Source organism: Manis javanica, chromosome X (genome assembly GCF_040802235.1).
Source record: "Manis javanica isolate MJ-LG chromosome X, MJ_LKY, whole genome shotgun sequence".
Taxonomy (NCBI): domain Eukaryota; kingdom Metazoa; phylum Chordata; class Mammalia; order Pholidota; family Manidae; genus Manis; species Manis javanica.
This window is the reverse complement of record NC_133174.1, coordinates 17,179,961-17,298,392: the sequence shown is the minus strand read 5'-3', so window position 1 is coordinate 17,298,392 and position 118,432 is coordinate 17,179,961. Positions and strand designations below refer to the sequence as shown.

The window sequence follows — 118,432 nt, the reverse complement described above, 5'->3', positions numbered from 1 at the left end:
GCCCTCAGGTGGGGAGTCGCAGGTGTTTATACTCTGAAGCCAACCACGGTTCTTGTGTGCTGCAGGGCAAGTGCCAGAGGGGTAAGGGTGGGCCTCCACAGCTATCTGCTCCTTTTGCTACTGACTTAAAATGATCTGAAGAATCGCTGTCTTGACAGAGTTTAGGCCCACAAAATCTGCAACATGGGCAATTGGTAGACAATTGTCATAAAGGTAAAATCACTTGTAAGAGGGTGAAATTAAAATTTTTTTTATTTGGACAAATCTTCACGGTGATATTCTTACAAAAAAATTTTCCAGATGAAAAAAAAATAGTAAAATCAAAGCAAATGAACACTAGAAACATTTTATCTTCATTTTATAGAAAATTGATATCAAGGAATTAAATTGAGTATTGCTCAGGAAATATGTTCTTCTTAAAATTTCGTCAGTGTTGGCATGATTCTGATTAGAATGTTTGTACTCAAAAACATGGAGTCAGTGTCCCCAGGCCCAAAACAAGAGGAGGATCGAAACATCCTGTTCTTGAGTTGCTAGAGGCCAAAAAATGAAGAGGATTTGTGCCAGGGGAAATTGCATGGGTAAATGCAGAATGGAAAAGCATATGGAATGCTTTGGGAATGATGAATTCCTCACTGACAGAGCTATGGGAGCAGATGTTAAGCAAAAAAAAAAAAATCATATTCATGAATATTCTGTGGATCTGCAAATTTCTTTGTTGAAAGAGGGTAAGAGAAAAATTGGATCTTACAGCCCTCTGGTGATGCTCCTCACAGCTTTTCACTAAAATATCCCATGACCTTACATGAAAAGAATAAAAACCCATTAAAATAATGAAAGGTTGACCGACAATACAAAATTTTGAGCAGCCTTGAAAATAATTTTAAGGCAAATGGAATTAGACTGAGAAAAGCATCCATATTTCACCTTATGGAATACTCAGGTTTCCCTTCATGAAACAGAACTGGAGAAAGATTTATTTTTTAAGGTACTTGCTCTGCCAACTGTGTTCTGATTCAGAAATTTGGGCCTTTACTAGTCAGAAGACTGGGCTTTCATTTCTCTTGATCCCAAAGAGCTATAATGTGAGACAGGCGGTTTTGTTGCTGAGTTTTGCCCCTTCCCTTGAAACCTGTCTCCAACCTCTAGCCCACTAGTCCCTTCTGGTCCCACAGCCCCTGCTCCCAGTCTACCCACTGTCTTTTTACATTTTTACATTGAGACAGAAGAACCTACTGATCAGCTAGGCAAGAAGTGCCGGCGGACTGGCAGTGGTTTAAAGTGTAGCCTCCGCCATTACTCACTGTAGGTGGCCACAGTCATAGGAAGAATTGTTTCACTTACCGCTCCCAGCTTCCAGTACAGAGGAGAGGAGCACAGGAGGGCAATAACCACCAGAGTACAAAGAGCTACACTGAGAAAAGGCCTATTAGAAGCTGAAGAGTGGCCCAGAAGCTGTGCCTGTCAGTGCACCCACTTTCCAGCTGCAGATTTATCAAGGGGGTAGAACTACCCAAATGATAAAAGTTGAGACTAAATGCAACCCCCATGTTCGATTGACACACTGAATCTGGAAGATTCTTCCCTTATTTGTGTATGAATTAAGAGTAAAACTACACTGGGGTCTATAAACAGATTAGGGGATAAAAGAGGTATTGGAAGACTCAGAGAAAGGGTACTCCTGGAAAATTATTGGCTTTCAGAGCCAGAAGTACAAAATTATTTGGCATCTTCAAAAGACTGCAAATAATCATAACCTCTGTGCATGAGAAGCAGAAGATCATAGGTAGATGAAGAGCAAAAGTTGAAAATACAGTTGACTCAAAGACTAAGAAAATTCCAAAGGCAACAGCAGAAATAAAATCCAAATGTGGTCAGTAAAGAATAGAAAGGATATTGTAGAAAATTCACCTGCTGATGTGAAAGACTTCCTTCAGAGGCTTTCCCAGAATACAGATGAAAATGAGAGATTCAGTTCTTCACTACATGCTTCGTGCACACCTACTATGTGTCCGTCACTTCTGGGGGATCCATCTAAAGGCGCGCCCTCACATTAACTATCCTTCAAGTGTGAGAGGCAGCCATGAAACCCCCAAATAAATTAGCATATAATTGCAAATTGTGACAGTTACTGCAACTGAAAACTGGCCCTGTTAAGACTACCTGGGAGAAGCTCATTCTGACTGGGTGGTTAGGGAAGGCCTCTCTAAAGAAGGAACATATAACTGGAAATATAAAGGATGAGTAAGAGAAAACCAAAAATGTGAGAATGGGTAGGGTATGTAGCCCTGTGGCAGGAAAGCATGTGAGGGAGCAGAGTGGCTGAAAGAGGGACCCAGGCATCTGATCACAGTGAGGAAGGCAAAGTGTGGTTCAAGCTGTGCCAGGAGAGGTATTAGGGCCAGATGCCCCCAGGCTGCCTAAGGCTTGGTGAGAAGTTTGTATTTGCTTCTAAGGGAATGTGAGGTCATTAAAGGCTTCTAACTAGTTGGTTGATGTGATTTATGTTTTAAAAGGTTGTCTGGTCCCTGAAGAGGGGTAAGGATGACATTGGAAAGCTCACTGAGGGAGCCAGGTCAGTGAGAAAGGTAACAATGCCTTGGACAATGGTGGTGGTTGGCATGGCAGACAGAGAAGTGCATGGAGTTAAGATGCAACTGGCAGAACTTGGTGATGGATTGGGTATAGGACATACTGGAGAAGGGACGGTCCCAAAGAACAGCTGGGTCCATCTTGAACACAGGGCATGTGATGATGCCATTAATTCCACGGGAAAGATGGGTAGAAGAGCAATTTGGGGAGGGAGTAGCGGGAGTGCAGGTACAGGTCCCATTAGGTTTCAGATGCTTGTGAGGTGTTCAAGAATGAAGAAGTCCAAATGTCACTGGATGTATAAATCTGGATGAAACTCCAAAAGAGAGGTCAGAACTGCAGAGATACACTGGACAGTCATCCACTATTACAGATAATACTTACTTATTTTGGTTTTATGTACTTTTTCCTTAATGGAAATATTCAAAGATACAGAAGAGTAGACAAACAGTATAATGAATCTCTGTGCCCCATCATAAATCAAATATTTTGCCTTGAGAATGGTAAGTCTCCTAAAGAGGAAGAGAAATATACCAATTCCCACTGATGACTTCAGTCTGAGTTTCCTCATCCTCAAAATGGGAATATTCAAACCTACCTCATGGAGTTCTGGTGAGAATAAAATGAAATTAACCATTTCAATGATGATATTTTGTTATTGTTGGGTGAACAAGACTGATCCAATATTGGAGAAAGAAAAATATACCGAGGTTAGAGAGTGGAAAGAAATTGAGTTGTTTCTCAACTGAAGAGAAAGTATTCAATTCACTGAGCTCTTATGGAGAGAAGAACAAAACAGAAGCTGCTGACACAATTATGGCAAGTTTTAGGATTCTTGCAAAGGTGAGGCAAGCTGGGAACACAGCCAAGAATGACCAAGTGGACGTGAAGCTTCCGTACTGTGAACTGTGCATGTAAGACTCCTAGGAGCCCTGGCAGTGGAGCCCCCACTTACAGCAATAACTTCATACTGAGGGGAAATTCACATCAACATGAAGAATTAAAACCTCAGAGCATTACATGATCTGGTCTGGTGAGGCATTGGGGAAGGTTTTGGCTTCTCAAGAAGCAGCACCTAGAATGGCTCTGTGAATACACACACACACACACACACAAAAAAAAAAACAAGGACTGTGAATAGAAAGGTTAAACTGAGCCCAGGCTCTGGAGCAGAGCTTCTCAGACAGTGATGTTCACACAAATGCCCGGGACGTTGTGAACATGCTCCTGCTGATGCAACGGGTCCAGGGTGCGGCCTGAGAGTCTGCATTTCAAACAAGCACCAGGATGAGGCCTTTGCTGCAGGGGCTGGGCAGTGGGAACGTCTGGGGTCCTGCACACCTGTTGCTCTTCCCGCTGACTTTGCCTGAAGTGTGTCACCAAGATGTCATGGGTCACAAACACCTGCCGGCACTGCCACCAGGAAGGCAATAGGATGGGGAACCGGCAGAAACGCATCCCCTCAGAAACCCTCAGGGGTGGGCTTGTGGCAGCCAGTGGCCCACGTCCCCCCCTGGGCCTTCTAGGGCCTCGACGGAGGGGAGAAGAACAAGGAGTCAACCCTGTTGGGATTAATACCATCATCCACACCCCCAGGCCCTCAACATTCAGAGGTGGGGGCGTGAGAATACGATGAGAGAGACGATAGATTCGGAGATGACTCTGAACACTGACACACAGGTACTGGCCGTTCCCAGCCAAGGGAGGCTGTGACGAAAGATCTGTTAGAAAAAGACTTTCCTAAGCTTAAGGAAGATCTGATCTGCAGACGGACAGAACTCACCTCGTTTCAGGGAAAATAAGCTACCTACACACACACACATTTGCAACCATTTCAAAGACAAGGGGCAAAGCCCCACACTCCGGCAGGCAGGAGAAACGATCTGTCACTGAGGGCTCACCTTATGTTCTGCACACTGCTTGGTGCTTCCCATGAGTTCTCTCCTTCAGCCCTCATAGCGTTCCAGTCAGGTGGTGATGCTGGCCTTCGGGTTGACTGCGTTCTCGCCAGCTCCCTCGGCTCTCTCTGCACGGTGTGGCAGCAGACAGGCCTCGTTCACGTGGCACACGCAGCTCTGGCCCCCAGCAGCCTCGCTCTTTGACCCCAGAAGAAAGAGACAAGAGTCTCTCGTCTGGGTTCACCACAGACGGACTCCAGTCATCTTCATGCCTTGTGCTCGCCTTTGGAGCCATCCCAGTGGCCAAGAGGATGGGGTAAGGTCACTGGCCAGGGGCCGAGGGTGCTACAATTAGAAGTCCCACTGGAATGGCAAGGTTGGAGTGAGAATAAAAGCAACAAATGAAAGAGAGGAAAGATGGTTTGGTCCACGACAGGGAGGTCTGTGTGTCGCCTGACTTTACAGATGACGACCACAAGGATTAGAGAGGTCAAGTACCTCGCCCAAGGCAACACAGCTAGTGTAAGTTGAAAAGCCAGGATAAACACCCGGCGGTCTGACCAGAGCTTACCATGCTGTAAGACAAGTCAGTTTGGTTGCAGACTTCTCTGCAGCCATCAGCTTTCAGAAGAAGAGAGAACAACTGCTACACTATTTGGAGAAAAGGTTTGTGACTGAAGATTTGTACGCTCTGCCAAATTGTCTTTCACAATAATAGCTAACAAATATTAAACACACGCCATGTGAAAGGTGCTGTTCTAAGTGCTCATATATATTGAGTCACTCACTCTATGAACAATACTGTAAGACATGAATTCTTATTTTCCTCATTTTACAGATGAGAAAACTAGAGAGGTTAGGTAACTTATCTAAGAGCCAGATGGCAACTAGACAGTCTTACCTCTGGAGCCCATGCTGTGCAGTGCTCTCCCGGAGGGCCAGGGTTCAAAGGCATCTCACCAACACCAATGTTTTGAAAGACAGTTAATAAAAATATACACCACAATAACAAGAGAGCAAAAACACAGAGTTCAAAAATGAGAAAACTGTGAAAATGATAAAAGTTTTGAAAGTCTATATGATTTGTCTGCATCTAAGATTTTATTAACAAAGAGAAGATGGAGGAAAGTAAAAGTGAGCTCTGTTTGGCTGATTCAGGAGGATCTAAAAGATTATCATTTCACATAAAAATACTGATAATTTAAGAAATATAGGCCACAGAATTTTTTAAATTATTGTCCTGCTCGAATATTTAATTTAACAGTTCTCCAAATATAGCTGTGCCATAAATTGCTCTAAAGGGAAACAATAAGGTTTTTGTTAAAAAGTGTAAACAGTTAACGGTGTTTTGGTAATATGAACTCACTGATTCAAATTTATTCAGTGTGTTTCAGTCTGCCACAGTTATCTTTACTGATGCTCAGATTATCCCAACCGTGGCTAGTGAGAACTTTAAGTTGGCTCCTGAGTCCTTTTGCCTTGACCTTGTAGACACCTATAGCTTTATTGATATCAAAACAACTTACATGTGTCCTTTTCTAGACCTACAGAATGTTTAAAGGTTATATCCCATAGTCCTAAAAGAAGTGTATGTGCCTTCCAGAGCAATGAAGAAGATATAAGCAAAGAAAATATTCATAAGAGAAAAATCATAAAACAAAGGAAATAGCATCAAAAAAGATGAAACAATCAACTAAATGTATTCATTACAATGATAACTACAAATGGAACCTACTCCCATATTTAAAAGTAAGATTTCCCAGAGTAGATTTTTTGAAAATCAATTGTATGTTATTTAAAGGAATTGCACAATGGCACAAAAAGATCAATGTAAGAGAATGAGGAAAATACGAAAAACAGACGTGAATGAAGGGAGACCAAAGATCAAAATACTTCACTTAATAGAATTTGCAAGAAAAAACTTGAATGAAATGGCATTGAAATGCATAAGAACAAAATATGAAGGATAGAGACTCATTTAATGATACAAGTAATGTCTTATTTAACAGCTTCCTGGAAAGAAACAGTAGACAATAGACCTTTTTCCCTAGTGCCCACGGAAACCGTATAAAAACCAAATGCATAGCTGCACTAACAGTGGGGCTTAAACAGGGTGAAATTGCTGAAGAAGACTCACAGGACCCAAAATGGCAAAGCTTACAAATGTACAGTTCATTCTATAGCGAGAGTGTGAAAGTCAGAATATATACATAACAGCCTATGACTCACAGCAGGGATCTGGAGAGGCCAGGTGGGGCTCATATCATGCTCTTTCTGTAAGGGCCAGGCCAGGTGCCTTGTAGATCAGGAACCACTGTTGTGTGCACAAAACGCTTCAGAACCAGGGAGACTAAAATGAAGTCCTTGCCGAGGTGGTTTTTATTTTGCTGGTCAGCTAAGCATATCTCTGCTGCAGAACCAGCAAAACCCAGGGGCGGGGGCAGAGGAGGCTCACACCAAGACCAGGTGCAATTCTTCAATTGCCTTGTTATTAATAAACAATGCTGATGAGCTGGGTCCAACTTCCCTAAGCTCTTTGGACTCATGGTTGCATAGAGACACTATACATCAATGTTCCATGCTTTGACTGGGAGTCAGTGTCAAGCAGGAGCTTTCATTTAAACAAACAGCTCAGGTTCACAGCAGATCTGCTATGACTAACCTTTATAGGACAATAGCAAAACGCTAAGTATATCTCAGTAACTTTGAAAATGCTTTCTGAAAACCACACAAACCCTATTTTGGGACCACAATTCAAAAAATGAATAAATATGATGAATCAAAAGGTAATAAAAAATGCAAATCAAAACAAGGTATTTTTAAATAATATAAGTGTGATGAAAATGAATAAGAATGTTAATATCCAGTGTCAGTAAGGATCTAGGGAAACAAGCCTCTTCATTCACTGCTCATGGAAATAGAAGTTTGTAGAACTTTTTTCTGGTACATCTTGATAATCTGTATCAAAGTCCTTAAAAAAGTACACTCTCTAGGCCCAGAAATGACATATTTGGCATTTCATCCTGAGCAAATAATTGAAGATATGGACAGGCAAGCCTGTTTATTGTAGCACAGTGGATAATAACAAAAGGGTGGAAACAATCAAAACATCCAGCAGTATGGGCTGTTTCAGTAAGTTATATCCATATCCACTTATTCCAGATAATTTTGTAGAGGTCTGTTTGTGCAAGGGTCTGTTAGTTGCATGTCTAAAGTCCTTTACCTTCTTCTTTTATACTAACAGAACCCAGGTACTGTTCAGGGCAGCAATGTTCACTGCTGTAGGTACAAAATCATGACAATCCTGTTCCCATTTTCCCACCTAGGAGAGGCCATGTGATCCAGTTCTGGCCAGTGAAATGTAAGCAGAAGTCTACTAGGGGCTTTGAGAAAGTTTTTTGCTTTCCTAACAAAAGGGAAATATGCTGTTGATGCCAACAATAATCTATGGCAGGCATTACACTAAGTGAGAAAAGCTATTTGTTAAGCAAGAATTGGCTGGGTTTTCTGTCATTTGGACCACAGAGTGTCCCTCACTGCAGCAAATACCACATCGCCCATCAGGATTTCCAGGTACCAGGAGGGCTACAGTCTGACCATTTTCATCTCCAGGAATGGCACTCAGTTGAAGTTAGCTACCTTGCTCAATGTCACATCCCCTTCCCAGGAGGCACCCACATCAGACTCCACAGGAGTGTAAAGACCCAGCCTTCTGTTTTCAGTTTGGGACAGCTCTGCCGGGCCCTCCCTGCTCCAGACCTGCAGCCCTTGTGATTGCTGCACTGTTGCCTAACATCCCCTTCGGCCTAATCCCACTTGATTCCCTTCCCCAATGGTGCTTTGTTTGTTTTGCTGTTTTATTTTATTTTTTACATTGAGGTACATACAATAAAATGCACAAATCTTAGAGTACAGCTTGGTGAATTTTTTCCACATGTTGTGTGATTTATTTTATATGAAATATCCAGAATAAAGAAATCCATTTAAACTGTAGACAGTGGTTGCCAGGTGCTGCTGGAGAGGGAAAATGCCATGTGACAACTTAATAGGTATGGAGTTTCTTTCCTTTTTTCTTTGTCTTTTTGTTGTTGATTTTTTAAATTGAAGTATAGTTGATATACAATATTATATTGGTTGCAAGTATACAACATGGTGATCAACAGTATATACATTGTGATGAATTCTGACATGTGTATACCCTCATGTAACCATCACCCAGATTGATATCAAACTCGATGGTGTAGACCTTAAGAGCACTCCCTAATAAACTTCCTGCATTCAAACCTCTCTCTCAGAGTCTGTTTCCTGGGGAACCCCACCCACAACACCACTGACACATTTATTCACATAAAAAGATGAGCAAAATATATTGCTAAATGATATAACAGGTCATAAAGCATTATGAATGGTATTTTCTTATACAGAGTTTATACATCTACATGGAAAAAATAACTGCAAAGGAAGAGACTAATATTTTAACAGTAGGACTTGTGTTTCCAACAATATGCTAGACTAGAGGTTCAGAGAAACTCCTTCCAGTTCAGGGCACATTAAACACCAAAAAAAAAAAGAAGCCTTAACATTTTAATGTGTAGAGTAGTGGTGGGAAAGTAAGGGAATTCCTGGGGTGTGGGGCAGAAATTGTAGGAAAGTACAAATCCCCAACAACTAGAGACTACACTTGCTCTGGAGGTATCTGCTTATTCCTGATGGCCAAAAGCCACGTTTTAATGAACCATTGCTGTCAGACCCCAGAGACAAAGCCTAGAGCCTAAGGTGCATAAAGGGTCAGGTTGGAGACCCTTGCATAAAGGCAGGAGAGCCAAAGAGCAACAGCCTCAAGAAATTTAACTGGAAAACGCCCACCCTCCAGATGGAGCTGGAGGAAGTAAACTCCATGGGAAGGGCCAAGCACAAGTGCACTCACATGGGTGATGCAAACCTAAATCGCTGTGGTTCCAAATAAACCCTATGCCTAAAACAGAGTTCAGAGTGATCCTTGGTAGTGCTCACAGAAAACTGCCAGAAGAAAAAAATTATTTCTTTGGAGGATACATTTCTAGACTTCAAAAAATTACTGTAAAGTTACAAATTCAGAATAAAAAAATAAATTACTAAATCAATGAAGGTCAGCATAAACATCAAATTTCAGAATCAGGCACACACACACACATGCCTACAAATACACAGATGGTGGGAATTCAGATACAGAATATAAAATACTGAGGTTAGTTGTATATAAAGAATTAAAGATACAGTTAATAGAATAAGGGCATACAGACCACCAAGACTGATGGGTAGATTTGAAAGAAAATCAAGTAGTTTATACAATAAAAATATAATAAAGTAGAAATTTAAAGCAGATAGAAAAGTAGAGAATTAGAAGATCTAAATAAATTACCAATATAGGACAAAAAGAATGACATAAAATATTGATTACCAAGCATAGAGAGGGTCTAATATATGTTCCAAGTAGAGTTAATAATATTGTGTTATGGGAGATTGGATTAAAGATGGTACCCTGAGAGGTGAGACAGAGGCTTCCTCCTAAAACTGCATATAATATGAAAATATAATTAATACAACTAATCCTGAAAGAGCAACAGGAAAGAAGGCTGCGCCAGACTTAATACACCTGGAGAAAACAACAGGCCTCACAGAACAGGGTAACTTACCAAAGCCATGCTCTGGCAGAACCCAAGCCCTTCCCCCACCCCACCTCACCAGCGGGAGGAAGAGAAACAGAGCCAGGAGGGAGTGGAGCCCTGGGACTGCTGAACACCCATCTCTGGAGATGGGCTCTGGGAGCAGAAACCTACATTTCATGGAGCTCTCATGATTAGGGGGGTTGGAAAAACTAAGACAGGCAGAACACCTGGAGAGACTGAGATTCCAGCTGCTTGTGGAAAACAGGGATCCATATCCAGCTGCTCTGGGACAAAAGAAAGGTGGGCAGTCTGAAAGACTTCCTAAGAGTGAGAGGGCTGCTAAAGGGGCAAGGATTGCACAGGGATTACTGCTCAGGAGAAACAATAGGTAGACAAAATTGTCTGGGTGCACTCTGCCCAGCAGCTTGGAAACTCAGGAGCTTCAGGCATTCCAGGCCCACAGCTGGCTATGCAGTTCCAAGGCCCCCCTCCATGACACACAACCTGCTGCAACTTCCTCCTGGCCAGCACCACCTGGCTCACAAACCAGCAAACCCTACCCTGGCATTAGGCCAGCCAGATGGAAGCCTCGCTTACAGCAGCTACAAACACAAAGCATAGAGGTGTATACCTGTGTGCTTGGCCCACTGATTCTGGCAGTGGAGACAGGTATAGCAGCCAGGAAGCAGAAAACAGCTCTTTCTTACCCCCCAGGCAACAACACTGCTCCCCTGTGACCCCCAACATTGCTCCAGGGGCTGAGCAGGTCCAAAGAGTAGAGCTTTTGGGCACTAGAAGGTACCACATAAAAATATGAAACATCAAAGGAAACTGGTTCAAAGCAAAATTATGAATACACCAGTGAAAGATTCAAATGAAATCGATCTCATGAATCTTCCTGAAAGAGATTTCAAAATAAAAATCATTAACAAGATCATGGAGGTACAGAAAAATATTCAAGAACTCAGGAATGAAGTCTGGTTGGAGATCCAATCATTATGGAACACAGTATCAGAAACGAAACATAAAATGGAAGGTTTTAAAAGCAGATTAGTTATGGTGGAGGACACATTAAATGAAATAGAAATTAGAGAAGAGGAATAAAAAGGATCTGAGGCACAGAGAGAACAAAAGATCTCTTAAGAATGAAAGAATACTGACAGAACTGTGTGACCAATGCAAACAGAACAATATTTGCATTATAGTGGTACCAGAAGAAGAAGAAGAGAGAAAAATGGATAGAAAGTGTCTTTGAGGAGATAACTGCTGAAAAATTCCCCAGTCTGGGGACAGGAGATAGTTTCTCAGGCAATGGAGGTGCACAGATCTCCCAACACAAGGGACCCAAGGAAGACAACACCAAGACATATAATAATTAAAATGGCAAAGATCAAGGATAAGGACAGACTATTAAAAGCAGCGAGAAAGAGAAATAAGATCACATACAAAGGGAAGTCCATCAGGCTATCATCAGACTTCTCAGCACAAACCTTACAGGCCAGAAGGGAGTGGCATGATGTATTTAATGCAATGAAGCAGAAGGGCCTGGAAACAAGAATACTTTATCTGGCAAGATTATCATTTAAATTTGAAGGAGGGATTAAACAATTTCCAGATAAGCAAAAGCTGAGAGAATTTACCTCTCACAAACCATCTCTACAGTGTATTTTGGAAGGACTGCTATAGATGGAAGTGTTCCTAAGGCTAAAAACCTGTCACCAGAGGTAATAAAACCACAGTTAAGAAAGTAGAACAGCCAATTACTAAGCAAATGCACAATTAAATAAAATACCACCAAAGTCAGTCAAGGGATAGACAGAGAGTACAGAACATGATACCAAATATATAAAGAATGGAGGAAGAAGAAAAAGGAGGAGAAAAAAATACCTTTAGACTGTGTTTGTAATAGCATACTAAGTGAGTCAAGTTAGATTCTCAGATCGTAAAGAAATTACCCTTGAAACTTTGGCAACCACGAATCTAAAGCCTGCAATGGCAATAAGTAAATACCTATTGATAATCACCCTAAATGTAAATTATCTGAATGCACGAATCAAAAGACACAGGGTCACTGAATGGATAAAAAAAACAAGACCCATCTATATTGCTGCCTACAAGAGACTCACTTCAAACTGAAAGACATACACAGACTAAAAGTGAAGGGATGGAAATATATATATTTCAAGCAACTCAAAGGGACAAAAAAGCAGGAGTTGCAGTACTAGTATCACAAAAAATACGCTTCAAAACAAAGAAAGTCACAAGAGGCAAGGACATTACATAATGATAAAGGAAGGGGTCAATCCAACAAGAAGATAGAACCATTATAAATATCTATGCATCCAACACAGGAGCACCTACATATGTGAAACTAATAATAACAGAATTAAAAGGGGAAATAGAATGCAATGCATTCATTCTAGGAAACTTCAACACTCCACGCACTCCAAAGGACACATCAACCAGACAGAAAATAAGTAAGGACACAGAGGCACTGAACAACGCATTAGAACAGATGGACCTAACAGACATCTACAGAACTCTACACCCAAAAGCAGCAGAATACACATTCTTCTCAAGTGCACATGGAACATTTTCAAGGATAGATCATATACTAGGACACAAAAATAGCCTCAGTAAATTCAAAAAGATTGAAATTGTACCAACCAGTTTCTCAGACCACAAAGGTATGAAACTAGAAATAAATTATTCAAAGAAAATGAAAAATCCCACACACATATGCAGGCTTCACAACATGCTCCTAAATAAACAATGGATCAATGACCAAAGAAAAACAGAACTCAAACAATATATGGAGACAAATAACAACAATAAATCAACACTGCAAAAATCTGTGGGACGCAGCGAAAGCTGTGCTAAGAGGGAAGTTATTGCAATACAGGCCTACCTCAGGAAAGAAGAACAATCCCGTATGAACAGTCTAAACTCACAATTAATGAAACTAGAAAAAGAAGAACAAATGAGACCCAAAGTCAAAAGGAGGAGGGACATAATAAAGATTAGAGCAGAAATAAATAAAATTGACAAGAATAAAACAATTGAAGGAATCAATGAAAGCAAGAGCTGGTTCTTTGAGAAAATTAACAAAATAGATAAACCCCTAGCCAGACTTATGAGGAAAAAAAGAGTCTACCCTACACACATAAACAGAACCAGAAATGAGAAAGGAAAAACCACTACAAACACCACAGAAATACAAAGAATTGTTAGACAACACTACGAAAAATTATATGCTAACAAATTGGATGACTTAGAGGAAATGGACAACTTTCTAGAAAAATGCAACCTTCCAAGGCTGACACAGAAAGAAACAGAAAATCTGAACAGACCAATTAAAACCAATGAAATTTAATTGGTAATCAAAAAATTACCTAAGAAGAGGCAGAGCCAAGATGGCGGCGTGAGTAGAGCAGCAGAAATCTCCTCCCAAAACCACATATATTTTTGAAAATACAACAAAGAAAACTCTTCCTAAAAGAGAGACCAGAAGACACAGGACAACAGCCAGACCACATCCACACCTGTGAGAACCCAGTGCCTGGCAAAGGGGGTAAGATACAAGCCGCAGCCCGGCGGGACTCGAGCGCCCCTCACCCCAGCTCCCAGTGGGAGGAGAGGAGTTGGAGCAGGGAGGGAGAGGGAGCCCAGGACTGCTAAATACCCAGACCCAGCCATCTGCACCAGAGTGCAGGCACAGTGCATGCGTGAGGTGCTGGGAACTAGGGAAACAGGATAGTAAGACCAGATGTTGCATGCGGGACAAAGAAAAGCCAGTGCTTTTTGGAAGTCTTAAAGGGACAGGGACCTCATGGCCTGACAGAAGCATCCTGGGACACTTAGTCCAGAGGCAGGGAATCAGGGGGTTCTCTGAGCACTCTAACTCCCTGGACAGCAGGGAGCACGGAGGCCCCTCATGGAGATAAAAAGCCTCCTGGCCGTTACCCCTCCAACATGGCTCCATATCAGGGCAGCAGCCCGAGGCAGGCCACACCCAAAACAACAGCGGAGATAAACTCCATAGCAGCCTGGCAAGAATCAGAAGCCCTTTATGAGTGCAGCTTCCCAGCACAAGCCACTAGAGGTCGCTGTTCTCCCAGACGAGGAAGGCCACAAACCAACAAGACGGGAAGTTCTTCCAGCCGTCATCCGTTCCACCTCTGCAAACTATTTCTATCACCATGAAAAGGCAAAATTACAGGCAAACCAAGATCACAGAGACAACACCAGAGAAGGAGACAGACCTAACCAGTCTTCCTGAAAAAGAATTCACAATAAAAATCATAAACATGCTGACAGAGATGCAGAGAAATATGCAAGAGCTAAGGGATGAAGTCCAGAGGGAGATTACAGATGCCAGGAAGGAGATTACAGAAGTGAAACAAACTCTGGAAGGATTTATAAGCAGAATGGATAAGATGCAAGAGGCCAGAGAACAGGAACGCTTAGAAGCTGACACAGAGAGAGATAAAAGGATCTACAGGAATGAAACAATATTAAGAGAACTGTGTGACCAATCCAAAAGGAAATATATCCGTATGATTGGGGTACCAGAAGAAGAAGAAGAGAGAAAAAGGGATAGAAAGTGTCTTTGAAGAAATAATTGCTGAAAACTTCCCCAAACTGGGGGAGGAAATAATTGAACAGACCATGGAAATACACAGAACTCCTAACAGAAAGGACCCAAGGAGGACAACACCAAGACACATAATAATTAAAATGGCAAAGATCGGGGACAAGGAAAGAGTTTTAAAGGCACCTAGAGAGAATAAAGGTCACCTATAAAGGCAAACCCATCAGGCTATCATCAGACTTCTCAACAGAAACCTTACAGGCCAGAAGAGAATGGCATGATATATTTAATGCAATGAAACAGAAGGGCCTTGAACCAAGGATACTGTATCCAGCACAATTATCATTTAAATATGAAGGAGGGATTAAAAAATTCCCAGACAAGCAAAAGTTGAGGGAATTTGCTTCCCACAAACCACCTCTACAGGGTATTTTAGAGGGACTGTTCTAGATGGGAGCACTCCTAAGACTAAACAGATGTCACCAGAGAAAATAAAATCACAGCAAAGAAAGCAGACCAACCAAATACTAACTAAAGGCAAAAAATAAAATCAACTACCCACTAAAAGCAGTTAAAGGAAACACGAAGAGCACAGAATAAAACAACCAACATATAAAGAATGAAGGAGGAGGAATAAGAAGGGAGAGAAGACAAGAATCTCCAGACAGTGTATATAATAGCTCAATAAGCGAGCTAACTTAGGCAGTAAGATACTAAAGAAGCTAACCTTGAACCTTTGGTAACCATGAATCTAAAGCCTGCAATGGCAATAAGGATATATCTTTCAAAAGTCACCCTAAATGTAAATGGACTGAATGCACAAATCAAAAGACACAGAGTAACAGAATGGATAAAACAGCGAGACCCATCTATATGCTGCTTACAGGAAACTCACCTCAAACCCAAAGACATGCACAGACTAAAAGTCAAGGGATGGAAAAACATATTTCAGGCAAACAACAGAGAGAAGAAAGCAGGGGTTGCAGTACTAGTATCAGACAAAATAGGCTTCAAAACAAAGAAAGTAACAAGAGATAAAGAAGGACATTACATAATGATAAAGGGCTCAGTCCAACAAGAGGATATAACCATTCTAAATATATATGCACCCAACACAGGAGCACCAGCATATGTGAAACAAATACTAACAGAACTAAAAGAGGAGATAGAATGCAATGCATTCATTTTAGGAGACTTCAACACAGCACTCACTCCAAAGGACAGATCCACTGGGCAGAAAATTAGTAAGTAAGGACACGGAGGCACTGAAGAACACACTAGAACAGATGGACCTAATAGACATCTATAGAACTCTACATCCAAAAGCAACAGGAAACACATTCTTCTCAAGTGTACATGGAACATTCTCCAGAATAGACCACATACTAGCTCACAAAAAGAGTCTCAGTAAATTCAAAAAGATTGAAATTCTACCAACCAACTTTTCAGACCACAAAGATATAAAACTAGAAATAAATTCTACAAAGAAAACAAAAAGGCTCACAAACACATGGAGGCTTAACAACATGCTCCTAAGTAATCAATGGATCAATGAACAAATTAAAATAGAGATCAAGGAATATATGGAAACAAATTACAACAACAACACAAAGCCCCAACTTCTGTGGGACGCAGCGAAAGCAGTCTTAAGAGGAAAGTATATAGCAATCCAGGCACACTTGAAGAAGGAAGAACAATCCTAAATGAATAGTCTAACATCACAATTATTAAAACTGGAAAAAGAAGAACAAATGAGGCCTAAAGTCAGCAGAAGGAGGGACATAATAAAGATTAGAGATGAAATAAACAAAATTGAGAAGAATAAAACAATAGCAAAAATCAATGAAACCAAGAGCTGGTTCTTTAAGAAAATAAACAAAATAGATAAGCCTCTAGCCAAACTTACTAAGAGAAAAAGAGAATCAACACACATCAACAGAATCAGAAACGAGAAAGGAAACGTCACGACGGACCCAACAGAAATACAAAGAATTATTAAAGACTACTATGAAAACCTATATGCTAACAAGCTGGAAAACCTAGAAGAAATGGACAACTTCCTAGAAAAATACAACCTTCCAAGACTGACCAAGGAAGAAACACAAAAAGTTAAACAAACCAATTACGAGCAAAGTAATTGAAACGGTAATCAAAAAACTACCCAAGAACAAAACCCCCGGGCCAGATGGATTTACCTCGGAATTTTATCAGACATACAGAAAAGACATAATACCCATTCTCCTTAAAGTTTTCCAAAAAATAGAAGAGGAGGGAATACTCCCAAACTCATTCTATGAAGCCAACATCACCCTAATACCAAAACCAGGCAAAGACCCCACCAAAAAAGAAAATTACAGAACAATATCCAAAAATACTCAATAAAATATTACCAACAGAATTCAAAAATATATCAAAAGGATCATACACCATGACCAAGTGGGATTTATCCCAGGGATGCAAGGATGGTACAACATTTGAAAATCCATCAACATCATCCACCACATCAACAAAAAGAAGGACAAAAACCACATGATCATCTCCATAGATGCTGAAAAAGCATTTGACAAAATTCAACATCCATTCATGATAAAAACTCTCAGCAAAATGGGTATAGAGGGCAAGTACCTCAACATAATAAAGGCCATATATGATAAACCCACAGCCAACATCATACTGAATGGTGAGAAGCTGAAAGCTTTTCCTCTGAGATCGGGAACAAGACAGGGATGCCCACTCTCCCCACTGTTATTTAACAGTACTGGAGGTCCTAGCCACGGCAATTAGACAAAACAAAGAAATAAATGGCATCCAGATTGGCAAGGGAGAAGTGAAACTGTCCCTGTTTGCAGATAACATGATATTGTACATAAAGAGCACTAAAGAATCCACCCCAAAACTACTAGATCTAATATATGAATTCAGCAAAGTTGCAGGATACAAAATTAATACACAGAAATCTGTTGCATTCCTATACACTAATGATGATCTAGCAGAAAGAGAAATCAGGAAAACAATTCCATTCACAATTGCATCAAAAAGAATAAAATACCTAGGTAGAAACCTAACTAAGGAAGTGAAAGACCTATACTCTGAAAACTACAAGACACTCATGAGAGAAATTAAAGAAGATACCAATAAATGGAAACTCATCCCGTGTTCATGGATAGGCAGAATTAATATTGTCAAAATGGCCATCCTGCTTATAGCAATCTACAGATTCAATGCAATCCCTTTTAAAATACCAACAGCATTCTGCAATGAAATAGAGCAAATCATTCTAAAATTCATATGGAACCACAAAAGACCCCAAATAGCCAAAGCAATCCTGAGAAGAAAGAATAAAGCTGGGGGGATTATGCTCCCCAACTTCAAGCTTTACTACAAAGTCACAGTTATCAAGACAGTTTGGAACTGGCACAAGAACAGAACCATAGACCTATGGAACAGACTAGAGAACCCAGATATAAACCCAACCATATATCGTCAATTAATATACGACAAAAGAGCCATGGACATACAATGGGGAAATGACAGCCTCTCCAACAACTGGTGTTGGCAAAAGTGGACAGCTACATGCAAGGGAATGAAACTGGATTATTGTTGAACTCCATACACAAAAGTAAACTTGAAATGGACCAAACACCTGGATGTAAGTCACGAAACATAAGACTCCTAGAAGACAACATAGTAAAAAATCTCCTGAATATAAACATGAGCAACTTCTTCCTGTACGCATCTCCTTGAGCAAGGGAAACAAAAGCAAAAATGAACACATGGGACTACATCAAACTAAAAAGCCTCTGTATGGCAAAGGACACCATCAACAGAACAAAAAGGCATCCTACAGTATTGGAGAATATATTTGTAAATGACATATCCAACATGGGGTTAACATCCAAAATATATAAAGAACTCACACGCCTCAACAGCCAAAAAACAAATAAGGCAATTAAAAAATGGGCAGAGGATCTAACAGACACTTCTCCAAAGAAGAAATTCAGATGGCCAACAGGCATATGAAAAGATTCTCCACATCACTAATCATCAGAGAAATGCAAATTTAAACCACAATGAGATGTCACCTCACACCAATAAGGATGGCCAGCATCAAAAAGACTAAGAACAACAAATGCTGGTGAGGATGTGGAGAAAGGGGGTCCCTCCTACACTGCTGGTGGGAATGTAATCTAGTTCAACCATTGTGGAAAGCAATATGGAGGTTCCACAAAAAACTCAAAAAAGAAATACCATTTGGCCTGGGAATCCCACTCCTTGGAATTTACCCAAAGAATACAACTTCTCAGATTCAAATAGGCATATGCACCCCTATGTTTATCACAGCACTATTTATAATAGCCAAGATATGGAAGCAACCTCAGTGTCCATCAGTAGATGAATGGATAAAGAAGAGGTGGTACATATACACAATGGAGTATTATTCAGCCATAAGAAAGAAACAAATCCTATCATTTGCAACAACATGGATGGAGCTGGAGGATATTATGCTCAGTGAAATAAGCCAGGTGGAGAAAGATAAGTGCCAAATAATCTCCCTCATATGTGGAGTATAACAACGAAGCAAAACTGAAGGAACAAAATAGCAGCAGACTCCCAGCCTCCAAGAAGGGACTAGTGGTTACCAAAGGGGAAGGGTGTGGGAGGGCAGGTCGGGAGGGAGGGAGATGGGGATTGTGGGGTATTATGTTTAGTACACATGGTATGAGGGGTCACAGGGAAAACAGTGTAGCACAGAGAAGGCAAATAGTGAAACTGTGGCATCTTACTACACTGATTGTCAGTGACTGCAATGGGGTATGGGACTTGATAATATGGGTAAATGTAACCACATTGTTTTTCATGTGAAACCTTCATAAGAGTGTATATCAATATTACCTTAATAAAAAATATCGTATTATGTAATAACATTTGTATGGTGACAGATGGTAGCTAGATGGTGAACACTTTGTAATGTATATAAATGTTGAAGCACTATGTTGTACACCTGAAACTCATATTGTGTGTCAACTATACTTCAATAAAATAAAAATAATAATAAAAAGAAAATAGTATTATTTACAAGAGTAGCAGAAACATGAGATCCTTAGGTACAATTCTTACAAAATATGTGCAAATTTTGTATGCTGAAAATCATAAAACATCAATAAAAAAATCAAAGAAGTCCTAAATAAATAATGATATAGTACCTCCACAAATTGGAAGACTCATTAAGATATATGTGGTAGGGAGTCTTTAAAATGATCCCTGCCATCTGGTATTCATGCTCTTGTGTAACTCCCTCCCCTTGAGTGTAGGCTACACCTAGTCTTGCATATCTAGTGAGTAGAATACAGCAAAAATGATGCTGCTTCTTAGATTAGGTTGCAAAGAGTCTGTGGCTTTTGTTCTGAGCACTCTCTCACTCTCCTGCTCTAAGGAAAGCTAGATGCCATGTGGTGAGCTGCTGTGAGAGGGGCCCACAGCTCAAGGAACTGAGAGAGGCTTCCAACCAACAGCCCAAAAGGAGCTGAATCTTACAAACAATCACACATGAGTTTTGAATCAGAGCCTTCAGTTGAGCCTTCAACTCAGCCCTGGCTGACAACTTGATTGGAAGAATAGGCAGCCAACTAAGCTGCACCCAGATTCCTGACCTACAGAATCTGTGAGAAAATAAATATTTGATACTGTAAACTACTTAATTTTGGGCTAACTTGGGTATGCCATTATAGGTAATACAATGTCAGTTCTCCCCAGATTGATCCATAGATTCCATGCAACTCCAACCCAAATCCCAAAAAGACTTCTGTAGAAATTGTCAAGCTGACTCTAAAAATTGGTATGGTAAGGCAAAGGAACTAGAATAGTCAAAACAGTATTGAAGGAGAAGAACAAAGCTGGAGGACTCACAGTGCCTGATTTCAACATGTGATATGAAGCTAGAGTAATAATCAAGACAGTGTGGTATTGGCAAAAAGATAGATAGACACTTAGATCTATGGTCTAAAACAGAGTCCAGAAATAAACCCACACCTATATGGTCAACTGATTTTTTACAAAGGTGCAAAGGCAATTTTTAGAAAGTTATCTTAAACAAATGTTGCTGGAACCCCTGAACACTCATATGCAAAACAAAAGACCCTATTGTACACTTCATATCATGTGCACAAATGAACTAAGCATTGATCACAGACCTAGATGGAAAACCTAAAACATTAAAACTTAGAGAAGAAAATCTTTGTGACCTGGGTTAAACAAAGATTTCTTATCTCTGACACTAAAAGGACGATCCATAACAAATTGACAAGCTGGACTTCATCCAAATTCTGCTCTTTGAAAAACACTGTTAAGAAAAGAGACAAACCAATGGAATATTATTCAGCCATAAGAAGAAAACAAATGCTACCATTTGCAACTACATGGATGAAGCTAGAGGGTATTATGCTCAGTGAAATAAGCCAGGTGGAGAAAGACAAGTATCAAATGATTTCAGTCATCTGTGGAGTATAAGAACAAAGCAAAAACTGAAGGAACAAAACAGCAGCAGAATCACGGAACCCAAGAATGGACTAACAGTTACCAAAGGGAAAGGGACTGGACAGGAGGGGTGGGAAGGGAGGGATAAGGGGGAAAACGGGGGCATTACGATTAGCACACATAATGTAGGGGGGTGGGGACACGGGAAAGGCAGTATATACAGAGAAGACAAGTAATGATTCTATAGCATCTTACTATGCTGATTAACAGTGACTGTAATGGGGTATGTGGTGGGGACTTGATAATAGGGGTAGTCTAGTAATCATAATGTTCAAGTAATTGTACATTAACAATATTAAAATTAAAAATTAAAAATATTTAAAAAATTATTCCTTTGATGCTGTGTCTTCAGATAGAATTTGGGAAGGAACAAAAGGGCTGGCGGTGCATAGTCTTTGCATAGAGCATTTTTTACTCACTTTAAATGAATGTAAACCTGCATGTCATCATCTGGTCCTATTTAGCATATTAAAAAATTACATCAACTTATTTGTGCTAAGTGAGAAAGTACTCTGAGGAAAAAAGCAATGGGCTACATGCTGAGAATAACCTATGCATTAATATTTAAAGTTTCTCAAGAGATGATGTCAGAATAAAACTCCCTGGGACATACAGTATAACAGTATTAGTCATAGATTTCCGGAAATGCGGATCCCACATCTTTTAACACTGGAGGCTTTTTATTTATAGAAACCTGTAATAATTATTGATCCAAAATAAACTCAGGTTGTATTTCTTTCTTTCTTAATATTACATGATGAAATGGCGTAATTTCTGATATTTATTTTCTTAGTCTGGTCCATAACCATCGTATCTTGATATTTTCACTTTAGAAGTTTTTGTATACTCTGTAAATATTGGAGCATTTTGGAAAATATCACTTGATGGGGTGATTGTAATGCCAAAGATTGTCATCATTTAATATTACCAGGGAAAAATGAATATTCACTTTTCCAAAAATATAGAAGGAAATAACTTACTCTTGGAGAACTTTAAAAAATGATATACATGAATATTTTAAACTTAATGTCATTTCTATGAATCACAGCTGAAAATAATTCTGTAAATTTATAAAATAGCATTGAAAATTTTTGGTCTGGGGGCAAGCTTCATTCTTTCATATCTTCCTGGTCCACAAATCTGAGCATCTCATCTTACTTCCAAGCAAAGATTTAAGAGTGGAGGTGAGGTAAGTTCTTGTTACTAACACTCGATTCATTTAATATATTATATATATATATATATATATATACACACATATATGGTAAAATGTTCACGAGTACAGTATGAAAATAAGCCACAAAGCTATTTTAAATTCATTTAATATATTTTATATATATATATACATATATGGTAAAATGTTCACGAGTACAGTATGAAAATAAGCCACAAAACTATTTTAAATTAAACCACATTTAATTTAGACACGTACTATTCATGAATAGGAAGCCTTGATGTTTGATTTTAAGCAAAATTGCTTCAAGTTGTCAACATTATTCTAGAAATAATTAGAATTAGTTAGGAAGACTGTTATTGGCTCATCATAGAAAAACATTAATAGAGAGTATTCATTAAGTTATAGAATCTTATTATTCTCTGTCCTTTTTTTAACTTAAGGTTCTGATTATTTAGAAATATGTAATAAAATTTCCTCTTTTTCTTTCTAAAATCCTGTATTGCTGAGTTCCTACAACTATTCCTATGAAATTTGCAATCATTGTTAATGGTGCTTGGTTAATGTACCACTGTTAAAACCAGCCTTGAATAACAGACAGAGGTTTCTATACAAGTGGTTATGCAGTTAATTTCTTCAGGAAGGCATTGCTGAACACCTCTATGCTATTACTAGGGGTCCCTTTGTCAGTTAATATATATTTCACACATAAGGTCTAACACTTCTGGAGATACCTTTTGAGATGGCAACCAAGATAATGTTATAGAGTGAACTCTAACAATTTGTCTCTTAAGAAGATTCTGCCAATTGCCTGAAATAATGAAAGTCCCTAAAAATTACTTTGTATTTTTATAGTACCCCATTCAGGCATGTAGCAAATTTTCAATATATATTTGCTGAATTAGTATTTTTGTTGTCATTGTTGTTAATAATAAAGAATGAATCTCTAGATCTACCTACTGATTTACAGGAAATACAGAGGGCAGAAGAATATGTTAAGCTACCCTACAAGAATTCAATCAGCAAAATCCAGATCATGGGAGATGCTACAGACAAACAATCCAGTTTGTCAACAAATTGTAAGGGGGAAAAAAAGAGGTGAATGAATGGGGAACCTACAGATTAAAAAGAGGTAAAAGCCCTTTAAAAAAGAGGTGAAATGACATGTAAGAACTTGTTCATTATGCTTCAGAAGATTGGAGACTGACGAGAATTAGGCTTGAGATGGATTAATGATTGTACATTGAGCATTGACCCCCCCTATACAGAATTTTATTGTTGTTAACAACCATTTGATCAATAAATATGAGAGATGCCCTCTCGAAAAAAAAAAAGAGGTGAAATGAAACCATAGTATTTATGGATGCATGTTTAGGGGATGAAACTATAAAGTATGAAGTGATTGCCATAAAAGCCAGAAGTATGGCTTCTCTTAGGAGAGGGGCAGCAGGTGGAGAGTTTCTGGGGTGGTCGGCTATGGTTCTTTTTCTGGGATACATCTGATGTGATAAGTTACAAAGGTGTCTTGCCTTAAAATTATTCATTAAACTATATTTGTTTTACATGGATGGTTTTCTGTAGGTGTATTATACTTTACAATAAAAAAGTCTAAGAAATAAACAAGATACATATATTTTCAAGTTGCCAGCATATTACAATGTAGAGTTGAAAAGAGATATCCAGTAGCACACCATTATATAGCACTTCTACCAAATACAATAAAAATAACATCAAGATCCTAGATCATAATAAAATGCAGTAAAATAACCAGGAAATGATGAGTTCTAAGTAACTAACTGTGCACTTAATATCATAGTTTACTAAATGGTAAATTTACACAATTTAATTTTCAATAATGGCTATATTTAACAACTGGCTGACCAAATTCCTGGAAATCTAACAACAACTTGAGCAGCTAAATATGAGTTGCTCCAGCACAGTCCTGTCTGCATCCCAACAATTATCCTGCTTTCTTGTATTTGTAAAACATCTTAGTTTTAAACATCAAATGCATATATGCATGGAGTTTTAAAAGTCAGATAGTTCTACAATGATCGTTATAAAGCCCACTAGATTCTGCTCCTGTTCCCCTCCATTTCTGATCCCTAGAAGCAACTGTTTGGATTCCTGCAACTGAGTCTTACATGGCTGTTTTCTTACAAACACACCAGTCCTATTGGATTTGGGGCCCACCCTACTATAAAGTGACCTCATCTTAACTAATTACATCTGCAACAACCCTATTTCCAAATATAAGGTCACAATCTGAGGTTCTGGGAGTTAAAAATTCAATGCCTATTCTTGGGGAGAGGAAGGGACACATTGCAATCTATGACAGTGGGGAAGGGATTTGGTGTTCTAATTGCTTGTTAAACAGATTTTCAGCCAATTCCTTCTCTTTCACTTTCAAAGATAATTTTTTTGCTGTTGCCAATTCCTAAGTCTTCTGGGGATCCCACAGTATAAACTGTTTTGCTTCTTAGCTTTTCCTCAAGGTCGGTTTTCTCAGGTCTGCTATGTCAACTACCACTCAATTCGTTGCTGGTGATTAGTCTTCAGATTTTCTGTTTCTTTCTGGGTCAGCCTTGGAAGGTTGTGTTTTTCTCGGAAGTTGTCCATTTGTTCTACGTTATCCAGCTTGTTAGCATATAGATTTTCATAGTATTCTCTAATAATTCTTTGTATTTCTGTGTTGTCCATCATGATTTTTCCTTTCTCATTTTTGATTCTGTTTATGTGTATAGATTCTCTTTTTCTCTTAATAAGTCTGGCTAGGGGTTTATCTATTTTGTTTATTTTCTCAAAGAACCAGCTCTTGGTTGCATTGATTTTTTCTATTGTTTTATTCTCAATTTTATTTATTTCTTCTCTGATCTTTATTATGTCCCTCCTACTGCTGACTTTGGGCCTCATTTGTTCTTCTTTTTCCAGTTTCAATAATTGTGACTTTAGACTATTAATTTGGGATTGTTCTTCCTTCTTTAAATAGCCCTGTATTACAATATACTTTCCTCTTAGAACTGCCTTTGCTGCGTCCCACAGATGTTGGGGCTTTGTGCTGTTGTTGTCATTTGTCTCCATATATTGCTTGATCTCTGTTTTAATTTGGTTATTGATCCATTGATTATTTAGGAGCATGTTGTTAAGCCTCCATGTGTTTGTGAGCCTTTTTGTTTTCTTTGTACAATTTATTTCTAGTTTTATGCTTTTGTGATCTGAGAAGTTGGTTGGTAGAATTTCAATCTTTTTGAATTTACTGAGGGTCTTTTTGTGGCCTAGTATGTGGTCTATTCTGGAGAATGTTCCATGTGCACTTGAGAAGAATGTGTATCCTGCTGCTTTTGGGTGTAGAGTTCTGTAGATGCCTGTTAGGTCCATCTGTTCTAGTGTTTTGTTCAGTGCCTCTGTGTCCTTACTTATTTTCTGTCTGGTTGATCTGTCCTTTGGAGTGAGTGCTGTGTTGAAGTCTCCTAAAATGAATGCATTGCATTCTATTTCCTCCTTTAATTTTGTTAGTATTTGTTTCGCATATGTAGGTGCTCCTGTGTTGGGTGCATAGATATTTATAATGGTTATATCCTCTTGTTGGACTGACCCTTTTATCATTATGTAATGTCTTTCTTTATCTGTTACTTTCTTTGTTTGGAAGCCCATTTTGTCTGATACAAGTACTGCAACACCTGCTTTTTTCTCCCTATTGTTTGCATGAAATATCTTTTTCCATCCCTTCACTTTTAGTCTGTGTATATCTTTGGGTTTGAGGTGAGTCTCTTGTAAGCAGCATACAGATGGGTCTTGCTTTTTTATCCATTGTATTACTCTGTCTCTTTTGATTGGTGCATTCAGTCCATTTACATTTATGGTGATTATCAATAGATATGTACTTATTGCCATTGCAGGCTTTGGATTCTTGGTTACCAACGTTTCCAGGGTAGCTTCTTTACTATCTAACCATCTAACTTAACTCTCTTATTAAGCTATTATAAACAAAGTCTGATGATTCTTTATTTCTGTCCCTTCTTTTTCTTTCTCCTCCATTCTTTATATGTTAGGTGTTTTATTCTGTACCCTTCTGTGTTTTCTTTGACTGCTTTTGTGGATAGCTGATTTCATTTTTTGACTTTAGTTAGTATTTGGTTGGTCTGGTTTCTTTGCTGTGATTTTATTTTCTCTGGTGACATCTGTTTAGCCTTAGGAGTACTTCCATCTAGAGCAGTCCCTTTAAAATACCCTGTAGAGATGGTTTGTGGGAGGCAAATTCCCTCAACTTTTGCTTATCTGGAAACTGTTTAATCCCTCCTTCAAATGTAAATGATAATCATGCTGGATACAGTATTCTTGGTTCAAGGCCCTTCTGTTTCATTGCATTAAATATATCATGCCATTCTCTTCTGGCCTGTAAGGTTTCTGTTGAGAAGTCTGATGATAGCCTGATGGATTTTCCTTTTTAATGGATTTTTTTTCTCTCTCTGTTTGCCTTTAATACTCTGTCCTTGTGTTTGATCTTTGCCATTTTAATTATTATATGTCTTGGTGTTGTCCTCCTTGTGTACCTTGTGTTGGGAGTTCTGTGGGCTTCCATGGTCTGGGAGATGATTTCCTTCCTCAGCTTGGGGAAGTTTTCAGCAATTATTTCTTCAAAGACATTTTCTGTCCCTTTTTCTCTCTTTTTCTTCTTCTGGTACCCTTATTATGTGAATACTGTTCCGTTTGGATTGGTCACACAGTTCTCTTAATATTCTTTCATTCCTAGAGATCCTTTTATCTCTCTCTGACTCAGCTTCTCTGTATTCCTGCTCTCTGATTTCTATTCCATTAACCGTCTCTTGCACCACGTCCAGTCTGCTCTTAAGCCCTTCTATCGATTGTTTCATTTCTGTTATCTCCCTCTGGACTTCATCCCTTAGCTCCTGCATATTTCTCTGCATGTCCATCAGCATGGTTATGACTTTTATTTTGAATTCTTTTTCAGGAAGATTGGTTATATCTATCTCACCAGGCCTCTCTCTGGGGTTGTCTGAGTGATTTTTGACTGGACCAGTTTCTTGTGCCTTTTCATTGCAATAGAAGTGGTCACAGGCAGGTGGCATGTGTGTCAGCTGGGAGAACAAAGTCCTTTCCTGCTTGTTGGTCACCTTGCCTTTCTCCGCTGCCTGTGCTGTCTACCTGCACACTGGGAGCAGCCTCTGGGACAATCTCCTGAGCTGCTGTGGGTGGGGCTGCCCTCAGGATAGCCTAGCACACTGCGGGGGGGGGGGGGTCACAGCCACAGCCATGCTGGGTGTGTTCTCCTGTGAGGACAGCGCCACTTCGTACCTTCTGGACCTTGCTCCGGCTTCCGCTGCCTATGCTGGTTACCCACACATTGGGAGGCAGTCTCTGGGATAATCTCCTGAGCTGCCATGGGTGGGGCAGCCCTCGGGGCTAGCCTAGAGTTCTGCAGGGGGTCGCAGATGCACTGAGTGTGTCCTCCTGCAAGAATGGCCCCTTCATGCCTTCCGGACCTTGCTCCGGCTTCCGCTGCCTGTCCCAGTTAGCTGCCTGCAGGGAGAAGACTCTGTGTGGTTACTGTGGGTGGGGCCACTCTCCAGGTGCTCCGCAGCTGTGGCGGGTCAGCCAGTCCGCTTGCAGCACCAGTCAGAGGGAACGAATGGCAGGCTGCTTATTGCTGTGAGGGGTTTCGGGGCTGCTTTACCCCCGAGGGGGCTAGAGGGTCCGAAGTTCCTCAAGATTCCCAGCCTGCTGGGCTGAGTGTGCTGGGACGATTTTGTTCAGCTTTTGAGCCCTTGTCCCTTTAAGAGATTTAAAAAGCGCCTGCTTTTCTTTTGTCCCAGGGGACCGGCTATGGGGACCGACTCACAGTCTCCGTCTCGGACCCTACCCTTTCATTTCTCTAATATCCAGTACACCATGCAATGTGTGTTTTTGCTCCCAGTGCAGATTACTAGGGCTGGTTATTTAGTAGTCCTGTGCTTCCACTCCCTCCCCAGTCTGACGCTTTCCTCCTGCGGGTGAGCTGGGGTGCGGGGAGTGCTCGGGTCCTGCTGGGTCATGGCTTTGTATCTTACCCCCTTTGTGAGATTCTGAGTTCTCTCAGATGTAGATGTAGCCTGGCTGTTGTACTTTATCTTCTGGTCTCTCTTTTAGGAATAGTTGTATTTGTTGTATTTTCAAAAATATATATGGTTTTGGGAGGTGATTTCTGCTGCCCTACTCACACCGCCATCTTGAGACCCTCGCCTTCTTTCTTAATTCTCTCACATCTCAAACCACAACAAAACTTATAAGGAAAAGAGTTTCTCTAATCTCTATAATATGTGAAGAGTGGAGGGATAGAGAGAGTTGGAGTAGGGAGAGAATCAGATTTGGTGGATTCAAAGCCCATACTCTATGATACAACTCTGCCTCCATGAAGTGGATAAACAAACATAAATATAGTACCTACCAGTCAAAAAGAGAACAGCTGGAAAGCAATCTGACAATGCATATGAACAGCTATGAAAATATTTAAAGTCTGATGCAGTAAGTAGTACCCCTCTCAAGATTTTATCCTAAAAATATAATTCAACAGAATGAAGTGACAAAGTGGACTTTCACTTATGAGAAAATGATAGACAAAATTTCTAAAACACCATTCCACTGCAAAAACCATAGAAATCCTACATAAAACAATGTTTTAAAATCTTTTAAAATGTATAGTTGAGTTTCTAAGAAGGAAAATCATCAGGAGTAAAAAATAAAAAGGGAGTTATCATTTAGCATGGGAGCATGTTTGTCACTCCCAGAGACCTAAACTCTTGAGTTTTAAAGACCTCATGTGTGTGAGGGACAAGATCTTAGGTTCAGGGAAGGTAGGGAATTGGAACTGAGTCTTCTTCATAAACCCAGACTCTCAATGGACGGGAAAGTGAAATAAAATGGAGGTAGGGGGAGAGAATGTGAGACAGTCTTCAGCAGCAGCATAACTGAAGAGCACAAAATACAAAGAGAAAATGTTAAAAGTTTTCAGAGAGGAAAGAGATCATCTGTAAAGAACAACAGCTAGACTGGCAGCAGCAGGTGAACAATAACTTCGGATTGCTAAGAGAAAACCACTGTTAATAAAGAATGTGATATCTACTTAAATTACATATTTAAGAAGAATGAAATTAGGACATTTTCAGAAAAACAAAAAATGAGTTATCACCAAAAGATGCACATTGAAGGAGGTTTTAAGAGTATACATCAAGATAAAGAAAAACGATCCCAGGAGGAAAGTCTGAGATTTATGAGACAATAATGAAGTCTAATTAGGAGGTTAAAAACAAGATGGTGCTAAAATATTGGATAACAGTAACTTTCAAGACAAAAGGATGGTGATTAGCATTTTAAGGCCATTGGATAGTTTGGGAAGGGGCTGGAGCTACTGATTTATACTTTAAGTACACATGCTAAAATTTAAGAGTAATCACTAAGAACAGAAATAGAGTGTATAACTTCCACAACAATAGAGGGAAAAAATGTGGAATCAAACGAATAATCTGAAAGAATCAGGAAAGGGGGAAAAAGACATAGGAAAAGCAAGATGGCACCAAATAAAATGGTAAAGATTGTTCTATATATCAACAATCAATTAAAATCACAAAATAAAAATGAGGATTTAAAAGAATATCCTCAGATTGGATTAAAACAAAACAAAACAAGCAATCTGGATGTTTGCCGTATCCTAGAGAAAACTTAAAACACAAAGGCATGGTATATCAGAAGAAATAATGTTAGTTGCTTCACCAACCAACCCCTAATATTGCTGGGGCTGATCACAGCAAGGTTTATTTCTTGCTCACCTCACAGTTCATCAGGTCATGCTACTCATGACCAAACTCGTACCACTCACTGCAGGACATGTTGATAAGTCGAGATACAAGGTGTTGAGGCAAGGAAACTGACTATTCGGGAAGCCAGCAGACCAAGGAGATGGCAAACTAATGTCCTAAAGCACCATCTTAACTCAGGTTGACTGCAAGCTTCTTTTATGCTAGGGAAGGGGGAGCAGATTAGTGGTGACTGACAGTTGCAGATATCTAAGCTCCAGTGAGGGTCCGAGGAGAGCTGAGAAACTGTCGTTGGTCAGTTGACTCTCACCGTCCTAGGTCTGGTCATGATGTTCCTAAAACTCTTAGACAGGGCAATCATTATTTTCATGCATATTTTCCTATTTCCCGGAGGAGGCAAGCTTTGGGCAAGGGGATAGTTGCAGAAATCTCACACTGTGAGTAAAATTCCTTTTGATGATTAGCAAGCCTAGTGCAGGGCTGCAGGACTGAGCAGAAGCCCTTTTCTTCTTCTTGTTTTTCCTTTTGGCCCACAGGTTGAGGCAGCAAAAGACACAGCGTGGAGGCAGAGATGCTCAGCTTTTCTGTCTGTCCTGGTCAGGCTGCTGTTTGGTTGTTGTTCCTTCAATCAGTAATGTGGGAATCTGGGATCCTTCAATCCTAGTTCTGCTATCTTAGATTTCTTTGTCTCGTGCCATATGAACAGGAGTGATAACACATTGAAGACCATGCATGACATTTTAGGGGCCAAGCCTAGAAGTGGCATACATTACTTCTGCCCACATTCCTCTGGTGGTCCCTACAGAGCTGCAGAAAGAGCTGGGAAATGTAGTCCTGTGTTCCCAGAAAGAGGAATGGAATTAGTGAGCATCTAGCCAGTCTCTGACACATAAAAAAACATTGGAAATATGAAAAGATGGAAAAGGATACACCAAGCAGACATCCACCAGAGGAAAGCTAGAGTAGTTCTGTTCATATCAGACAAAATAGTCTTCAAGGCAAAATGCATTATTAGGAATAAAGACAGTAACTACATCAAGATAACAGGTTCAATTCACCAGGAAGAAATGCTAATTCTGAAATTACACATGTACTAATGACATCTTCAAATAACATAAAGCAAAAATTGACAGAATTATGAAGAGAAATGGACAAGTCCACTACAATAATAGGATATAACATATACTTTTCTCAGTAACTGATGTCACACAGACCAAAAATTAGTAGCAAATAGAAAGTATAAACAATACTATTAACAAGCTTGATCAAAAGGACGTGTAGAAGAAACACCAAAGACCCTAAATAGCCAAAGCAATCCTGAGAAAGAAGAATAAAGTGGGGGGGATCTCACTCCCCAACTTCAAGCTCTACTACAAAGCCATAGTAATCAAGACAATTTGGTACTGGCACAAGAACAGAGCCACAGACCAGTGGAACAGATTAGAGACTCCAGACATTAACCCAAACATATATGGTCAATTAATATTCAATTAAGGAGCCATGGACATACAATGGAGAAATGACAGTCTCTTCAACAGATGGTGCTGGCAAAACTGGACAGCTACATGTAAGAGAATGAAACTGGATCACTGTCTAACCCCATACACAAAAGTAAATTCAAAATGGATCAAAGACCTGAAGGTAAGTCATGAAACCATAAAACTCTTAGAAAAAAACATAGGCAAAAATCTCTTGGACATAAACATTAGCGACTTCTTCATGAACATATCTCCCCGGGCAAGGAAAACAAAAGCAAAAATGAACAAGTGAAACTATATCAAGCTGAAAAGCTTCTGTACAGCAAAGGACACCATCAATAGAACAAAAAGTTACCCTACAGTATGGGAGAATATATTCGTAAATGACAGATCCAATAAAGGCTTGACATCCAAAATATATAAAGAGCTCATGCACCTCAACAAACAAAAAGCAAATAAATCCAATTAAAAAATGGGCAGAGGAGCTGAACAGACAGTTCTCCAAAGAAGAAATTCAGATGTCCAACAGACACATGAAAAGATGCTCCACATCGCTAATTATCAGAGAAATGCAAATTAAAACCACAATGAGGTATCACCTCACACCAGTAAGGATGGCTACCATCCAAAAGACAAACAACAACAAATGTTGGCAAGGTTGTGGAGAAAGGGGAACCCTCCTACACTGCTGGTGGGAGTGTAAATTAGTTCAACCATTGTGGAAAGCAATATGGAGGTTCCTCAAAATGCTGAAAATAGACTTACCATTTGACCCAGGAATTCCACTTCTAGGAATTTACCCTAAGGATGCAGCACTCAAGTTTGAAAAAGACAGATGCACCCTTATGTTTATCGCAGCACTATTTACAATAGCCAAGAAATGGAAGCAACCTAAGTGTCCATCAGTAGATGAATGGATAAAGAAGTGGTACATATACACAATGGAATATTATTCAGCCAGAAGAAGAAAACAAATCCTACCATTTGCAACAACATGGATGGAGCTAGAGGGTATTATGCTCAGTGAAATAAGCGAAGCAGAGAAAGACAAATACCAAATGATTTCACTTATCTGTGGAGTATAAGAACAAAGGAAAAACTGAAGGAACAAAACAGCAGCAGAATCACAAAACCCAAGAATGGACCAATAGTTACCAAAGGGAAAGAGACTGGGGAGAATGGAAGGGTAGGGAGGGATAAGGGCGGGGAAAAAGAAAGGGGGTATTATGATTAGCATGTATAATGTGGGGGGTGGGGGAAAGGGGAGGGTTGTGCAACACAGAGAAGACAAGTAGTGATTCTACAACATCTTACTATGCTGATGGACAGTGACTGTAATGGGGTTTGTGGGGGTCCTTAGGGTAGGGGAGAGCCTAGTAAACATAATGTTCTTCAGGTAATTGTAGATTAATGATAACAAAATAAAAAAATTAAATAAATTAAAAAATTAAAAAAGAATATATTATAAAAAAAAGGATTTTTAGAATCTTGTATCCAGCAACAGAGAATGTACATTCTTTTTAAAAGTGCAAGAAACAGTTATAGAAACTGGCCACATACTTGGCTATAAATCCAGTCTCAACCAGTTTCCCAGAATCTGTATCATACAAATCATGTTCTCTGGTTACAATGCAAATAGGTTACAGATAAATACAGAAAGAAAACCAAAAGAAAAAAGTCTGTATATGAAGATGTTCCCTTTAGTGTTAATTACCTATAACAGTCAAAAATTACAATCACTGAAATATCCAATGATATTAGTATGGTTAGGTAAATTATGCCTCATCAACCCAAAGGACTCTCATGTGGCCATTAAAATGATTTTTTAAACGGACTATGTTTAAGATATAACATTAAGTGAAAATTCTAAATCGCTATGTTACTTATGATTACAACCATGTGAAAATATGTGTGCATTTAGAGAGATTAGAAAGATATAAGCAAATGAAAAAAGTTGTTATAGTGATGAGATTATGTGTAATTCTACTTTTAAATGGATTTTCTGTGATGTGGTTACACTGTTTGAGTTAAAAGAATCAATGGAAGACATGTTCTCTGTCTGGCAGCTGATGCTAGTTATGCCTTAATAACTATAATCCCTTTCTTTGATAACAACAGAATTTTAGTTGCAGACATAACTGCACCAAACAAGAGTCCAATTCCCAGCCTCCTTTGCAGCTAGGCATGACGAGAGGACAAAGTCATAGCTAATGAACTATGAGAAGTAGGTGCTCTTAAACACAGAGTCTGTCTTTCCTTTTCCTTTTCCTTCACCTTATTACCTGAAATCTTCCTTAGGTTTGTGATTGCACATGCTACTAGTGGACTGAATCTGATATGTGTCTGACTGGATGAGGAACTGCTTCCCAATTTCATGAAAGAGAATATGTGTGACTCATAAGGACAAACACATGTTTTCTATTCAACCAGTGACCAGTACAAGCTCTGAAAACAAGGGGATTATCCATCCTATTTTTAGATATCAAATGGAGATACATTAATATCAAAGAGTACAAGTTTATGTTAAATATATTCTAGTGGGAATCACACACATTTATGCAAATGTTCTTTATCATTTAAGAAAATGTTTTAGCAGAGAATGAGATCCATTTATAGGCTGCTTTGCTTGAATTAAATCAGCAATCAACCCCCACATTTTAAATGTGAAACAAAATTAAAAACTGCCTTTTTAAAATTCAATAAATAATGCACTTTGTTTAACTAGGTTTGATATAATCTAATAGCCTGGATCACAAAAAGTATCAACAATTTGTACTATATTAGGAATGAGATGATCAGTTCAAAAGGGAATTGATAAATATTATTCAAAACAGTATTTATACTTGAAAAACATCCAAAGTACAACATTAAAGCAGATGCAGCATCCTGCCCTAGGTGCCTACAATCTTCGAGATAATGATTAGGTATGCTTGTCATGCTTACTGTAGCAACAAATTCAGTATTATTTTTATTACAATTCAGAATAGGTCAATCACAAGCTGTTCTGTAAAAACAACATGCTACTTTTAAAAAAAGGCACTGGAGGCTGACTCAAGAGCAGCATTTTATTCTGTGAATTCTCATATTATGCTAAGCATGGCCTGTTCAGATGGGTTTTTTTTTACATGAAGGAAAATCAAAATTGAATAAAGTTTCAGGGACTAATTTACTCAACATTTCTTCAACAAAACTGTGCATGGCTAGTTCGTGGGCATCTAGACAAAATAATTTATTCAGATTAAAATTCTGTCCTTAAAAAACATTTGTGCCAGTGGTAAATACAAAGAGAGCTTAAAATTGGTCACGCCTTTGGTTAAGAAAGCATACCAAGGGCTTGTCTATACTTTGTTTTCCTTTAATACTCATACTGATCATTTATAGAGAGACAAGCACATTGTTAAGTAAGTTGGTTTTCTGTCAATTAGCTGTGCATTAACATGATGGAGAACTGTTAGTATACAAATCTTGACACCAGGCAAATAATTCCTTTTCTCCTTTTTCCAATTCATCACCTGATGTGAGTTCCCCAACTTTCACAATGTCGAAAGATCGGGTGGAGAACACGACCGTCTGTTGTTGCTTTTTATCTGGTGCATCCATTTGCAGTTCCTAGGTAGAATTATAAGTGAAAGCAGAAAGTGTGTTATAGTTGGTTTTCACTAGTTTATGTTCTTGTATTTGACTGTTATACTTAGCCTCATCTCAAAAAAAATGTATAGCATTGTTTTAAAAAATTACAAAGTAATTCATGAATACTTGTTCATTGTAAATATTCCTACAATGTAGTAGTGTACTGAGGATGTCTTTACACATAGAGCTTTTAACAACCTTAGGAATAGATATGTTAAGAGTGTAGATAGAAATGACTTCTATTTTGAGAAAAGCATCATTAGAGATGTGCTGAATCAAGAGAGTCGACATACAGAACCAACAAGGATTTTTTTTGCCAACTCATGCTGATGTGTAGCCAAACCAGCTATTTATCAGAATAGCTACTCATACTGTTGAAGAATGTTTAATATATGTGTTACCAAGAAGAATGTAGCTGTATACTATCTGAGATATACACCATAGGTATCTCAGCCTTGAACTTGTAGATTAGGAAAATTCTACTTACGGAAGTAGAATTACTCAGTTTGAATATTGTCCAAAACAATGAATTCAGTACAAGTTAAACTTACAGTCCCTGCAGAAGCATTTTGTTTCTTTAGCCATCTTATAAACTTTTTTCACTTTTCAACTTTCATTTGAGCTTCCTTCAATCGACGACCCAGATGTTTAATTTGGCTTTGCTGTTGGTTGGGCCGATATAAAGTTTGGCCACTTGAGAAGGATGAAGGATGCCTAGAAAATTTTTGTATTATAGACTGAAAAAATGCACAAATTAAAATGTAAATGTACAGCAAGTTCCAAATTTTATTAAAGCATCTTCTAGGAAATATTTATAGACCTCAGTACTTGGAGCAATACTGCATGTAAGTTTGTAGGCCAGTTATCATTTCTGTTTAAGTTAAATAGCTTAGTTCTTTATCAGCTACTTATGAAGGTGTATAGATGATGGTCCTGCTGCTGCTACCAAGTTATAAAACATGGTATTAATTTAAAGTCAGTGTTCCTGGAAAATATTGTGTAGTAGTCATTGAATCTTTTTTATATACTACATACTAACACAGAAAGAGTAATAAACTTCATAATGGCTGGGAAAACCATGTTTTTATCAGTGTTGGGCTCGCACGCAGCCAGTGCCATGCCCATAGTCCCCTTGGCCTTGCCACTACACGGCCCATGGGCCCAACTTCCAACTGCCAGCATCAGCCTGGGAACTTTCTTGTGAAAACAAGAGCCCATGTGTGGGGAAAGTGCCCGAGAATTAATACCTCCCCTGCTAATGAATAACTTGAGTTCCATGTTCTATACTGATTCGGACATTCCCAGGAGGGATTAAGCTCCAGTTACTCATGGTGGTAACATATTTACTAACACACTGGGCTGCTGCCCTTCCCTGTTTCACTTCTCTGCTCCCTCTCATAAGTGGTTTATGGGATCACCTCCTCCCAGATAAACTACTCATGCTCAAATCTTTGTCTCAAGGTTGCTTTGGGGAAATCCCAAACTAAGAATGCATTCAAAGAAGGCCTTAAGAAAGCACTTTTCCCTCTTCAGTTGACTTATAATTTGGCTACTTATTTGGCTCTTTAAGTGACTCATTCTTAGATAGTAGCATGAGTTCAAATAGCAGGAAGCCTAGGGTCATATATGGGAGCAGAGAAAATTACATCATTTATTTGACCTTGATGCTAATAGGGTTAATTTCTATATTCAGTGCTTATATGGGCAAGTTAGAGAACATCTATTTCATGACAACAGACCGAACCTTACACCAGGCCATCTGTCGGGCAAATGTATAGCCTTGAACATAAAATAAATGGACTAAATTATGTTATTGGGTCAGCACCACTCATCTTTACTCCTGAAAAAAATCCAGCGTGTTTGCCTGATGGTCACCGTGTCTTCTTCATGTACTAAATGAGCAATTTTCATTTCAAATATGACTATGTGAAAATAGACTACCAACAGGTCCTTTTCAGTCTATTATCTCTTTTTCTGGAAAATGAAAGCTTAATTTGTAAATAAGAAGGGCTAGGCGAGACATGGTAATGGAAAGAAAAAAAGGAATGTAACTGGAGCAGTCGTATCCTGTCCATGTTGTTTCAGATCATAATACAGTCTATTTTGCTACAACATGCATTTCTATAATGTGAATTGGCTCACATGCTATTCGTAAAGGAAAGAATAATGTCACTGTAATTTACATGCAATTTATCCTCAGCAAGGGGAGCCAGAATAGTGAGAGTAGAATTACAACCTTCAGTAGGAAAGGAAAAAGTCCTCAGCTCTGTGCAGCATGGTCAAAGGGAACCCTTTGGGCTGTATTTCTGAAAATAAGAATTACCACCTGCATCTAGGACTCTTTCCCCAGAAAGGCAATCCTGGTCCCTACCATCCATCTTTACTGCTCTCCACCCTACTCTCCACCCTCAGTGGTTTCTTGGTTCTTGGCAGGTTGTACTGCCTCTCATGTCTACTTAAGAGGCAGGCACCCTGGCCCAGGGTCCAGTTCCATCTGTGCTGTCCCAGTGCCCACTATCTGCTCTAACTGAAAGGGTCACCAGCATTTACACTCCATTGTTGTACATTTTTTTTATATTTACCATGGTGGCCTCCAGCCATCCTAAGCTACCTGTCTGGTGGTACAAGGTATCTCCCCAGGTACCAAACATCCTTTTTGTTAGTGCTCCATTTACAGGGTTGCATATGTTTTGAGCACTCTGCCCACCCCTCTTTTTCCGTATGCCCTGTTATTATCTTTTGTGAGATATTAGGCAGAATGTGACCATTTTCAGAAATGCCCCCAGTGGTGTAACCCTGGAAAAGGGTCACTTTTACCTAACTTCAGAAACAATCTGTAGCTGGTGCTGACGCATCTGTTCTGTTTGTGGTCTCTGTAACAGATACTTCATTTCCTTTCGAAGACATTTTGAGATTATTCCAGACTCTGCATAATCAACTATGTCATATATTATCATTGTCTTGGGAATGTTTTTGAGGCTTAATTTTCACCAGTAATTATTTCTGCTACCAGAAGATGCAGGGGTTTCATTCAGGTGACTGGAATACTCTATAGAAAAAGCAATTAAGAATTGTGTTTTGGTTGTGGGTGCTTTGAAATGTTTTTAGATACATGTCCCAAGATTCCATTCCAAGGGTACTTCATCCAAAAAGCATTCCTTGATCCCATCTCTGAACTTCACCAGCATCTCTTTTATTATCAACTACTTGATGTTTGAGCCAGCTGTGTACATTTTAGCTCCTTACAGGATGGCAGGAGCCTAGTCACACAGTATCACACACATGGTACCACACTCACTAAATATTTATTTAATGCATAAACGTTTCAGTGGCACATATGACTCAGATAAATTAAACTCAGGATGAGTCTAAAAACTGACAACAGCTATGTGATCTGCATACCTGGTAATGCTCATTCATGACATGCTTGGGTTGAGAGGACATTTGCACAAACCTTTTTAGAAATTAGCTCATCTCTTGTCTAAGAAGTGAGTTTCACTGCTTTCACTTGGAATAACTGTAGAAATCCCACTTTTCTCTTTTTAAAATTTAAAATGTCAAATTAGGAATTTAAAAAATGCACATATATATAGTCAATTTGACCTTATAAATGTTCAGCTATGAGATAGGAATAGAGCAAGAAGAGCTATGATGCTAGGAAATGGAATAACAAACAGCTAGGCTTTTAGGGTATATACCGCAGGCCCATGCTTGCACTCACACTCACACACACAGGCAGTTCGCCCTTTGTATCATTTAGGCATGCATGAATTTCAATTACCACCATTTAATTGAATGTTTAGTCCTCCAACAACATGGTTCAAATTTCAGTTACCACAGTATGACTGAGTAATTGCAAAGAAGTACAGCCTCTGTTGCTAGCTGCTCTTCAGTCCCTAGATCACAACATAAATGACAGATGTGCATGATGATTAGTGACAAATTCTGTCACTTCTTTCGAAATGTATCCATGACTGGTCACTGGGGATTTGTTATTCAGGTCCCACACAGACGGCAAAGTGAGTAGCTGTGTTGCCTCTTTGTCTCCCAGTGATAGACCCATGTGACATTTTACAAAAAAAGATAATTGGAAGAGGGAATAAGCCAAGAAAGAAACAAAAAGTGGCAATGCTGGAAGTGAAATTCAAATAGAATGTACATGGAGTTCTAGAAGAAACAGGTGACCATGCGGATGCAGTCACTGCCATCATTCAAGAGACTGCAGACAGGAAGCTAGAGGAACTTATTGAAGGTAAACTTAAACATAAATGAGGAAAGTGGCTGAGACAAAAAGAATAAAGCTGTCCCAGAGGAAGTGACGCTGGCAAAAGACACTTCACCTTAAAGGAACTGTGAGATAATTCATGACATTTAAAGCACAAAGGATAGAATGTTGGTGGGTGATCCAAACTTAGAAAAGAGTATGACAGTCTGCCAAGGCAGAGAAGAGATGCTCACTCCATATTGTAAGCTATCTGAGAAGAACAAGAAGGCAAGCACTGCTTAAACTACTCTCAAGAAATGGTTTTTTTACAGCTTTATTGAGATTCACATCTCATACAATTCATCCTTTTAAAGTGTTGAATTCAATGGTTTTAGTGTATTCACAGTTGGTAAGTTTTTTAATAAAGAAATAAAACATTTTAATTCTCATTGTTTCTAACATTTTAAATTATACTGTACTGATTGAATTCTTCATTTTTTTTTCCTTCAGTTTCCTATATATTATAACAGACAGTAGAAGAGTTTTCAGTGTTTGGGCATGTTTGTTTAAAGGCACGGGGCACTCACAATGTTCCCCCTTGGTCATTCAGCTTGCTTTGCATGGTTTCGGTTTGCGCGGTCACTTTCACCACCCAGTACTACCCGGCAAGTGAGGACTGCCCATGCATGTGATTTCCAGAGAGTCAGGCAGTAAGACAGGTAAACATCTCAGAACTGTCGATGTGCTCTGCACTTATTAGCCATGTGACCTTGGGCAAATTTTTAAAAACCTCATTAAACTCCATTTTTCTCATCTGTTAAAGGCTCACCTAGCTTGCCAACTAAAAAATTAAAGGAGATAATATGCAATATAAAGAGCTAAAAACAGTGTCCATAAAGGGCTCAATAAATATCAGCAATGTTCTCTCTCTCTCTTTCAATATGTCTATCTGGGGACTTCCTTCTATGACACCAATCCCTGGCATAATCACAGTCTTCAAGTATACAACCCATGTCCTTAGCAAAGATAGCTGGTGTCCCCAAACTCTACTTATTTCCTGGTTCAATTCTCTCATCTTCTAGGTGAAGGCTCCAAAAGAAAGAAACACAATTGGGAGTCTCTGAGGCACTGCATTCACTTTCATTTACTGTTTCACACTGAAGCAACTGGGAGAATAGTTAAGGTCATATGTTATTATTATGAAGTAGAATTCGGGGATCCCTTGTTTCTTCAGAACTTGTAAAATGTAGGTAGTAACAGTACCTGCCTCTTAGAGTTGTTATGAGAATAAAGGGAGTTGGTATTACATCGGCATTTGCTATTATTATTATTCAGGCATCTAGTTTAAGTTCCCTGATTCAGCTCTGCTGTCTGATCAGTTAGGCAAACCAGAAACCTAGGAGCCACACTGGACACTTTCCTTTAGCTTACCTCCCTGTCTGTCAGCAAGGCCTACTGCTTTTATTCTTCAGTCATCTCTTGTGTCTCCAGCCTCACAGCCGTAAACCAAGATACGACCATCTCTCCTAAAATAAGTGTAGAACCTCCAAATTAGGAGAAGGCTCTAATGCATTCTCTACATCACAGCAGATGTATCCCACTCATTCGACTAGAGCACCTCATTTCTTGAAACACTGCACCAGCTTCTCATTGCACACAGAATCAAGAAAAAATGAATAAACACCTTACTATGGCCAAAAGCTCTACATGATGATCTCTTGCCAGCCCTGCAGCCTGACTGCATGCCACATTCTCTCTGCTCTCTGCTCCAGCCCTACAGTCCTGCTTTCAGGCTCTTTGCTTGTGATGTGCCACCCACTGAGCTCTAGACTGAGGCTGTGACCCATTGCTGATCACCTGCCTATCAACCATTTCCCACTTCTCCCTTGCTCGTGGAATCCTGATTTTTTTTTTCAGGTATGGAACAGTAATAATGTCCAGGAGGAAGGGCCCAAGCACATGAACCATGATTGTTCCAAGTCAATCATGGGAAATGATCCCATTTTCCTTTATTAGTGATTGGTTTAGGTGGAGCATGTGATCCACTTTTGACCAATGTGACCTGAGGGGAAGTCTCTTTGGGGATTTTGGGAAAGACTTTTCTTCTTGAGATGAAGAGAAAAAAAATGGCAGGAGTCCCCTTCTTCCTGTCTTTGAATGTAAGTGAAAATGTGATAGTCATCCTGTTACCATGTGAAGGAAGCCAAGAGGACAAGAGGACTGTGGAAAAGCTGACCCAGAACTGTGATGTCCTTGAGCTGCTGCATTAGCTAGTTTAGGACCCACCTATCAATAAATGTCCTTTACTGTTGAAGCCTCTTGTGATTGTGAATATTCTATAACATGTAGCAGAAAACAAGTGAACAATAATAGAGCCCTTCCTTACTAGGTCAAATCCCCATCATGCACTCTCTTAGCACCATGATTTTTTACTGAGATAAAATTCACTTAATATGTAATTCAACATTTTAACTACTGTAAAGTATATAATTCAGTGGTATTAATAAATTCACACTATATCGATGGAGGAGACGATCAAGATGGTGGTGTGAGTAGGGCGGCAGAAATCTCCTCCCAAAACCATATATATATATATATTTAAATACAGCAAATACAACTAATCCCAAAAGAGAGACCAGAAGATACAGTACAACAGCCAGGCTACATCTACATCTGCGAGAACTCAGCATCTCACGAAAAGGGTTAGAGACAAAGCCATGACCCGGAGGGACCTGAGCACTTCCCCTACCCCAGATCACCTGCGGGAGGAAAAGAATCAGAGTGGGAAGGGAGTGGAAGCACAGGACTGATAAATAACCAGCCCTAGTAATCTGCACCAGGAGCACAGACACACATCGCATGGTGTACTGGATGTTAGAGAAATGGAAAAGTAAAATCTGAGATGGAGACTGCAAGTGGGTCCCCACAGCTGGCTCCCATGGGACAAAAGAAAAGTGGGTGCTTTAAAAGTATTAAAGGGACAAGGATTTAACAGGTGGACAAAATTGTCCTGGCACACTCAGCCCAGGAGGCTAGGAATCTTAAGGAACTTCAGGCACCCTAACCCCCTGGGTGAGAACGCAGCTCTGAAGCCCCTCACAGCGATAAGCAGCCTGCCGCTCATTCCATCTCACCGGCAGAGCAGGCAAACTGGATGACCTGCCACTGCCGCAGACCAGCTGGGGAGCAGCCCCTCCCACAGCAACCACACAGAGTCTTCTCCCAGCATGCAGCTAACTGGGACAGACCCAGAGGCTGCCGCAAGTGCACAACTGCTCGGCACAGGCAGAGGAAGCTGGAGAAAAGTCCTGAAGGCATGAAGGGGTGCCGTTCTCACCCAGTGCACCTGCGGCACCTAGCACTGCTGTAGGCTATCCTGAGAGCTGCCCTGCCCATGCTGGCTCAGGGAATTAACCCAGAGACTGCTCCCTGTGTGTGGGTAACTAGCACAGGCAGCACAGAAGTGCAAGGCAACCAACAAGCAGGAAGGGACTTTGTTCTCCCAGCTGACAAACACACCACCTGCCAGCAATCACTTCTATCGCCATGAAAAGGCTGAAGAACATGGTCCAGTCAGAAATCACTCAAACAACACCAGAGAGAGGGCCTAGTGAGATAGATATAACCAATCTTCCTGAAAAAGAATTCAAAATAAAAGTCATAACCATACTGATGGACATGCAGAGAAATATGCAAGAGCTAAGGGATGAAGTCCAGAGGGAGGTAACAGAAATGAAACAATCAATAGAAGGGCTTAAGAGCAGACTGGACGAGATGCAAGAGACTGTTAATGGAATAGAAATCAGAGAACAGGAATACAGAGAAACTGAGGCAGAGAGAGATAAAAGGATCTCTAGGAATGAAAGAATATTAAGAGAACTGTGTGACCAATCCAAACAGAACAATATTTGCATAATAGGGGTACCAGAAGAAGAAGAAGACAGAAAAAGGGTTACAAAGTGTAGTTGCAGAAATAATTGCGGAAAACTTCCCCAAGCTGGGGAAGGAAATAGTCTCCCAGACCATGGAAGCCTACAGATCTCCCAACACAAGGTACACAAGGAGGACAACACCAACACATATAATAATTGAAATGGCAAAGATCAAACACAAGGGCAGAGTATTAAAGGCAAACATAGAGAGAAAAAAGATCACCTAAAAAGGAAAACCCATCAGGCTATCATCAGACTTCTCCACAGAAACCTTACAGGCCAGAAGAGAATGGCATGATATATTTAATGCAATGAAACAGAAGGGCCTTGAACCAAGACTACTGTATCCAGCACAATTATCATTAACATTGAAGGAGGGATTAAACAATTTCCAGATAAGCAAAAGTTGAGGGAATTTGCCTCCCACAAACCACCTCTATAGGGTATTTTAAAGGGACCGTTCTAGATGGAAGTACTCCTAAGGCTAAATAGAGGTCACCAGAGAAAATAAAATCACAGCAAATAAAGCAGACCAATCAAACACTAACTTAAAAAAAAATAGAATCAGCTATCCACAAAAGCAGTCAAAGAAAACACAGAAGGGTACAGAATAAAACACCTAACATATAAAGAAAGGAGGATAAAGAAAAAGAAGGGAGAGAAATAAAGAATCATCAGACTTATTCATGTTTATAATAGCATAATCAATGAGTTAAGTTAGATGGTTAGATAGTAAAGAAGCTACCCTGGAAACATTGGTAACCAAGAATCCAACACCTGCAATTGCAATAAGTACATATCTACCAATAATCACCATAAATGTAAATAGACTGAATGCACTAATCAAAAGAGACAGAGTAATAGAATGGATAAAAAGCAAGACGCATCTATATGCTGCCTACAAGAGTCTCACCTCTATCCCCAAGACATACACAGACTAAAAGTGAAGGGATGGAAAAAGATATTTCATGCAGACAATAGGGAGAAAAAAGCAGGTGTTGCAGTACTTGTATCAGACAAAATAGACTTAAAAACAAAGTAACAGATAAAGAAGGATATTACATAATGATAGAGGGGTCAGTCCAACAAAAGGATATACCCATTATAAATATACATGCACCCAACCCAGGAGCACCTACATATGCGAAACAAATACTAACAGAATTAAAGGAGGAAACAGAATTCAATGCATTCATTTTAGGAGACTTCAACACAACACTCACTCCAAAGGACAGATCAACCAGACAGAAAATAAGTAAGGACACAGAGGCACTGAACAAAACACTAGAACAGATGGACTTAACAGACATCTACAGAACTCTACACCCAAAAGCAGCAGGATACACATTCTTCTCAAGTGCACATGGAACATTCTCCAGAATAGACCACATACTAGGCCACAAAAAGAGCCTCAGTAAATTCAAAAAGATTGAAATTCTACCAACCAACTTCTCAGATCACAAGAGCATAAAACTAGACATAGATTGTACAAAGAAAACAAAAAGGCTCACAAACACATGGAGGCTTAACAACATGCTCCTAAATAATCAATGGATCAGTGACCAAACTTAAACAGAGATCAAGCAATATATGGAGACAAATGACAACAACAGCACAATGCCCCAACATCTGTGGGACACAGCAAAGGCAGTTCTAAGAGGAAAGTATACAGCAATCCAGACCTACTTAAAGAAGGAAGAACAATCCCAAAGGAATAATCTAAAGCCACAATTGTTGAAACTGGAAAAAGAAGAACAAATGAGGCCCAAAGTCAGCAGAATGAGGGACATAATAAAGATTAGAGAAGAAATAAATAAAATTGAGAAGAATAAAACAGTAAAAAAACCCCAGTGAAACCAAGAGCTGGTTCTTTGAGAAAATAAACAAAATAGATAAACCCCTAGCCACACTTATTAAGAGAAAAAGAGAATCTACACATATGAACAGAATCAGAAATGAGAAAGGAAAAATCATGACGGATACCACAGAAATACAAAGAATTATTAGAGAATACTAAGAAAATCTATATGCTAACAAGCTGGATAACCTAGAACAAATGGACAACTTTCTAGAAAAATACAACCTTCCAAGACTGATCAAGGAAGAAACATAAAATCTAAACAGACCAACTACCAGCAACGAAATTGAATCGGTAATCAAAAAACAACCCAAGAACAAAACCTCCAGGCCAGATGGATTCACCACTGAATTTTATCAGACATATAGAGAAGACATAGTACCCATTCTCCTTAAAGTTTTCCAGAAAGTAGAAGGGTACGGAATACTTCCAAACTCATTCTATGAAGCCAACATCACTCTAATACCAAAACCAGGCAAAGACACCACAAAAAAAAGAAAATTACAGATCAATATCCCTGATGTTGAGATGCAAAAATACTCAACAAAATATTAGCACACCGAATTAAAAAGTACATCAAGAGGATCATACACCATGTTCAAGTGAGATTCATCTCAGGGATGCTAGGATGGTACAACATTCGAAAATCCATCAACATCATCCACCACATCAACAAAAAGAAGAACAAAAACCACATGATCATCTCCATAGATGCTGTAAAAGCATTTGACAAAATTCAACATCCATTCATAATAAAAACTCTCAACAAAATGGGTATAGAGGGCAAGTACCTCAACATAATAAAGGCCATATATGACAAACCCACTGCCAACATCATACTTAACATCACGGAGCTGAAAGCTTTTCACCTAAAATTGGTAACAAGACAGGGATAGCTACTGTCCCCACTTTTATTCAACATAGTAGTGGAGGTCCTAGCCATGGCAATCAGACAACACAAAGAAACACAAGGCATCCAGATTGGTAAGGAAGAGGTCAAACTGTCACTATTTTCAGATGACATGATGTTGTACATAAAAAACCCTAAAGACTCCACTCCAAAACTACTAGAACTAATATCTGAATTCAGCAAAGTTGCAGGATACAAAATTAATACACAGAAATCTGTTGCTTTCTTATACATTAACGATGAATCAGCAGAAAGAGAAATTAGGAACAATTGCATCAAAAAGAACAAAATACCTAGGAACAAACATAACCAAGGAAGTGAAAGACCTATACCCTGAAAACTACAAGAAACTTTTAAGAGAAATTAAAGAGGACACTAATAAATGGAAATTCATCCTATGCTCTTAGGTAGGAAGAATTAATATTGTCAAAATGGCCATCCTGCCTAAAGCAATCTACAGATTCAATGCAATCCCTATCAAAATACCAACAGCATTCTTCAACGAACTGGAACAAACAGTTCTAAAATTCATATGTAACCACAAAAGACCCTGAATAGCCAAAGCAATCCTGAGAAGGAAGAATGAAGCAGCGGGGATCTTGCTTCCCAACTTCAAGCTCCACTACAAAGCCACAATAATCAAGACAATTTGGTACTGGCACAAGAACAGACCCACAGACCAGTGGAACAGAAGAGAGAGTCCAGATATTAACCCAAACATATATGGTCAATTAATATACAATAAAGGAGCCATGGATATACAATGGAGAAATTACAGCCTCTTCAACAGTGGGTGTTGGCAAAACTGGACATGTATTCAAAATGGATCAAAGACCTGAATGTAAGTCATGAAACCATAAAACTCATGGAAAAAAACATAGGCAAAAATCTGTTGGACATAAACATGAGTAACTTCTTCATGAACAAATCTCTCTGGGCAAGGGAAACAAAAGCAAAAATGAACAAGTGGGACTATATCAAGCTGAAAAGCTTCTGTACAGCAAAGGACACTATCAATAGAATAAAAAGGCATCCTACTGTACTGGAGAATATATTCATAAATGACATATCCAATAAAGGGTTGACATCCAAAATATATAAAGAGCTCATGCACCTCAACAAACAAAAAGCAAATAATCCAATTAAAAAATGGGCAGAGGAGCTGAACAGACACTTCTCCAAAGAAGAAATTCAGATGCCCAACAGGCACACGAAAAGATGTTCTACATCGCTAATCATCAGAGAAATGCAAATTAAAACCACAATGAGATATCACCTCACACCAGTTAGGATGGCCAACATTCAAAAGACAAACAACAACAAATGCTGGTGAGGATGTGGAGAAAGGGAAACCCTCCTACACTGCTGGTGGGAATGTAAACTAGTTCAACCATTGTGGAAAGCAGTATGGAGGGTCCTCAAAAAAATAAAAATAGAAATACCATTTGACCCAGGAATTCCACTTCTAGGAATTTACCCTAAGAATACAGCAGCCCAGTTTGAGAAAGACAGATGCACCTCTATGTTTATCACAGCACTATTTACAATAGCCAAGAAATGAAAGGAACCTAAGTTTCTATCAGTAGATGAATAGGTAAAGAAGAAGTGGTACATATACACAATGGAATATTATTCAGCCATAAGAAGAAAACAAATCCTACCATTTGCAACAACATGGATGAAGCTAGAGGGCATTATGCTCAGTGAAATAAGCCAGGTGGAGAAAGACAAGTATCAAGTGATTTCACTCATCTGTGGAGTATAAGAACAAAGGAAAAACTGAAGGAAGAAAACAGCAGTAGACGCATAGAACCCTAGAATGGACTAACAGTTACCAAAGGGAAAGGGACTGGGAAGGATGGGTGGGAAGGGAGGAATAAGGGGGAAAAAGGAGCACTACTATTAGCACACATAATGCAGGGGGTGGCACGGGGAGGGCTGTACAACATAGAGAAAACAAGTAGTGATTCTATAGCATCTTACTATGCTGATGGACAGTGACTGTAATGGGGTGTGTGGTGGGGATTTGATAATGGGGGGAGTCTAGTCACCATAATGTTGGTCATGTAATTGTAGATTAATGATACCAAAATAAAAAAAATTCACACTAAATCATCACAACTATCTAATTCCAAAACATTTCCATCCTCCTAAAAGATACCCCACATTCCTTAGCTATCATTCCCCAGACACCAAAAGCCACATGTTATATGATTCCATTAACATGAAATATCCACAACAGGGACAATTTCAAGAAAGGGAAAGTAGATTAGTGGTTGATAGGGGCTGGAGTGACAGAGGAATGGGGAGTGACTGCTTAATTGGTGTGAGGTTTCCTTTTGGGGAGACAAGAGTCTGGAACTAGATGGTGGTATTATTTATACAACACTGTGAATGTACTTAGTACCACTGAATTGCACACTTTAAAATAGTAAATTTTATATTGTGTATATTGTATCATAATACCCTCTAGCTCCATCCATGTTGTTGCAAAATTTATTATCTTGAAGGATAAGGTCAGAAGGTTTTTTTGTTGTTTTTTTCAGCATCTTAATCCAAATTCCTTAGTTACATGTAATCTTGCAGGATGACAATATCTATTTTTTCAGTTATTTTCAACTTCTGGAAAAGATGTTCATCTTCCATAATTTGATGATAAAATTTCTTTTCCCCCATTATTCTGCAAGCATCAATGACTGCCTATAAAGAGAATACAAAATCAACTTTTAAAATAGTTGTATAATAACAATAATTATCAGCACACACTTAACATAGTTTTTCTGACAAATACATCAAATATTGTTCCTTTCTTCTAGCAGCACGCTATTCAATGAAAAGACTGTATTCTCAAAGAAAAGATTATGTAAGGATTTTTTAAACCACTTAAAATTTGTTTGCATAATTATATCTACATAGTTTTAATATGTAGCTGGAAGAGTAGCTGAGTCTACAATCCTCAGAGGAGCGCAGTTTTTAAAAAATCTGCTTTTCCCCCCTTAAAAACATTCTTTTCCCTTAAAAAACAAAACAAACCTATGACATCATTTGTGCTGTCAAAGCAGAGAAAACTTATCTGGTTATTAAATAGGTTGCCCTAGGAGATGCAATGAAAGGTGTTACTGGGGCCAACTCTCTTTTATATGTTTATTAACCCATCCCTTCCAAATGGAAACAGGTACATTTCGCATTGCTTAGCCCTCCCCCTTCTTTTAGACTTGATTCTCAGTAGCTAGAGTAGAAAGCAAATGGTTTTCTTCTCTCCCAAATGTCAACATTTTGTACTCAAGGAAAGCACATGAGAGGGCAGAGGTGGAAGAGTCACAGAAAAAAAAGAGGCTCAAATCCTGCCCTGGCCCTATTTGCATCATACCCTTCTTTATATACCCATCCTTTGCTGATAGCTATACATGGACTTTGAGTAGCAATTGAAGTGCTCCCCACCCTCTTCCCACCCCCCATAAGTATGTGCTGACTCTTATAACACATATTTATATTACATATCTGTGCTTCTCGCCACCAAGGGTAAGCTTATGTGGAGGCAGACTGGTGTTGATGAAAATTCAAGTATCTTTTGATTCCAGATCAGTGTCTCTTTTCCCTTGCATCTCAGGATATGTTACTTGTGTAAGTGTGGCAACCCTGGTGTTATACTGTGGGTATAAGGCTTTAGAGGAGTGACTGAGACCCGCTCAACACTTGGAATCTCTGTTCTTTTTACTTGACACACAATACAACAGCAAACCTTAATGTATTTTCTATTCCAATTCACACTTTTGTCATCCAGAATATTCATTTTTAAATTTGTTTTTTAATTCCAAAGCTTAGAACACAGACACATATGGAAATGAAGGAAAATATAGAAATGGTTGTAGTTTTATTCCTAATGCATTAAATTGAAGGGAAACAGTTTACTAGAAATGTGATGGAACCTTCCTTTAGGCAGATCATTTTTGTTTTCCATTTCATTAGTTTCTTTACATATCGTGCATCTGAAGAGAAGGCAGCATTGGCATGTATCTCCATTATGCTTTCTTGCCATTAATTTCCTGCAGGTTCTCATTAGCCATCCCCTCAGTTACACTGAAGGTAAAAGCAAATAGTTGTACACCGAACAGGTCTGGAAACCTGTTATGTAATCTCAAACTATATAATTCTTTTTTGAGAATTTCTTCAGATATAACTATATTTACTTAAGCTCAGGTTACTTATATATGGTATTTCTTGTCAGTTCTTGCCTCCTCTACTTCACTCAGCTACCACCACCAATCTCTCCAAGCCCCAGTTTCTTCATTTGTACAGTGCCCCATGTGTGGCTCAGCTGTGTCAGGTGCACCCTGGTCTCTTAGCCAAAAAAACCCATGCCTGGCAGCACAGGGCTGGCTTCCTGCCACCAGTGAAAGGGATTTGAAAAGTCTGCCCTCCAATGGCCAAGATGTTCTTTCTCAGACATCTGCTATGTGTGTGGCCAGACTCAGCAAAGTCTTTCTGGATAGGAAGGGATGGCAAAGAGTCCAGCCCCAGATGAAAGGAAAGGGTGAAAACTAGGCAAAGATTCCAGGACAGCAGCCCGTCAGCCTAGGATTCAAGAGGCAAGTTCCCTTCTTAGTGGGTGACTCAAAGGGTTAGAGGGGGACATCTCACAATTAGACACCTCCCCCGATACCTGACATCACTGTGGCCCAGAAGCCCCCACAGCCCTGTGGCTGCTTGCTGGCCTAGCTCCATGCTAGGGCCTATCAAGTTACTCTAGATTCCTCAACCCACTTCCCCACCCAGCTGGAAATTCTCACTCATGAAAGTGGTAGAAACTGGCATCCTGACACGGAACAGAGTCTCTTGGTTTGGGGCCAGTTCAATTATAGATAGATTCCAAATTAAGAAAACTGCCCTAACTGCGGGTATTGCTTCAAACTCAAAGCATGGACACTGCGGTGGAAACCCAGAGAAGCGTTGAGGTCTCAGTTCCGCCCTGACAGGCCTCTCCAAGTTCCAGCTTCGTGTAGGCATGTGGAAATAACATGTGCCCGAGTGATCAGGGGCCGCATAAGAGAACATATTTAGTGGTTGAGAGCGTGGGCACAGGAGTCAGGCTCAATGACAGTTCCTTCAACTTTCTAGTTGTGAGAACTTAGGCAAGTTACTTAGTCTTTTTAAAAAGAAGATAATAACACAACCTACATTCTAGAGTTCATGAGAATTAAATGGTAGTGCACATAAAATGTTTAACATCGTACTTGATAATGCTCAATAAGGGCAGCTATTATTAACAATAATGTTTTTCCTTTTTACATAAAAGCCCAACCCTCAAATAGGGATCTTCAGTTTAAAATAATAGTTGCTGGATGTTAACACTCAAGAATTGTCAGTAAGCCAGAGGTATCCCAGGCCATGGTGGTGGTGGAAGAGGACACCTTTAGGACTGTACTTGCTAAACCATATTATGCTGAGGATTGTCTGGGGGTCTTGTTAAAATGCAGATGCTGATTCCATGGGTCTGGGGTGGGGTCTGAGAGTCTGCATTTCTAATAAGCTCCAAGGGATGCCAGTGCTGTGGGTCTGCAGACCACACTTTGAAGAGCAAGGCTTTAGAATATTCTAAACATAGTTTGTGAATGAGCTACAGTGACAACCCTCTGTAAATAAGCATTGCTCTGAAAATAGACCATCAAAGTAGGTAACTGAAACGAGATCTCTTTTTGTACACATGGTTAACCAATTGTTCTAACACCATTTGAACCGCCTTGACACTTTGGATGAAAATCAATTGGTCATCTATGTGTGGGTCTATTTCAGAGTTCTCTATTCCATCCCATTGATCTACATGTCTACCTTTATGTCATCACTACACTGTTGGGATTGCTGTAGCTTTTCAAGTCTTGAAATCAGGGAGTGTAAATCTAACTTTTTTTCCTCTTCTCCAAAGTTGTTTATGCTCTTCTACATCCTTTCACTTGTTTTTTCTTTGTGTGTGTGTGAATACATGAAAAAAGTCATTGGAAAATGGTAAGGAAATGAAACTAGAAACAGAAATAAGAACAAGGGAAAAGAAGGAACGACAACAACAAAAATTTGTGAAACTCCCCACCCTCCATAAGTGAACTTAGGCTAAAATCTGAATGGACTAAAATTTGTTTCTTTCATATTAGGAAAGAAGTAAACTGAAGAAAGTTGGATCAGTTTGCTAAGACACAATTTCTACATTCAAAAAGCAAAGGAGTTGAGTAAATTTTGAGTGAGAAAAAATCCACTTCCACAGGTTTTCTATCAACCATGAATCCAAGTGGTACCAAAATTTATTTTGAAGCTGAAGTAAAGGGGAAAGGAACCCTAAACTGTTCTCTCCAAGTTGGGTATGTTCTGATCATTCAAAACCCCTTGTAAATGTTTAGTGAAAAACTCGTGCTGAAGAGTATGATCACATTTTTATAAGAACAAAAATTTTATATATTTGTGTGTATATTCTCCTGAGAAAAAAATTCAGGATACACAGTAAACTATTAACAGTGATCACCCCAGGTGAGTGAAAGTTGTAGCACAGAGAAGAAAGGCATAAAGACATATTTTCCATTTTAAAAAATCTCTGTGCTATTTTCCATTTTTCCAACAGTTACTTTGTAATTTAAATAAAAATTCAAGTTATTATACAGCATTTTGATAAGTTGTAATATACAGACAGTGCTTTCCAGTTGCAGCCTCTAAGGTTCTCATTTGCTTCAGCCTGGGGACAGTAGGGGCCACAGGAGCTGACCTGGGAGAACCCCAGTTCCTGGAAAAGTCCCATTATGTAACCTCAGAGACACAATGATTGATGATATTTTATAGGGACAACTATAAGTTTATTCTGTAAGTGAATGTGGCATGGATTTATTCCTTGAATTGAGGATAAATATCTACTTTCACATTTGAAGTCATTCCATACAAATGAACGAATATTAATGTTTCATATTCCATATGAAAATACTCCATTTGATACATTTCTGAAACTGAGTTAAATTTTCTCTGATATTGCCTGAGAACACAGAGAAAAGCAGTCTCTTTTCCTTCTCTAATATTCGTCAGAGAATAAATGCTGCACATCCTGGATCTGATTAGAAACTGTCAGGCTGTAATTCATTCCAAATAATATTTTAGCTAATAAAGGGAGATCCTTTGAAACATGATGCCTAAAAAAAAATACTACCTTCTTGTTGGGCTGTTTAATGGTGAAATAACTTAGTCCGTATACTTGAATGCAATTCAGATACTGTATAAATGTTGAGAAGCTAAATTAACATCAAATGTGCATCATGAAATATCACCTCACTCGACGGCTTTAATACATTTTTTCCGCTGAGATACTTGTAACCATGGCCTTCAGTATGATGAAAAATTTTAAACATGATGACAGGTGGAAATGTCTTGCCACTAAATCTGAAATAAGGACCCAAAACTAGTCATTTGGCATCAGGTTTGGGGCTCAGCTACTTCTTCCCCTTGTTTCTAACATGGAGGGTAAAGGCTATGCCAGAGTATACAAAGAACTGGTCATGAAATGGATTACAGAGGGTGGAAGAGCCACACTCTGGTGTGTGAGCTCATAACTATTTGTATATGTGGATCCAGATTGAACACATCATGGGAAATGAGACCCACTCTCAAGGTAACTTTTGGCTCAAGAGTCATGCCTCAGTTTCTTCGTATAATCAATGTAAATAAGAACAACACATTTACTTTGCAATGAGGAGGTATGAGGACTTAAGAAAATTAATTTCTAAGACTTCTTCATATTAACTAAGTACTTCTTGAAATAAGTCAGTATAGAAACATTACCCGAATCTAACTTTACACTTCATGCTGGGATCTTTAACAAGCTCAGCCTCTAAGGGGCTCACTTCCTTCAGCATTTCATGTGTCACACGATTTTCCTGAAATAGATGATAGTACAGTACATGGAAGGTGGCACCCTGCCCAGACATAATTTAGTATAAAGGCAGCACAGTAAAGTGAACAGTACACCAGACTTGCAGTTCTGAAGACCTGGGTTCTAGTCTTGGTTCCCCCACTGATTATCTGTGTAGTCTTGAGTCAGTTACTTCATTTGTTTGGCCTCCAAATTTGGGTATGTGTCCCTCCTTGAGATCCCAGGCACTGTTCTTTCCCCATGACAACATTTTCCACGATGTATTGTAATCAACTATAAACTCGCCTTTGTCTGCTACTAGTCTGTAAGCTTCACGAAGGTAGGGGCAGGGTCTTTCTTCTTGATCACCATATTCCTAGCATCTAGTACAGTGCCTGAAACACAGCAGGTATTAACAAGTATTTGATGTTGAATAAGTCATTGTAAAATGAGGATAATAATAGTAATGTTACTAGCTGTTAAGCACCTTTTATATACCACATACTATGTTAGATGCTTTATACACATGCCTCATTTAATCTTTATGCCTCAGCAATATTATTTGAATATTATTATTCCCATTTTACAAATGAGCAGGCTGAGGCTCTGCGAGTGTCAGCAACTTATCCAAAGGCATACAGGTAGTAAGTGGAGAAGCCAGGATTCAAACTTATATTTGTTTGACTTCTAAAGGCTCCACTTTTCTCTCCTTATGACCCTGCCCAACCTTTATGCCTATGACAGTCACATAAAAATGTACACCAAGGGCTTTTAAAATGATAAAGCATTATTAATATAAGGTAGTAAGTCGAAATGTTAGGATAAAAGATGAAAAGAAAACTAAGTTCCTTCTTTCTGTCACTAAAAGACTCTAAAATAATGACAAAACTAGTATGAAAATGAAGCACAAGTTCCATATGTGAAGACAATGGACAATGGACCTTTACTTGGGTAGACTTTCTATGTTTTCTGCTTTTACTGACATCAGAAATGGGTCTGGGGTCAGATGATGCAGAAGTGTACACATTGCTCAGTCCTTAGTTGTTTTCAGAGCTGCTAAAATTCCCTTGATGTGACTATTACTAATTGTAGACTGCCTTAATCATGGGTGATTTTATTAGGAGAATATTTGGTATTCTACAAAGGAAAGCTTAGGACTCTGCCAGGGTTGCCAGAGTTATTTTTTGGGGGGATACTCATCATTGTTTTGCCTTTTTTTTTTACTCAAATAGGATCATATTCAGACTGCTCTGCACTTGCCTTTTTCACTAATGAGGTGTTTTCACTATCTTTGTATTGCAGCATCAGATGCAAGGCTGTGAGGTTTAACACTATGAGAACACCAACACTTACTTAACCAGTAAAACATTATACGTTTAACTTACTTTGCTGGAAGAGAATACTGCAATGAAGTTGTATATATATTATAGGAAGGATTCCTAGAAGTGAAATTGCTGGGTGGAAGGGAAGGGCAATTTTAATTCTGAGATTTTTATTGTTGGAAGATCACTGTCTCACATCCTCAAGTAATATATCAAAATCTGAAATATCATATTGCTTTCAGAAAAAGAAATAAAGTCACCCATGTTAAAAATAAATCCAGAAATATTCTTGTAGGGCTAGCCAAGCAAGCAATCCCAGAACCCCATGCAATATTATTAGATTCAAACAGAAGAGATAAAAAAGTTATATATTCTGTCTTTACTTAACAGACTTTTTAGCTTATAAGTTAATTAAATCTGTCGAAGAAAACAAAAAGTAAAATACATACAGCTGCACAAATTGTGTGCTTTAGGAGTTGAAATATTGCTTTGTCCATATGAGATAACCAAGCTCTCTGTATTGTATGAGCTGAAATATCTTTATTAATTTTGAGAGAAGAAAAAAAGGTTAGAATTTGTGAAGCAGTTTTCATTTTCAAAGCCTTGGGGAACTCTGAATTTATGCTTCTTCCTCCTACACCTCCCCATTCCCCATGATAAGACTGACCTAATGGGCAACATTTGGATGTGGTAATTGGAACTGGTCATTTGCAGAATCTAGTCAGAATAAGGATATGAAATACTTGAGAATATTTCCCTTGAGATAAAAAGAAGTCCTGGCTAAAACTTTATCATCAAAAGGCATATATATTATAAATGAAAAGTGTGAGGAGACATACTTGCTTTCTAAAAACATCTATGACCTAAAATGATTCTGTTATAGTTAGTTCTTAAAAACCCTGTCCAACTAGTTCAAGAGCTATGAAAATAGAACATGGAATAGGTCAAAGTTACAGTAGGTCCAGTTGTCTTCTGGGAGCAGATGACCATGCCCTAGAAAAAGAAACTCCCTTTTCTGATCTTTGCCTGAGCCAGGCTCATCCCTGTCAGGTCAGAGAATTCATCCACATTGGATCATATCCCAGCACTGGCAGACCGTAGGGATCTCTCTCTCTCCAAAACCACTCCCTGACCCTGTTATTTACCCTCACAGGGCTACATGCAAAGAGAGGTAGGTACTCCTGTAGTACATCACCGTTCGCTTGCAATATGCAGACTATAACATGTAGAGTCGAAAAGGCCTCAACCTTGAATCCTAGCTGTGGTCATTTATTAGCTGCTTACCTTTCTGCAAATCACTTACCTTCTCCCAGTTGCTCCTCATTTATAAAATGTAATAATAAGACTGCTTCATAGGATCAAAGAGGTATGTGCTAACATGCCTCATAAATTATGAAATACTATAATTAGAATTATTATTCAATTTGAAAGTAATTTTAAAACACACAGAAAACCTCTAATTTACAAAACAAGATGTATTTTATGTTGGCTGGGTAAGTACTGTATGGAAACTGTCCAGTTGTGGAAAATGATACAAAGTGAAAGACGAGAGTACTTACTGTTGTACTGTCTTTGTCTTCACATTTGACAAATGTCCTTTGTGGCCTTTTCCTGTGCGTGGATTATCTGTTTTTGGAACATCAGTAACGGACACCTTGGAGGGATGACTCATTTTCCTTATAATGAAATACTCTGAAAGTATATAAATTAAGTGTTGGAAGTCCTAATCTATATTATTATACTGTTGGAACGAGACTCAAGTGCCATATGATTGTTGTGCTAATTCCAAAACTCCTTAAAAAAGGAAGGCATTGTGGATCTCTTAATGTTGCTTACAGTTTACATTCTTTGTGTACTAAGAACACTATGAGGTACCTAGGAAAGACAAGGGGGTCTCTCCATAGCCTTCCTACTGGTCTCCCTGTCTCCAGTCTCTTCATCCTCCTAGTCATCGTCCACACTGCAGCTGGAGTGAACTTTTTAGGCAATAATCCAACCTTATCATTCCCCAACTTAGAATCTTTCAGGGACACCTCATTTCCTTCAAGCTGAAGTCCAGGCTCCTTAGAATAGGGTTTAAGTCTTTTCACAGTCTACCTAGTTCCATTCTCTTTCAAATCTCAAAAAACCAACTTTCATCAGCATTCCTCTCTATACTCTATGAGAACAAAAATTTGCCAAAATCAGTCAATGTTTTACAACTCGGTGCAGCTGCCCATGCCATTTCTCCTACCTGCAAAATGACTTTCCTACCACCAGCAAACACCAATTTCTCCTTCAAGACCCCAGCTAATTGATGCCTCTTCTCTGAAGTTTTCCACCTCTTTTTTTCACAGAACTGCTCACTCCTGTCTCCAAGATCCCATATTACTGAATGTATTTCTCTTTTACAGTACTTCTCATACTGCACCATACTTTGTTTTCGTGGCTCTCCCCCAACAAGCTGGTTGAAGGCAGAAGGCATCTTGCTTACTGTGGAATCCTCAGTGCCTAGCAGAGTGAGTTTTCACATGTGTGTCTAAAAGCTTTGTCCTGGTTTTATCATGGAATAGCTGCAAACTTGGGTGAGTCTCTTAACTTCTCAGTAGCTCAGGTCCCTCATTGGGAAAGTGAGAGGGTGTGTACTAAGTGATCTGATTCCACCTTTGATTTTCTATCCTTTGACACATTACTCCAGTTTGGATACAACTCCCAAATTTTTAGTAACTGCTTAGTCTTTTCTACTAAACCAGGGTTTTTAAATCTTTTCTTGTGGTTCCATGGGCCCCTGCAGACAGACTTCTTCTAAGGACTATGTTTTTAAAATGTGTAACATAAAATACATGGAATAACAAAGGACTCCAATTATACTGAAATCATTGTCCAAATATTTTCAAAAACAAGCTTAGAGAAATGTGTCTTCTTTATGCGTTAAAAAAAATGGGAGTTCTAATAACTGCTATACTTGTGAAGTGGTAATGAACAGCAGTGCTATTTAAGAAATCTGCCATGGCTGTAATATGCTGTGAAAATATCTATGCTTTCTATTGATGACAAAGTCACAGGTACCGCTGATAGTACTGTGGCTTGTTGCCTCCACTATAATGCAAAGAAATGCTAAATAAAGCTCAGTTAGAGGTTATGAAAATAAAGTTGCAATTTTTCCCCCATCCGACTTGGTATCACTTGAATTAAGAACTCCTGCCCTAATTTAGCACTATGTTTCATACTTTTATATACATATGGCATTCCTTTATTAAAGCAGAGCCTTCAGAATCTCAATATTTTTTCTGATGGGGAGGATGGGGATGGCTTGGAATATACAATTCTCTTAAGAGAAAGGCAGCCCTTAACATGTGGGAGTTGGCCCAGCACTCAAAGCTGGGCTTCCTAACACCCAATCCAGAGCAAAGCCTTGCTTTCTTGAACTCACCCCAAAATCACCCAACCAAAGCCCAAAGCCTATAGTAAATCTTCCTAATACCCTCTTATGGAATGCCCCACTGTTTCCCAAGGTGTGCGTTTTCTTTGCAGTTGAGAAATAAACACAACTTGCACAACTACAGATGTGTTCCTAGTGGTGTCAGGGGCACATCACCACACAAATCCCCAGAATCTTCCGGATGCCTGCCAGGATGAGTTTACACTTTCTATGGGGTTAGGATGTGAAACACAGAATGAAATATGAAATACACCCCTTTAAAAGACACTATAATCATGGTATAGGAGAGTTCACAATCTGTAAAGGCCAACTAACTAGGTTTGGATCCTGGCTTCCCACTTCCCTTGTGTATGGCTATGTACAAATTATTTTTCTGTGCCTCAGTTTCCTCATCTATTAGGTTGGGAATAATAATCACACCCTATTGGAAAGGTTAGGTGAATATCAGTAAGGAACTTAGATCACAGCTGGGCACATAGCAAATGCTGTGTTCCTATTCTTGTTAATATATAATTATTATTACTTATTTCGACTACTATTAAGAGACAAACATTTGGTTCACAGTGAGGGGCATGCGCTTAAATATTTTAAAGAGAAAAAAAATGTCAGGGCAGTGTAGCACACAGAAAAGACAAGTAGGGACTCTGGCATCTTACTACCCTGATGGACAGTGACTGCAGTGGGGTACGGGGGGGGGGACTCGATAATAAGGGTGAATGTAGTAACCACATTGTTTTTCTCGTGAAACCTTCGTAAGATTGTATATCAATGATACCTTAATAAAAAAAATGTCAGGGCCTTTAGAGACCAAAGGACGTGACAAATTAGGTTAAATTTAAAACCTCAGAAAGGTCCAGCCCACGGAAAAAAAAATTTGAAAACCTTTTATGAGGTAAACCCAGGCCTCCAAAGTCCGCGGCTTCCGGCTGCGAGGCTTTCGAAGCCGCCAGAGGACCGCCGAGCGCCCCCGCCCGGGGGCCTCCGCGTACAGGATTCCCAGCCCACGTCGCTGGGCGCCCAATCGCCGCCACGAAGGCCAATTACCAGAGCGGAGCCGCGCCTGGCACCTCCCTCCTCGCGCCCCCGCGTGCCGCCCACACTGAGCTGGCGCTTTCCTGCCGCCTAGCAACTGCCGGCGCAGGGGCGGAGCCTCAGGGAGGCGGGGTTTGCGTTCGCTCACCGCCTGGGGCGCGACACGCTGCAGCTCCACGACTCAGCTTCCAGTTTAGGCTTCGGAACTAAGCCTTCGCTGGATTGACTTTGCTAGAACGCCATCGCCGGCATCGCGGCCCACTTGAGGTCGGAGGATTCAGGGCCCTACCCGGCCGCCGTAGCCGCCCGTCTGGTGGGCGGGGCCGGGACTGGGGTGACCCCGTCGGAACTGCCGCTGCCAGCATGTTCAAGGTGAGAGCGCGGAGCCGGGCCGCAGCTGTCACCGCCCTGTCCCGGCCGCTCGGAGCCCTTCCCGCGCTCTCGCGGGCCCCTCCGGGAACCAGGCCCGATTCTCCAAGACGCTTTTCCCGCCCCCCGGCAGTCTGCGTCCCGGCCCCGCCGTTCATTCATCGGTCCGCTTGGAGTGAGCGGCTGCCGGGCGGAGGCGTGAGACCCTGGGTGGGTGGGCCCTTTGGGTTGTGGTCTCGTGAATAAAACACTGAAAAGTTAAAGTACCCCCCGAAGTATCCACCTCCCACACCCGGCTGGCGCCCTCTTGGGCTCTGGGTGGTGTGAAGCCGGTTTAGGGCACTTTGGGGTTTATCTTTGGTTGCCTGGCAGGGTCAGGTTTCAGAACCTGGTGTGTGAATGTAGGGTCACCTTTGGGGAAGCCGCTGCCTGGGGGAGGCTGGCGTGGGAATGGCTGGGTAAAAGGTGGGGGAAGCTGGAACTTAGCTCCCCTCCCCAGTGAACATTTGGTATGGACAAATCGACCCTCTTCCTTACTTTTTTATGAACTTGGGTCCTTTGAAAGAAATAGATTTTTACAGTGAAGACTCTGTTCCTAAAGTCTGCATTTTAACATGAAGCCATTATTTCTACTACTTTTAAGAAAGTAAATGAGGTTTCCTATCATGAAAAGCAAATCCCAAGCCACCAGACCTTAGTCTACAAAACTGAGTCTTCAGAAGCATACCACCATTAAATGGTGCTAATGAAATCTCAAAATTACACTACTCATTTAAAAGTTCTTTTTGAGCTTCTGTAATGTGCTTTGGGCACATTAGGATATAAAATAAGAACATGGATTAGGCCTTCCAATCCTGGCATTGCCACTTTCTAGCTGTGAAAATCACTTAATCTCTTTCTGTGCATTTTATCCTATCGGTGAAACGGGGGGAATAGCATCTAACCTCATAGAGTTGTTAGAAGGAATAAATAGGTTAGTATGTGTAAAGCCCTTGGAAGAAGCCCTAGCACGTAGAGGTGCCATCTTAAGTGTTTTATTTTGATTTCAGGCTGCTCACAGTTTAGTTCAGACAACAGATACCATAAGCAATTTGCATTCATTTAATAAATTTGTAATGAACACATTATGTGCTAGGAGCTCAGCCCACTTTTAGGGTTGCAACAACAAAGACTATGCTGTGATCAGTTTATATGTGTATCAGCAATGTACTGTGGTAGTAAAAGGGACAGCAGGACCTCCTCTGCCTGTCCAGGGGTTCTTAACCTGGGCTCCTTGGTCCCTCAAAGGGTCTGCGGATAGAAATCGGGGTTCCTGAAATCTGATGGGAAAACAGTAATCTATTTTCACCAATCTCCAACGGAAATGTAGCATTTCCTTCAGTTATGACTTCAGATTAACTATTTCAGTTACCTATTGCGAGATAACAAACCACGGTAAACCAGTGCCTCAAAACAAGAATGACTTGTTATTTCTCACCATCTATAGGTTGGCTGGGCAGTTCTGTAGGCATCCCGCAGTCGCTGACTTCAGCTCGTGGCTATACTTCAAGGTGGCCTTACTCCCATATCTGGGGCCTTGATACCTTTCTCTGCCTGCTTTGGGCTTCTTCACATGGTTACTGGGTTCCAAGGGAACAAGTCCCAATATGCAAACACTTTCCTGTTTGCATCACATTTGCTGATGTCAAAGCAAGTCATAATGCCAAAGCCCAGAGTCAATATGGTGGGGGACTATAGAAGAGCATAGATGTGAGGAGGTGTGGTTCATTGGGAGCAATGAATAAGCTACTACAGAACAAACCACAGTAGTATTAGCAGGACCTGTCACCAGTAGAAGTCATAGGACCAACACATGTCACACACATTTTCATACCACATTACAGTTGTTGCTGATCTCAAATAATTATTTATACTCACTACTTCAAAATTATAGTACTTATAAAATTCAGTTTTAGATCTTTTTATTTAATGAGCTAATAAAAAAGCATACATTACTATATCAGATTTCGGGTTTTAAAAATATTTTTATAACTATTTTATGCAATTAGAAGCATTATTTTGAGAAGGAGTATAGGTTCAACAGACTGTCAAAGAGGTCTGTGGCACAAAAAAAGGCAAGGAACCTTTGGGCATTTTAGGGGAGGCTTCACAGAGGAGACATTTAAATTTAGTTTTGAAAGACAAATGGTTCCTCAAGTGGATGAGCTGAAGAACATCAGCAATGTTACCCCACTGGGGGAAGTGCCAGTAGGTCAGTTCTGCTGTGTCATGGGGAAGATACAGTGAGCCAAAATTATTCAAACATGTAGTTTGAGTAGAGAAGATCACAACAAACCTTGGCAGATACCAAAACATAAGGAGTAAGCAGAGGAAGACAGGAGGCCAGAGATGTTTGAGAAGCAACTTTTGATAAGTAGAAGTTAGGAGTACAAGAAGGTGATGCTGAGAAAATCAAGGGAGGAATGTTTCAAGGAGGTTAGGCTATGTTAGCATGCTTTCACCTGGGAAAGTTGCTTAAATAGTAAGGAAAATTATCTCACAGTCCAAAGGAAGGATGGACTCCATAGGGTCAACAGTGTTATCAAGGACCCTGTCTCTTTTCCTGGTTTTCCACAGTAAGATTGGTTTCCCTATGGTTACAAGATGACTGCTGGTAACACATGCTTTCCAATTCACTAGAGTGAGCAAGCCAGAGGGAGGACAAAATTACCGCACTCTGAGCACACCCTTCTTTCAGTCTGATTGGACCGACTTAGGTCAGGTACCAAAATAGTCAGTAGCTAGTGCCAGGGAAATGCCATGCTCTGATTGGCTTACACCAAACAGGATTAGGTAAGGATGGGCTCATTTTACTTCAGTCACATGGGAAAGAAATGAATTCATGAACACAATGGGGGAATGGAGATGACATGTGCAACCAACAATGTCTGTTACAGAAAAGTGAGTTAGGTTAGTCTGGAGAAGTATTGATTGGGCAATTTGGAATACTTTCATGATCTTTAAATGTGTAGATTTACTGATGGAAGTGAAAAATTAATGTGGTTTGGTTACTGAAAGATGAATAAATGGACACAGTGGCAGTGTTCATAAGCTTAACTGTCTAGGGAAGGAGAGTATGGTAGGTAGAGGGACATGTTGGGTCATGATTCTAGAGCTGTTTTGTGGTTGTTCCAGCATTCAAGATTTGGCAACATTAATGGCCTAGGAAGGAATGTAGGGAGGGAGCTTTCATAAGAGAATTCCTCAGCTTTAAAAAGTAGGGGAGAGATTTCCTTCCTTCTGTGAAATGGAAGGAAAAGAAGGGTGGGAGTGATTGTGGACTGGTGGTCCTCAACTGGACGGTACCACTTGCTTGGGGTACAATTTGGAAACTCCTCTTGTTCTTCACATCTTTGTGTTGAATATTTGTATACTGAAATATAATTATTATAAACCTTTCCTTTTCATTTTCCATTATGTGACCATCACATCAGTATACTGGATTTATTGCAGTATTATTTACAGTGGTCAAGCTAATGGGAGCAACCTCAGTGTCCATTGATTAGGTGAACGTATGAGGACAATGTGGTGTATGTACACACAATGGAGTGTTAACCATAAAAAAGAATGAAATCTTGCCATTTGAGACAACATGGATGGACCTAGAGGGTATTATGCTAAGTGAATAAGTCAAATGGAGAAAGACAAATACCGTATGATTTCACTTATATGTGGAATCTAACACTCAAAACAAATGAACAAACAAAAAACAGAAACATTCATAAACATAAAAAACAGACTGGTGGTTGCCATAGAGGAAGGAGTGGGAGGATGGGTGAAATAGGTGAAGAGGATCTAGAGGTACAAACTTCCAGTTGTCAAATATGTCATGGGGATGAAAACTACAGCATAGGGTTATAGTCAATGGTATTGTCATAATTTTGTATTGTGACAGCTCTGTGGTGTGCATTTTGTAATATATATATATATATATATTTGTTGTTTGCTGTATACCTGAAAAGAATATAGTATTGTATGTCAACTTTTTTTCAATTTAAAAGATCAGTATACTGGTCTCTTTTTTTTAAAGACTTAAGTGTGTAGGTGCATGATGACTTATTTCAAAAGTGTTACTTAGAAAAATATTTGTCAAAAAATGGCAGTGTTAAGTCTAGTAGCTGAGAACTAGTGCTTCTCACACTTTAATGTGCATGTGACTCTTGTTAAAATGCAGATCCTGATTCAGTAGGTCTGGGGTGGGGCCTCAGATTCTCTATTTTTTAACAAGCTCCTGGGTGATATGAATGCTGGACCCCCCATCATACTTTGAATAGCCAGAAGTGAGGCAAATTGGTAGATGAATGGTTTCTTGTGTTTTCAAGATGAGCAGTTTTATGGGCATGGTGGGATTTGGAAGAGGCACTGACCGAGGAACAGAAAAGGTAAGTGAGAGGCATTGAGGGTTGTCCTGAATGCAACCTGGGAATTGGGATAGCAAATGGTAGGATTGATCTGGGTTTGAGAGTTGTCAGCTTGGTTCAGCTAGGACTGGAGGGCAAAGGAGTTGATTGTACACATGTTGGTGGAAAGGTACAGTGTGTGTAACTAGTTCTATGTGCATATACAATTAGAATATTTGCTCTCCATTGTTTTGATTTAGCTATCCATCTTCAGGTCAGTAGGGGGCACTGATGGATTAGAAAACATTTGAAAAGCTGCCCAGTATGTGCCTTCAATTGCAGGAAGCAGCATTTCTGGGTGCAGCTGCCAGAGGCTTGAATGTTGAATATATACACCCAGTTTCCAGATTCATGTTACTAGATTTCATTCATTGTGCAAATGTTTATCAGACTCCAGCTATGGTCTAGGCACTGCTGTACTCTGGCAGGTACAAATGGAAAGACCAGTTCTTACCTAGGAAGAGAGTTCCCAAATTTGGCTGCACATAAAAATTATTCCAGAGACAGTTGCCAGAGCCCTGTCCATTGGTCTGATTTAGTTTTTAAAATAGATCCCGGAACCTCTAGTTTTGAAAAAGCAACCCCCCCACACACACATGTGACTGTGAAACTTCTGTTTGAGGAGCTCATGGTGCAGTTAGCAGTGCAGATATAAAAAGACCATTCCCACACAGAGAAGGGCTCTGGTAAAAGGGTCGCACAGTATAGAGCAGTGGGTCTCAGCCTTGACTGTGCATTAGGATCACCTGGGGAGCATTTACAAGTTGTGATTCCCAGGCTGCATCTAGACCAATGCCATCAGAATCTCCAGAGTTGGGATCTAGGCATATGGTGTGTAGAGCATGTAGCCACCCTTGAGAACCACTGACTTAGAGGAATGAGCACCAGCAGGAGGCATCAGGAGACTTTGTAGAGGAAAAGGCGCTCGCTCAGACCTTTAAAGCTGGGCAGACAAGGTTGAAAGGGCCTTCTACGCAGAGCATAAATACACACCGAAGTGAGAGTTCAGCACCCTGTTAAGACCTTGGGCTTCCCATGCTCCCATGGGTGAGATAAGTTCTCTGTAGCTCTGTCTTTATCTGTAAAACAAGGATAAGACTAGCACCAACCTCCCGCTGTGTGGATTAAATTAACTCAGATCGAAAGTTTGGCATAGTGCTTGGTACAAAGTGCTTGGTAAATGTGAGCTGGGAACTTTCAGTTAGCATCTTGTAGGAGGCAGCTACAGTGATGTTACAGCGGTGCTCAGTCTGTGCTTTCTAAAAGTATTTTTAATTTCAAAACTTGGAACTTGGTAGTTGATTGGATGTGGTAGAGGAGCGAGGAGAATTTAAGGATGCTGCCCAGGCTTTTGGCTTGGAAAATTGAGTGGCTGTTAGACTATTCATTGAGATGGGAAAGTGGAAGAGGGCTGCGCTTGGTTTGGGGGGAGGTGATAATTTGATTTTGAGCAGGTTGCAAATGTTGAAGTGTCTTGGCCATTAAGAGGTGGTGATCAATTGACACGTAACCCGCCCGAATTGAGTTTTCATGAGATACCAGCTGGAGATGTGGGAATCATCAGACACTTCAAGGGTGAGAAGGGGTCCTAATGAAAGCTGGTCTACCTCAGTTCCTTCCTGAAGGACAGCGATGTGACCTGTATTCAGAGCTCACTGCTCAGAGGAGCCAGAGGTGACTGTATTCTTGGCTATAAGGCATTACTACCTCTTGATGTAATGCCTTTATTGACTATCTGAAATGAACTTTATTACCATGAATAGTATGTTACTAGTGCAAACTGAAAGGAGAATTACACTACAAAATGGAAAAGGAAATCATCTGTAAATTGGAAAAGACGTACCATAACATTATTTTAGTTAAATAATATTTTAAGTGCCACATATTTTGAATAATATTTTTCCCCTCATAATTTAAGCATCTCTGAGGAAATTCTCCTTGAGGAATTACAGTGAATATATTTTTATTCACATGAGTACTTATTTATGTGCAGGATTAATTGTATTTTTTTTCCTTTCTTACGCACCAAAGATGTTGGGTGCTGGATAACAAAGAAGAAGGAATAAAATTGTCTTGTACCACTGGACACAGAAAACACAGGCTCAGGTTCTAATTGTGGTATTTGTGGTTTCTGGCTGATCCACCTTAATGAGGTTTCTTAACGACTTGGAGTCCCCTTATCAAGGTAGTGTGGGGATAGTAATATATGCCTCCATATCACACAGGATTGTTGGGAGGTTCAAATGCGATAATATGTGAAAAGAACAATAAACCACATGGCACTCCATGAGTATAAGGTATTTTCAATCCCTTCTGTGTCATATCTGTCCTCTGACATGATCTAGAGTTCAGGTTAGCACTGTGGATTTAGGACTATAAAAAGTAGGTCAACCTTTCACTTCTCACTTGGAACTGAATTCTGCTCAGGACACTACAGCACTCTTCCATCTACTTCTAAAATGCTAATAGCCTCTCATGTGCAGCTAACACTGCAAGAGGGGAAGGAAGAAATAGGTGAATTATGCCTTAAAAGAATGGGGAGGAGAGACAAAATGAAGAACAGTAGGTAATGCACTTGACATGATAAATGAATTTATTACCCTGGGAGGCCTATGTGTATTCATAGACTTTTGTGATATAAAGGTTTAATTTATAATCTGTATGTATATGTGCTCCACACCCATTTCCTTTCTAGGCTAGACTGGAACTTCCTAGAGGCTAAGAAATGAACTCTGATATGTGTTTGTAGGGTACATTTAAATTACTGCAAGTCATTAGATGCCACAAGAAACGTCTATAGCAAAGCTACATACCTACTTCAAAAACTTGAGAGTTGACTTGTATATAACATGACAGGAAAGTACCAAAAGATTTTTTAAATGAGGGAATAAAAAAAGTTTGTACCAGTTGATTTTCCCCAGTAATGCTTATGTGGGATTTTACAGTTAGTGTATGCAACATGAAACTTCATGTAGATATAGGGGACAAAAATCTCAGTCTAAAGATGTTTTAGAAATTGGAAATTATTTATTATTATTTTTTTTTTAGTTTTTCCTAAGTTTTGATTGGCCTCATGCCAGTTTTATTAGAAAACTTGAACAGTGCCAGTTCCTTAATGCAGTGGGGATTAGTGTTCACTGTACACTGAAACTTGTTGAAGCAAGAATTTAGAGCAAGGTCTGTAGAGTTTTCAATATGCTGAGAAGCTATAACTTTGAATATTAAGCTATATTTTCATGATAATACCAGTGTAGATAGTATAGTTGTATTTTGAATGAGTATCACTTGCCCTGTGTCCCCTACTTCTTTCTGGCTCCTTGAAGCATTGCAATATGTTTTCTTCAGAGCCCACATGGCTCCAGTTTAAGGCCCTCTTCAGGTTGGCTGAGGATAAGGAGCCCTCCATGGGAGCTGGAGAGAGATTCACAAGTGTGTTTTCATTGCTTTGGTTGCGAGGAAGCCTAGTGGTGTTGTTTTTTTCCTCTGGATATGTCTTTCATTTCTTTGAGCAGCCTTTTTAAGTAGAGTATATGAAAATATTAAAGTTTCGTTTCTCTTTTCCTCCCTATCCCACAAACATCAGCCCTTGTGAAATAACACCCTGTTTTCCTTTGTACTTGCTGCAATCAATCTCATCTCCCCTTAGACGTGCTGATTCACGTGTTGTACAGACATGGGTTAAACTGTTGAGTAAGCAGCAAATGATACAAGGACTCCAACAAGTTTCCTCCATTGCCTGTTTATAGCTTACCTCACTTGGCAAATATTGACTTTGAGCCTGTTGGTGGAGTCACATAGTTTGCAAGCACTGTTAAAGGTTGATGTGTATAGTCCACATACTGACTTTTCTTGTCGCTCCATGTTTTCACAGAGATTCTCATTATGAATCCAGATTATCATCAGCCGATTGAGCCGTGTGCATGATTTTTTTACCCCAGAAGAATGCGGCAGTTTACTTAAAGAACAAAAGGCCTGTGGATAACTGAGATGAGATCCAAGGCAGTGTTGTCAGTGAGTTCCGCATTCTCGGTGCCCACAGTGGGCGATGCGGAAATGAAACCTATGTCTAGATAGACTTGACTTTGGCTGAATAGCTCTTCCTCTTTGAAAATGTAGATCTTTTTAGTTTGAGAATACAGAAGCATTTGAAAGACAAGTCTCAAAGTAAATGTTTCCCTGTGATTTTTTTCCTACCTATATTCCCTTAATTCAGAAAAGATTGAGTGGATTTTGGGATGCCATTTCAAGAATAAAAAGTGTACGTATCTTGGAATTTTAGGTAAGCAGTCATAAATTTCTGTCTGAATGAGGAAGTTCAAAACAAATTTGAAACATGGCAAATGATATGTCATATGTGATCCAAGTCTGTGAAACCAGTACAGCACAACCAGATGACTTTTAACTTGCCTGAAGGAACAATTATCTCACTCTTTGGCCCTGAGGTTTCCTTCCTGTTTATCAGACAAGCTTATTATTTTTTTACGTGAATTTAAGAAAAAATGTGGTAACGATTTTTAAAAAGTAGGAAGTGAAACAATTGCAGATGAAATGTATTTGCTTTGCTTTGCTGACCTCACTTTGTGGCAAATTCTGCCCTTCACAGACAAAATAGAAGTTGGTTTTTCTGTAAGGATGTTAATCTTGAGAACAGCCTCATTTTTTTTCTTTCCCTTTAGATCACATTCTGTTTACAGTGGATGAGGAAGAACTAGGAAATATCAATTACTCAGGTACAGAATTACTGAACTGGAAGTTTCTCATAAAATAGTTCTGTGTTTGTCATAGTTGGAAGACAGTTTTTTTTTCTTGTTGGTTAATGTCACAACTCTTAAAATATTGGCTTCATAAACCCTTCACTATGAGACAGTTTGAAATGATTGTGGATTTTATTAGTACTCCAAATTTATACATTCATCAGAGTGTCCATCAGAGTACTCATTTTGAGAGGACAGATTTAATTATCCTGTCAGTATATTTCTTCCAAACATGCTGTCACTGCTCAATATATTTATTCCAGAAATCATCATTGATCAACACATTTTTGCCTCTCTTCATTTGGAGTTAGTTTTGTAATTTGTAGCAAATTCTTTAGCATACCTTCAGGAGTCAGCCATTTTTGCTGTTTCTGTGTTACAAAACAAATGAATATTCATTGTAAAGACTTAAGGAAATACAGATAATACTAAAGAATCAACCTGAATCCCAACACCTATAAATAGCTACTGTCAACATCTTTTCAGACTTGTTTCTAGGCATACTTCTTTCTTTTTTTAATTTTCAATTATTTATTATTTATTTATATTGAGGTATTATTATTTATTATCATTTTTATTTTGGTATCATTAATCTACAATTACATGAGCAACATTATGTTTACTAGACTCCCCCCATCATCAAGTCCCCCCCACATACCCCATTGCAGTGACTGTCCATCAGCGTAGTAGGATGCTATAGAATCACTACTTGTCTTCTCTGAGTTGTACAGCCCTCCCGTGCCCCCTCTCTACATTATGTCTGCTAATCGTAATGCCCCTTTCCCCCCCTTCTCCCTCCCTTCCCACCCATCCTCCCCAGTCCCTTTTCCTTTAGTAACTGTTAGTCCATTCTTGGGTTCTGTGAGTCTGCTGCTGTTTTGTTAAGGTGTTATTGATATACACTCTTATGAAGGTTTCACATGAAAAAACAATGTGGTTACTACATTTAGCCATATTCTCAAGTCCCCACTCACACCCCAATGCAAACACTGTCCATCAGTGTAGTAAGATGCCACAGATTCACTATTTGTCTAGACATACTTCTTAGACTCTCAGTTTGACATTTTAAAAAATCCCCCCTTTTTAAACAAATGCCATTTTTAATACACTTTTCTTTTTATCGAAGTATTGTTGATGTACATCTAATATGTTTTTCTAACTTTTATTTCAAATAAGATTGACTTTCTTACAGGCTTAAAATTTCATCTGAAGATATTTAGAAATGGAAGCTATAATATAATCACATACTAAAAGTAAATTTCCTTTATTAATTTGTTATACAAATAGTTGGAATAAATTCTGATTCAGTATATGATCTGTTAAGTTTACTACTTTGGAGAGAAAATACTTTTTTTGAGAAGGCATACTTTAAATTTTTTTTGCTGGCTGTGTTGATTTTTTGGTTTTATAACTTTTTTATCATAACCAGTTTTAAAAATTATGATATCATTAACATACAATCACATGAGCAACATTGTGGTTACTAGATTACCCCATTATCAAGTCCCCACCACATACCTCATTACAGTCACTGTCCATCAGCATAGTAAGATGCCATAGAGCCACTACTTGTATTCTCTGTGCTATACTGCCTTCCCTATGGCCCTCCCCCTATATTATGTGTGCTAGTCATATTGCCCCTCAATTCCCTTCTCCCTCCCTTCCCACCCATCCTCCCCAGTCCCTTTCCCTTTGGTAACTGTTAGTCCGTTCTTGGGTTCTGTGATTCTTCTGCTGTTTTGTTCCTTCAATTTTTGCTTTGTTCTTATACTCCAAAGATGAGTGAAATCATTTGGTACTTGTCTTTCTCTGCCTGGCTTTCACTGAGCATAATAACCTCTAGCTCCATCCATGTTGTAGCAGATGGTAGGGTTTGTTTTCTTCTTATGGCTAAATAATACTCAATTGTGTATATGTGCCACATCTTCTTTATCCATTCATCTGCTGATGGACACTTAGGTTGCTTTCATTTCTTGGCTATTGTAAATAGTGCTGCAATAAACATAGGGGTGCATATGTCTTTTTGCATCTGGGATCCTGCATTCTTAGGGTAAATTCCTAGGAATGGAATTCCTGTGTCAAATGGTATTTCTATTTTTAATTTTTTTTGAGGAACCTCCATACTGCTTTCCACAATGGTTGAACTAATTTATATTCCCACCAGCAGTGTAGGAGGGTTCCCCTTTCTCCACATCCTCACCAGCATTTGTTGTTGTTTGTCTTTTGGATGTTGTCCATCCTAACTGGTGTGTGGTGATATCTTATTGTGGTTTTAATTTGCATTTCTCTGATGATTAGTGATATGGAGAATCTTTTCATATGCCTGTTGGCCATCTGAATTTCTTCTCTGGAGAAGTGTCTGTTCAAATTCTCTGCCCTTTTTTTAATTGGATTATTTGCTTTTTGTTTGTTGAGGTGTATGAGCTCTTTATATATTTTGGATATCAACCCCTTATTGGATATGTCATTTTTAAATATATTCTCCCATACTGTCGGATGCCTTTTTGTTCTACTGATGCTGTCCTTTGCTTTACAGAAGCTTTTTAGTTTGATATAGTTCCACTTGTTCATTTTTGCTTTTGTTTCCCTAGCCCAAGGAGATACCTTCATGAAAAAGTTGCTCATGTTTATATTTACGAGAGTTTTGCCTATGTTTTCTTCTAAGAGTTTTATGGTTTCATGACTTACATTCAGGTCTTTGATCCATTTTGAGTTAACTTTTGTGTATGGAGTTAGATACTAATCCATTAACCAGTTTTTTTTAGCACCATTTTTTTATTGTGGTTAAAAAAACACATAACAAAATTTACCATCTTAACCATTTTTAAGTGTACAGTTCAGTAGTGTTGAGTATATTCATATTGGTTTGGAAAAGATCTCCAGAACTTTTTAATCTTGCAAAACTGAAACTCTATACCCATTAAACAATAAATCCCCATTTCCTCATCTTATCTACCCCTGGTAACCACCATTCTACTTCCTGTTTCTATGACTGACTACTTTAGATACTGCATATAAATGAAATCATACAGTATGTCTCTTTTGTGACTGGCTTATTTCACTTAGCATAATGTCCTTGAGACTAATAATTTGTTGTATGCATATACTACCTTTTGTTTATTCATTCATCTGTCCTTGGACATTTGAGTTGTTTCCACCTTTTGGCTATTGTGATTTATGCTGCTATGAGCGTGCGTGTGCAAATATATTCTTGAGACCCTGCATTCAGTACTATTAGATATATATCCAGAAGTGGGATTGCTGGATCATATGATAGTTCTAGTTTTAGCTTGTTGTTTTCTCTTCTTTTGATAGTGACCATCCTAACAAGTGTGAGGTGAGAAAATAACTATTTTTAAAAATTCTGTAAGTAATACTGAGTAACTTTTCCTTGTAAAAAGTCAAAACAATGCAATTAAGATAATGATCATGTTTTCATTTTCTGCTTCCCTCTAACCACTTCTCAGAGAAAGCCTCTGTTACCAGTTGGGTCTGTGGCCCTCCAGATTAGAAAGCATTAATGTATAAAATGTAGGTACTGAATTGAATGCTCATTGTGTGAGAAGGGCATATTCTTTGATGTTTCTCTTTATTTGTAATTCAGTTTATGACGTTACTAAAAGCAGCAGTGTGGCCTGATAAATTGTTGATTGTGTGCATCATTTTGTTTTACCCTAAATTCTTTCACATAGTTTATTTTCTTGTTTTATGTTCTTTTTTTTAGAACAAGATTAACCTCAAAGTATTGTCAGTTTTCACAGACTTTTTTAAAAAAGAATCTGTTTAGATTTTTACCTCTTAATAAATGCCTTCAGATAGAAATTGTTACAGAAAAGGTTGACAGAAGATGAAAGTACCATTGTAACATTTGGGGAAAGAAATACATAATTGTGTCTCATTTTCTGTATGTAGAGGAATATCCAATTTAAAATGGCATTTACTTTTTAAATGTCCCCAAATGCATTTATTTTACATAATGATAGATATAAAAATGATCTTATGCAATAACTTCGAAACAGCTGCACATTTTAGTGTACAGGTTATATGACAGCTAAGATATGTGATAGCTTAAATGCAGTAATTAAAACATTACATTGATGCAGTTTTTGACACCAAATCATTTTGAGTAGATTATCATCATACCCCCATCTGACCTTGATATTAAAAGGGAATTTCTTGATTGAGAATGGCTTTGATATTAAAGTAGCAGCCATGGTTTATTGTTGTCTCTCTTTGCTCCCTGTAGAGACCCTATCTGCATATGGGCATAGCTGAAAAAGATTGTGATGTCAGGAATCATTCTCATGTTCAAAATCTTTGGTTTATTTTGTCCCTGCTCTTATAGAGGCTGTTCCTAGTGACACTGAGTCTTAACATCAGTCCGTTAGGTGACTTTGCTTAAAAAAAAAAAAGGGGAGGAAGGAAGAAACTCTACTAATTCTGTCTTTTCTCTGCAGTTATTGCCCAGAATTCCCTATTGTGGTACGTTGTTCCCTTTTCTGTGTTATTCTTGTCCCTTGTCTGTTAGCACTCTTATCACAGGTGCTGTTATCATTCATCTACTTTATTAGTGTGGAAGCAGAGACCACATCCTACTGTCTTTGAAGTCTGTTTTCATTGTTTCACTTAAGAGTTGCTTTGATGTCCTTTGACTGTGTGTGGCTTGTAGGTCCATTTAAGTGAGGTACCAAACTCAGAAAAACAGGTTTTTGGAAAAAGGTAATTCATTACTAGGTAGCAATTGAAAAACCTGCCTAAGCTGTCCATGGAGAGTTAGACATAGAAACCTGAGGCTTAGGAGGCAGCTGGGGCAATGTCAGGAATACTGATTTGGGCATCAAAAGCATGGAGCAGGAGTTAAAGACTTCGATTTACATGGAATTGCTTTGGAGTCTGAGGCTAAAGGGTTAAAGAACTACTCTGACTCATCAACCTTGCAGAGTTGGCCAGGGGAAGAGAAGGTGAGCGAAAGCCTGCCCTCCAGTAAAGTGTGCCCTTGTAGAAAGGAGCTAGAGTGGAATATCAGAAACCAAAGGAAGAAAGAGTTTGAAGATGGTGGCATTGTCACCAGTTTTAGGGTGCAACTGAGAAGCCAGATGTCACTGGACTTTAGTAATTGGGAGCCATTGGGAGCCTTGGGAAGAACAATTTTAGGTACCTTGAGTAGTGAAGGGAGGGAAGAATAAAGTAGAGAAAGCAAACATAGTTTGTCTTTCTAATGCTGTGTTGAAATATGATACACAGAAAAGCCCACAGGTCACAAGTGAATTCTTGCAAAGTGACCATACCAGTGTATCCAGCATTCTAGAAGCCCTCCTGGCCCTTCTACTCTCTCCCCAGCTTGCTAGGGGTATCCACTATTTTGCCTTCCATACTGTAGTCTATTTTTAAAATAAACTTGTCTGGAGGTAAATAGAAGAATAGGGTGGTAGTTAGAAAGGGAATTTGGGTGGAGGGTATTGGTTGTGTTGTGTTTGAGATAGGAAGGGTTTTCTTGAATGTAAATAAATACCATAACTTCTCTAGTGGGTGGCCAGTCACTGTTTCTTTCTTTGTTTAGGACGAATTTCTTTTTATCAAAGTATTTTCATTTCATCGATTTTCATTCTTTGAAATGTTTTTAAAGTAAGTATGTTTGAGTGTTTTTACAAACTAGAGTTGAGTAATTGTTCCCCAGGCATCTACTTGTGGAATAGTGGTTTTCTAAACTTGACTGATCATGGGAATAGATTCTTAGGTCCCTCTTAGGTTTACTAAATCAGACATTTCTGGGGTAAAGCATTGGAATCTGCTTCTAAAAAATCTCCCCAGGTAAATCTGAAACCTCTTGTGTTCACAGGCCTGCAAAGCAAGGCTCACACACATTACACAGAAAAGGAAACTGGTGTATATTTTAAATGGAAGGTCTAAGAAGATAACTGATGTGTAATGGTGGGAAAATAAAGGGGCACTCTTGTTAAAAATGAATCCTCCTTAAAGTTGAAAAAGAAAGCTATACTATGGTTCCTCCTTAAAGTTGAAAAAGAAAGCAAGTTTTCAGGAGTTTGAGTTCCACTATTCATGATAGTGGATAATTCTGAGGGTAGCTTATTTAGCTTGAGGTTTTTGCTTGTCTTTCAAGCAGTCTTATTGGGAGATGATCAGAAAGTGGTCCTGGAGCTACAGAGTTCTAGGCAGTGCACTTTTATTTACAAAACAAGGACAGTTTAGCCTTCTACGTACCAATTATGATCTAAGTGTGCATGACCGCACCAGATTCTTATCTTGGTTAACTGTCCAAGAATGTGCCCTTGCTGCTGGAGCTGAAGGCTAAACTCAGTCTTGTGCCTGAGTCTTTTTATTTTTTAATTGTATCGCGAGTCTTTTTGAGTAAACTCACAAGCTTCCTGGAAACTCTGTAAGGGCAGGGACCATGTCTGCTTAAGTGTTGTGTCCTGTTTAGCACTGTGCTTGACACGGAGTAGGTATACAATAAATATTTGCTTTTTCAAATAAAATTCTGGTTGACCTCTTCTAATTGTTATGTCATATTGTGACTCTACTTACCTAGCCAGATTTGTTCTCAGCAGTCCTTGATGAGTTTCAGTGGAGAGTAAGAAGCAAAAGCCCTTAAGACAATGGCGGCTCTCCTTTTACAACACTTTCTGTTAGGGCCCCATCCAACCAACCGCAAATACTGCCGCTCAGTTTCCATTGAAAGACAAAGAGAGTCCAGAGGTCTAGGACGGGGAGTTTTAAGATATCTTGCTGGGGAAATAGAAAGAAAGGTTTGGCCACATGAGCCAGGGAACTCAATGACACTCTCCCTGAAGTTTGCAAAGCTAAGGGTCACCAGCTCACCTTTGTCTGAGCCAAATTTTAGTTCTCCCTGTGACTATGGGTCTGTATTCAAAAACCTCAGACAAGCACGGGGGTCCTTAAGTTTGAGACCCCTCACTGGCTGAATTCCAGGAGAGGCATCTAGTAACTGAAGGGTGTATTCCAAAGGATAGACCAGCTCTAAAACAACACAGCCAGAGCTTTAGTGATTATGACCCAGATACTGGAAGTTGCTTCAATTTTTCTTCAAGACCTCCAACTTCCAGATTAGTGTCCTTTTCTTGGGGAGATGAAGGATTGAAGAAGGTTCTTCTTCACCCACTCTTGCTCTCACACTTCCTGGGGTGATTTCTGAAAGGAAAGGAACAACACACAGCAGCAATTCACTGGAGAAATCCGCTTTATTAGGGAAAGGTGCTGGATTATATAGGAAGGGGCATGGGGTGATTGAGGTGTCACTTCTACGGGGCTGGTGGCTATTGGCTAGGTGCTGGGATTGCAGGGGGGGGGGTGAGAGGTGATTGGGCTTCAGGTGGCGCCGGCGGGAACCGAGGACCTGGAAGAGAAGCAGGAAGTTTGCCATCTTATGGGTGGGGGCCCTTCATTCCCCCCTTTCTCCTCTATGGGGTTGTGGACGTTGCTTTTCTCTCTGACTGCTTCCTGCTGAACAGGGGCGGAGAAGGGAGTGAGGGCTTGAGGACTGGGAGGAAAGGGTTGATAGGACTCCCCACAGTAAGGACGAGTAGGTGTGGACTTCTTCAGGTTGGAAATCAATGAAGGTTCCCTGTAACCATAGGTCGAGGACTACTTGTTGATTCTAATGGTGGTGCCAGGAGGATACGGGTGCCAGAAGCCAGGCATCTGCGGCCATTGTTTCCAGGAACAGTTTCCAGCAGAGAGAGGGGTCCATCTCAGCGTGTGGTAAGGAGGTTACGTGAGGGTGAGGGATCTTCTGTGGCCAGAAGCTGATAGTTCCTGAGTAAAAGCTGGTTGAAAGTTTGATTAGAGATTTTTCCGACTTGGGATTTGATGAACTTTATTATACAGGGTAAGAAGAGACAGGCGAGAAGAATGATTATTATGGGGCCTGCAATGGGCCAGAGCCAGGTGAGGAAGGGGTTTGTTAGTATTGATGAGAATGGGTTGGAATTGGAAGCAGAGAGGAGACTGGAGGCAAGGTCGGTGAGTTTGGTAATGTCAGTTTCTACAATGCCGCATTCGTTGATGTAATAGCACTCTTCTCGAAAGAAGACACAGGTGCCACCCTTCTCGGCTGTAAGCAGATTTAAGGCCCGCCGGTTTTGAAGGGTGACTTTAGCTAGCGAAGTGACCTGTCTTTGGAGAGAGGCCAGGGAATCGGCAGTGGATGTCAGGGCTCCCTCAAGTTTGGCATTGAGATCTTTAATTGCCCGTAGAGAGTGACCCAAGGCTCCCCCAGAAAATCTTGCCTCAATGGCTGAGGTGGTCAAAGAGATACTGACCATGATGGGAAGGAAAGCAGCCCTTTTGGTGCATGAGGGCAAGAGAGGTTGGAACTCAAGGAATTCTGCCATGCTGTAAAGTGTAAACTGTAGGATTAGGGTGACGAGAATGCAGGGTGTGCTGGAGTTGGGAGGCAGTGAAGTGCGCTGGAGGCGGGTGGAGTCGGGCCTACACAGTGGTGGATGGTGAGATTATCTGTGTATTCTGGTTCCCATAGGGGTATGTCTGCCAGGGGGCGGAGGGGTTGTCCTTCTGCATGGAAGGAGTAGTTGGAATTATTAAGGGCGCTGTAGTGATGCACACAAGAAACAATTGGCGGTGTTGAGGGTGTGGTTGAGAAAGATGGTGGTGTCTTGAATGAGCTGTAACCAAGAGTAGGAGAAATGGGAAGAGGGGCGGGGATAAGAAGATGAAGAGGCACCGTCAAGAGTTTGGATAATGACTTTTTCAGAATATCCGATATCTGATGCAACTTGAGAGATCTGGGAGTGAGAGGGAACATACCCTCGAGAGATATGAAGGGTACCGTGGGGGGTCGAGGACCCCCCCCATGGTAAACTGAGGCTGTGACTCCGGCAGCCCATCGAGAGTCTCAGGGATCTGGGATTGATAAGGAGAATGAGCTGTAGGGATATTTCATGAAACGGTTGGAGGAGTAATACTGTGGGTACCAGGAGTTACCCATGTAGTGAATGGCGCAAGACCAGTAGGGACATCTCCTGTAGGTGTCTGGCTATCGCCTGCAATAGGCTTGTTTTTGGTCATAGAGGAAGCAGAGGTAGGGAGAATAAAGGTAGCTGCTAGTGAACACTTCGGTGGAGGGAGGAAAGTGGAAGTATAAAGGCTCAGAGCAGCCTTTCAGAGGGCAGTCTGATGTGGCAATGAGGGCAGTAACTTTTGTTTGATGCTGTGTGTAAGTCTGTCTGACTTTGAATCACCATACAAAGGAGGCTGGGGTGGCGGGGAAGACAATAGGAATGAGGAAAAAAAGCAAGAGAGCAGTAAAGGAGGAAAAAGTCATGATTTGGGTATGGATGGCAAAGGGGGTGAATGGGATTTTGGAGGAAAGAGGACAGTAAGGTCTGGAGTCTGGAGGGAGGGAGAGTCTATAAACTTTTGTAGGTTAAGAGATCTTTTAGGTGATGTGGGGACAGAATGGTAAGGGGCGCCCTGAATGTCAATCTATGTATGAGCTGCCTTCTGCAAGAGCTGTCTAACGGCTAATGCTCGTAGGCAGGGGGCCCATCTCTGAACTGTGGGGTCTAATTGCTTGGAGAGATAAGCTACTGGGGCAAAGGATGGGCCATAATATTGGCCTAGGACTCCTAGAGCTTGACTGGACCTCTCATGAATGTATAATGAGAAGGGTTTCGACAAATCAGGAAGATGGAGAACTGGAGCTTCCACAAGGGCTTGACGGAGCTTAATGAAGGAGTGTCGGGGTGAGGATGATAATGGTTCTTCAGGGGGGCCCTTGCTGAGGTCGTATAGGGGTCTTGCCAACAGGGAGAAGTTAGGGATCCACGCTCTAAAATACCCAGCCAGGCCTAGAAAGGAAAGGATTTCTGTCTTGGTTTTGAGAATGGGCAGGTCAGAGAGGAGTCGTTTTCTGTCTAAGGTAATGGACTTTTTTTGTTGAGACAGAAGGAATCCAAGGTAAGTGACAGAAGGGGAAGATATCTGAGCTTTGACGGGGGATACCCGGTAACCTCTGGAAGCTAGAAGGTTAAGTAGAGAGGCAGTGTCAAGTTGAGACTGTTCCCACGAGGGACTGCAGAGTAGATCATCTACGTATTGTAATAAAGTGGACTCGGAGTGATCATGATGAAACTGTTTGAGGTCCTGAGCTAGGACTTGTCCAAAAATATGGGGACTAACTCGGAAGCCTTGTGGCAAAACTGTCCAAGTGAGTTGTTCAGAATGTCTCGTGCATGGGTCCATCCAGGTGAAGGTGAAAAAATCTTGGGAGGAGGGGTCCAGAGGGATATAAAAAAATGCGTCCTTGAGATCTAGGACTGAGAAGTGGGATGCCGAGGCAGGGATCTGTGATAAAAGGCTGTATGGATTTGGAACTAAGGGATGGATAGGGACAACGGCCATGTTGATGAGGCGAAGATCTTGGACGAGGTGGAAAGATCTGTTGGTTTTTTTAACAGCTAATGTGGGGGTATTAAATGGGGAGTGAGTGGGTCTGAGGTAATTTTTGTTTAAGAGATCTTGAATGATGGGTTGGAGGCCTATGAGGGCTGAAGTGGTTAGGGGGTATTGGGCCTGACAGATATACTGAGAGGGGTCACGTAATTTGATAGAGACAGGGGGACATAGGGCCACGGAGGGGCTTGTAATGTCCCAAACTTTGGGATTTACAGGGTGTATGAGGGCGGAACCAGAGCTTTCATTCAGTGGAGGGGGGTCGTCGGCTATGAGGGCCATCAGAAAGGGAGTACTCGGGGCTGTGGGAGTGGATATAGTTATGGAAACGTGGAGGAGGGAAAGGATGTCCTGTCCTAGTAAAGGGATGGGACACTGGGGCATAACCAGGAAGAAGTGGGAGAAAGGTATGGGATTGTTTTGGATTGTACATAAAAAGGGGGGGTTTTAATAGGAAAATCTGTTTACCTCCTACCCCGACTATAGGAGTAATGGCAGGCTTGGTAGGGCCCCGGTATTCTCGCAAGACTGAGAAGGTGGCTCCTGTATCTAGGAGGAAGGAGATGGGGCAACCGTCTACTGTTAAAGTAACCCTGAGCTCCTGTTTGGTGATGGAAATGGTCGGGCGAGAAGCCCCCGGGCCCCGTCAATGTTCTTCTGCCAGCCCCATTACGGTGGGCTTAGGATGAGGGTTGTTTGTCCAGCCTCCCCTTTGGGTGGTTGGGCAATCAGACCTCCAGTGGCCCTTTTTGTGGCATCTGGGGCATGGGGTGGTAGGAGATCTGGGAGAGGGGCACGCCCTTGACCAATGTCCCTCTTTTCCGCACTTGAAACAAGCTCCTGGGGCGGGGGGGCTTGTTTGTAGAGGGGCGCCCAGGTTGTGGTTTTATCAGCTGGGTCAACATTTGGAAATTGGCCTGATCAGCCTTTTGTTTACAGCCTTCTTCCTCCTCCTCCCGGTTATGGAAGACTTTAAAGGCCACGGTTAGGGTCTCAGTCTGTGGAGTAGCGGGGCCCTGTTCTAACTTTTTGAGTTTAGCTTTAATGTCGGGGTAGCTTTGAGCTAGGAAGTATGTCATAAGGACATGTCTTCCGTCAGGCGTTTCTGGGTCAAGGCTAGTATACTGTAATAGGGCTTGAGTGAGTCTGTCTAAGCTATGTCCCGGAGGGGGGCGATAATTTTGGGAGGCCCTCGGGACCGAGTCTGATGGAGACTGAAGGGTTCTGGCTCAGTCTGTGGGGGAGTGACGCGGTCCAGCCGCACCTAGTCGAGCAGCTCTTGAAGTGCGGAAGGGGGGCGAAGAAAATAAAGAAAGAAAGAACTGGGAGGGCTGATGCTCCCACGCGTTGCCAGCCAGCAGCCCAGCTGCTTGCCTCTGCCGCTCCAGTTGGGCTTGAACTCACGACTCTGAGATTAAGAGTTCCATGCTCTACCAACTGAGCTACAGCAGGGCTCCAGTTAGTTGCTTATGGAATATGTAAACAGAATGTTCTTTGTTCTCCATTCCTGCCACATCGGCAAGTGGGGGAAGGGCATAGCTAGAAGCAGGGGCGGTGTTTCTACACATCTTCAAAGTCTCCCTCTTTTCAGAGTGAGGAGTCTTGGCTCGTCTTCGAGGACAAGATATGTTTTTGTGGACAGATAACTTCCAAGGACTGCACTGGTTGTTCTTAAGCTTGTGCTTTCCCATGCTGCGTTCAGACATGGGGGAAGGTGCTTTCCCATTCTGCCTACAAACATGTGAGAAGACAAAGGCGGTCCCCAACAGGGGAGAAACAGGTGATGAGGGCAAAGATGGAGGAGGCCCCCGGGACCTAGTTAGAGGGGGGCTGAAAGGCTCAGGCTTAATCTGCGGGGGATGAAGGCGGAGGAGGTGAGATGGGGGAGGAGATGGTGGGAGAGGAAGGGAGAAGGGCTGTTGTAGGAGAAGAAGGGGGAGGGAGTGAACAGGAGGCTTCTGCGGGGGTGGCAGCTTGCAGGCTAGGAGAACTTGGGTGGGTGGGGGGGGAGGAGGAGGCGGAAAGCTTCGATATAGGGAATCTCCTTCCATTTTTTCAGGCCCTGGCAGTAGTTAAAGAGATTGCAAGTGATGTTAGGATCAAGAGTTCCCCCTGCAGGCCATTGCTTGTTATTGTCTAGGGGGTATGTCGGCCAATCTTGGGAGCAATATTTACGGAGAAGTTTTGGTTTTATATCAGGTGTCAGGGAGAGGGTGGCTAGATACTTGAGCAGGCATTCAAGAGGTGAACTTTCAGGGAGGGGTGAGGAGGCTCCCATGGCTAAAGGACAGAGGAGGAGACAAACAGGGGAAGATGAACGGAGATCCTCAGATTGGAGGCAGACCGCAAGGAGACAAAGGGCGTCCCCGATGATCCTTGGTGGTCTACGGAAACTCGTATACGAGTCGGAATTTCTTAGGAAGTGTGGGTCGTCACCCAGACTTCTCTAAGAAGGCAGAGTGCCGGAGTCACGAGGTACCTAGTACTAGGAATTTTCGGCAGATGGAACGGATTTCGGCGGATGGAACAGAAGGAGGAGGGCGGGGGGGAAAAGGGAGTGTTCTCATCCGCAAAGGAGTCACCTCGTTTATGGCTGTTGGAGGAGGGGCCTGAGGGTCTGCCGCAGCCGTGAAGGCCTGAGGCGGGGAGAGTTCCCTCCTCATCACTGAGCGTCAGGGCCTTGCCGGACGATCACGGTCAATGGCACTGCGATAGCTCGGGGGAGAGTGGCCCACCCCGGGGAAATTTTGCTTAAAAAGTTTCGGCACTGATGGAAGGGACGGTGAGTGCATTTATGACTGTCGGAGTAGGGGCCTGAGGGTCCGCCGCAGCCGTGAAGGCCTGAGGTGGGGAGAGTTCCCTCCTCGTCCCCGAGCATCAGGGCCTTGCCGGACGATCACAGTCAATGGCACTGCGATAGCTCGGGGAAGAGTGGCCCACTCTGGGGGGAAAATTTACCTAAAGGCCAGAGAGGAGTGGTGAGTGTGACAAGCCAACGCCGGAAAAAGAGGACGAGGGCAAGCTGCTGCTGGTGTCGGGGGGAAGACGGGGCCCAGTTGGGGTGTCCCATCTCCTGGGTTTCGGCACCAATGAAAGGAAAGGAGCGACACACAGCAGCAATTCACCGGAGAAATCCGCTTTGTTAGGGAAAGGTGCTGGGTTATATAGGAAGGGGCATGGGGTGATTGAGGTGTCACTTCTATGGGGCTGGTGGCTATTGGCTAGGTGCTGGGATTGGGGGGGGCGGCGAGAGGTGATTGGGCTTCAGGTGGCGCTGGCGGGAACCGAGGACCTGGAAGAGAAGCAGGAAGTTCGCCATCTTACGGGGGCGCTTCAATTTCTGCCCTCTTTAATAGCCTTTCCCTTCTTAAATTCTGATATTGAATGGGTTGGCCTGAATACTTAGCATGCGCTCTTATAGATTAGGCTGGCCACCCAGCAGGGGCCCAGTGTCCAGAATCTCCATCTGTGATAACATCTGGTCTGACTGAGGTAGAAGGGGTGGTTTCTCAACAAGAGCAGACCCTTTGATGCAGAAAGAAAAGTGAACCCCACAAGATGCTGGGCAGTGCGTCAGTACCAGGCTTGTCTGCCTGTGCACCTTTAACTGAGGTTCCTCCTGCGGGTTTCCATCACACAGGTCAATAACACCTAGTTTCTTACCGTGGTCGGGTGTGTGGCTCACTGTTTCCTAGTAGTCACCCTTAGCCTGCAGTCTCATCCATATTTTGGCATAAACTTGACACGATTTAGGTGTGCATGATTTTGTTTAGATACAGTATACATACAGTGAGATGCACAGATTTTTAAGTTGTACAGGTCTTACAATTTGAGTTTTGACAAATATATACATCTTCTGTAACCCACCCCAATCAAGGTATCAATCATTTCTACCACCCCAGAAAGTTCCCTTGTACCCCTTCTCAGTAAGTCCATTCCCTCCCTGCTTTTACACACCTCCCCAGGTATTGACCGTTCTGATTTCTATCACTGTATATTGGGTTTGGGGCCATGGATTTCAAAACACTTTTTATTAAAAGTCTAGATGGTGAGAGACATTAGAAAGTAAAATTTATTGAAGTAAATCAGTGCTTCTCAGTGTTGTGGGGATGCCTCCCAGGAGACTTCTGGCAGTGTCTGGAGACTGGGAGGGGCTGACTCATGACTGGGAGAGATTTGCACTGGCATCTGGGGTTGAGAAACCCTGAAGTAAATCATGTGCTCTCAGCGGAGAGAACTGTGGCCCTAGGGAGTGTTAGTTAATCTGTGGATCTCACAAATCTCCTAGGATGAGATTTGTTTTTTCTTGTTTTATTTAGTAGTTGAGAGTCTGCAGGAAGCTGAAAGGGCAACCGCAGAAGAGGGCTTCCTTGCTCACTAGCACTTCTGTGGTCACAGTTCATGCTGGGGTGGGAGTGAGGGTGTGCTGAGGGGAGAAAAGGAAGAAGAAAACAACTTGGACAGTAAAGAAGCAGGCTTAGCATAATATGAAAGCTAGAAAAATGGATAAGATGGAAAAATAAATAAAGTAGAAATCAAGAATCCAATAAAATGTTAAATTTCAAAAGTAAGCGAGTTGAGACAAAGTAAAAGATGAAAGTTAAGTGAGAACAGTCATTAAGAACATAAAAGTGTAAATCTGAATTAAAACAATAGAAGGCCATGAGATGAAAAATAAAATACGTGAAAAGTAGATAGGATTAAGGATTGAAAGTAGGAATCAAGAATTAAAAAGGTCAACATATGGCATTATATCAGATGAGGATAAAGATAGGGGACAATATGTACCTGTAACTCCGGAGGAAAAATCCCGGGGCAAAATATCTCTAAAACCGAAATTAGTCAAAGGGAGAAATAAAATTAAGAAACCCTTTTATTTCTTACAAGCAGTCGTCCAGTCTCTCCTCTCTTGACCTGGCTGCAGCAGAAGAGATCTCCACCCAACCTCTCTGGTCTAGATAGACCTCCCTTGCCCCTATAATTACCTATTGATATTTAGATGGCCACTTCTCCCCACCCCTTGAAATACCTATTGATATGCAGATGTACTAAAGCCAGGTGAGAGATTCTGGAGATATTACAGTTTTACCCACAGCACCCCAAATTCTTAGAGGCCCCAGGCTGGATGTGGGAGGGCACTATTTTGCTGCCCATAAGGAGGTAATCTGAAACAAAAGTCTGGGTCAGGGCCAACTGTCTCAGTGGAAAGTCCCCAGTTCATACGGAGTTGTCAGTAAGTTATGGATCGACCCAGAGGGCAGAGAGCACTGAGTTGGCACCTCTAGATACCAACAGCCTAGTAGGCCCTTGCATGTGGTGCAGAGGAGGGACCACACTGTAGAATCAGCGTAGCTGGCCAATCTTTACCGTGGAGACGAAAGAATTCTGTAGCAATACTGCCTTGAAATTAAGGCCCTTCAAGATGAACACTTACTACTGTAGGATGTGTTGTGTTTAAGCCAAAGTATAACCACTCTTTTTACATACACACACACACAGCTTCTAGCTCTTTATTTCTTTTTCAAATACGGGAATTTCCTTTTTTTTTATGTGACTCCAGGCATGCATTTCAACAGACATTTTGTTATGTTTTATCTAGCATTATATGTTTTGTGAGTATTACAGAATATCCTAGTCTTTCACATTACAGGCCCTGCAAATCTTAGTCATATGACTTCCATGATGCCAAATCATACCTAAGTAGTTAAAACAAGTCAACCACTCATTTATTTTTCGCCTCTCTTCCATCCATTCATGCAGGCAAAAAACAGTTATTGAGCATTTCTTATGTTCTAGGCAGTCATGGGCAGTAAGAATACAGAGTAATACATGGCCCCATATTGAAAGGGCTTCCAATCTGGTAGGGAGAACTTGGTAGACATAAATAAATGGATAAATAAGAAAAGCAATGAATTTCCTGCTGTTAGCAGCTGTGCAGATGTTTGAGGCAGAGCAATTAGCATGTGTAAATGAAGCTGGACAAAAGCATGGGAAAAATATAGGAAGTTCAAGTTCTGTGAGAGAAGGCAGAGTGACAGAAAGATGAGGTTAGAGGAGGTGACTGGGGTCTGATCATAATGGGCCTTTTTTGGCTCACTTAAAAGTCCTGGGTAGTAAATACCAAAGGAATGCAAATGAGGAGAGAAGATAATCAGGTTTGCAGTTTAGATCCTTCTTTTGTGGTGTGGTGGTTCCAACCATCAAAAGACCAGGTGGGCAGTAAAATGCTGATAAAACAATCCAAGAAAGAAATGAGGGCCCAAGGGAAGACTGTGCAGGAGGGGACAGAGAGGAGAAAGTGAATGGAGATAATTTAACAAGTGGAATTAACAAGACTCAATGACCTGAGGACTGGTGGTGGTGAAGGTGACCTCAGACTTTCTGATCAAGTTGTTTAGTTGGATGGTTGGTACCATTCCTGAGAGAGGAAGTAGTGGAAGATGGACAGGTCTGGGAGAAAGATGCTAGGTGGTCACATGCTGTGTAAATGTCAGGGGTTATTACTGAAAAAAAAGTGTCCTGACTTGATACCACAGTACACATCCACCCATCAGGCCTAATGTGGACTTGGAAGCATAGATCCTGATGAGTTGGTTTTAGACACGCTTGGTCTGGGGATCTTGTGTAGCAATCCAAGTGGAAATGTCTAGAAGTAATAGAATAAGTGAGTTGGGAGGTCAGGAGGAAGCTCTGGGCTGGAGCCACATATTTGGGAGCCACTGGCTTCATGTTGAAGCTATGGGCATGAGTGACCCAGTCAGGGAGAGTAAGGCACAGGAAAAGTCTGAGTTTGGGAACTGAGATGGGGGAGACCAGCTCTGGGTGGGGATGAAAAGGGAGAGTTTCTGAAAGTTTGATTGTTAGATTTATAGAAATAATCTTCACTCTGTTCATTAAATCACTAAGTGAGATCACTAAAAACTCCTTCCCTTGCTGTTGTTGGTGAGGGCTATGTGTATGTGAGAGGGAGAAAGAGATAAGGACTATTTTGTACTTTTAATTTCATTTCGTAGCATTTTCTCACTTATTCCTAGTATGTGCATTTGTGTGTGTGTCTTTTATTTGAAAAACTAAGTAGAAAAACTTAGGAACTCCTGTCTTTTGGAAATTAAGATGAAGGTGACCTGAAATTGTAAGTCCACGAGAACATACTTTTTAGGCACTGACTCCCACAGAACTTCAGGAATACATTTATTTCTCATAAAGTGTAATAAGCCTTTCCAGGCAGGAGTGACTGAGAACAGGAATGTGCTTACACTATGCACATTCAGTTTGTAGCATTGAAGGGAGGCTTAAGATTGCTTCTGTGTTTCAGGTAATTCAGAGGTCTGTGGGGCCGGCCAGCCTGAGTCTGCTCACATTCAAAGTCTATGCATCGTCAAAAAAGGACTCATCTCACAAAGCTTCCGTGAAAGTTAATGAGGTAACGCGTTGTTCATGTTGTGATGTACTTTGAATGTCTGGTTTAGTTACTCTAAGAAGCATACAAACAGAATATCAGGAAAATTTTACAGTTTAGAAAATAGTTAAAAGGAGGCAATGTATTTCCTTATAGTTTGTTTTTCTTCATGGGAAGCTACTAAACTATGGCTTTTTCAACAGATAAACGTTTGTTAGTGGTACTTAGCTAAGGGCACAAGTAAGGAATATTTCCTCGATTTTTGGCGGGGAATCTGCTGTGTCCCAGTAGACTATAAGCACAACTTGCTTCCAAGTGATCTGCCTGATTCTAGAGATACTAGACTGGCTATCAAGCCAAGAAAACATTCATATTTTACCTTAAGAGATTAAGGACCTAGTCTAAGAGATTAAAGATTAATTCTGCTTCTTGGCTGGATTAGAGGTTCCTAAGTAGATGCTTAATAAATATTAAATAGATATAACAAGAAATCTACTCTCCATTGTTTACATTCTTTTGTGTCTGTACTTCCCACTGATTATTTTGGATATTGGGTTTCAGTTGACTTAAAGTGAAGTGACATAAAGATAAAGATGCCTTCAGTCATGGGCAGAGTTACTTGAATGGTGTTTACATAGAGCTAATTAGTCTTTTGCCCTTTATTTTCTCTTCTTCTCAGGCCTTGGGACAGTGGTATTTTTGAGGGTGAAGAAGGCAGCCAATGGTGGCTGCGAAAAGTTCCCTCTCTGGGTGGGGAGCAAAGCTGCTGCCTCTCCTGCTTTGGTTAGCACCAGACTGATCTTTTGAACTAAGTAAAGTGCTCTGCAGTTACCCTCAAGCTTTATTTTTTTTAACCTACCCTTTGGAGTAATAGAATCCTTTTTCCAAACTAAATCTATGGTGGAATACCAAATACTAGTATATAAAATGAATAAAGGGGGGCTGCTTTGTCTGCTACTAGTAGGGTGGGAGGAGGGTGGGACACCTCATAGCCCTGCCCGCTTGGCCTTGTCCTCATTGATTATGGACATAAGTAAGGTGTAAAGATTCTCTGAAACAAGGCTCAGGGTGCACGTAACCGTGCAAATCACTGCAGTTTCATGAATTATTAGAAATATGATGCTTACCAATTTGATAGTTGATTATGTTATCTCATCACTATATACTCTTTTTGTCTTGTTTTTTGATGTACGCAGCTTTCACTCTACTCTGTTCCTGAGGGTCAATCTAAATATGTGGAGGAGCCAAGGACCCAACTTGAAGAAAGCATCTCACATCTCCGACATCACTGTGAGCCATACACAAGTTGGTGTCAGGTACAGCCATTCTGAAAATGGATGGATGCATTTCAGTTTAGAGTTACTAGTGCAAAGTCTTTATTGGCTGCATGGTTTTAGAAAAAGGCACAATCAAGGGTCCCAGCTTACCAGTGTTCATCAGAGCTATCTAGGGGGGGAGAGGGCAGAGAGCCCTAGCTTCCTGGTGGTGGCTGTTGCCATAGTTACAGAGCAGATTTCCCTCTCACCGGGCAGTGGTTGCCACCTTGACTTGACAGAGGAGAGCTGTTAACTATCTTGTTGGTGATAGCTATGACAGCATTACTGTCTACCAGAGGAAGACATGGGGCTGGAACTCTTGTAAAAAGAAAAAGATATAATATAAACATTTATTATCAAAATTGGGAAATTTTTCTCACCCCAGAGATTCTATAGAAGTACCACTTTAAACAGAAATGGTCATAGAGCACTTTGGATGTTATTATAATAGGGAGGCAGATAACTAAAAAAGGGTCGATTACATATGTGAGTACTGAATTATTTGTCCCAGTGGTCAAAGAACTGCATACAGAATGGCTTCCATCACTGCTGAGGTTGTAGATTAGGCATTTGTCATTATGTTCATGAAAGCATTTCTGAGATGGTTAGTCCAAAACTAAAGTTTACAATCTACAGAATGCTCTCGTGGGCTTTGATACATATATTTGCTGTACTTGATCTTGATTTTGGAAACTGATGACGGGATCCCTGGTAGCTCACTGTGATCAGATAGTGGTAAGTTCTCTGCATTGTGAAAACCAATGACAAACTAGTAAAAAGTATGTAGAGGTGTGTGACATGGTCTCGATTTACTTTGCTTGAGATTTATAAACTCAATTTTCATCGAGAACTTGTTTTAAAAGTTTTAATTTCCACTGTCTGTGCCAGTGCTAAACTTTTGTTTACCAATTTAGAAAGAAAATAGTAAACATAGATTCCATCAACAATATAAATTAAGCCATTATACCTAACTCAGTAATATATAACCATATTACTGAGTTATGAAATACCTAAAGACTTTTACATAATGTGTTGGAAAACACTTAGACTTTATTCTCTTGTTTGAGAAGATTTGTAAACCATCTGCTGGTGGTCAAGATAAGATCAGCAAATTTGTGCAAGTATTTTTGTATCATGTAGGCATGACTGTTACTCCTCTCTCTTTCTCTCCCTCAGTTATAAAAATACTTTGTCTCTTCACCTTCCATCTTAAGGTTGCTTTTCGTTTTCTACCTTTTCATCTGCATATGATGCTTAGTGCAGTAAAATAACCTTTCTTGAATGTTGAATAGTTATCAACATTAATTGTACTACTTCTAAATAAAAAAGCTTTTTTTGTGATTACAGTGGCTTGATTTTCCTATAGAGTGAAGTCCTCATAAGTAGAAATATTTCTAATTCCTGGCTCCTTTTTCAGTTGAACAATTTCCGGCCCTTTTGTTCAAGAACTAATTTAATTTTTCTTCATAGGAAAACAGATTATGCTAGCAAAGAAGTGGGCAGTCACTCTAGACTTTCATCTGTAGTTTTTATTTATGGGCAGAGAAAGGACAATAATTAATTTTAATGAAGCAATATTCAGTTTTTTTATGTTCTTTATGTCCTCCCCCAAATTTAGCATTTATTATTTAAGGCCATTTAACAGTACTATGATAATTTTTTGCTACTTGAACTGAATAAATAAACCAAATCCTTTTCGGTGTGGCAACTTGCATTATCTCTTTTGCCATCTTCACTGTAGACTTGTTGAAGGTGAGTACCTTGTAGCTAGTCCCTTGCTTTCTTTAGGACATCATGTACAAAGCCAGTGTATGGTTGTCATTATTAAGAGAATGTTAATACTTCATTTGCTTCAGGATTAAGGTATCTCTCTAAACTGGGATATAGACTCCTTTGCCCTATTAAAGCTGATCATTCCTGCTTCAGATGGGCAGTTTTTAGCAATAAGCTCTAAAATCATGGCAAATCAGGAAATAGACTTCTGTGAAAGAGATTTAATCTTACAGGGAAAGGATTGCCACTTTATTAAGGGGATTGATTTTTGTCCATTCTCTTCAATTTTAATAAAAAATGAAAAGGCTGGATTGTTGAAATCACTCTACTTGAAATCTTTGCTTCCTGTGGCAATAATAAGCTGTTCTGCTGAGGAATTTGCGGTGAAGGGGAAATTACAAAAGAAGAAAAGAACACAAAAAACCAGATAGTATATCCCTTTGTTCAAAAAGTGTTATTAACATGATAATTTATTCAGTAAAGACAAATATATAGTTACTTTCTCATCAGTGAATCCTACTCATTCATTTTCTTTTCATCTTTTTAGGAAATGTACTCCCAATCTAAGCCCCAGATGCAGAGTGTGGTTCAATGGGGGTTGGGTAAGTTGATTTTTAACTGGGCATAATCAGTTTCTTCATTAACATTGGACTCTTTAACTGGGATTCCATGGATGGGCTCCAGGAGATCTGTGAATTCTTTAAAACTGTATGCAGAATTTTAGAGCTGTGTGGATTTTTCTGGAAAGTGGATCTACTGTTTTCATCAGATTTCAGAGGACTAGTGTCCGCAAATACTCACGTAAGCCTATTCAAGATCATTACAATGGGCTAGCAACTGCAGATACACTGGATTTTTTTCCTTTAAATCTCTTTCCGGGTACAGTGTCCCTAACTCACACTAACCCACACTAATTCATCAATAGGTTTTCAGAACCAGGATAGCACATTTGCATGGCTATTAATACATGTTATAAAAGTTTAGAGGCAGGAAGGAATTGGGCTGGTGTGCCTAGGAAGGCTTTCTTGCATAATTAGTAATGTTCTTACATTTTTTTACTTGGTTTTTTATCATCCTTGATTCTTTTTCACATCCACATATCACATATACTCATAAACTGGGTTCACAGTCTAATCTCTGTCAGAAACCGGTAAATTAATAGTCATTGATCATATTCCATTCCCCTTATTGGGCATCATGGCAAACTGAACTCTTGCTTTTACAAGTGTTTCCATGACAGAAAAAACTAAGCCTGAGCTTGGCTTATTTGTTTGCGAAGATCATCACAGAGTGTTGATGTGCCGATACCCCTGAGACTAACCAGATAAATTTTTCACTTGAAGCCAGACATATTAATAGCCTACCAGTTCTTTAAATTATTCATATATGTTAATAAGTAACATCTTAATTTCACAAACACATGTTTGGTGCTTCTTATGTGCCAGAAACTAGTCTAAGTGCTTTAAAATGTTAATTTATGTATAATCCTCAACAACCCTGCAGTTGGATAGTTTATTACTTTCATTTTTTTACCTGAGGAAACTAAAGAACTCCTGATCTTTTGTCTGTATGTGTTGACTGAGGCCATCTCTTCAATGTCAACTGTCATTTCCCATTGGTTCGTAACAGTAGGCATTATTTGCAACATAAATCTTTTTTTCCTTCTCTTGGACTCGTAGTTACTACAAGGTTTTTAAGAAGAAACATTCCGTTATGAGCTGTGTTGTTGTGTGCCAACATAGTCCATTTCCTAGCAGTCACAGCTAAGACATGTTACCAGAAGCTGGGCTCTGGCTTCAGTGCAGCTTTATAGCATATCTTTCCCACTTCTGTGTAATTTACTTCAGCTCAGCTCTCCAATGCCATCTGGGTGTCCTTCTGTCAACTGCTCTGTGTGCATGTCTGGAATTGAAAACACCATGTTGGAAAGTAGAAATTAAGAGAAGTAGAAAATTGTCTCAAATGACCCAAACAAGAATATAGAAAGTTAAAAATAGGTTAAAGGCAAAATAAGTAAAAGACTAGACAGGAGTTAGTGCAAACAACACAAGCCCTATAGTCGTATTTAAAATGAGCACCACATTTTCCCAAGAACCCTGGAGAAGAAAAACTGGCATGTATCTGGAGAGAATTCCCGAGTATTCTAAATAGTTCAGTTCCACATACATTTGTTATGTCACCATCCTAGCAGGCATTGAAGATGGAGGCTGATTAAGACAGTGGTCAGAACCACTGAGGTGCATATAATAAGTTATTCAATATCAGTGCAAATACACAGACAGTCACAGACCACTCTCAAAGGCATAGAGGAAGGAGACTAGTGTAATAGACCCTGGGGATGTGAGAGTAGTCAGGAAAGGATTTGAGGTGAATCTTGAAGGAACAGAATTAGCCACATCAAAATGTGGGGGTGGGACTCGGGCGGTATTCTGCACAGAGGGCATAGCATGATAAGGCTCGGAGGGTGCCTCAATGTATGATATGCCAGCAACTGGAAACAGATGCAGAGTGCTGAAGATGAGGTTGGGAGAGAAATGTGAAGGCTTTTTAAATCGTGACATAGCTAAAGTCCATTTGTTAATTCATTTGGTGTCCCATCAATTCCTAGCAGTGTTTTTAATGGCTGTTGAATGAACATCCACTCTAACAACTGAGAGAAAATAACATAGAAGTCTAAGCCATCCACCATTAAGGAACATATGTTCTCCTTGAGGAGACATAAAATATACCCTTGAATAATTAAACACAATTTTCATTATTCACAGGATTAGGTGCCAAATGATAGTACAGAGAATAAATATAATGGGCTTCAGAGGAGGAAGAGAAGTGTGAGCTGATGAGTACAGGAAAGGCTTTTCTGAGGAGCTAGAACTTAAGCTGGCTCTTACTTGGTGGGATTGGCTCAGTGGAGAGGGGAGGAGGCATCATGGGATCGAGATCATAAGGCATGTTCAGGCATGGCAGGTAGGTTCTCGTATTGCATTTATTTGTTTATCTATCAACAGTGACTATTTCCCACATGTACTTGCACTGCAAGTTTCCTTCATTGTCCAAATTTATTCTGTTCTTGCGTTCAAGTAATGAATTCAGATGGCAGAGGATACATTTTTTCCTGAGTCTAATGTATTTGATTCCTGATTTTCAGAGAACATACAGGAAAGCTTCAAGCAGCAGCAGATCTATCCAAATATTTATCTAAATCTATTCTGTTTCTGTGTTTGGATAACAAGTTTAGATAGCAAGAGATCCCTGTATTTGTATTTCTCCTATTGTGAGTAGTTGATTCAGATCTGTTGCCTTCAGGAATATAAAGGTAATCCAGTATTACTTTATTGTCAGTAGGTTGTCAGACCAAAAGTGTTTGAAAGTTGGATACTTGCTATGTGATAGTAAATCATGTTTGTATATCACATAAAAAGAATGTCTTGAAAAGACTCAGGTTAGCAGAAAGCAAAGAATATATTCCTTGAAATGCATTTGACACTATACATACTAGTCATAAATAAGATTTTTTTGTTTAGCTTTTAATGAGCAATTTATGGAACTGTTTCCTGGTCTGATTCTATTATAGACAGCTATGAATATCTCCAAAATGCACCTCCTGGATTTTTTCCAAGACTTGGTGTTATTGGTTTTGCTGGCATTATTGGACTCCTTCTGGCTAGAGGTAGGTGCAATTATGTGGGTTTTTTTCTTAACAGTTAATAATATCAGGGAGAGATAAGATGTATATTTGGTTCTTTCTTTTCATTTGTCACTTTTCATAGTGAGTGGGTTCCTGAATATGGCTTTCTTAATATATAATTGATGTGGTGGTTTTCTCCAATATATTTGATTTTAAGCATATATAGAAAATATAAAACAATAAAATGAAAGAAATTATGTACTGTCAGTTAAAAAAAGAAGTTAGTTATCCTTCATAGGCACATCTACTTGAGCAAATTACTGTTGTTCTTTGGTACAGAAAGAGTGAGCTTTTGTTAACCAAAGTCTGCCAGACCTCAGAAACTGTTTCTAAATGTGTCACTATTAAGATCAGGCTGTTAATGAAGCAAAACTGAAGGAACAAAATGGCAGCAGACTCAGAGACTCCAAGAATGAACTAATGGTTACCAAAGGGGAGGGGTGTGGGAAGGAGAAGGGGACTGAGGGGTATTATGTTTAGTACACATGGTGTGGGGGATCATGGGGAGAACAGTGTAGCACAGAGAAGGCACACAGTGGATCTGTGCCATCTTGCTGCACTGATGGACAGTGATTGCATTGGGGTATGGGGTGGGGACTTGATAATATGGGTAAATGTAGTAACCACATTGTTTTTTCATGTGAAGCCTTCGTAAGAATGTATATCAGTCATACCTTAATAAAACATTTTTTAAAAAAGTAGGTCATTTCTAAAAAAAAAAAAGATCAGGCTGTTAATCACACCAAGTAGAACAGTGCTTTCATGGGCATTTTATTAATTTCTTCATGTGTTATAGCTTTGGCCATCAGTGATAATATAAAAATTTTTTAAATACTTTAAAATTAAAAGCTAACAAATACCGATTAAAAATATTACCATATTAGACTGGTAGATAGCAAAACATAAAGGAAATAAAAGATTATAAAGTAGTTCACTATAGTGAGGTGAATTTCTTATGGACTACTTGAAGTTTCAGTGAATGTAAAATTCAGGCTTTATGAAAATTCCTAAAATAGAAAGTTTTTCTTTAAATTGCTCTCTTTTAACTACTTTCCTGGGCACAACAGCAGCACAGGAACACCTACTACTGTGGGTCCTGTTCCTTTGTTTTCATTTGCTTTTTTGCTTGTCTCTTTCCTTATCCTGGGAGGTCTCAGTAGTATTAAGATAATTTAAGACTTTAATTCTTTTTCAAAAAAGTACACACATGCACACACACTCATGCACACACACTCGACAACAGGCCTTTTCCCGTGGGCACTGGGGTAGAAGGGCCTGAAGTGAACAATGTCAGGGGCTCACTAAGCAAGATGAGTGGGATGGTAGGTATGTTTATGGGTGGCTGGAGTGGTCTGTATGCCTCTCCACATAGATGGTCCCCTATGATGGCAGCAGCAGATGGCCTCAGAAGGTAAGTTTTCTTTTTCTTTTTTCCAGTCTAACATTTTATTTATTTATTTTTAATTTTTTAATTGTATTATTTAAGGTATACAATATGATGTCTTGAGAGAGATACACATACCCATACACACACACATACCTATACACACACAGTAAAATGACTGTTACCATCAGGCAAATTAACATATCTTTTCACATAGTTATCTTTTTTGTGTGTGTTGAGAGCACCTGAAATCTTCTCTCAATGCATTTCCAGGGTTCAATATCATTAACTGTAGTCAGTATGTCATGCAGTAGCTCTCTAGACTTGTTCATCCTATATAATCTAACTTTGTATACTTTGACCAACGTGTTCGCATTTCCCCTACCTCCCTCCCCACTCCTACTAACCACCCTTCTACTCTCTGCTTCTATGTATTTGACTTTCTTAGATTCTGCATATCAGATCATTCAGTGTTTACCTTTTTCTGTCTTGCTTAGTTCACTTAACATATGTCCTCCAGGTTCATCCCATGTTGTTGCAAGTGGCAGTGTCTCATTTTTTAAGGCTAAATAATACTCCACTGTATATAGCTACTACAGTCTTTATCAACTCATCCACTGACAGACACTTACGTTGTTTCCACGTATTGGCCACTGTGAATAATTCTGCAATGAACATGGGGATGCAGAAGATCTTTTAGAGGTACTGCTTTCATTTCCTTTGGGTATATACCCAAAAGAGGGATTGTGGATCATACGGTAGGGTTTCTTGAGAATATCCGCTAAGCTAGTCTGCCTCAGTTGATGAGGATGGCCACAACTGTGGTGTTGACAGGAGGCACCTCTCTGGGAAGAGAGGGGAATGGATGACCATTCAGAGGAAGTGGGCCTAGCCAGGCCACTCAAGGGTGGCAGGTGTTTGTTGCCCACCAGCTCTGGCAGCCAGTGGTTCCCTTCTGGCTTTGCTGGTAGGTAGAGCCCATACCACTGGCTTCTGGGGAGATATGGACATGGAGATGGAGGCAGAGGCTGGGGATCACATTCCTTCCTGAAGTTCTGGGCCTGCAGCTCATTGTATGAACCAGAAAAGCTGGAGGCCCAAGAGCTGCTGCTTTTCAGCTTTCCCTAGACAAGTGACAATGGCTGGGTGGTGGTTTGCTGCCCTTTACCTCTTCCTAACCTTTGTGAGCTGCCTAGGCACTTAAAGCTTCAAACTGTACAGGTGGGATCCCAGGGGTGTAGCAGGCTAGTAATCATCCCTTCAATCAAGGCAACAGGATGAGGAGAAAAACTTTAATTTATTAGGAATCTAGATTGATAACATTTGTATTCCTCTGTAACCCCAGTTCCATCTTCAGGGATTTGTTTGTTTAAAGTTTAAAACCAAACAAACAGTGCTTATGTTACCCTAACTGTGAGTATTAGTAACATAGATTGCACTAGCATCTGTACATACATGTCCCATATCAAAAACCTTGTGCCTCTCAGTGGAGACTGCTTCTAGGTTCAAGTCCGTTTCTAGTGTATTCTCCTGTTTTCACCCTGTACTAATTCTCTTACTGTCACTCTCAGGTTTCTCCTAGCCCTCCATCCTGCTCTCTATTCTGTCAATTCCCCTTTTCCCAGGACCCTACATCCTTTCTCAGTCTGGACTGAGACTCAGCACAGCTGTTGTCTCGGGAAATGGCTCCGTGCTCTCTTGGGTTTGACCCTCTTTTCCTACGTTCCATATTGTCTTCCTGGTTTGCTGTCATGTTTAACTACATGTTTAAGTCACTTGCAAAAAAGCCCATGTTGGAGGTATACTTTCCAAGTTCTTGCAAGTCTGAAAATGACTTTATGCCCTCATACCAAGTGCTAGTTTGGTTGGGGGTAGGGTTTGTTTTCCATCAAACCTGTGAAGACCATGTCTTCTAGCATCCAGCATTGCAGATGTAAGAGTCAGCAGCCAGTCTGGATTGTTCCTTCTGAAATGATTCATATTTTTACCCTGGAATCTTTGAGAATCTTCTCTTAATCTTCAGTGTTCTCACCTTCCATTGTGCTGTGACTACATACAGATTTTTCATTCATGGTTGGGCATTTTGGTAGCATGCAGCCCTCAGGAAGACACCCATCTTGTATTTCTTTGAAAATTTACTGTCATCCTTTTTCCTTCCTGAACTCATATTAATTAGTGATTGAACTGTTTGAACTGACCCTGTATGTCTCTTACATTTTCTTGATTATTTTATTGTATCCCATTTGAATTTTTTACTTTGATCATTTCTAAGAGCTCTTTCTTGTTCTCTTAGTGTTCCTTTTTCATAGAACTTTTTTCCTTTAATGTAGTAGTTTCTTGAATTTATTTGATGATAACAGTTTTAGCTTTGTTTTTATGTTGTTTTCTATGAGGTTTTTTTTTCCCTTCTTGATTTTCTTGATCTTCTCTTTTATGTTGCAGGCTTTCCTCAAATGATAGGTGATCTGTGTTTAAGAACAAGGCAATTGAAGTACTAGTAAGAATTTGTTGTGCATAGATGGCAGGCAGGCTGTACTACAGAGTGACCTGAAGGGGAACTGATCTTTTTGGGGAGGTGCCTACCCCCAGCCTGCACAAGGAAGGCTGTACTTTCGGGCACTGGCATGGATTTGCCCAGACACCATCAATCTTGGTTCTCAGCAGAAAATCCATGACATTACTTTAGAAACACCCCACCCCCTTTTTAAACTTTGCCTGAAAAGACTGCCTGGCTACAGGCACTTTTGCCCTGAGATGGTATGGAGGAAGGAGAGGATCACCTGGTCCCTGCACAGGCCTGCATTTGTCCCCAATCTTGATCCCTGGTTGATCCCTCCACCCTCTACAGTAGCTGGCATCTCTGGGCTGCTGGGGACATTCTGTTGTGTCCTGTGCTGCAGCCCCTCCTCAGGACTTGAAGACTGTCTCCTTGCTTCTGTTCACTCTCCATTTTCTGATAATTGGTTGACACTTCTTGTCTACCAGTGGACCCCTCCACACATTTTCTCTTGGTTGTGGATTTATTATCAGCATTTTATTCTTGTACTGTTATGTTTATGGAGCATTAGAAAGGAGAGGAGAGGAATGCTTATGTTCAGTCTTTAAATAGGAAGCCAGTTTACTATAAAAGAATGTAAACCATAGAAACTAGAACAATGTGTGGTTTTCTTTTCAAAACAGTCTTCCTTTCTGCTCCCTTAGAAATGGTGGTTCTCTTGAAAACATTGTACTAATGAAAGAAACCAGTGACAAAGGACCACATATTATATAATTCCATTTATATGAACTGTCCAGAGTAGACAGATTCATAGAGATAGAAAGTAGATTAGTGGTTCCCTAGGGCCGAGGTCAAAGGGCCTCGGGGGGTGATGGCTAATGGACGTGAGGTTTCTTTTAGGGGTGTTGAAAATGTTCAAAAATTGATTGTGGTGATGGTTACACACCTCTGTGACTACACTAAAAACTGTTGAATTGGATACTTGAAATGGGAGAGTTGTATGAGTTGTATGTCACTAAAGCTATGAAAATGTATTGGTTCTTTTGGTGCATATGATATTATAAGGCACATGCTCTGTCACTGTAGGATGGCAGATTGGGAAGGTAAGGATAGCAAATCATCTGATGGTGTCAACAAACTTATATTTAATAGGTTCAAAAATAAAGAAGCTAGTGTATCCACCTGGTTTCGTGGGATTAGCTGCCTCTCTTTATTATCCACAACAAGCCATCATATTTGTCCAGGTAAGTGAGACCCAGTAAACTCGGATGTCCATCATTCCTATGTATGTATGGGTTTACTGCTTAATTTTATTTTGCAGCTTTTATAACACCGGACTAAAATTTATTTGTACATAGAGTTGAATTACAGCGAATTTCAATGTTTTTCTCCACTGCTGTGTACCTTAGTTCTGGCCCTCTTTCTAGTCATGCCAAGTATTCAGAGAATGCACGCTAATTTGAATATTAGTCAAAGGAAATTTTAGGATACCTTTTTTTTTCATATTTACATGGAGACTCAAATTCCGAAGCTGATAGCTAACGGGCCATTCTCAGTGTGAGCGTATCTGGCCACCACCTGCCCTCCTTGGAGTCACAGGCCCAGGCCTGTGCTCTGGCCTTCTGCACCTGCTCCCCGGTCCTGGCCCCAGCCTCCCTTTCCTGGCTGGGGACTCTGGGGACTGGATTTCCCTCTGCTGCAAACACCCTTCTCAGGGCTTTCAGCTGGCTGCTCCTTCCTTACGCTTCAGGCCTCAGTTTGATGGCATCCTGGCAAGTAGGAGAACACAGTAGCAGATAACATGGGTGAAATGGATGTCTTAGTCTGCTGGAGCTGTTGTGACAAAATAACACAGGCTGGGGGCTTAAACTGCAGGCATTTATTTTCTCACAGTTCTGGAGGCTAGAAGTCCAAGATCAAGATGTTGGCAAGGTTGCTTTCTCCTGAGGCCTCTCTCCTTGGTTTGCAGATGGCCGCCTTCTTGCTGTGTCTTCATATGGCCTTTTCACTGTACAGTCACATCCCTGTTGTTTCATCCTCATCTTATAATGACACCAGTCATACTGGATTAGAGCTCTACTCTTATGACCTCATTCAACCTTAATTACCTCTTTAAAAACCTCATCTCTGAATACAGTCACATTGTGGTTTGGGGTTTCAACATATGAATTTTGGGGGACACAGTTCAGTCCACAACAGATGGACCAGCAGTTTTCAAAATGTCCCTGGACCAGCAGCATCAAGACCACCTGGCTTGCTAGAAATGCACATTCTTAGGTCCTACCCTGACCTACTGACTCAGATACTCTAAGGGTGAGAGCCAGCAATCTTTGTTTTAGCAAGCCTTCCAGGGAGTTTTAATGCCCCTGATTTTTGAGAAGCAACTAGACTGGTAATAGACTAGACTCCCTAAGTCCATCTGGACTTAGTGGGACTCTATATGTAGAGTCCCTTGGAAAACCGTCAAGAGCAAGGGATGCTCTATATTTTAAGGTCCTGGACAGCTTATGGACACAGGGACCCAGTTGCCAGAACTGTGTATCACATGGAGACTTGGTCTATGAGGAGCAGCAGCCCCTCCTAGACTTGGGCTCTGAGGGCTCCAAGCTAGACTGACCTGACACTGAGCTCTCTGGAGTCCTCATGACAGGCTTGAGTCTAGGTTCCTGGATTACACTGCAGTTGTAGGTGGGAGTCCAGTGGCTCCAGCTGTGGGAAATTGATGGTTCTGGTGGCAAATGCTGGTAAGATATTTCCAAGGTGAGCTTGACATTGCTTACAGCAGTCCTGGAGGCAGACAGTATTCTGCCTGGTGCAGACTCCAGCTCTGGAACAATAAATCATGTCTGCCTGCCCTAGATCATCAAAATAATCAAACATCATCAGTCTGTTACGGATTTTAAAAAACAGTAAATGAATGGGGTAGGGAGGGTAGGCTTGGCCCCTGGCTGAGAAGAATATGTGGCTGCTCCCTGAGTAGGGGTCTTTTTGTATCTTGTATGCTACAGCATATGTTGCAAAAGATCTTTTGTATTCACAACCAAGATGGTAGGATGCAAGTCTGAGTTGTATTCTAATTTATTTTTAAAGTCAATGGAAAGGAGTTTTGTCTTTTATTTTGTACCTAGAGTAAGCCAGAACAAAACAATTAACTTTATTTTTACTAGATATAAAACATTAGTGATCTGTTTGGGATAATGAAAAAGTTCTAGAAATGGATAGTGGTGATGGCTGCATAACATTGTGAGAATACTTAGTGTCACAGAATCGTATACCTAAAAATGGGTAAAATGGTAAATTTTATGATAAGTCTGTTTTGTCACAAGAAAACAAACATCAGTTACTGAAAGAGATTTTGATAGTGTTTTAGTGTCATTTAGTTCCTATTTCAGTTTCAGTTTTTTTCAGTGAATACCCTGTTCTTAGACAAGCCATTTAATTGCTTATGTTGTTTTCTGTTCATTAGTGTTTGAATAAAAGTACTGTAAGAAATCCCTTTAAAGTGATGACAAGTGTTATTTTCCTCTCAGAAATCTAAAACACCAAGAACAGTGCCATATACATGGTAAATGCTCAATATGTCCACTGGTGGCTCCGAGAATAGAATCATATATCATATTTTAAGAACATTTAGAGCAACTGGAAGAATATAACTTGTAAGACACCAGCGTGTTGCAACCATTGTATTTACTAGCACTGTGACCTTAGACAAGTCACTCGGCCTCTGAATAATTCCTTACAGTCTTTGCCAACTTACCACATGGGGTAATTATATAGAATAGAGATAATTCATGTGAAAGTGCTTTGTAAACTACAGTGCTATATACATAGATAAATTTTTACAAAAATTTGGAAGAGAATAATAACTGCTTTGTTTAAAATAAAATAAATTTGAGGTACTGTCATGTGGAAGGAATGTAGTCAACATTCTCTGCCATAAGTAGGACCAGTGAACACAAACTACTGGAAGCACTTAAAAAAAAAAACCTCAATACTTTAAAAAAAAGTTTCCAGCAATTAAAGCCAGCCAGCCAAAGGTGGACAAGTGCATTTTAAGGTAGTGGCTCCTTGACCCCAAACTGTTCTCTGACCCCAGGGCCTATCTCTCGGAATGTTGCAGGAAGGATCTTGAATCAGGAGGCAAAATCCCTGTAGAAATTTGAAGACTTTATGTTTTGAAAGACCTGGGAAAACTGAGAACATCTTCATTGGGTTCACCTAACTAACCCCCTAAAATGGTGATGGATTTTGGCAAATGTGATTGGTTGGCTGTTATGTGCTAGTTGTGATAGGTGGAAACCTTCTTTCTGTGTCTGATTTTCAGGAATTTTCCATATCAGCAATGATCTACATTTTTTTCTCCTTGGAATTGTGGAAATATAAGATATACACCTGCAATTAATGGCAGATTATTTTAAACAATAAGTATATACAACTAAACTATTTTTTCTTCTTATTCTGTGATCTTAGTATCTTTTTATTTGCTTACATTACACATTTTAAATGTATCTGTCCCAAGACTTCCATGACCATCATATGCTTAAATACAGTTCTTTTAGAAACAGGAAAAAGGGAAATGGAAAATTCTCTTCCTTACCAGTCATTTATGGACTAGCAATGGATATTTTCTATTTTGTTTCAAGGTCAGTGGGGAGAAATTGTATGACTGGGGTTTACGAGGATACATAGTCATTGAAGATTTGTGGAAGGAGAACTTTCAAAAGGTGAGAAGATCCTTATTATCTTCCTTTTGGTTTAAATATGCAGTTTCTCTAGGGTTTTGTAAAATTCTTGATAACCCTGTTGCTTGCTCTTGTTTTTCCAGTTTGTTTTTCATAATGCCTTTAGCTTAGATTCTCTGGTGGCCTTTATTGGAGGAGCAGAAGAACTTTGGTGCATTTTATTATTATCAGCAAGGCTGAATAAGTGGTGACCATAAAATGTACTCTACTGCCATGTACTCTTAGAACATAATTTCATAATTTTTGCTGTGTCGTATTTGTAATTTGCTCAAAGTATATCATATTATCTGAAAGTTTTATCATAACTAGATTCAAAGGGAACATAGTGTGCTCCCAGGCAGAATACAACCAAGACTCCTCCTCTTAACTGTTTCACTTATCATAGGCTCTGTTCTTTCCTTTAGCAGTACTGTATCTGTTCATCCCCTGGCCTTCTTGGCCCAGTTAAGAGTATGAGCCATGGTGTGTTGGGGACTGTCCACCAGCTACAAGCCACATTCTCGTGCTGACTGGTGGATGAGGGGCAGAAAGGGGAGGTTGTGTAATTGTAAGAAGGTATCTTCTTTATCTCTTCTCACAGCCACATAGCTGATTGAATGTTGCCTGTGTTTGCTGAAACGTTCTCTTTCCAATAAGGAAGAATTAGGTTCTTATATTAACATACTTCCTACAGATTGAAGGAAGTTCATTTTGACTCCTGTCATCTCAAATCAGAATACTTTTTAAGAAAAAATAGAAAAAACTATCTCAAAATTAAAATCCAGCATTTTGAACTAGAATTTGAAAATAACATAAAATAAATTGTGAACCCTCCTCATTATTTACGTAAATGATCTTCCAGTGAAATCTTAAGACTGATTTTTATACTGTTGGTTTCTAAAGGAATTAGTTTCTGTTGAGCCTGTTTAAACTCGCTCTTGAGTAGGAAGTTCTATATTACTATCAAGTGCCCTTCGGCAATCCCTTTAAAAAATAAACACTCAGAGTTTTGTTTTAATTTCTCTGACATTTTCTTTGGAAGCCTTCTTTCCTGTTTAAAAAAATTTCTTAAGTCCACACTGAGTTTTATATGGGAAAGGAAATCAAATGTCAGGAAACCTGTACACAGCCCTAGAAAGAAACATGGAAAATTAAACCGAGCCTAACAGTTCTTAGTGCTCACTGTGGTATCGTCGCAGACACATGCACAGGAAAGCCAAAGGGCATCCCCCCAGAGACTCTTTGAAATAGATTTCCCCGCTCTGAGAGTTCAGCCCATTGCGGAAGCGACCGGACTGTGGTTGGAATGCAAGTTAAACAGGCCAGCAGTTTATGGTAATTTGGAAACATTAGACACTAAAGCTACTCAGATTTATATGTACATTTTTTGAGAGTGAGGTAGTTCTGATGTCTAATCAGCTCGAGGTTGGTATGCATTTTTTTCTTGAATCTTCTATGCCCTTGCCCTCCTCAGCGTCTTTGAGAACTTAGCGTTCCTCCATTTGTTTACTCTCAAAGCATAATTTTCCTGACAGCTGTCTGTTCTCAATAATAAGTAGTAAAGTTGATGTGGACTAATTAAACATTTAGAACAAGTTTTAAATGAGAAATAGCAGAAGGCCCTATTCAATATTTGATAAACTTTGATTTAAGGAATTATTTGGTAGTGAAATGCCATTGCTTTTTATTGATTCCCCTGCTCCCTTCTTGTTAGATTTTGTGGTTTTCAGTGGGGTTTTTTGCTTTTGTTTTATCAATGAGAGCAAAGATTTAAGCTACCCTGGAACAGAAATCTTTTGGGGCCCAGGCACTGTCTGTTAGAAGGGAATTGGGGGACATTTCATGAAGGAGATTTTTGCTTATTTCTTACCTTGTTTGGAAATTGGTTTTCAGGTCAGGCTTCAATTACCAGTCTCAGGTAATTGTTTGTACTGACATATCAAAACCTAGAGACTGAGAGACCTCTGAAATAAAAGGGTTTATTTGAGCCTTCACAGATGCAGCCAGAAAAAGGACTGAGTCCTGGGGCAGGAAGTTCCTGCTTCACCAGCAGCAAGGCAAGTTAACAGAAACAGTTTGTCTGCTAGACTCAAGAAACAGGGGGCATGAATAAGGAGTCTCAAGAAAAGAAAGTTCTTTAAATTCACACTGGCTACAGATAAGGGAGGTGGGCTAACTTGAAGCGGGGAAAATTGGGGGATAAGTGGTTAATGCATAGAGAAGGCTCGTGGATTGGTTGTTGATGGTCAGACTCATGTACAAGGGGAATGTGGTTCTGGGGATCTTCTAGATGATTGTTGAAATGGCTTCATCCAGGAACGTGGAGTTTCTGGTTAGCTACTGCCTGTGGCTGTTGATCGATGACCTGCCCTTTTCTCCCTCATTCTCTGGCCCTTTGTCACTTAGTTTAGGACATTTCAGAATTTTTCCTTATCGGTACTCTAATGGTGTAACAGATGTACATGCTTTTGGTTGTAAATAAGTAAAGAAATTTGTGAGCATTGTGTTTGAAACAGAGCCTTGAAATTTAAAGTGGTAGGAAAGTCAATTCATAATTATGTTATTTCCCATGGATCTACATCTCAGAGACCCTGAATAGGTCTGTGGCATTTTTCTGCTCCGCCACATCCCTTTTTGGAATTAATTCTAAATGTTTGCACTGAGTCTTCTACCAATACAGTTTGGATAAGTTGGCCTTTCAGTACTATCATTGTCATTGGTCATTCAAGAGGAATTTATCTGCTTCAACTTGAAATGAACTCTTGGTCAAAACTGTGAAGCAAAGATGGATGGGTGTGTCCAGAAATACTGTTCTGGTAGTGTGATCTGTTTTCATCATAGTGTAGTTTGTTTTTTTCAAAATAAAAGAATATATAATATGTTATATATTCAATGAATGTTTTGCTACTTTTACTTTGTGTTTTATTTTTCTGACCCATTTGAGAGTTAGTTGTAGCTATCACAGCATGTTGGACCTGTAGAGTTTCCCACAGTTTGGGTTTTGCCGATTGCACACTGATGGTACAGCTAGCTGGACATGTTCCTTTCTTCTCTGCATTTCCTGACGATTGGCAGCTGGATCCAGAGGCTGCTTAATCAGGTTCCTGTTTGATCCTGTTGGCAAAGCTGTAGGTCTGTGTTGACATGTGAGTCTGGTTTTTGCCTTGCTGTTTTGGTATTAGTGGCTATTGATGCTCAATGCCAAGACCCAGTGATTCACTGGGAGTTGGAAAATGGTACTAATTCTACTTCTCTGTCATTTCATTTTTACGTATTAGTTGGAATACTTTAGTAAGGAACCAATTCCCCTCATCTACTATTTAGTTACCCAGTTAGAGGGAAGATAGGATAAATGCTGAATTTTTTCTTCTTATTTATCCAGTTTTCAAAATAAAAAATTGGTTTCCTATCATCCTCAGGAGGTCACCAATTAGGTTGTTTAATATCATTATGAATTTGTAGATTTATCCATATTTGTAATTCTTATCTTATTAAAGTTTGAATTGTTCCATCTTCGCTGGTAGACGTTGGCTTGGAGTTCTTTGACAGGACCCAAGTACACTGTGATAGTTTCCTCTCTGGCTTGTCAAAATGGTCCCACAATTTCTCATTGTTGTTAAATGTGCTTTTCCTTGATTACTAATGTGGCTGAATATTTTTTCACATGTTTATTGGTTTCTTCTTCTTGAAATGTCTGTTCATATCTTTCGGCCATTTTTCTGTAGTTCATTTGTCCCTTTCTTAATGATTTATTTTTTTCATAGACTCTTATATTTTTGGTTGTATGTTTGCAGGTGTCTTCTCCCAGTTTGTGGCTTATCTTTTTAGTTTTGGTGTCTTTTGATGATCAGAAGTTCTTTTCTTTCTTTCTTTTTTTAACTTTTTTCTTTTATTGAAGCATAGTTGACATACAATATTAGGTTGGTTTCAGGTGTACAAAACAGTGATTCAACAATTACATACATTATGAGATGCTCACCATGATAAGTATAGTTACCAACTATCACCATTCAAAGATACTAAATACTACTGACTATATTCCCTATACTGTACCTTTCATTCCCATGACTTACTTATTTTATAATTGGAAGTTTGTTCCTCTTTATTCCCTTCACTTATTTCACCCATCTCTGCATGCCCCTTCCCCATGGTAACCACCAGTTTTTTTTCCATGTTTATGAGTCTGTTTCTGTTTTATTTGTTGATTTGTTTTATTTTTTAGACTCCACATGTAAGTGGAATCATACGGTATTTGTCTTTTTCTGACTTATTTCATTTAGTGTAATACCGTCTGGGTCCATCCAAATGCCAATATTTCATTCTTCTTTTATGGCTGAGTAATACTCCATTGTGTATATGTATCCATCTTCTTTATCCATTCATCTACTGATGGACACTTAGGTTGTTTCCAGTTCTTGGCTATTGTAAATAGTGCTGCAATAAACATAGGGGTGTATATGTCTTTACAAATTAATGATTTTAATCTGTAGTTGAGTTATTGATATTTTCCATTATGGTTTTCACTCTTTGACTCTAGGAGCTTAATAAAAACATGAAACTATTTATTGATTGTCCATTGCTAGTTTGAAATCCTTTGAGAATATTTCCGGCCCAAGGTCTGAGTATCAGAGTTGGAGGCCAGTTGTGGGTGTCAGGCCCCAGAGTCACAATGACTCTTTTGGAGTTGTCCTATAATTAGCCAAACACAGCAGTGTGTCTCAGTAAATGTCATGCTTAGTTTTTGCTAGGTTTGTAAAAAATGTAATAAGTTATCATCAAAGAATTATATAATGACTGTTAAAGGCCCAACAATAACTAAAAAGAAAAACCTTAATAATTCTTAAAAGAGCAAGAAAATACATAAAGAAATATAAACCTGAAAACTGAGCAGAACTTCTGAAGCTGGGCTTTTAATAGTTGTGTTCAGGCCCCTGCTGGCTCAGCAGAAAAATGAAAGGGAAGCAGCAGAATTCAGTTCTTGGGGTTATAGGACCAAGATCTGTTTTGCTGACTGTCAGCTGAGGGCTTTTCCCAACTTCTAGAGACGGTAGCATTCCTGGCTCACTGCCCTCTTCCTCCATCTTCAAAGCCCAGCCACTGCAGGTACAGTCCTTTTCATGTCTCATTTCTCTGACCGGGTCTTTTGCCTCCCTCTTAGACTATAGGAACCTGTGTGATTCATCTGGGCCCACCCAGATAATCCAAGATAATCTCCCTCTTGTAAGATCAGTTGATTAGCAACCTTAATACCAATGCCACCTTAATTCTCCTTCCCCCATGTAAAGGTGCAGGTTCCAGGATTAGGATGCACACATCTTTGGGGGTCCATGGTTCTGCCTACCACATCCAGTGAACTAGAATTTCACTGGGGTCTTTAACAGGTCATTTATCTTTACCTTTTATTTCTTCATCAAAGAAAGTTAAGCGACCTACCACAGAGAATAGGTGATGTTTACTGAGCACTACTTGCTGTGAGTTTAGCCCTGGGCACTGAACTGTTTGCTAAACTCTTTGCTCACTAGAGTCTGTGAGGCAGGTTCTATTATTAGCACTGTTTCACAAATGAGGAAATTGCATTTTGGAGAAGTTAAGTACTTAATCTGTATAGTTCAACTGGTGAGGAGCTCAAACATTTCAGTGGGCTGCTGTAGTCAAAGGTTTAGCTGGAAATCCCCCTTCACGTGGCAGTGCATACTAATTAGAAATACATGTTCCAATTAAAACAAATGTCTTGTTTTGATACTAGAAATTACCTTTCATGTTTGTGGACATGGTAAGAAAATTGATTTTCTACTATAGCCTAGCCAAGTTGACACATAAAACTAACCATCACAGTGCTGTTTAGTTTATTACTCTAGCCTGTGCAGTCCAAGATGGTAGCCATTAGCTATTGAGTACTTGATGTAGCTAGTCTGGATTGAGATGTGCTGTAAATTTAAATTCACACCAAATTTAGAAGACTTGGTACAAATAAAAAGAATGTAAGTCATCTCATTATTTTTATTCTGATTGGTTTTTATATAATCATTATATGTTGAAATAATAGTATTTTAGATATGTTGGGTTAAATAACATGTATTAGTTACTAAAAAATACCAACAAAACCTGATATATATTAAAATTGGATTATAAAGAGAACGACTGAGTTCTAAAATATTTTAAGTAAAACTCTGAAAATGCAAAAAAAATTTAGTTTCTGGCTTGTGCTAAATCACGAACTGTCTTTGAAGTAAGAATGTGTTTTTTTCTGAGATCATGGCAGTTTCTGCCAAGAGAGATTTGATTTGTAATAGGGTGGGTGGGCTCAATATTTCTTTAGTGAGATATTTAACTGTCATGTTTTATTATACTGTAAGTGATATGTAACCAAACAAGAATTTCCTAGCAACTGAGTTGTTTTCCTCAACCAGAAGAATGTTTTTATGTGCTCATTTTCTTAATGTCCAAAGGATAAATAAACTCATGAATTTAGCATCTTGTATTTTTGAGATTGAGATGCTGGTAAGTATAGAAAGTAGAGTAGATATAAATATCACTAGAAGTACTTTGCAAGCATTTTGTTAAGGTAATTCAGACCTAAAATACATTTAACTAGGTAGAGAACCACATGGTTTTTATGACAGACCCAATTGTTGAACATGAATATCTCACTTACCTTCATAAGCCTCTACTTATCTCTTCTTGTTCTTCGTTAAGTACATACTCAAACTTTTTTTTATGCTCAGGAGATCTCGAGGTTCCATCCCATTCCATTTGTTTATTCAACAAATGTTTAAATACTATATGCTGGGAGGCCTTAAGGATGGATATTGTGCCCTTGTGAAGTTTGTATTTAGTGAAGGATTCAAACATGCATGAAAGAATTACACAAATCAGGAAGTATATGGATGCTATTATGTGAATAAAAAAGGTTCTCATCTAAATCGAAGGGCAAGGAATAGGGGAAAGGTTTGATCTAAAAGATAAATAGCATTTAGCCAGGCAAAAATTGGGATTGGTTTAAGTCAGGGGATACATTTTGCAAAGGTCTCATCCCAAGAAAGAATTTGGCAAATTGCATCAGTAGGAAGCTCCTCTGGAACTGTGTGTGTGTGTGTGTGTGTGTGTGTGTGTGTGTGAAAGTGACTCTTGAGTAGTAGAGTAAGGTACACAGGCACTGAGTCCTTTCAGAGAACATGTGGGCCTGGTCCACCAAATTGTACATAGGGTCTCGTTCCCTGGAATTCCATCAGCAAGTGGATATGATCTGTAGATAGAGTGACTGTGTAGTTTATCATCTAAACCAGGATACTCTTGAGAGTGAAAGGGGGCACTGTTAATTATGCTGGGACATTGGGTATAAAGCACTATGACTCAGGCAAGCCAGGTGTCTGATAACTGTGTTTAGTGACCAGTTCTCAGCCATTCCTGTAAGCCTGAAGTTGCCTAGAAACCATGCTCTGCAATTACATAGTTAGTCCTGCGTTCCTGCTTTCTCACTCCCCGCCTCCTTCGGTCATGGGTGACTGAGAGAAGGCTACCAGAAGAACCTGCACCAAGTCCAGACCACAGATCACAGCCTCATTGCCTGCTCAACTGCAGCCTACTGATTTTCAGGTTGCCATCTTATGAGAGCTCAGATCCTTGATGTACAGCAGGTCTTACCAACAGGTTTTCAGAGTAAAAGTCTTAAAAACATGTAGGAAAGAAAGGCTTTAAACATTTAGTACATGAACGACATTTTCCCACTAGAAACCTTGTTACGTCACTTCTCATGGATGACATGACCTAATTATATGTTCCCAGATGGTGGCCAGGCAGAATGGGTGTGGTCTGATTATAACTCCTTTCACAAAACATGTTTTGTAATTTGGCCCCTATGATGGATGACACACAGAACAGAGTACCTACAGGAAGCATTCTCATAGGTATAAAACCTTCCTTAACAATGATGGTGGCATGATGTGGTAAAGAAATCTTTTCACTATTGATGTGATTTTTTATAGAATCAGCTGTTTGGCCAAATCTGTGTAGTGAAGAAAAATGGACCTTTATTTCCTGCCCTCCTCTTGCGTATGTCGCTCTAGACAGTAAGGCCCTCAGGGAGCCATATGAAGCCTTCAGTTTACTGAGAAATGGGTCACTGTGCATTCTAATAATATTTAATGTTTGCATTGAGCCAAATACTGAAGACAGGCTCTTTGAGACATTCTACTCTTTTTTTCAAACTGTATTAATATTTTTTACTTTTTATTTCACAAGCCAGGAAATGTGAAGAGTTCACCTGGGAATAAGTAGAATGCTCCATGCTCCGCCCATTTTAATCAGGTAAAGAGCAAGAAAACTGTTATTTTTAGCATTGTTAACACCAGCTGAAATGACTTGTCTTTAATTAATTAATTATACCAGTTTCAACTTTATGCAGAAATATAGGATAAGGATGATTTTTCATTCCTTCTTTAATTTCTGGGTTAAAGTGCCATGACTTAATTTAATTGTTTGTTCTTGAGAAGTACCTGGGTTTTATTGACAAGCTAGAACCCAACAGTTAGGATTTGTCTACAAAACTACTTCAAACTATTAAAAAATGCCTTTATTTCTTAGGTTATTTTTTTTCAAACATCATTTCACTATAGTAAGCACTTATATTCATCTAATAGGCATTCAGTAAACATCTGTTGAACACATGACTATTGTAGAGAAGCTCAAGATTATATAGAGATACTGTAAGTGACATAGGGAATTCATAAGTGTAATTATTCATTCTTTAATGGTTGAGTAATCCGAGGTTAGAGAAATTTAGAATGATATCAGATGAAGTCAGAAAATCAGTGTGATTTCTTCTGGTTCTTATATTCAGTTCACCTTTTATTTTTGTTCATTCCTTCAATATTTACTGATCGAGCACCTGCTAAGTACAAAACAGTAGTTATAATAATATTATTTTGTGTATATATTAAAAATTATATACTAGCACTTATGATTGAATGGTAAGTAGATCATATTAAATTTGGAAACAATCTAAATATTCAGAAACAGGAAAATGGCTTAATTGTGGTATATCCATAAAGAAGAATGTTATTATGCCTCAATAGTATTTAATTGCATGGGAACATGTGCACAATTGTTAAATGAAAAAGAAAAAACGTAGAGTGAGGCAGTTCTAGAAAAGATTAAAAAACAGGAAATACAACAAAAAAATGGATGTTATCTTGCTATTGGGTTTCAGCCCTGGGCAAGTTCACTATGGATTCAGTGTGACCAAAGAAATGACAGTAGAACATTCTTGGGTTGAAAGAGCTATACCCAACTTTATTTCCACGGTGGCAGGTCAATCACTAAAATCCCAATCACTCAGAGCGAGTTTGCACGCAGCAAGCTGGTCTCTGCCTCTGGGCATCTCTATCTGCACAGCCATCCTCTGGGCCTCTCTGCCCACACAGCTGTCCTCTGGGCCTCTGTCCTTGGCACTACCACCATGCCAGCCTCTGCTCTGCTCTCCTGCAGCCTTGCAGCTGTGCCACCGTGTCTCCCAGAGCACTGGGCAGGGCTCTCTATATAGTCAACAACGATGCATTGCCCACACATGTGTAGTGAGCTAGCCAACCAGGGCCAAATGAGAATCCTGGCCACAGGAACTTTAATTTTATCCACACTCCACTTCTCCAGGATTCTCTTCTCTCAGTCTATGTGCCCTCAATCCTCTGCAGTAGTCCCTGTGCCAGAAAGCTGGAGCATTGTAACCAAATTCCATAATAACAACAGAGGCCACAACAATGTACAAATAACAAAAATTACAACAAATTATAATAACCCTCAAGCCTGAGGAGATCCATTGCCACCAAGTGGTTATCCTGGCTCTATTCAAACCAGTTCTACTCAAATGAGTTAACCTAAAGGACCCTGGGGGGGCCTTACAATACCCACCTTCTCCAGTCTCTCCAGCAAAGTCTTGCAAACACACAGGCCGATCTTGTTGCTTTATCTCTGCCTTCTGCTTTGTCCTCAGCAGCCGGAACTGCTGCTCCGGTCTCAGTTGTTGCCACAGCTCCAGTCATCCAATTTCTTTCTGTCTGCTCGTGCCTTTTACTTCAAGAAGCAGACAATATTTCCTTTTATTCTTGAGCCTGAGGATAGAAGCAGAGCATGGAGGGCTCCACAACCTGAGGAGGGGTCTGCACCTCTCCTGGAAGAACCCACAGTTGCCGAGTCCTTCTGGCTCTCCACCAGCTTTCAACCAGGTGGGGTCTCAACTGAGGAGGGGCCAATGCCTCTGGCACCAGCAGGGCCTCTGCCACTACCTGTTCGTCAAACCTCTGCTCCTCCATTTCTGGAGCTGACGGCTCCACTACATCCTTCTCTTGTCTCACAGCACCTGGCAGTCTGCGTGCTGCTTCTTCTCGTGCCGCTCCTTCTTGGGCCTCTTCCTTCACCTGCCCCCTGGAACCTGGCAGCCTGCACTCCCATACTGCTGCTTCTTGTGCCACTCCTTCTTGGGCTGCTGTTCCTTCTCACGCTGCTTCCTCTTGGGTTACCATGACATCCTTTACTATTTCCACAGAACGTGATAGTGACACAATCCAGTTAGCAACAAATTTTCTTTCTCTTGGGGTGGACCCCAGTCTCCACCCTTTCACAGTACCACATGTCCACAGGGGGACACTCGAATGTCTCCCTGTCCGTAGGTGTGGCCTGCTGAAACACTCCTTCCATGAGGGCAGCCTGTTCTTTTTCCTTGGTCACCAATGAATCCTGCCGACTACGCCAATTGTCTTGCTAATGGGTTTCAGCCCCGGCAAATTCACTATGGATTCAACATGACCAAAGAAATGACAGTAGAACATTCTTGGGGTGAAAGGGTTATACCCAACTTTATTTCCACGGTGGCAGTTGAATCACTAAAGTCCCGTTCACTCAGAGCGAGTCTGCATGTGGCAAGCTGGTCTCTTCCTCTGGGCCTCTCTACCTGCACAGCTGTCCTCTGGGCCTCTCTGCCTGCACAGCTGTCCTCTGAGCCTCTGTCCTTGGCGCTGCCACCACGCCAGCCTCTGCTCTGCTCTCCAGCCTTACAGCCGTGCCACTGTGTCACCCAGAATACTGGGCAGGGCTCTCTATATAGAGTCAACAATGACACATTAACCACACGTGTAGTGAGCTAGCCAACCAGGGCCAGGTGAGAATCCTAGCCACAGGAGCTTTCATTTTATCCACATAAGTATATTTCTTGAGATAGTAGGACTATGGATGGTTTTTGTATTTTTTCTTCTATATAACTACAGTTTTTAATTTTCTGCAATGAATATGAAATTTTCTTTTACAATAAATTTTTAAAAATCATTGTTATGTTTATTATAAACATGGCTGCTCTTTAAAATTCATGAAAGCCCTGGGTTTGAGGTTTATCTTTCTCAAGCTGTCTCCATGTTTTTGGAGTCCCAGTGAGTCATATAATCTTAGAATTTGATGGGGGTCCTCTGGCTCAACTCTCAGCCTTGAGCATAAATCCCTTTTAGCTCTGTGTATTCATACTTTAACCTCCACTGATAGGGAACTCACCACCACCACCACCACCCCAGGGAAGCCATCTTTGGGCAGTTCTTATTTTTTGGAAACTGTTTTTTATACTAAGCAAAATATTTCTCCTTGTAATTCCTACACAATGGTCTGGATCCTCCCTTAGGGGTCACAGAAAACAAATTTTGATCCTCTTTGACATTATAGCCCATCATATAGCAACCCCATACTAGGTCTCATTGTTATACAAATCAATTACCTGGGGAGCCTGTTGAAAGGCAGAGGCCTAGTCCCATCCCAGAATAGGCATCAGTGTGCTATTAGAAGGGAGACAGAGGGTGAGCAGCTAGGAAGCCACACATACCCTCCAGAAACTTTACACTCAACATGGTTATATTTCTCTATAGGGATAATGAGACATGGAATAAAGGGAAATTATGTAAATATCCATTTCATTTTTCAAAAATGTTCTGGGCCAGAGTTCAGCTTACTGTATATGCAGCGTTGATTTCATTCTTAATTTTTTTAGATCTTTATTGGACATGTAGCTTCTAATTATAAAAGTGGTACATATTTGTCATAAAGACTTTTTTTAGCTATTTTTCAAGCTTGTCTTGTGCTCTGTGCCTTTCCCAGAGATAATTTCTCTTAACAGTTTGGTATAGTGTTTCAGACTTTTTTCTCTATGTGTGAATATGTATGTATACACACCATACACACACACTCACACATCCACATATGCCTTTGACTTTTTGACAGAATGAGATCATATTCCCTGTATTGTTTTGCAAGTATACTGAAAGATCCATAAGGGCACATATCTCAGTTTTATTATCACACCTAAAGAAATTAACACTAATTCCTTAATATCATCTGGTATCCAGACAGTATGCAGATTTCCCTGGTTTCATTAATAACTTTCTAATGTTGGTTTGTTTGAATCAGGATCCAAACAAGATCTGCATATTGCTTTTGAGTGATAGTTCTCTTAAGTCCCTTTTAAACGGTAATGGTTTCTTCTCTCTCATTTTCCCTTGGCATTTGTTTATTGAAAAGCCAGGCTTATTTGTCTTTTAGAATTTCCCATGTTCTGGCTGTGGCTGGGTGCATCCATTTAGTGTCATTGTGTTTATCTCTTGGTTCCTGTCATCTGTGCATTCCCTACAAACTGATAGTTTGGATCTGAAGGCTTAATAAGATTTAGGTTCAGTTTTTTGGTAAGAATATTTCATAGATGTCGACTATATCAATTAACTTGCTTTTTTCACTTAATATATCATGTATATCTTTCCCTGTTGGTCCTTATAGATGTATCTCATTCCTCCTTCGGCTGCTTAATAATTTCCTAGGAGGACTACCATAGTCTATTGAATCTTTATTAACATAGGCTGTTTCTAGTTTGTAGTTTTCAACAATGCAGTAAATCTATTGAATTCTTAGAGAAGTCCCAAACAGATTAATAAACTGAGTTAGGAAAGGTAAGCTAATGGTTTACATTTGTAAGAATTTTTGGTTTTATATTAAAAGATCAAGTGAGTAGTTACTGCCTCTAAAATATTGATAAGCCTCTAATCACTAAGTAGATTAACTGCATATGGGGGAAAAGCAATCTGGAGAGGAGTTCATGTGTCTTTGGTGTGCCTTTGGATTGATGTGTTTCATTCTACAAAAGAAAGAGGAGGTGAAGTAGTGAGGAAAGGTGTATGTCACACTGACAAATGATGTAATCAGGCTCTCCAGCAGATAGATGGAAATGTAGTTGTTTGGTTTTCACAAGGGGAGAGATGTGGTGTGTGCAGTGCCATTTAGGCATTTTTTAATTCTTCCATCCATCCATTTGTTTAATTATGTACGAATACACAGCCGGTTGAGAATCTGAATGTAGTATTGATGAAAGACAAAACCTTTCTCATATTTAGTTTACCCATCTATAAAATGGGAATAATTACAGTTTTCCCTGGCTCATTATGATCCCCATGGTCATATAATGATAATGTAAATATTTGATATGGTTTCTGTTTAAACAAAGATTTTTCACAATGCAAAATTTTAGAGTCATTATAATTTTTTTCTGGCACAGTTTACTTACGTTTTCTTTTTCTTTTAGTTACAGGTAAACATTGGCAACACCATACAGTAAAGCAGTATTTCCAGAAAAATGGCAGAGAAGTCAGTATTGAATGCAGTAAATTGGCTTACTTCTTCAGGAAAAACTACACTAGACCTCTTGGTTATCTTGGGTAATGCCATTCTACAGGTGGATTAATCTGAAATCCTTTCACCTAGAGATAATGTGCAAGTCTTAGAACTCCTCATTCTCATGTTGCTATTTATGTATATAATTAAAATTCCACGTTCAAAAAAAGTCCTCCTTTTTTCCTGATATTGAGTGACAGTTTAAGTATATCTGGTGCTCATGTGTGGGGTGTGTGTGTGTGTGTGTGTGTGTGTGTGTGTGTGGTGGAGTGTGTTTGTGTGGTGTATGTCCCTGAGTGTGTGAGAAAGAAAACTGTTAACTCTTCTTAGGGCAGTATCAGCTGGCATCCTGCAGAGTCTGAGCCCTGTAGTAGAGTCAAGTCGAGAAGAGTGGCTCTGGAGCTGAGATGATGCTTCTTCAGGAGCCAGCACAGGGAAGAAAACTTGTGTAATAGTTTGCCTGGCACTGTAGAAGTCATACAAAAGGAAACAGTGACTGTGACCCCTGTTGTATGCTGTTGCCTCCCAGCTTGTACAGACCTTCTGGTTCTTGATCACTAGTGGCAGACTCATAACAAAGTAACCTCTGTCCCCTGCCAGTGGAGAAATGATAAGTGGTTGTGTGTGTTGGTTGTCTGTATGTAGGCCTTGTATTCATTTGTGTGGCCCCTGAGTGCACAGCTCATTGAGCTTCCGTATTCCCAATGCTGGTAGGAACAGCAGGAGCCTCTTTGACTTGTCAGCCAGCCAGGAAGGATGGTAGGGGAACAGTATGTAGAAGAGAATTGAGAATTTCTTGTTTTCAATCAGATTCAGAAATTAAACATTGTTTTTTTTCTTCTATTGTCAATTTACTTCCTAACTGTTGACTTTTCAGAATTGATAACAGTTGGAAAGATAGCAATACACAAATGGAACACTCACATGTTAATGTTAAATACATGTAATACAGCCAAAACGGCAGGAATGGTGCCAACATTGTTACCGGATTAATGAGCTAAAGCAAATTTGTGCCTAGAATAATTTGTGCCTGCATGGTAAAGAACATTCCCTGCAAAGTCCCGGAAGTTACTCAAAAAGAACTATGCTGATTAAGTTACAGATAAGGTGGACTGAGATTCATTGTTTTCTTATAAGGAGAAATGGTCATAAAAAACAGACACACAACCCAGGTTTTTATTTCTTTTTATGCTGGAACACTTTTGTTTTATTGTACAGTCATTAATGCTATGCCTAAACTAGAATCTCTCATTATAAATATATTATTATTTCAGGCTTTTCCCAGTGGTTTGGCTTCCTACACCACCTCCAGAAAGTAGAGATTCCACAAGCTTCCTCATTTTTTAGATTGCTTGATCTAGAGATGAAGAAATGGCCCGCACCACAGCGTGCTCTGGGGATCATTAGTCAACAAGTATTTGAGTGCCTCCTTACTGTAAGGTATTGTTTCCCATTTTTAATGCTTTAGTCAATGTTGAAACGTTGCCTCAAAGTGTTAACTCTTCCAAGGGGGAGTTAGGGGTGGAGGTCACAGAGCCAGCTCCTAACAGTATCTGGCCTGTATTTAGGACAGCAAGGGACTCACCCCCCACCAGGGTAACTCAGTGGTCTTTTATCCTGTGCTCTTTATCTTTCATGGCTGTTTGTATCCAGTGCTGCTCTGTTTTTATATTTAGCACTTTTTCCATGCCTTCCATGAACCCTGAACTGTGGGGAATATAAAATTATAGTATCTTGCATTTCTCTAGCTCTTTAAGCTTTTTCAAAGTCCTTTTTTATATCTTTCCTTCCTGGATTTTTCTGGATCTCAGTACATTTGTACTTTGCTTTTCTCCGTCCTGAGGTACTTGTCTTCTACTCACGTGTACACTTTTAATTCTGTTTTTTATGACCATTTCTCCTTATAAGAAAACAATGAATCTCAGTCCACCTTATCTGTAACTTAATCAGCATAGTTCTTTTTGAGTAACTTCCGGGACTTTGCAGGGAATGTTCTTTACCATGCAGTGAGTTAAGGGCCTCTGAAGAGATAATCGTGGT

The 118,432-nt window shown here is 40.0% G+C and overlaps 2 protein-coding genes and 1 long non-coding RNA gene across 6 annotated transcripts; 1 reads left to right on the top strand and 2 right to left on the bottom strand.

Moving 5' to 3' along the window:
* Positions 1–35,084: 35,084 nt before the first annotated feature.
* CXHXorf58 (chromosome X CXorf58 homolog) lies at positions 35,085–59,902 on the bottom strand. 2 transcript variants are annotated; one of them, XM_017653219.3, is made up of 8 exons: positions 59,765–59,902; positions 57,020–57,153; positions 55,911–56,006; positions 54,070–54,164; positions 53,559–53,670; positions 48,833–48,960; positions 41,418–41,421; positions 35,085–35,335 (listed from the first exon to the last, which is right to left on the bottom strand). In XM_017653219.3, exons 2-8 carry the CDS (start codon positions 57,131–57,133, stop codon positions 35,159–35,161), a joined length of 726 nt encoding a protein of 241 aa, XP_017508708.1. In that variant the 5' UTR covers positions 57,134–57,153; positions 59,765–59,902; the 3' UTR covers positions 35,085–35,158. The 2 variants fall into 2 exon arrangements, 1 of the variants encoding a protein (XP_017508708.1); XR_012127283.1 differs by lacking the exons at positions 35,085–35,335; positions 41,418–41,421; positions 53,559–53,670; ... (1 more) ...; positions 55,911–56,006; positions 59,765–59,902 and having other exon boundaries at positions 48,749–48,960; positions 57,021–57,154.
* Positions 59,903–60,124: 222 nt separating this feature from the next.
* On the top strand, positions 60,125–116,581 carry APOO (apolipoprotein O). Of its 2 annotated transcripts, none has more exons than XM_017653222.3 (9): positions 60,125–60,286; positions 87,244–87,351; positions 88,524–88,643; positions 90,964–91,018; positions 93,988–94,083; positions 99,135–99,226; positions 102,626–102,706; positions 110,945–111,010; positions 116,304–116,581. In XM_017653222.3, the coding sequence occupies exons 1-8, from the start codon at positions 60,278–60,280 to the stop codon at positions 110,978–110,980; spliced, it is 597 nt and encodes a 198-aa protein (XP_017508711.1). In that variant the 5' UTR covers positions 60,125–60,277; the 3' UTR covers positions 110,981–111,010; positions 116,304–116,581. The 2 variants fall into 2 exon arrangements, with proteins under 2 accessions (XP_017508711.1, XP_017508709.1); XM_017653220.3 differs by lacking the exon at positions 60,125–60,286 and adding an exon at positions 65,743–65,769.
* Positions 111,033–116,297, bottom strand: LOC118973901 (uncharacterized). Of its 2 annotated transcripts, none has more exons than XR_012127284.1 (3): positions 112,984–116,297; positions 112,610–112,809; positions 111,033–111,590 (listed from the first exon to the last, which is right to left on the bottom strand). It is a non-coding gene; the product is annotated as an uncharacterized lncRNA (long non-coding RNA). The 2 variants fall into 2 exon arrangements; XR_005063426.2 differs by having other exon boundaries at positions 111,034–111,590; positions 112,610–112,771.
* Positions 116,582–118,432: the final 1,851 nt, after the last annotated feature.

Coding starts and splice junctions, on each gene's coding strand:
- CXHXorf58 (XM_017653219.3), bottom strand. CDS start 57,133: ATGAGTCATCCCTCCAAGGTGTCCGTTACTGATGTTCCAAAAACAGAT. Junction 56,007..57,019: donor AGACAAAGACAGTACAACAG/TAAGTACTCTCG, acceptor TCTCTCAAAATT/AATAAAGATATTTCAGCTCA. Junction 48,961..53,558: donor TATTAAAGCCGTCGAGTGAG/GTGATATTTCAT, acceptor TTCTCTTTATAG/GCAGTCATTGATGCTTGCAG.
- APOO (XM_017653220.3), top strand. Junction 94,084..99,134: donor TGGACTCCTTCTGGCTAGAG/GTAGGTGCAATT, acceptor TATATTTAATAG/GTTCAAAAATAAAGAAGCTA. Junction 102,707..110,944: donor GGAAGGAGAACTTTCAAAAG/GTGAGAAGATCC, acceptor TTATTTCACAAG/CCAGGAAATGTGAAGAGTTC.